This window comes from Diorhabda carinulata, chromosome 7 (assembly GCF_026250575.1).
Source record: "Diorhabda carinulata isolate Delta chromosome 7, icDioCari1.1, whole genome shotgun sequence".
Lineage (NCBI taxonomy): Eukaryota > Metazoa > Arthropoda > Insecta > Coleoptera > Chrysomelidae > Diorhabda > Diorhabda carinulata.
In genome coordinates, this window is record NC_079466.1 from 15046106 (window position 1) to 15190284 (window position 144179).

Sequence of the window (144179 nt, forward strand, 5' to 3'; positions counted from 1 at the left end):
TGGCAGCAAATAAAAAAAAGATATAGAAAAGAAAAGAATAGAAACTGCTGTGGAAAACTATGGAAACAATTCTAGTATCTCAAATAAAAATCTCCCTGTGCTAACCACGTGTAATAACTTTATCTCAGGGCGAAATTGTCAACCATGGTTGTCATTGTAATTATCGTTTATTCTTTCATTTTCCAAATTTCATAAAAAGTGTGAACGTTTTGTTCCGAATTCTATTTAATAATTCATTTTTTCTCCAAATTTGCATGTACAAGATTCCATATTAATCTTAATACTTTAAAGAAAAATTCTTTTCGGTTCGCCTGGATTGTTTTACACTCTTGACAATTGTCTTCGAGACGCATTAGAGAATGGTTTTGATCGCATTCAGCTCGAATCGAGCTTTAGGGGATTAATATTTTTCTTATCCACTTCTCTTGAGAAATTCGTTTCGTTTTTCATTATTACTTAAATATTTGTACAAGTACAGAGATGTGGGAAGATTCAATAACGACTTCAATGTTTATTAAATTGAATTTCATTTTGTAGAATTACTCAACCGTTGATATTTATTTTATTGAACTGGAGTGGATTTTAATAGTATATGAAACGAGAAAATGAAATTATATTATTTGAGGTAACCTCTAATAGAAATTGAACTGTTTATAATGAAGCTCCGGGGAAATATTTTGAAAAATTGTAATGAGAGATACCTGAGAATTATTTACAGTTTTCTATGGACACAGATTTCCTTATTTTTCGGTTTTTTGGTACACTCAAACTTTCTCTATTAGGTTGTCGTTCAGAATCAAATTTTATAATCAAAATTTCACATCAGACGATCGCTTTTAAAGACCATATTTAATGCAATTGAAAAATTCATTAATAGATTGTGAATTCATGGATATAATTAGTACATCTATATATAGAGTGTTCCTTGTTTAACTCGATAAAATTTATGGTTTAGGAAATATTTAGATTTTAAGATCATTATACATGCCAAGAAAACCGTTCGCCATAAGGAGACATTCTGAAAAAAATTATCCATTTAAAAAACTTAAAAGAGGTATTAAAACACAATCAAGCATTTCTACTTGAACTACATATTGTCGAATATCGAGTTATTCACTTATTCAAAAAATTTTAATGTAGAAAAGTTTAGTTAGTTAGCCCACAACTGAACAAATAAAAACAAAAAGAAAAACTATAATAAATTTTCGAAGTGGGCACCCTGCACTTCTACACACTTCCGGAATCTACGGAGAATATTTCTTGGAAGAGTATTCCAAGATTCTGCTTTATAGCGTCACTATGGAAGTTTCTTCTATCGATCATTTCGTTCCTTGAGTTTACCGGTGTTGCATTTACCAAGATTTTAAGATATCCTCAAAAAAATTAATCCATTGTATTTATTTCAGGGGAACGTGGAGGTTATACAAATAGACCTCCTCTACCACTATACCTACTCACACATTAACACAAAATCGATGTTGATTCTTTGAGTTTGAATAGAGCCAAGTCCAATCACGCTCGTGTTTGATGCGCGATTTTTTTATTTACCGATCATCATCAATGGTAATTTATGGTTTCCGGCGGAATTACTATATGCCATTAATGTGACTCGTTCCTTGCTCATTTTAAGCCCGGGTTTCTTGCTGTGAAACTAAACTTTTGTTTGGAAACGCCTTAAAATTTAATCCGATTTCGTCAGCATTGTAAATCTACTGAGGAGAATATGCTCCTTCAGTAATAATAGCCGTAAACTCATCCAGATTAGCTTGTGTCGTAGCTTCATTTGAAGATAATTGCTCTCCAGTTATTGTCGGATGCCATGACGAACTTTCCAACGGTTCAACCACCCTTTGCTTGAAGTAAACGATTGATCACCATTCATTAAATTGTTCAGTTGCACATATTTTTTTTGAACAAAGATGGCCAAACCATAAATAGAGAGCTTCATCGACTTGTTTGATGTTTGGCGATTTTCAAGAATTTGGCTAGACGATGATGCTATGCAAAGCTTGGTACGGTTTTATTGTAATCAGAAACTGAAGTCTTGCTCACTCCAAATTCTATTGCTAGTTTTGAAGCATTCTCGCCTTTATCTAAGCGGTTCAAAACCTCGAGTTTTCCTTTTAAGGTACGTGTCGTACTGACACAGATAAACTGTAAAAAAAGGCCGATCGGAGGAAAGGAATTACTTGGTAACATACCACGTTTTGTGAATTCTTTCCGTTGTCCTGTTCCTGGAATTCATTCCTCTGCATGTTTTCGGAATGCGAAGAATTATATTTGTCCATTTAGCATTTGAATAATAAAATTTGAAGGTAGAGAAATGCTTTGTTATTTATAAATATGTACAAAAACGACGTTTAATCAGAAACAATTGTTCGGTTAATCCCAATAGATCCCAATCTTTAATATTGGTTTGACTTTGAACACAACATATTTAACTTATTTGCGAATCGGTAATTATTTTTTATTTGTTTTTCCGGAAATTTGAAAATTTAACTGATATGTTACTGATTTGGATCACTTTGGATGTTATTTTTGTTCGTTCTCATCCCAGTATCCAGTATTACACATAAAATGGGTCGTTATAAAAGAGACGTTGGAAGCAGTAATTACTGCAATTACACCCCAGCACATTTAGAATAATTAGTTCGACTTACTAAGTCGGGTGTAATGTCTCAAAGACTAGCTTCCGAAAGATATAAGATACCCCGATCCACATTGCAAAATAAGGTGAAGGAAGTACACAACAAAACTCCAGGTGGTCAGACTACCTTATCATTTGAAGAAAAAAGAAACATCGAAGCTTATATTTTAAAAACATCGACATATGGTTTTCCCTTGGATTCATTAGATCTTGTGAAGAATTATCTAGATCGAAAGGGCGTAAATATGAGGAGATTTAGAGATAATGTTCTTGGAACTGAATAGATAAGACTGTTGTTGAAAAGATATCCAGCACTGACACAACGATTTGCCGCCAATATAAAATCCATTCGAGCTGCTATTTCAATTGATGTCATTTATACTTACTCTGACAATTTAGAAAGAGAAGGGGGTTCCACCAGAAAATATTTGGAATTACGACGAATCCAACGTATCCGACGACCCAGACAATAAAAAAGTCCTCACAAAACGGGGTTGCAAATACCCTGAACGTATCTTAAAGTCGTCCAAACAAAAAATCGGGAAAGAAAAGTCAATGTAATAGCTGGAAAAAGTATTTCAATCGGCGACAATCAAAAACAACCAGTTGCGGGTCCTAGTGGTGTCGCTACCAAAAAAACTAGGACGATATCTCGTGACTCCGACAGCTGTGTTAATATTTCCCTTCAATCGGAGAGAGACCAAAACTTCAGAGAGCTTAAAACCGAAAACGAAGACACAAAAGAAAATACAAGAATTGGATGTAACGATGAACTCAAAATCGGAAAGTTTGTTCTGTTTTTATTTGAGAAAAAGATTTATACTGGAAATATCGTGGGAATTATTTAGAAAAATGTGGAGGAATCTAGAATAAAATCTCTTCTATTTCAGTGGAAATAGCCCACGCCAGACGACGTTATCTGGTACGCAGAAGAAGAGATTTTGCAGGTCATAGAGGAACCCATAGAGATTTCTTCAAGATACCGGAAATTGAAAATTACTCCTCCTAAGCTAGTCTTAGCTACAGTTTGGAATGTCTCGATTTTTTTACCAAAGAATGTTATTTAATGTCATTTTCTCGACCAAAGATTGTTAATTTTATTTACTATTATTTTTTCCAAAGAATGTTCTTTTATTTTGCAATTAAAATCATTATAAAACATTTTGTTCCTCCAATTATTGGTATGCTTATATGCACAAAAGCCTGAAAAAGTGACACAAACCTATTTGGAAATCATAACCATGGCCAAATTTACCTATATCCCTGCGTGTCCTTACGTTTTCTAAATATAAGAATGTGTGGCCTAAGTAACCCAACTTGTCTGTCTGACTTTGGCCACCCAATTTAAAAAAATGGATTTAGAAATCATACGGCTTCTTGCCAATTTCAAAGTACTAATATAGACCTACAAAATAAAACTAAAAACAAACATTTATAACATTTGGTTTAAACGTTATGACAATGTAAAGATTAAAAATGGACCAAAGTGACCCAGACTTAAGGTATCTGCAAGCTCGCAATAAAAAAAAGTTCTAATTAAAAAATAAACATAATGATTTAATACCTTAACCTATCTGGAATAATACAAAAAAATAAATAATAATAATAATAAAATCGTTTCACATAGATTTTAATCCATGAAAAGAAGAAGCGAATTTGATGTCATCAGTTTATCCACTGATTTTGATATTATCCAATTTTTAATATTGTGGCCACGTCGCAAGAAATGCCATTCAGTACATTGGCCTTGTTCAACAAAAGTTTTGACATGGACTCTAAAACATTGTTGCGATATTCAAACTGTGATGTTAGAGATTCAAAAACTGATTCAACGGACACGAGTATTGAAGCAACACATATACCTACACTGAATAATTAGTTCAATATTTTGATGTGATCCTTTACTTGATAAAAGTATTTTAATAATATCAATAGTAGATAAGAGTTTAAATTCATTTCCACGCAGAATGAATCGGCTCACATAAGGTGCGACGCGATGCCAGACAGCACGCGGCTGAGAGAGAAAAAGTTCTGCTTTGCTTTCTCGGTGGTGGCAAATTTTTGGCACAGTGTGATAAGCCACCCCACAATAATCATCATGAAACTCTATACATAGACTATTGATGATACGAAAAATCGATTTATAATATCTATTTTATGCGGAAACATTTACTTCTGGAGATACCGGAAGTGGCCATTATATCAGGAAGGCTAACAGATATCGAACCTTGGATAACTCTGTTCGATAGATCTCATCAAGATCTATCTGTGTGAAAAGTCGCATGCACAGAAGAGTTTCTGTGGAAAAAGTATGCAAATGCATTATTTTCACGAAAAATCAATAGATGAAATGAAAATTTAGTCATTTTTGTTAGGTTAGGTTAGGGTAGGTTAGGTTGGGTTAGGGTAGGTTGTGTTAGAGACTGAAATAAAGGTAAACAAAAATAATTTTCTTCGGTCAAATATTTTAATTGGACTTAAATCTATAACTTTTACATTTGAAAATCTTTTTTGATTTCTTCTGTTAATGAAATGAATGGGTCTATTTTTGGTTCAGATTTACGACATATATATTCTATGATTCTGTCCTCCAAATCTTCTGAAGGAATATGCCTATCGCGAAAGAATGCTCTCAGAGGTCTCCGGCTGGCCTCAATTCTTTGTGTATGAGCCCCGCTATCAGAAACAAATCTTTCCTTGTGATTGACCCACTCATGAAAGTAGCCTTCATTGCTAAGGCATCGATAGTCTAGTCAGCCATCTGTATGAATTATGCTTCCTGGAGCGACGTGCTTTTTTTGATAAAAATGATGTATTTGCATACTGTTTTCATAGAAACTCTTTTATGCATGGGTCATTCATCAAGACTTTTAGTTTCTAAAATAGTTCTATAATCTTCATCTTGTTTATTTTTCACAATGAATCAAAGATCAATTCCTACAGAAAATTAACCATATAGTATTGTTTGTATTCTCTTTAGGAAATTAGAATTCATTGTTGATTTCCAAGAAAGCAAATTGAAAAACCCCCAAATCTCAACCCCACTTTCCTTTTGATGGTGAGAATATGAGGAGTAGCAGCCCTTGGGACATGAATAAATAATTGAAGCTCCTATGGATTACAAAATAGTTTGTAGCAAATAACAAATGAATAAGATATTTCTGTTAAAGCCCTATTGTTACCCCCATGGATAGTTCTGAGACCCAACAGCAGCATATCGTTTCCTACAGTGATTAATTGCTCTACAAAACTAGGAGCATGAAGTATTTCTTCAATATTCATATATTATTTTGTATAGTTATTAATTCCTTTCATTAAAAGCACTTACAAATATTAATTTAATCCACAAAGTTAGTTTTAATTGCAAAGTAATGATCTATCACAATTGCTTCAATAGATTTTATATTACTGAAAATAAAACAAAAACAAATATTTTTTTTACATTATTTATAACCATCACTTCCAAATTCATCCCCATTTTTCTTATGTACCTCTATGTTCAAATAACTATTCCAAATCCCTAAAAACATCGATAATATCTACATTTTTTCACCACCATCTTTGTATAATACTTACTTTACACTGTTTATATCAAGAAGAGGATCACACATTTCGAATATATTGTAAAACCTGGAACTTCTTGTAGCTATATCTTTAGCTGTCTCATTACCATTGTTTTTTATGGAAGGATCAATGAATGGATGCATAAGAAGCAGTTGTACAGTTTCAAATGAAGCACCATGTGAAGCAGCTATATGTAAAGGAGTCTGACCTATAACGACCATAATAAAAAAAATGTGACATTTTTTTTATGAAACAGGTACCTCCTTGGGATAAGGCATTAACATCAGCACCATGTTGAATCAAAACTGCTGCACATTCTTTGTGATTCCACTGGCAACAAGAATGCAACGGTTGCCACTGCATTTCAGTTTCTGCTGCTATATTAGCTCCATTTTGTAGTAAAAATTCAACAATATCCACATTGTTGCTATAACATGCTCTGTGTAAAGGAGTATAACCATCTTTATCCGTTACATTTATTAAATTTGGATTAGATTCGATAAGTGTTTTCACTTGTTCCAGATTTCCTTTTTCGCAAGCATCCAGAATATTTTTTTGTAATTTTTCTAAAAAATATAGAATAATTAGACAAAAAATGGGAACTAGAGACTTAACTCTATATAATAATTTTTATTTTGTATTATAGTACCTTTAGGATTTCTTGTAGTATCTATATCATTGAGATCATCGTCCCATCCACTAACTAAAAATCTCTCGTCATTCATTTTTAAATAATGTACAATTTTTTAATATTTGAGAATAATTCTGGTGATTGTAAACAAAAATATATGTATTTTAATAGGTTATGTTCTAGATTCTTCACTTTTGTATATTGAAGCGATTACCCCACATAATTTTATTACATCCAGTTATTGTAATAAAATTTATAGATCATTGAATATGAATTATCAAAATACTAATGACATCTAAATATTCATTAATCATGACATGATAATAAGTAATCTCATCTATTTTTTCATTTATAATAGCTTATAGAATAAGAGCTACTAAATTGTTAAGAGAGAAGATCAAAACAACCTATAATAACTAAAAACAAAGTATATTTAAAAATATGTTTAAATGTAAATATGGTACGTGTAGCTTTTAAAAAGTATGTTAATAGCTTTACTAAACCATCAAAATGAATGATTCATTAAAACATGTGAGTGCAGAAATGCAAATTATTACTATTTATCCACAGAGAATCACTGTATTCGTTTTTAGGGAGAAAAAAGCTTTTGCATCAAGAGTATTAAAAGATTGGTTCCAGTTCCTAACATAACACCAATTGAAAATTTCAATTTTTCCGATGCATTAGAGTCTGTTTATCCCTTATTACATATAATATTTGATTATCTAGATTGCAATGATTTACGAACATGTAGCAAAGTGAATAAGACTTGGAAAGATGTGGCAGAAAATATTTTAATAAAGAGAATACAATTCAGCTGGTTCACTTGTTATAAATCGGAAAAATCGAATATTTTTGAATACAGTTACAACCTTAATTATAATAATGTAGGATTTGGAATAATTTTTTATGATTTTAGGAGAATCAAACTAAATAAGTTTATATGCATACATTCATTATGGGGGGAATTATCTAGAAAATCAGGTAATAAGAATCCAATTATATATATCACAATAATAAAGTATCTTTTTCCCACCTAATTACTTTAATATCTAGTTGAATAAATTGTTAGTTCCAGAATATTTCGAAGACGAATTGGTTCCATATAAAACTAATTACTGTGTAATATCTTGCCCAAAAGTTATATCACTATTCAATATTAAGGGTAAAAATCTATGTCAAGCTTCATATTTTGACGGATTATTTTTTCCTAATATACCTAATATTAGGATGACAATGTTTCACTGTAATCCAGTCAAGAAAGAAAATTTACAAACTATCACTGAAGCATACATTAACTCAAACGAAGAAATCAAATGTTTATTGATGTTTTCTACAACAGATCAGAAGAAGTCGATATATAATTTATTGAAGCTGCTTATACCAGAGTGAGTAATATCATTCATCAATATTTATTAGAGTCCTTGGAAGCTGATGAACTGATGAAGATATTCATATTAAACACACTATTTACTAAAAATACATGAACTCTCACAATTACACTGTCTATTCCTTGAAATCCTCTATAGGTTGCTGATTTATATCTTTTCAATCGTAGTAAATAATAGGTTTATAAATTATAGAGTTTAGTGGAAACAATTTATCTTCATTTACCACAAATTCTTTGGAAATTCCCATGATTTTACATGGAAATCAAACATATTAAGCTGGAATGAATATATCTTCTTTTTATGTATTTTCTTTGGCCATATTTTCATCAAACTATCCTTTCTTTGTAACGAAATCCACTAGTAATTCTTATATCTGAGCAAGGTGCTTTTATTCTGTTGAAACGGACTTTTCATTCATTTAATCCTCAATTTTGTTGAGTTCTGCACGTTTTTATATAAATACTGTTCTTTAGTTTGTATAGACTAAGTAAAAATCATTCTGCCAACGTGGTCTTGTCATTCCTAAATTTTCAGATCATCCATTATAGTTTTGCTTCTTATTTGATCTGTTAGGTTCACTTCTTTAATAGTTTCCATCTCTGCTACCCTCATCATGTTCTTCATTTTTGTTGTGTTCTTTCGAGCTTTCCCTGTATATGCAAGTATAAACAAGATAACCAATAACCTTTGGCATGTTAATTATTCACCAAGTTTAAAGTGTCAGGATTAAAATTTTCTAGGTATTTGTATTAAAATTGATAAAATAGTATGTTCAATGAGGTAGAATCTTCAATAATTTTGTATTTTAGGAATGAAGCTTCTACAGTGGCTGTAGGGGGAGGGATAATTAGAGGAACAAAAACCTTTCGACAAATTCAACCTCCAACATATGCTACAAAACGTATATATTCTTGTAATGATATATTTTCCATAGTTTTTTTAAAAGAAAAAGATGTTCAAGCAGAGTTTAATGCTTTTTCATATGTTATATTCGGAGATGATTTGTCCAAAGATGAATTCACAGAGGAAATTATGAAGGTAGTAGTTTTATATGGTGAAATTTTTAACTTTTAAAATATTAGTCTCTCTAATGCCAGAATTATATTTTTGAATGAGAAAAGCACATTCCAAATACATTTACCTCTTAATATTCATAGGAATTCTAACCAAATTACCCCAAAAATGGGATTATGATTTCTTTCAATGTATATCTGAAAGATTCCTATGCATCCAGGAAAACCTTGAATTTAAAAAAACTGAAATCTGAAAAATTGGAATTTGATTCTGTGTGCTAAAATTCCATTTTTCTTCCTGGATTTATAATATTTGTCCTGGAACTTCAATTCATCCATTTAAATATTGCGATTTATATTTTTTCTTATTGTAAAATTATTCAAAATTTTTTGAAAAGTAGGTTAATTTACTACCAACTCTTACTTTTAATAATTAAGGTTGATTGAGTGACCAATAGAATTAAAAAGTTGGTTTGTCAAATGAGTTTTGGTGTCATTTTTTGCATTGTAACCTGAAGGAAAATCTTATTAAAATGATTTGTAAAAAATGTTAGCATAATTCTTTCGCAATGGCTCCTAGATGGTTTGGGTGGGCTTTTCAATGGGAGCAAAAACCGAACTGATTTTTATTGAAACTGACGGTGTAGCAGGGGGATTAACGGTGAATCGATTCATAGAAGAAATTTTTTTTGACCGCCAGCGAGTGAATTAACTAGATTTTTTTGCCCGATTGTATTTATTTAGCTTATGTTTTGTTTTAACACCAGTGATATGTCATTATATATATTTATATTTTATTTTAGTGAACATAATGCCTTGTCTCACAGTTGGTGTTTATTTTTTTAGTTCAAACAACAAATATTATTAAGGACTAACACTGTAGCACTTCGGATATGTTGTTCTGCGAAAATTGATGCTGATGAAGAACCGCTTCTGTTCAGTAAAATATTTCCGGGGATACCAATTTTTGGCTTTCACGCTGATGGTGAAATTGGTTGGAATTGTATCCTAACAGCCAGTAAAAGAGAAGGTACATCGTTTATTTTGAAATAATTGCTGAATAATTTTATATTTTCATTATAATCAACAAAAAATTTCTATTTGGATAATATTCTTTTCCTCGTTTTCTAATACCTTTTTAGGTGTTCGATTAGGGTTCTTATTGTTTCTATTTTCCAACTCTCTTTTGTTATTTTCAATTTTTCTATAGTTTTCCCTCTTTTAACCTAAAATAATGTAAAAGAGAAGGTATATTATTGAATAATTGCTCAATAATTTTATATTTTTATTAATATTGACTAAGAAATTTATGTGTGTAGATGATAAATGAATCTTCTTCTTTTTCCTTATCGTCTAATACCTTTTCAGGTGTTGGATGAGGGTTCTGGTCTACTTTGTATTCATTTTTTCAATTGTATTTTGCCATTTTCAATTTCAATTCAACAGCGAGTAGAAGAGAAGGTATATTATTAGGTACTTGCTGAATAATTTCATTTTTTATAGTATCAATACATTCAAATAGTTCACTATATATCATTTTCTTTTAGGTTAGGCTACCTTTATAGATTGTTGTGTTTCTGCTCGATTCATCACCCTCCCCTAACTGTCTGCATAAATTTCCACTTGAAGGATATCAGATTCAGTTTTTAGGTTGTACAACTTATGGATGTTCATTTACTTTGAATACATACCTGTTTAATTTTTTTGTTACAGAGTTCAAATTTAATTTGGGACACTCTGTTTATATTGTTTGTATTGTTAGTATAGTATTGTATTGTTAGTATTAAAGACTCACGCCATTCCATTTAGGGATGGTTTTTAAACTAGAGAAATTGAAAAGTATTTTTTTGCTTCCAAATATGAAAATAAGTATATTAAATTTAATTTTGTACACTCTGTTTATATTGTTTGTGGTTTTGCAGATTTAGAAGAAAGTTCTGCAAAGAAGGCGAAACACAAATATCCAAAAGTCAGTCATCAATGGTCGACAGTATTCGTGGTAATTACTTGGGGTAGTGTATTGTCATAAAACTGTCATTTAACTTATTAATAATGTAAAAAAGGTGTTGGTTTGTTTTTAAATGTCAAATCTTCAAATCTCATGTATGAAGGCTATATTTTGCTAACCCCGGTAGATTAATATACAATGCTCAAAAAATTTTTTTTCAAGTAGAATTGGAAAGTATCTGTTAGTTCTATGTCCAAAAAATTAATAGATGTTAATATCGATGTTTATTAGTACATTTGTTTATAAATATGTTTAATATTGAAAAGTTTTTCTTCAAAAAAATTAACTTGATGAAATATTTGTCTTTCGTAACCATGGAAAAAGTATTTTGGAACTAATCAGAAAGATATAGGGTGTTTTATTAATGATTGTAAATATTTTAACTATTGAGTCTTCAGTAAAAAATATTAATTTCAAATCCGGTCAATGAAACAATTATTTTTTGATGAAAAATCATTTTTGGATATTTTTGAACCTTTTGTGATATTCACAGTTCACTTCTACCGCAACACCATCACTTTTATGCGGGTTTCAATAACCAAGTTATAGTCTTCAGAGGCCGAATGTAAAATTTACCTTAATGGTAGTAGTAAACAGTGAGTTCAATATGAAAATTGTATAAATTTTCTACAGTCTCTTTTGACTGCATACACGTTTTTCAATCCGAACTAAAAACTCAGATGTCAAAATCATCTAAATAAATGTTCTTCGTAGTATGATTTCATCATTGGAATCAATTATGTTATTGATTATTTCTGTGAAGATTGAAATTCCTTTTCCTCTGTGATGGATTTCATATACCATTCTTCTCATTTAAGATAGAATGTTTATTTTTATCCTCTACTTGAAATTCTTGAAAAAAAGATGAAGTCTTTAAAAAAGTTAGGTTAAGTTGATAGGATAGATTGTTTGGAGTTTACTTGGAGATCTAAGGTCCATTTTTTCTTTCACGTCATAGTGTCCAGTACCCACATCAGTGACTATATATTATCACCAATCCAGGACAGTGTCTTAGAACAGCTCATTATCACTTATTTAAAGGCTATCTGTATGTGTTTTTGCTTGATTCACTAACAGTCTAGAAGCTAATAATAAGATCAATGGGTACGTGTTTTATTGTTATACCTGGTGAACTTACATTGGCACCCGTAAAAATTTCTTCAGATTAGGAAACAAAAATAGTCACTCAAGGCTAAATCTGAAGAAACTTGCGGTAGAGAGAGTAATTCATAGAGTATGAACTATTTTCTTGGCACATAATTTAGAAACTAATCGCTTGGGCCTGTTCTATTCCACTGGTTGTAACTATAAATGTATATTTAACATAATTGAGCGAAGCTCCTGTTAAAAATAAGTCAAATTTACATTTAATAACTGAGCAGCATATATTCAGTCATCACTATCGAATCCTGTATAATTATTTATTTAAAATAAAAGGAATAGAGTTAGAAAATTAATACAGTTAACTGAAGGTATTGGTCTACTCTATAACTGCTCCACAGTTAATAGAAAATATCACAACCAAAAATGAAAATATTTCCAAAAAAAATTAACATTAAGTAATAAAACTTAAAAGTAGACTGTAAAATTGGATTCCTTTATGTATTAATCTTTGTATACATCACTGTTATTTTCAAGTTGGTTATTGATTTTTTCCTCTTCTTTTTTCTCCACATTCACGACTATTATTTATTATAGAGGCTGTGGGCTTTTCTATCTATGGGGCCCTGGGCTATAGCTCAAAAAGACATTTCGTAGAACTATCCATGGATACATATTGGGTTTAAAAATGAAATAACGTAAAATTATGTATTTGTATAAAGTATTTTCATATTTCTGTCTTGATATAATCAAAAGTAAAATTTATAATTCAAAATCCGATGGGTTTAAATAGGAAAAGGGGGCACATTTGACCTATTTTGGGAAATAGTGTCAAATTAACTTCCATTGCTGTATGCACAGTAAACTATAGACATTTGTACTTATTTATGTACTTACCAATTATTTTTATTCGACTGTATCTCAATTTGCAAAATTTACAACAACCGAATATGCGCTTCAAGCATTATCAACCGTACAGTGGGACAGTTTGAACATAAATTGAAATAAATTTTTTTTGAAATTTATTGAATGTTGTAACACCATTACAAATCTTACCTAATTCACTTTTTATGATGAAATAAAAGCAGTTGATTGTGCCACCCTTTTCCCTACCGAGTATGACATTGACAAAAGCAACAATTTGTTATGAAGGACAGAAATATTGAAACAAAGTTTGTAGTAATTTCAAGTATTTTTTTGTATTTTCTTTTTTTATAATCATGTATAGTATTATGTAAGTATTAAAAATTTTTACATTTTACAATAAAGCTTGTTGACTTTAATGTTTTATTTTATATTGTACCCAAATAGAGGGGGTAGATGTGGCCCACTCGCATCGCCCGGTGAAATACCACCGCATCTGATCTAGGTGACGTGAATTGGCCCTAAGGGTTCCAAGTTTCGTCGCGGTGCCGATGTATCTGATTTCCAGGGTGCGAAAAAAAAACATAATGGCACTTTCTAGACCAAAATATCGGATCTCCGGGTGGAGGCTGGTCTGGAGGATTTATCAGACCAAAATATCTAAAGAGTATATTTCTGCAATAAACAAGATCTTAACACGAATATGAACGCTATACATCAACATCTAAAATTCACCTTGTATATCGAATATATCTTGATCTTTTAGGATTAGATATTGTGGTTTAAAACAACCACTCGAAGTACAAAGTCCTCCTAGGCAGATATTCGCATACCTCGCCGGACAAATCGATTATCTGCAGTCAAACCATCGAAACGCATATATTGTTATCGCTGGTGACTTTCATGTTCATCACATCAGCTGAATGAGGGGCGGGAAACTGAAGATTTTATCAACAGTCACGTACTAACTCAACTTATCAATGAACCAACTAGCATCCCCGATTGAGATGGTGGCTTTGGTAGCCTCTTAGACCTGTTTCTACCAACAGACCCTGGTCTGTACAATGCGACTGTACTTGTACCACTAGAATCATCAGATCACAAACTAATTATAGAGAAGTGTAAAAAAAACATTCAAAGTTAGGATCCGCTTGGCAATATAGATCGGCCAAATGGAGGCATCTAAAGGATTTTGTCTTTATATTTCATTCAAACGCGATTTCGGAAGTAATCCTGGCAGGTATAGTACTCCAACCCAAGGTGTTTGCAGACAACAATCTATGGTTTGGTAAAAACTGCACTAGAGCATTCAACAATAAAAAATGCTGCAAATCGAATAAACTTATCACATATTTGGAAAGATTAAGAAGATTGGAGTAAGACTACGTTGAGGAATCAAAATGATTATGAAAACAAATATAGTTTGTTGAGTTAGGTTTACTTTTCAGGCAACCCTCGTAGTCTAACGTTAAAAAATAGACAAGTGAGATGGTATCATGTAATGTAATTACTTTATTAATCAAAATGTTTCGGTTTAGTACTCTATGAAGAAAAAAGAGTGTGGTGTATGGTTATTTTTAGAATGGCTCCGATATAGGAAAACTTTTTCTCTGTAGAGCGAGGGCAAATGAAAAAAATTATTTTTTTAACATTTATACAAAATTTACGTGCGAGTTCTATAACAAAACATATACATATATATATAAAATAATAATCAGAGCTACAAAATATGATCTAGATCTTCCAAAACTTTGAATATTTTGACTTTCTTCGCTTGTCGATCATCTAAAGGAAAATCTAAAAGTCTAGAGGCCACGTAAGCACCAAAAGCCTCTTCGGATGTTCGATATCTTACAATATTAACCGAATTCTCTTGTTCGTTAACCTGAAATGAATTAATAGTTAACATCGAGTGTCCTTTTTTGTACATATTGTTCACTACCAATATTCCAACACTTATTGGTGATACTATCTGGCAGTGATGGATTCACGCTCAAGCCCGGGTCTAGGACGGCAAAATTTCAGTTGTAGAAAAAAGTGAAATCAATTCAGATTAATTTTCGTAAAGAATTTTCTAACTGTATCCCATCGTTGAGACATCTTATTGCAGCGTACAAATTTTAAAGTCGTTGGTCTGCTTGACATGATGCCTTTTACGCGTTAGAAAAAGAATGGTCTACAATAATTTCTGCACTGGAAATTATTGCTGAGAGCAGAGATGAGAAACCGATTACGAAATTGTAGCATTTAGAAACAGCAATTCTAATATTTGTTTGAATCGAATTAAGATTCTACTAGTAAGAAGATTCAAGAATCTCAAGTTGATTCATCATCCGTTGTGCAGATCTACAGTTCTCTGGTTCTATTCCTTCAGGACATGAGGGAAAGATAATTTTCTGAATATGAAGAAAAAGCTAAAACACTGTCTGTACTCCAAGATTATTATCGTTATGATTCTCGTCGCAAAACAAATAGAAAAATTCAGTCCGATGAGTCACAAGTGAATGAAAGAAAGAAAATTTCCGCATGAATGTTTAGTACTCTATTTTAGATAATCTGAGTGTGAAATTGGCCGCGCAAAAGTATATGAAATATACTATACCAAACTTTTAATTTCTTCGATAATTTACTTAAAATTGCAATCAAATGAAAAATATTGCCAATAAACTAATCGACAAGAATCCTCGCGATTTAGAAAAGACATTAGGAAATGAATGTAATCATTCAAAGATTCTTCAGAAAATATGGACTACTTTCACGTAGTATTCGAGATGTTTACCCAACTTTTGATATTGCTTTACGTAAATTTGGAGTAAAAACCGCGAAAATCAGCGATTTTGTAAGAGGTATAGGATTTGACTTTGAAAAAACCCTCAAAAAAATTGATGAAATTTTTATTGGAGACGAAAGAACGATCAATATAATTTACTGTTTGAAGATGATTTCATGCAAATGGTGGCCGCGGCTCCGCTTCAGATAACCCATGCGCAAGGTCCAATTTTGGTACACTTTCTCCAACATATCGGCTGGTATTCAAGAATAAATGCTTCAATATTGGCTTCCAGTGCGTCAATCGTTGCTGATTTATCCCTGTAGGCATTAGCCTTAACATGGTCCCACAAGAAATAGTCCAAATGCGTCAAATCACACGATCTAGGCGGCAAATTGACGGGCCTCCAACGTAAGATGAACTGTTCACTAAAGGTGGCTGTCAATTTGGCGATTGTTTCACGTACCATGTGGTATGTGGCACCGTCTTGTTGAAAACACATGTCAGGCATGTCCAATTTCTTCATTTTGGGCAAAAAATGTCAATAATCACACGGTAGCGCTCGCCATTCACAATAATCTTCCTGCAATCATCGCTTTTGAAGAAGTACGATCCGATGATGCCACCGGCCCATAATCCACACCAACTACTGACTTTTTAGGGATGCATTGGTAGCTTTTGCAATGCTTCTGGCTGGTCTTCACTCCAGATGCGGCAATTTTGCATGTTGACGTATCCATTCAACCAGAAATGGGCTTCGTCGCTGAACACAATTTTTCGATAAAAAAGTGAATCTCCTCAAACTTTGCCAGCGCCCATTCACCAAATGTTGGACGTTGTGGGAGATCATGTGGCTTAAATTCTTGCACCAGCCGTATCTTATAAGATTTTACACCCAAATACTTTCGCAAAATTTTCCACGTAGTGGAGTAACAGAGGCCCAATTGCTGCCAATCGACATTTCACGGTCAATTGCCGCAATATTTTCTTCGCTCTTCACTGTACGTTTGCGTATTAGTGATTTAATGTCCAATAGTGTAAACTGTAAAATAATTTGCAAGCGTTGTTCGTTCGTAAGTCGATTCATGGTTAAATTATTGACCAAACTGAACAAGTTTGACAATTACACAAGACACGATTCACGCATGATCTGTCAAAAACAGTGTTGCCAAAAAGATACCAGCAAAAAAATCACTCGTTATTTACGTGCAAGTACCTAAGGGTCAAAATAGACGGAATACATTCATTCTAAAATTAAGGGCTGCGCGATAAACCGGCATCAAGCATAAATCCGTCACTGCTCTCTGGTACTTCGAGCCGTATATAAATAAGCGACCTAAGAAAGCGGCTCATTGGATTGGTTTAATTGTTGGTGTGGTGGTGAAATGTTCGTTATTAATATAACCAACCTCTTTCACTGGTAAATTATCAATCAGATCTAACGTAATTTCCGCCTCTCCGTTATCATAATTTTCATCCTCTAAAAATTGTAAATTTTCTGGGGAAATGCTCGAATCGACAGTCTCTTCGTCCCATACTTGAATCTCGGTAGCTGAATTATTATCTTCCTTTTTAATCTCATTCTTGGTACTTGAATTGTTAATCAAATTTCTAAAATATATGAAACCATCACTAATATCTATAAGAAGTGGGTGATAAAGAAAAATAAACAGCTTTTTATTCTATAAATTGATCAAAAACTAACCTAATGACTCAATACCTGGATATATTCACGAAAAATTAATTCATACCACAGATCAAAGACTCCCTAGATAAACCACCCATACATTTTTATATAACGCTTCCCAATGAGAGTCTGAATGTCATAAACATCCTAGATCCATGAGTTACGAGCCAAGAATTTGCTAACACTATAACGAAGACTCTTGTCAAGAGGTAGATTGAACTGAGCGTTGAAAGAATTTCAAAACTCAAACAATGCAGATTTCAACCATGAGAATGTCATCCATCTCATTATTTGATGCAGTATGGGATATTTCAATTACTTTTTTTACTAATTCAATGACTTACAAATGGTAACATAACCTCTTAAAGCTTTAGTTTTATTTTTTCTGTTTAGTCATTCATTACTATTTATCTCAAAACGCCTTCAAGCCTACAACAATTTCACTTGGGTTTGCGCTTATAAACGTTTTGGACTAAGTGGAACGGGAAAGATCGTGGTAGTGAACGTGATTGTCTTACTCAAGTGGTAACTAGCACTGGATTGGGAAATTTTTTGATAGAAGCAATGCTTCACGCAGGCCTTTTATGTCCAAAGCATGGAAGTGATTCCCTTCCACTCTTTCCTATTTTTTGCTTCCGTTTTCCAGTCCTGAATTCCTCTCCCTCTTAGGTCCTCCATCACCTCTGCGTATAGTCTTTTCCTTGTTCTTCCTTTTTTTCTTGTTCTATGTCAATCATTTTTTTGTTGCTCTAAAATCTGTCATTCTCTGTATGTGACCTAGTCACTCTATTCTTTTGGATCTTGCTTACCTCTACTTCTCCAAATAACTTCCTTATTTCATTATTTGTTATTCTCAGCCATATTTCTACCTCCTAGTATCCTTCTAAGTATTTTTCTTTCCCATACATCTAACTTCTCGTCTTGTGCTTCGTTAAGAATCCAGGTTTCGCCTCCGAAGCTCACTGTTGGTCTTATTATAGCGTTCAAGGCTCCCAATTGTTTACTTCCCCTTGTCATCCTCTCTTCCAGATTTCCTTCCTCGTCACTGTCGTCCTTGATACCACCCCAAGGTATACATAACTTTGAACTTGTTCTAAGCTCATTGTCTTTTCTTCTTCAGTTGTACAAACTTCTCATTGCTTTTTTACTTTTCTATTATTTGAATAAAAGATAAAAGAAATCATCATTATCAGTCATAGTCAATTCAACGAATTAGAAAATAACCCAAGAATTTAAATAAAATTGATTAAGTGTTAGTGATAAGTTAATTATTTAAAGTTAGTTAAGTGTAATGTAAAGTATATTTATAAATTCACCCCACAAATAGAAAGAGTATAAATAAGAAAAACATTACAGTATATTTGTACAGTTTTTAAAAAGTAAGTAAAGCCTGGATACGAATTATCAGGTACTTTTAGTAAAAATTTATATTTGGAAAGATCATTACAAAGAATTTCTTTCTAAAATTATATTTTAGTATTTGAAAAATAGACAAAAATGATTATATTTGTTTAGAAAGTGATTGGAAGACAGTAAAATAATTTAAATAAACAACAAACTGGTTTAACACTCAAATAATTTTCGTTAAAGGCGTCTGTGAATTTCATATTTTACTAAATAATATATTGACCGTATCCCCATTAACATTGTGTTCTAGGGTGGTTCTAGGGAGTCCTCGATTCAAGTACATTTGTTTGTGTGTAAACAGAAAAATATTGAATTTTGTGATTTTTATTCATATTAATGTTTATCATACCTATTTTGAGATTTCTTCGCCCTTCTTCTACGACGTACGAAACCATCGAGAAATTTCATTGATTCATAAAATTCCCAGGCGGAACTTCCTTGTCCATTGAGTGACCTTCTCTCTCGACTATATTTGTCTCTTAAATTTTTCCAAAGTCTTTGACAATCACTGACTACAAAAATAATACTGATTTTTTTGTTTTTTATTTTGCAAAATCATTTTAATTACATCCGAGAACTTACTAGAAATTTTGAGGTTTGTTGAAATTTTCGCCCATGTTCGTTCTCTCAATTCTACATTTTTAAATTCCTCATAATTTTGGTTATAAAGATAAGGAAAATTTTTAACCATCTTAATTAATAGTCCAATATCAACATCTAAAATTGATACAGTACTCAAATTCATTTTATAACCATTATCTCAATCATACATCTTACCCCACACAGAAGTCAAATCAGATTCAGTCATTTTGAAATATTGTTAGTTTTCTCTAAAATAAGATGAAGCCTGGTAAATTGGAGATACATCACAAACCAGTATACCTATTGAGCAAAACTGTATTCAAAATTATATTTGAACAAATAACAGTAGATTAACTATTACAAACTGTAATAAGGCTAAGAGTAATTCAGTTTTGTTGTATTAATTATTAACACATATTCATATTGTAATGCTGCTTGAAATATATCAGTAAACAGTTTTACGGGACCCCTACCACGATGTTGAACAATAAACAGATATTTTTCTAGATTAAAAACCATATCTTTAGAATTACCCTGTATATATTTTTTATCTACCTTTAAAATCCTATACACAGACATTGTATGACACGTACCGGCGGAAATACAATCTAAATTTATTTTAGGTAAAAATTGGACAATTAAAAAGATTTGTTAGAGTTCCACATTCATATGCGCAAAAAATTTTAATATCGGCTAATTCTTTGACTACACTTTTGGATTACCCTGTATGAATTCTAATTAAACGCATTTTACGATCGAGTAATTGTGTTCAAGATCCAAATTATATATCTGAAAGTTTTTGTTCAAGTAAATACATGTAAAATTTTTAGAAATATAAGTAATATGAAAAATTTGCTTTTAATATGTGATTTTGTTAAAAATTTAGTTAATACGGATTAACACTTATGGTTACTATTTACGTTTTGTAAAACTTTTGTAAAACGGAATTTCTTTATCTAAATATAACATAATTAGCATCTGTGCGAAATAAAAAACGGTGTCACTTACATTTATTTTAAATAATATACATTTCATACAATTCAACTGCGAATGTGTGAAGAAATATTTCAATTTATAATGTTTTTAGGTTACGTGTTATAATAGACGTATGGCATATGGTTTAAATGTTTCATTATATTCATAGATAAATTACTGGTTACGTCTAACAAATTAATACATAATCATAATAGTACGGATAAATTATTTTCAAAACGTTAGATCCCAACTTATATTTTTTAAAATCTTCGAGGAAAATGGTCATTTTATCACATTCAATAACTAGAATCCACAACAAAAAACTCACGGTAAAATAAAAATATGACCAACATGTTTTACGATGTCACTCTATCTCAGTCGGTATTCTATGTTGGCTTCAATGGTAAAATTAAAGTGTCAAATCAAAATTATTTGTCACATTTCAGATTAGTTGACAAGAGTTTCTGAATTATATAATTTCTAAAAGCCTTACATATTGATTACCAAAAATTATCAACCATGGCTTATGTGCTTAACCAAGGTATTCGAAGATTCATGCAGACTTCTGTAAGAAGATCGGCTCAAGTAGAAGGTCCATCAGCAGTTTCAGGTCAACACGAAGGTGGTTATAAAATTTGGAAAAATATCACATTTTTCCTAGCTTTTCCATCGATTGTATTGTGTGCTGTAAATTGTTACTTGTCTCACCAAAGTGGACACCACGATCCTCCAGAATTTGTTAAATACGATCATTTGAGAGTACGTACCAAGAGGTTCCCTTGGGGAGACGGCAACCGTTCATTATTCCACAACCCACATACTAATGCTTTACCAGACGGATACGAACATCATTAGAAGGTTTTTCTTGTATCTAGACTTATATATTTAATTTGTACTCTATTGTCAATAAATGATTAGTGTTAAAACTTATTAAGATTTATATTCCTTCTATTTTAATTAAAAAGCTTCCACTTTTTACACAATATCTAAATCAAAATGAAGCGTTCCATTTTTTTTTCTATTTTATGAATTATTTGTAAGATTTATCAACAGATTTGAAAAAATTGGTTCAAAATTCAACTTCTATATTCCGTTACTTGAATATTTTATAGAATTTGTCTTGTTAAATAGCTTGGTATGGTATTTGTCTAATAATCAAATTTGTGAAATGTTTAAATTTTTTTTATTAATGCATCTAAATGTTCTTGATTTTAGGTCTCTTCTGTTTTAAAATTTTGACATTTCGACTTTTCTTCAAGTCTTCATCAAAATATGAAATAAGAAATTAAAGAAATTTTTTTATTTTTAATTAATCATATCCTGGGCTCAAATTTGTTAGGCAACCCATATGCTATGTATTAATTAGCTGCTTTCCATTTACATTCAAGTGATCTGAGATACTCGGTTATGTGAGTATCTCATACTCGGATAATGCTCAGTGAATAAAAAATATACAAAGTACAATTAATTTATTCCCGGGCATTTGCCCCCAACTTATAAATGACTGGACATTTCACATCACTAGCAAGTATATATAAATATACATAAACCTCCCCCATGAATCTCAATCTAAATATTGATAGAAACACAAATTCTTTAGTAGGTGTATCACGAATATACTGACACATTGGATAACTTTGTTTCATAATATTAACATTTTAAATATACTCTATTAATGAATATAGAGAAATAACCTAAGGCTTGAGTTACTCATAAAACAGCTTATGAAGGTCTATTTAATAAGAAATAAAATTTATTGTAAACAAAATTTATTGTATTTATAATTAAACAATCTAAAATGCAAGCTAAACGAATGATACCTTTAATTATATTTACTTGCAAGCAGGCAGTTTCTCCTCAAATCAACGCATTCTTGAAAGGCTTGAACTACTTTAGCACATTTCATTGATTCATTTGGATTACATTTATAGCACTCCATAACAGCACGTTCTCTATCTTTACATGGAGGCAAATTCTGTACGTTTCCTACAAAATTTTTTGAAGAGACTTCTTGTAACTGAAAAAAAAAACAATTCTGGTTTTGTTATCAAAGTTCATCCGATAGAACCCTGCTTCTTCAGTTATAATTATATGATGAATTTTACAACAATCAGGCTATAATAAAGTACAATACAAAATATACTGTTGTACTTACAGCTTTCTCATACTCTTTATCTAGCACTTCGTTCATTTTTTTATGTTTGTCTTCTAAATTTTTCAGCCTTTGCTGCCAATATTCGTCATTCTTTTTTAATTCCGCTGTACTAGCTTGTCGAACTTGATAAGTATTTAAGCTCGGTTCATGCCAAAACATGGGAAACGGACCAGCACCTCCGTGAGGTGGTGGCATTGGAGGTGGTTGCTTTACATTTTCACTTTTTACTACCGAAAAATATAGTTAAAAATAATATAACAGAAACTATAAAAACGATTCTGTGTACAAATATAGAAGCAAAAAGTCGATAATCTTGGTTATTTGACAAAATATTCGATTGGAAAACAAGTTTATGTAACATTACCTTGGGATCCTGTAAGTCTATCAACTACTTCTTCCGAAACTTTGATGACACTTGTAGGATCATCATTTTCTATAGTTAATTTTCTAGTTGCACTCGATGAAGCACCCATTATTTGTTTTCTATTATTTAACTACATAAAGTACATACAGAATTTTGTTTAGAAGTTACTTTCCCATGATTAAAAACTTCAATCACGGCACACGAGCCGGATGACATATAAATCACCACAGAACACTATTTAAAGAAGATGACAGATTAACATAGAGTTAATATTAAGGATAGAGAGAGCAGAATGTGAGTGCTATCCGTTTTACCACAGAATTATACTATTCAGTTGGAGAGTTGTGGTTGGTATACGAGAGGTTACAATCATTCTCTAGCAGTGGAAATAAACCCACAGTCGATCAAATTGATCTTCAATTTGATGTCACATTTGATTATGATTTATGGAAATTGTATGATTTACTAAATTTCTCGAATGAATTCCAAAATTAGGTACAAATAAATGGGATATAAAACAAGTAGTTATATTAAGCAACAAACAAAATTCAATAAAAAATAATAACTGAGTTTTTGTTATTTTTAAGGTGAGGATTAATCTTTTGTTCAGAATTATTTTTTCTCTTGATCGTTGTCAACACTCTAGTGGAGAAGAAATAAACAATTTCCATTGCGGAAATGAGGCTAAATCCCATCGAGAGTCCAAGAAGTCCACCAAAATAAGCTGAAATCAGTAAAAATGCCGATTTGATTGATACATATAAATTGTAATAAAAGATGGTACTACGTCATAAAATCACTACCTCTAGGTTGAGTTACGCCCTCATAATTTTTTTCCACCGCCAACAGGTTCAGCTCTATACCTCAACAAAAGGCTATAACTCTATCTCACTCCTAAATAGTATTTATGGTTATTGAGACATGAGTAGGTCGTTGAAGGTATAAATCGAGCTGCGCTAGATTTTTTAGATATCTTAGAGGTGTAACTACAATTTCCTAATAACAGTATCGAACTATATGCTATTACTAGGGAAAAATTGATGATTGACTTGCATGGAAGAAAGCAATAATTTGACTATGTGTGAGCAGGCGCAATGTCTTGATAAAACAACACTTACTTCTTATCTAAATTTGGCTGTTTTTGCTTTATTTCTTTGCTCAAAGGTTGCAATAAGTTCGCGTAATACTCGCCGTTGATAGTTTTTCCTTTTTCAAGATAGACAATGAAAATTATCCCACGCGCATCCCAAAAAACCGACGCTATGACCTTGCCTGCAGATGAAACGGTCTTTGCTTTCTTTGGAGCCGGTTCTCCCTTTCCAGTACATTGTTTTGATTATTCTCGTATTGAGGGTGTGAAGTGATGAACCCACGTTTCATTCATGAACGATGGAAACATCTTCACGACACTGTTTTTGTTCCATGCTTGCCAACAGCGGTGCACATGTTCTCCAATTAAAAAGCTGGGAGGATGAAAATCTAGTACTCTGGCGGAAGGTCTCAATGGAGAATAAAACAAAAACAGCCATATGCCGTCCCAATGTGCCATGACTTCTGAAGCTGTTGCAAGTAGTTCACAAACCTTAGTCATTCAACAGCAAAGTAATTTGTGGATCAAAGAAGTAGCAGCTGTTGACGCCAGCGCTGGTACTGGCCTAAATATTTCTATAAACTCTTATAATAATTCAAATTTAACCATTTCAATAAGTACTTTGTTGTATTATAAATAGGTATAATCATATTTGTTGATGTGTTATTTTTTTTGAATATAAGAAATATTCATCTACGATAGATGACAAAAATTTTAACGATCATAATATTTTAGAGGGCGGAACTGAAGGCGGGAAGTAGAGGTGTGTAATACGACACTTTCTAACCCTCAATGACGTTAGTAATGATAGCATTGCATATATGGTTGTAAATTAACACTATTACCTATTAACGAGTGCCAATTGAATCGTACATCTGTACGGTTTTTGGTACCGACGAGATCGTTAAAATAAATTCTTATAACCGAATGATTCACCAATTTCATTCCAGTACTGAAAAATAACGTTTTATATAAACTTCCGACATAAAGCAGCAACGATTTTCAACCATTTCAGTTGAATTTTATCTCGAGGCGGCTACAGACGTAACTGCAAGCTTGATAAGCTTGCATGTTCAAGCTTTTTGTGCAAGCAAGCGCATTTTCACTTCACCACCACACGGTACAAACATATCGGACAAGCGCCACTTTGTGTTTCAAATATGTCGAGTTCTGACGACGACGATGCTCTTTTTTTGGTTGCTTGTATACTGGTGTATAAAAAAATGCAAACAAAGAAACGTAGCGTGTGGTGTAAAGACTGGTTAAGGAGAAGAAAAACTTATTCCCACATTAAGATAATTCCTCCAACCGGAACTGGTTCTTTTTATTTTTATTTACAAACATAAACACAGTGTGGTTTTACTTGCTATTGTGGATGCCAACTATTGGTTTGATTTCGGTACAAATGGCCTAGTATTCGATGGAGGTGTGCTTCATAATACAGAATTTTGGAGAAGATTACACGAAAAATCATTAAACATTCCGCAAGAAAAAGAAATCTTAATTAGTTCACGAATATTGCCGTACGTATTCGTTGCAGACGATGCTTTTCCTGTGAAGACTGATATGCTAAAATCATGCAGACAGAGTGATATGAACTGTAATGAAAAAAAAAAAAAAAAAAAATTCACAACTATCGACTATCGAGAGCACGACGAATTGTCGAGAATGTCTTAGGAATTTTAGCAGTACGCTTTAAAGTGTTCCATACTGCCATCAATTTAAACCCAGAGCAAATTGATAAAGTAGTAAATGCAGCTTGTGCATTACATAATTATTTAATGTCGACCGTAAAATACATCTACGCTCCAACTGATTCTTTAGACTCAGAGGAAATAGAAAATGGCATATTCCGAAGTGGTCTAACGTCAGAGAATACCCCTATGTTACTTCTATAAAACTCACATGTAGCTGGAAACATACCATATTTGATGCTAAACAAGTAAGACAGGAATTTATGAACTACTTTACTAATGAAGGACAAGTGCCTTGGCAAGAAAAATTTGTACATAACAAAAACTAAAACTGTTTGTATACAAGTTGTATGTAAATGAAATGAAAATAAACTATATAATATGAACTTTTGTATCAAAAGTAAAACTCACCTCGGTCTCATTCAAGCTGGACACAGAGCTTCTCGGAGTTTCTTGATCCCCCAGAAAATCAAATAGGTGGTAGTACCAAATGGAGGGCTTATATATTTCGTATGTACCCCTTCCAGAACGAAGAGATCCTTCAACTTTTTTCTTTACTCTTCTATGATTAGTTCTAAAGGAATTTATCTTCTTCACAACTGCTTCCTTGTCGGCATTGGCATCAATTAATCTGTATTTTGTACGCTGTCTCTCTTTATTTAACACGCCACAGACACGGTTGACTTTGAGACACTCGAATAAAATCTTCTAACAATTCCCGATTGCTTTTTTTTCAGATCACTAGACATGGTGCTAACAATAAAAACTCCAGGACTGACGTTCGATGGTGCAAACTTTTGCATTTTCAGTACACACGTTCAGACGTGCTTGTATGTTTGCTCAAGCATGCATATTTAAAATTCATTCATACATCAAGCAGCTTTTCCAATTTAAAAGCTTGTGCAGATTTTTCCTACAGACGCTCAAGCTTGCTTGCACAAAAAGCGTGATCATGCATGCTTGTCAAGCTTGCAGTTACGTCTATAGCCGCCTTTAAAGTCATTTTACATAATATGTAGATAATTTTTGTTAAGAAAGTTAAAATTTTCATTGACAATGCGAAACTAGAATAAAAATTGACGCTTCTGTGTAAAAATTACAGTTTTGTGTGAAAACAATAGATTGTAATCTGTGATGCATAACCGCTAGTAAAAGAATTGTTACAACAAACATTGAAAGCAATACTGAGTTATTGATTCTATTCCTATTGCCAAAAGTTTCAATAACATGTCTTCTGATTTCGTAATAACTTGACCTGATATATAATTTGTAAAATTGGTTCCTTCGTTGAATATTGTAGTTCATCAAATCGACGTAGCAAAAATATCGTCGAGTACTTGTGTGTTACACTCGTATACAAAATTTGGATTTATATCATATGTAAAACAGGATATATTAGTTGTGTAGTTTAATTGGAATCCGTAGCTTCCGTGTAGCTCCAAAAACATGGAAAATCATTCCCTTGTGGAGAAGCTATAGAGGAATGTAATTTTAGAAACCAAAAAAATCTATTTTAAACTGTTATTTTGTCGGCTGAAGGGTAATAAGAAATCGCGGAAAAATTGAGATGAATCACCGGAAGAAAGACATAAAAAACTTTAGGTATGTTGGCCATGCCTAGAAACCTTTTCCGTACCCTGTTCCCATTGTTAAAAGCTGTGCTGGAATTCTTCTTCAATCAGTTAGCTCAGTACCTTCGACTGCTTTGTTTTAACCGCTTCTTCACTTATAAGTAAAGTCTAGTTTAATCCCTTTCAACTTTAGCCCCTTTCTTATTTGGAAATCTTGTTAAGTTCAAGCGGACTTTACTTTGAGTAATAGGAAAGGAGCTCTTACGCAGACAGGTACATAGTATGCAAATTATGGACTTGGTACTACACAAATCGACTCTTAATGTTCACGTATGATAGGCAACTAGGATCAATTTAGGATTGTTTCCATTACTATCGTCTGTTTTTGACGTTCAGAGACATTCTAAAACGTCCAACTACTCAGAAAATTGAGTACGTTATAAATATTCACTTCTATAGACTTCTTCAACAATCTAGTCGCAGTTTCTTCTCATTTGATTAGAAATATTTGTTTATATTTGATTTTGGAAAATCACCAAGTTTATTACGAGCTTAGTTTGAAATATTTGAGAAATTACGTTGTTTTGGTTCCAAGAAAGTTGCATGATAATAAACTTTGAACAGGACATTGAATTTCAAATTAAAAGCTTTCGGAAACAATTTTAATATTATTTCTGTTGTTTAAGTTGTTTAGAGTTCAATAAGTACACTGATTATAAAACTGGAGCTAGTTTTTCCATTTTACTCTTCACCATCCACAAGAGCAAACTTTGTTACCGGAATCAATCTCTTATTGGATATTATAAACCTTCTCTTAGTAAAGAGGGAGAGGAAATGACTATAAATAATATATTATTATTTAAAATGACTTCATAGTGTCTCATATGTTAGTTACTTACTATACATTTAGATGATTCGTGGAGAATTCCGTGGAAAGTACTCCTTGAGAACTTTCAATGGTGTAGTCGATTGTTTGACAATCGGGTAAACAATTGCAATTTCCTCTCTCCATGTCAGATATGTGATATTTACCCGAATCTACAAATCCAGGCACAGAGCTTTTCACCATATCTATAATTCAATAATTAATTATTTAACTTGTATGTATATAATTTTCTTCCATTAAAACGTAACTACCCAATTTGATAAGAACAAATCCCAATACTTATTCTAGTCCCTGTGTTTTTTGGTAGTGGATTGACATAAAAATTGAACACGGCTGCATCACAGGAAAGGCCGAAAGTGAAATAAATACACACAATTACTCTAACAACAAAGTCAAAATATGTGTATGTGTGTGTTTTTTTATGTAGGTTTTGGTATTCTGCTAAAGTGAACTTCCTTCCAGTTTCCTGCGACTGTTAGGCATCCGCCCAAATGACAGAACTCTTCTTCTCTATTTTGGACCTTGTAAGTTTCAAGATGAAATGTTGCTCACACCAGATCCTTTTTCGCTGATGAGCCTGCTTCTTTTTTAGTCTGGCATCTTTCTTCATTCTCAGACATCGGAGCTCTATCGTCTCCTATTTTTTCACTGGTTAGCAGCACATCCTCAGTTTCAGGCCAAATGAGTCCATATACCTAGAAATATGTTCGAGGACCGTATCAAATCTCTTCTAGGTGCTTCAACACAATTACTTCAGCCATGTCGTTAACGAATGCTAGGAAGTTCACCTCCTCCGGTAGTATCAGTTTTAGTAGTCCATTATACATGATGTTTCACAAGAAAGAACCTAGTACTTAGCCTTGAAGTACCCCTCCAGTATTCATTAGGGACATTCACTGTGTCATATTTAAGAATTTTGTCTGCGAAGTAGCTGGTTACTGTCTTGTACCTCCTTTTTATTCGACTCTTTAGCTCTTTTCATTTGCAGTACTGACATTTGTGTGTATGATAATTGTAGATAGAATAATTTATGTGATGTTACTTTCTATTTTAAAATTGAAATAACAATTTTCATATGTTTGTTGGTCGTAATTTAGATCTGATTGTGATGATTTACCTGCTATTAATGTTAAACATTTAACATCTTTCAAGTTGCATAATCTAGCTGTTGCATAGTTATCTGGAACATAGATATCAGTATTATATTATCGAAAATATGTAGGGAATTTGAATGTTGAAAACACCATTAGAGTCTTGCTGGAGAATGCAGAAGCTCGAGAACAATATGTCAAAAAGAACAAGAGAGGCGCATTAACCGAAAACTTGATAATAAATTAGAATTTGTTGACTACTTAAGAAGAAAGAAATGCTATGGTCTAAAACAACGAGATTATTGATAACAGCAATAAAACTCACGAAAATATCTCTAAACAAGGTTTGCTGGACAGAAAAGAATTGAAGGTTACCGAGACTATTCTAATTCCAAGAAATGATTTAAATCAAGAAAGTCGAAAGAATATTTTGATAAAAAACCATAGTAAGACTTCAGTACACCTCCCACCCCTGACAGTGATGAAATTTCAAATGTATAATTTAAATTGAATGAGAAAGGAGTTGACTAAATTTGGTACTGTGAAAACGCCTACATTCATAGATATGGAAGCTTGAATTTACTCAGTTAGGGGGTGATGGGCCCCAATTCCTGGAGAGTTTGATGTAGAAAAAAGTTTTTCTTTGCCGATGACGATGAAAGCGACCTATAAAGTACCAGTGGTGGGCATTCGAGGGCACAAATTTAACGATATCTTACATAACCTAATTTCACCTCACATAATCATCTAACCTAACCTCACAACATTTAACCTAACCTAAACTAGAGAAGATTCTTGGATTCAAATTTCGAGTTATAACTTCCTTCTTGCGTTATGTGTCGAAGGCAAATGAAATTTCCACATAGAGAAAGAGAGAGACTTATTATTATGATAATATATAAATAATGGGAACAAAAATCAATGGCTCGACGAACCAAACAGCTTTTTGTAAAGTGTAATATATTTTGTTTCTCGCGGCAAGTAAGTGCGGGTACATCTGTGGCTGTATTATACCCTATCGTTAGTCATTTGGCTTGAGAAATGGTTCACCAGGTTATAGAGAAAACGCAGAAAGCCTGCAACGCCGACGATGAGATTTTCATTGATGTGCAACGTTTATATACTGTCCGAGGGAGCTGTACATGGTTCACTCTCCGAACCTAAGAGATGCTGCCATCTCCATATCCAGCTCAATCCAAATATTCGGATGAAGCTCAAAATATTTCGGAAATCTAACATCTCCTTTATTTTAAACTTCCGCTGGATCAAATTTCATTAATAAGTCACCTCTATGCATTATATACGGTGATTTATAAGTGTGATACCCTTCAGTACCTACTTTGTTTTTTTAGATATCAATTTGAAAATTTGAGATATTAGTCGTCAAAATTTTATATTATTTGCAATCCCACTGGGAGCTCCAAAATGCTTTGATGTAAAAAAACTGAGAAAATAATGTATTAGTATTTTCATTCACCCTGTATAAGATTGAATGAATAATAATGGTATAAATAATTTTCTAGAATTTTCACTACTATTCGAACGTTTTGAGTGCAATATATCTTCATTCTTTGACTCTCTTACATTATACATTATATTATACAATTGAAATTTCATCAGGATCCGAGGTGAGGTATACTGAAGTTTCTTAAATTGATGTTTTATTATAGAAACATTATATTTGTCAAATTTATAATTGTTAGAAATTTTGATTAATTTAATTTCTTAGTTCATGTTAAAGTTATTAATAATATATTGTAAATATTTTTAAGATCAAAATAGATAATATCGAAAATGTCTTTGAAGATTTGTGTCAATACGTTGATTATTTCATTTGGATCTCAGGATAGTGGAAATAATCTCAGTGGGGTGGCGTTAAAATGATCAGTTTTCGGTCTAGTTCCGTTTATATTGAAGTTGTAGAAATATTTAATAAGCTCAATTCTAAGCAAAATAATAGTACCCAAAACAAATAACTTACTTTCATTAGGTATGAAAAAGAATGGCACGCAGTGACATAATTGTATTGTTAAATTCATTCGACATTCAACCATACAGTTATTGAAATTGTATCTCTTATAATAGATCAAATTTCTTTCGTGGGAATACCAGCATTTTCTTTTTTCTACGGAAGTATCAAGGACTTCTTTAGTACAATAAGTTAAACTCGGAGTTAAACCAAGAAAATTCACTGTTTTCATTTGTATCAGATTATTTTGTAAATTCCAATCTGGGATAGTATAAGGACTATGAATTAAAACCTACAATACTCAAAATAAGTGATGTTTGGGCAAAACTAGCACTACATAAATATGGAGTTTCAAACATGTTTTTTTTTTCTATACGTCAGTTACATAAAGGGAACTCGACTTTCACATTAATCAAATGATTATTTCATATTTTTTTATGTCAAAAGCAAGCACACTCAAGTAATTCGAGCGGTGTCTACCGAGTAGAGATGTCTGTAGATATTGATCTAGAACTTCTGTAGGTTTTAGTGCTCGGAAAAGACATGTCTTGGTAACTGATTCCACATCTCTAAATAAATGAATTCCGATAAATTGAAGTTCTGTGTGTCTATAGGCGGACTCAGTGTTCATGACTCACGTCTTGCCTGTCTTGCGAAAACTGTTCTAGGCGGGATTATATCAGATATCCGGAAGAGCATTTGCTGTGGTATATCCGTAAAACAGAGTCATGTCAAATTTAATGTCAAGTCTAGATCCCCTATAAGTCGAACTGCTTTCTTCTGTATTGAGTTGAGCATCTTTGTGATGCAGTTTTATGATTTCGGTGTGAAGCTAGTAAAACAGCGAGTTGCATATAGTAGTGGACGCAAAACGCTACCTTGGGGAACACCTACTTTGATTACATGAATAGTTGAATATTTGTTTTGGTACTTAACCATGAAATACCATGAAAATTACTATAACTATGTAAAACTTCAGTTTTATTTCTCGTGATTTCAAATCAAAGTAAAGTTTGCTTTCTAGCGACTAGATTATGATATAGGAAAACTTTTCCTCTGCAGAGCTGGGACTGTAGTGGATTTTAGAAGGGGTTTCTTCTGGCGTGGTATTGCTTCATTGCGCGTTTGTTGATAGATCGTGGATCGAAGAACCAGTGAGATGTTTTAAATGTGTGTAGAATGTTTTTTGCTGTAAGTAAATTCACCAGGTTATGGAAAGAGCGCAGAAAACCTAACGATTCCATGTGAAGAATATGAAAAAATATTTTTACTAAACCGTTTAAAAACTTTGCCTGTCGTTTGGGTGGTGCTAATGCCGCAAACTATGACGTTTCTTTGGGTACTAGGAAGAAAACTAAAATTTTGAAAGTATTTACTCATCATGATGCCATATTTGCATGGCTTCTGCGGCATGTACATTTTGAATCTAGAGGTAACTAGCACTTCTTATATTGTCACTGATTATCCCAATCCATATACATTTTGATGATTTTCAATAAATTTATTACAAATTAATAGAATTGCAGTTGCAGGATATTGCAAGTATCTCTAATATCGGGTGTGTCAAACCTCTAAGCTGATAAAAAACGGAAAATCATAAAATCATTGGTCGAAATATATCGTCGCAAAGAGATCTGTATTTTTTCATCATTTCATTAGTTTCAAGGCCCTGTTTTAAATAGCAGTGTCTTCTTCCTTGTTTTCTGAAACTTCAGAGGCACTGTCACGTGGATTGCTAATACTAATTTTCTAGTTTTTCATCTATATCACATGATTCGGCTTCATCTAATCACTGCATCACAGTTTCTTCAAAGTTTTAATCACCATAACATACGTTTCTTGACGGTCCCACAAAAATTTATAATTTAAAAAAACTCACAACAGAAAGTTGGCGTCTGGTAGAAAAACAGTCGTTTTAATTTCCATTATCTATCTAAATTCAATTAGAAATTCGAGAGTGGAGGATTAGGAAGCTGTCCAAGAATTAGATGACGTGGCCAGGCCTCAGGGGTGTTAGTCAACTTTCCGGCTAATGCTTCATATCAAGCCTCCAAAGTATTTACGTATTTGTGGAAAAAAATTTCACTTTTACATGATAATATAGTGAGCTTTTTTTAAATTAAATTAGAATATTAGGAATCAAAATATATTCCTTTTAAGTAACTGTAAAAAATATTTGAGGCGATTTAATGTTTTTTTTAACTTACATCTACTCCATATGCGGGAAAACTAGATGCAAAATAATCTTTTGGTTCGTTATTAACCAGTAATTCCAATCCAGTTTCGTGGGTGCAGCCTGACACCCGTCTGGGATTCTTCTGGTATTTATCTTTTCTAAAATAGAGCAAATAGTAGAATAATGTTTCAATAATCAAAAACTGATAAGAGATGATGTATTTAAAACAATATAAAATTAATCATAGTTGAAAAAACTGAAGAAAAGTTGATTATAATTTCTTTCTAGTTTTATCCATACAGATCTGAAAGAAAATTGTCGTACAAAACATTAGTTTTATTATATTAATAATTACTAACCCTATTTCAGTTAAGTTAATCCTAAAACAAGATATATTTTCACAGCAGCTCAAAAGTTTATTCCTATTGTAACATCATTAAATGCTTATCGACAATAAACAATAACGATGATATGTGAATAGGTTTCCTTCATAAATCGCTCAACGTTTTTCCAAATACATAGGAGACAACTTGGATTAGAATACTTTGATCTAGGACTCAGAGGACTTTACAGAGTGAACTACCTGTTTGAAGCCTATGAGACTTACATCTTCTGGTTTTGTCAGTCTCTGATCGAAGGTCACCACAAGATATTTAATATCTGACTTGAAAGGTAGTAGATAGTACTCCAAGTATGTTATGAAGCTCCACAGAATAAACGGAATCAAATTACTGCAATTGTTAGGACAAATTGCATTTGATACGATATATTCAGCATTGATGGGCTTTCTAAGCAGCTGATCGACTGATTGCGTTGTACGTGTCCGTGTCTTCACTTTACAGTTATTGCTTTATCATTTAAATTGATGTTGCTAATAGAATTATCCAGGATTGTTCGATGGCGTGTGTTGGTGTATTTGGAAAGATACCTTCAAACTACATCGTCCTATTTCTTATTATTCTATAGCTTTTTCTAGTTTCCTGGTTAAACTACCTAGAGCAGAAGTAGCCGATATACCATGTTGGTGTGAAGAGAACTTACTAAGTTTTCTTCTAAGCGGATCATTTATATTTTTATTGATTTCGAGGAGAAGGACGAAAGTCCGAAGGGATGATCTGACCTGGGTCTTTTCTTCACCTTAAGAAGCTAATATTAACGCCTCTCCAAGACTCAAGCACCTAACCTTCTGCGAAAAAGCCTCCTCATAACTAAGGCAGTTCCTTTTGGAGTAAAGTCAGTTAGTTTCCGTTTTTTACTGGAGATTTGTACAGCTTAAAATCTCATTTGATCCTTACTGTCGTAAATAGATAGAAGATCCTAGATGTGCCTTTTCGTACTTATGGAGAATGAGTATCTGGGAGTAGTGTTTCACTGCTTGTGCTAATAAATCTTTTTCTAAACTTGACTATTTCATTTTTCCTTTCTTAGGACTTTGTTTATCCAAGTGGTTACAGCAATCCACAACAGCTTTATTTTATGGACGTTGTACTTTGTACCTTTTGTTTTTAATACCACTTTTTTTGGTTTTGTGTTATTTTCTCACGACAATTTAGGATTTTGCTAACAATAAACTGTCTCATTAGTCAGTAGTTGATAATTCTTAGATCAAGACTTACTAAAAATAGGAGTTGAAATCTGGAATATGATATTATGAAATGTATCTACGTCCCAATCAAAATTGAAGTGTTTTTATTAAAATTTTGTAGAACTTCTTGTTTCCTGTGTTCCAGAAAGGTTTCATATTTTCCATAAAATCATAATCATCAAAGTTCATACTTACCTAGCAATAGTACTATTTCTTAAAGCGTGAAGGTTAAAGCTGCAACAATATCCATTCGAAGTAGAAATTCTTTGGAAAACATTTCCACACCTTTGCGATTCCCCTTTCCATATACACTTTACTAAGAAATCCTCACAAGTTGGAGCTAAATCGGAAAGTTCTTTATTTATCACAATATTATTCGAATCAAGAATATACTGAAAGTTTGTTAAGTTGGCTAATGGTATTTTGGTATGGGTCTTATACTCATAAAGATAATAAAGTAGTTTGATGTGTTGGGTAACTTCTTCTTGGTCAATATTATATTTTTGTGTTCTGAAAAAATCCGTTAGTCAATAGAGATTTTCTAATACCTGAAATATAATTTCTAAATAGACACCGAAGTCATAAGAAGATTTTTCTATCTAATTTAAGTGGTATGTAGAAGAATACAAAATGGGGTAGAGGCCAGTACAAATGTAGAAAAGTGGATAGAGAATAAATAATTAAACAGAATACACTGGAAACAACGAAATAACTGCTGGTAAATAAATCTACTAAATAGCTAAAATTTTTAAAACCCAAAGATACCAAGTGAAAAAGTATATGAAGAAACATGAAATCCAAAAAAGCTAATATAGCAAAGAGAATAAAAGTGACAAAATAATTTATATTAACGATTAATAAAAATTGAAGAATACAATAAATTTATGAAAAACAAATTCAATCGTAAAGAAAAAATACATTGAAAAATAAGGCCGATAGATTCATGGGACTATACAATTTAACTTCTGAGCTGGGTCTTCTCCCTGCCTTAATAAAGCTAATTCAAACGTCTCCTGGACTCAGGGATGTAACTACATATGAAGCTAGCGCGAAAAAACCTCCTCAAAAGTTTTGGTAGTCCCTTTTAGACTAGAAAATGAGAAATTTTATCTAGCTTATACTAAAGATACGACTGTTACATATTTATAAAAAAGAAGAATGATAGACTGTGGGGCGATAGGATTCAGCTCCTTAGCTGGGTCTTCTTCCAATTTTACTGATAAAGCTGACTCAAAAGTTTCTCTAGTTAGGGATGTAACTTGATATGAAGCTAGCGCGAAAAAACGTCCTCATGGTTGTCCTTGTTGGAGTAGGAAAGAAAAACGAAATTCAACATAGTAAAAATATAATACGAGTATTATTTATCTATGAAAAAAATAATGACGAAAGTCTGATATCAGTATGGATATTCCTTTAGAGCAAGAGTGGAGAAAAAAATCTTGCGAAGAAAAATGTTGAGAGAGCTATTTATATTAAGTTTGATTGTTTTTTGGAATATTCTCCATCCAGATTAATACGCTTCTCCTAACGTTCCTACATTCACTTCATTTATTTTATTTTATTATCTTCTTCTATTACTTTTTTTTTATTTTCCTGGATCTTTTCCTTTTTATAGGTCTTCCTTATTATTATGTTCGCGGTTGTCTGGATATTCTTGAAACGAAAATGCTTAATGCAGTTTAAAGGTCAAAATGTTCATACTATTTTATCTGTACTCCAAAACAAAACTAAATTGGTATGTAGTAAATGAAAATGAGTGAAGAAAGAACGGCTGGAGAATCAGAAAACATCAATAAGAGATTGAGAAGATATGGGATAGACAAGATACAGGCAATATAGGTATTATTTGAGCTTGAGAGAAATACGTTGAATTCAAGACGGAGTTCTAAATAGACATAAGGACGAATCAAGTAAAAGAAAATCAGTTTTACGATAAAATCAAGAAGAGTTATGTATACTTACAATTTTTTAGCTAATATAGTTGCTTTCTTTTTCGATATTTTATTATGATTACAAATTGTAACAGCAGGAAAGTCGTAATGCCAAATAGGATAATTATTGCTGTCTGTAACTGTGATCATAGGGTAATTTTGAACATTAGTGTAGGCTAACGAAAATAACGTTAAAGCAGTTGATAATGCTAATAAGCAAATAGTTATCCAAAAACATCTGAAAAAAAAAATAGCTTAAGCTTCTTTATTTAAATTCAATTAAAGATTTGTGATGATGACAATGAAGTGAGTCGATCGAAACGACTGTTGCCCTTTAACCTATATGGAGGACAATAAGAGGCTAAGTTCATTTAGACTAAGAAGTAGATTTAACATGACTAACTTAAATGAGATCAGATTATGTATGGAATACCCGGTAACCTTATACAGTTTACCTCGCATATAATGGTATAGCCGGTGTATTTGTTTATAGTGTGCGTGTGAGGTGCTAATCTCAATTTTAGTAACCCGGAGCATTACCGTGAGAATCCGGAATTCCACACTTTCTTACATTCGATTAATTTCGAAGTTTGTTTTATTAAAACAACTATTATTTCACAAAACTACATGAAATTTCCTAGAAATTGAGATCAAAATAATTATTTTTTCGGGTGTTAAAAATTCTTTGAATGTTTCTAAGACATACAAATGTCAATAATAAAATATTTTGTTTGTATCCAAAGTTACTAGAATATTAGAAGGTGCTAGAACACCAGCTACGTCATTATGTTTACATTTTCTATATTTTTATGTTAAATAGAACCTCACTAACATTATGTTCGAGTTATGAGGATGTGTGTTATATCTTGCTGATCTAGATGCTAGCGTTGTTGTCATTCTCACGTCACTTGTCTTCTGCACATCTTGTTATTGTCACAAACCTTCTATTATTCTAGTAACCTTGTTTGTATCGACATGACGCTGTGTCATTTCTGCTTCTAGGAATTCATAAATGTTCTCCACAACCAGCTGATGTTGCCGAATGAAGAAAGATAATTATTGTAATAGTTATTATATGACGGTTGCTACTTAACTTTTGAGATAGACAAATAAAAGTAGATATTTATAATTGTGTATGCCTTATTTGTTTTCCAAAATGTTCTCCATTGAGATCAATACATTTTTGCGTGCGTTTGAACCAATTGTCGAAGCATTGAGGCAATCGCTTCTTCAAGTGCAGAAAAACGTTGACCTCGCAATTTATTTTTAACTTGCCGAAAATAAGATGAAATCATTGGGTACAAAACAAGAACTGCACGGCGGATGACCCATAAATTCGATGTTTTGACCGTTCAAAAACGTTTTCGTTTGTGCTGATGTGGAGAGCTTGCATTGTAGTAGTGAAGAATAATTCGTCTTCTGTGATTGGTTTCCCTGATGTTTTCGAACACTTTTGGTAAACATATGGTGGAGTATCATTTAGAATTGACCTTCTACGTTGCTCCAATGGAACGGTGGTGACATGTACTGTTATTCCGAACACAAAACAGGCGACCATTTGTTGTATTTGGCTCGTCTTTGTTTGCACCAATAGACACTTGCTTTTTTCAAAGTGATTGTCAAATTATGCGGTAATAAACATGAACAAATCTTTTTATCTTTTTACAGCCAATTATTCATGCAATATGCGAGTGGAACTGATGCCCAAGTATGACACAACAGTCGATTTTGGACGACTCACGAAACTCATCCTGTAGTGAAGTGCGACCACGAATGAATTCGGAAGATCAACGAAACACATTGGGTCAAGATGGTGCTTCATCACCAAAAGTCGAAGCGAGTTGATCGGCATACCGATATTGGTTTAATCCACATTGAAAGCCATAAAAAATGACAACATGCTCTGAATACGTTCACCAATAGCAAAATCAGTGTTGCCATATCTCAGAACTTCAATAGCAGCCTCGTAATCTGCCAATTTTTTTTAGCTACTACGAAAATATCGTCCAAGAAAACGAAAGAAAATTCTGGTAAATTATGAACTCTTAATATCAATATTTAGAGTTGCCGCATCGTGATTTTTGATTTCCCATTTAAATTATACAGGGATTTTTTTTATTTTAACGAATTATTGTGTTTGAGTATCTGTTTATGAATACTTGACCTTTTTGAAGGTCATCTATTTACCATATAGATTAACATAGATTTGTCTTTGTGTCTTTTTTGGGAGATGCGTCCATTTTCTTTCACAATATTGTGATGGCTGCTATGGATTACTTTATAGCAATTGATATGTTTATCTTAAAATAGCCAATAGTAAACTTGATTTATATCCAATATAGCACATTTAAAATGATATTTAAAAATAACTTTGGCAACTTGTATTTGTCCGAATAAGCAAGAAATAGATCACGCTGCTCTTTTGAACTGCGAACACTTTCCAAAACTTATAAGCTTAGAAGTTAACCTCGACTAACGCAAGTTATAACAGCTTCAGAAGATACTACGCTTATTCAATTTTAGCAGACTTTTAATTTTTTTTGTATTTTGTCCCTAATTTTTGTATAATTCTTCAAGATTAATTGAAAATAAACATATTATAGTGAGAGATTATTATATATTATTATTTATTATTATAATTATCTTTAACTCCGCCTAGGGTGGTTGATGGGTGGATTGAGTAGCCCATTGACTATCACTGCCGGTCCCAAGCCCGGATAAAGGAGGAGGGTTAAGGGGTGAGGCCAGCAACCTGCCCCTCGTAAAAAGGAAAAACGCTCACAGAACTGAAAGACAAAGAAAGACAAAGTGTTTATTATGGGCGACTTTAACTCAAGAATTGGAAACACAGTTATCCCAGGAATCATGCATAGTTTCAACGAAGAAGCAGTGAATGATAACGGAGATATATTGATAGATGTATGCGCCCTCAACGAATTACGTATCAACAACACATATTTTGATCATAAGAAACAACAAAAGTACACCTTCGCTAACACGAGAGGCCAAAATTCAACTATTGACTACATAATTACAAACAGGAAAGTCCACCCCTCCCAGATACTTGACGTACGGGTATTAACATCGGCAAATATCGGCACACAACACGGTTTAGTATTGTGTAAATACCGCGTATCCCACATAATAAAGAAAAGAAAAACACCCAACTACGTATCAAAATTTAATATAGAGTCGCTTAAGGATGAAAGCATTAAATACCTCTATCAAAACAGACTCTGCGAAAAAATTGTCCAAAACCCTATAAAAGAAACCGACAACGTAGAAGCCGCCTGGGAGAAACTAAAGAATAACATAAAGAACAGCGCAAAGGAATCCCTAGGAGAAAGAACAATAGACACGAATAGAACACACAATAAACCCTGGTTCACTCTAGAAATTAAGGAACTGACAAATGAAAAAAAGAAAGCGTACATAAAATACATTACCAATAGAACACAGGAAGAATACGAAGTCTATAAAAGAGTGAGAAATAGAACAACCAACACAATAAAAGAACTGAAAAAAACATACTGGGAAAATTTCTCAGTGGAAATGGAACATGATTTGTGCGGAGGCCAGAAAAAAATATGGAACATGATACGAAAAAGGAAGAAACCAATCAACGAGGAGGTAGTGATAAATGTTATAAATCAGGAAACATGGGCAGCACATTTTGAGATCCTATATGATAACAACGGAAGCAGGGACGAAGAAGAAGTCGCAAACTCGCCATCCCCAAACGAACAGGAAGAAACCATCACATTAGAAGAAGTACAAACAAACATAAAGAAACTAAAGAATAGAAAATCACCAGGTACAGACAATATCCCAAATGAACTACTGAAGAACGGGGGCCCAGAAATCGAAAAAGAATTAATAAAACTGTACAATAAAATAGAAAGAACTGGAGTAATACCCGAAGAATGGAGAACTAGTATAACTATACCTATATACAAGAAAGGTTTAAAATCAGATCCGAAGAATTACAGAGGCATAACGCTACTTAGTAGTGTGTTAAAGTTATTTACCAAGATACTTGCAAATAAGATAACTGCTAAGGTAGGCATCTCAGAAGAGCAACAAGGCTTCCGCCCAAACAGATCCACTATAGACGCAATATTTATATTACGCCAGTTGATAGAGAAATCCATAGAATACAATAAACCCATGTACACATGTTTCGTAGATCTAAAGCAAGCATTCGATAGAGTAAAACTCAACGATGTAATCCACCGACTAAACCAAAAAGGCGTCAAGAAGCATTATACAAATCTAGTAAGGCAACTTAACATCAACACCAAAACAAGAATAAAAACAGACTGTGGGCTAACAAGAGAACTCAAAGTCTCATCCGGCATAAGACAGGGAGATAGCCTCAGCCCATGCCTTTTCAACGTAATAATGGACCAAATAATTGACAGCGTAAACGAAGTTAATGCAGGATTCGAAATAAATAACCGTCGCCTGAGAATCCTTTGCTACGCAGATGACGCAGTACTTATAGCTGAAAATGAAGACGATCTACAACGCCTCCTTCATAAATTTAACCTGACGGCACAGAGACTTAACATGCAAATCTCATGCGAGAAAACACAAAGCATGGTAATATCCAAAGACCCAATAAGATGCAAGTTGGTAGTATTAGTAGCGCAATATAGATCAAGTAATGAATTTCAACTACTTGGGCGTAGAAACAACGAGCAGCAGAAACATAACGGACGAGGTAGATAAGCAGATCAAGAAAGCAACGAGAATATCGGGATATTTACGGGACATTATATGGAGAAATAAATATATGAGCATAGAAAGTAAGACGCGAATCTACAAGACCTGTCTCAGACCCATACTAACTTATGCCGCAGAAACAAGGGCAGACACAACACATACAAAGAGAAAAATGAGAACAGCAGAGATGAAGATATTACGAACAATAAAGGGTACCACACTCCACGATAAAATACCCAACACAGATACGTTAAGAGAACTGGGAGTACAAGATGTCGTTAGATGGGTAAGAGCAAGACGCCGACAATGGAGAGACCATGTAGAACGAATGGCTCCAGAACGGATTGCCAAATGGGCCGAAACACAGAAACCAGACACAAGACGCCCAATCGGTAGGCCCCCAAAACGCTGGTACGATAGCTGGACATCGGCGTCACAAGAGGGCAGATGACAGACCTGACAGGACCTCGTCCTACTACAAGAAGAAGAAGAAGAAGAAGAAGATAATTATCTTTATCATCTACATATTTTTTATTTCTATCAGGTAACCTTAAAAATTCATAGGCTGACACTTAGATGGCACTACTGCAGATGATTTTTAGTTAGCTCCAGCTTTCGTAAGTTACGTGTATAAACTTGACAGCTGTCATACTATTACTCGTCAAGTTATAGCATTTCGAGCGAAGCAACTTTTGTTAGTTTGAAAAAAATGGTTTAAAACAAATTTTGTTTTTATGAAAAATTTTATTTCGCAAAAAAATTGAAGACAAGGCTTCACTTGATAAACATAATTAGGACTTTTTTCTTGAAAAATCAACCGTTGAGAAGTAGTTTGCTAAGTTTAAACAAGGCGAAATCACCACCGTGGACAAAGCCATAAACAATTTCCACAAAATAGTTTCTTACAATCCTAAAGTGAAGCTGAGAACCTGAAGATATCAAAGAAATGTGTTGGATATGTTCAGAATGAATATTTGAGTTCAATCGATAGTTATATTCATCGACTATAAAAACCTTAAATGGCAATTATTGCGTTGCGTTATTGGCTTTTTGAAGGAGGAAATTGCCGAAAACTGCTCTCTTTAAAGAAGAAGAAGAAGAAGAAGATGAAAGTGCTGCTTCATCAAGACAATCCAACGTCCTGGTAATCAATGAAAACGTTGACAAAGTTGCATGGATTAGGCTTCCATATCCACTATATTCTCTAGATCTATCGCCTGACGAATTTTTCCTATTCTTAAATCCAAAAGGCTGCTCGTTGAACAGAAACATCGCGCCAATGAAGATGTTAACACAGAAACTGGAACCTAATTTGAGGTTAAGCACAAATCATATTATACATCATCAAAAAATTATATGAGCGCGTTATATCGCCATAGGAGGCAATTATTTTGAATAATTAAATGAAATTCTATATAAAAGAAATGTTTTCTATTACGGAATTAAATTTTATTATTAGATTAGATATCGTTTACCGAGTAGAAGGCACTTTCCAATAAATTGTCATCAAATTATTGTGAAATGTGGGAAAAGATGATATCGATTTGATTTCAATTGTCAAGTGATTGTGCATTTTTTTGCATTGTAAAATATTGAGCTCTTAACTAATTCTGTTGTTGTTGTTGTGTTTTTGCAGTGGAATGAATGAACATTTTTGATGTAAGTCCATCAGCTCCAGATGAGTATTTATTTTTGATTTCATCAATTGCACTGCGAAGCTCTGCTAAAACTACGGGCATTAAGAAGAAACTGTGCAAGTTAAATAATTTGATAAATTTTTGGTTACATTCACAAAGTAATTATTGAGGTTATCAAGTGAAGCAGAGATGAAGACCATGTTTCTTTAGAAACATTACGAGAATTGGCGAATCTCCTGTTATAATAAGTATCTTTGGCAGCTTTTATTGTCTTATGATAATTTTTTCTGTATAGTTTCACGTAATTTTAAAGATGACACATATAAATGTCTGATACAAAACTGAATTACTGAAACTCACCTTTCTAAAAATGTTCTTTTTGGAAGAACTATGAATTTGTATCCATGTAAAGCCGTGCTTAAGCAGAATTGTTTTATTTCCGTTTTAAACATTGTTCACGGTAATACAAAAATATAGTTTCCTGTAATCTGTTATTAATATTCGTAGAATTTCTATTCACATTTAGAACATTAAATCGTATTTCATTTACATTTAAAGCAATTTATGGCGTTTTTTATTATGAAATCGATAATATAGTTCACCGTATTCTTTATTTTGAGTATAGGAACAAGAAATTATAATTTTATTCATTAGTACTACAGTGTTTTCAGGAAGACGAAGCTCAAATAAATATATTTCGTAGACTCCGGAAGTGTGTAGAAGTCCAAGGTGCCCACTTCGAACGTTTACTATGATTTCTTCTTTAATTTTATTTGATAAGTTGTAGACTAACCAAATACTTCTACATTTCAATTTTTGTTCGACAGTATGCAGATCAATTAGAAGTGTTTTAATACCTCCTGTATATATTTTCAATAAATAATTACAATTCATTATCGATCTAATCGCTTAAAATAGTGGTTAGATATAAAAATTTGGAAAAATAATTGACAAAAAACAGTTCGAGTGCCTAAACATCTTAGAATTTAGAGTGGTACTACTTTATGTTCTAAGCTTAACACTGAGTACGGCTAGCTTTAAACAAAATGGTGGTCTGAAGTTGCGAGATTTTATATTTATTCTTTTAATTGTGATGGATTGTTTGAGTTTTCACGAGTTTTTCTATTGGATGTGTTCAAAAATTATCGATGTAATCGCTTAAAATAGTGGTTAGATATCAAAATTTGGAAAAATAATTGACAAGAAACAGTTCGAGTACCTTAACACCTTAGAATTTAGAGTGGTACTACTTTATGTTCTAAGCTTAACACTGAGTACGGCTAGCTTTAAACAAAATGGTGGTCTGAAGTTGCGAGATTTTATATTTATTCTTTTAATTGTGATAAATTGTTTGAGTTTTCATGAGTTTTTCTATTGGATGTGTTCAAAAATTATCGATGTAATCGCTTAAAATAGTGGTTAGATATCAAAATTTGGAAAAATAATTGACAAGAAACAGTTCGAGTACCTTAACACCTTAGAATTTAGAGTGGTACTACTTTATGTTCTAAGCTTAACACTGAGTACGGCTAGCTTTAAACAAAATGGTGGTCTGAAGTTGCGAGATTTTATATTTATTCTTTTAATTGTGATGAATTGTTTGAGTTTTCATGAGTTTTTCTATTGGATGTGTTCAAAAATTATCGATGTAATCGCTTAAAATAGTGGTTAGATATCAAAATTTGGAAAAATAATTGACAAGAAACAGTTCGAGTACCTTAACACCTTAGAATTTAGAGTGGTACTACTTTATGTTCTAAGCTTAACACTGAGTACGGCTAGCTTTAAACAAAATGGTGGTCTGAAGTTGCGAGATTTTATATTTATTCTTTTAATTGTGATGAATTGTTTGAGTTTTCATGAGTTTTTCTATTGGATGTGTTCAAAAATTATCGATGTAATCGCTTAAAATAGTGGTTAGATATCAAAATTTGGAAAAATAATTGACAAGAAACAGTTCGAGTACCTTAACACCTTAGAATTTAGAGTGGTACTACTTTATGTTCTAAGCTTAACACTGAGTACGGCTAGCTTTAAACAAAATGGTGGTCTGAAGTTGCGAGATTTTATATTTATTCTTTTAATTGTGATGAATTGTTTGAGTTTTCATGAGTTTTTCTATTGGATGTGTTCAAAAATTATCGATGTAATCGCTTAAAATAGTGGTTAGATATCAAAATTTGGAAAAATAATTGACAAGAAACAGTTCGAGTACCTTAACACCTTAGAATTTAGAGTGGTACTACTTTATGTTCTAAGCTTAACACTGAGTACGGCTAGCTTTAAACAAAATGGTGGTCTGAAGTTGCGAGATTTTTCATTTATTCTTTCAATTGTGATGAATTTTTTGAATTGAAATTGAAGTTTTTCCATTAGATGTATCCAGAAATTATTTATCTAATAGTATCAAAGTATTGATATGAAAAAAAAACGTAGTTATGTTATTTGCGCTTTAAGATGGCGATCCTGCAACTTCTTTTTATATTTATATCAATGATCTTCCAGATCGGTTATATGGTAGTAGATAGGGGGATAGGGTTAGGGAAGAATCATTATAATAACAGTTTTTATTGCAAAGAATCTATAATATAGAGTGATATCAAATATACTTATTAATGAACGAATAAAAGAAAATGTATCTTATATCATTCTATGATATCTTTATTTATATCATACACACTCAAATGAAAACAGCATAGGAACTATACACACCGTATCAAAATTTTATTCTATCGCTGAAACTTATTGAATATGTCACGCAAAGTATAAAATAATCAACGATTCATTAATTACACGATGATAAAAAAGCTCATCAAAAATATTCAATAGTTTTGTGCTAATTATTGTTTAAGTATGCATGTTGAGTGGAAATAAATGGTGTGAATTCACAAATCCATCCACTTTGTAAGGTACATCGCAGCAAATTGTACAGAGCATAGAATTTTTTCCGAACGAATTACGAACTCGTCCACGACATGGGCCGTGAATACGGTCCTATTTGGTTATAATGGAACTACACTGAATCGTTTAATGTTTGTCAGTGCCTTTGGTGTATTTATTTAAAAACAGTGGCAAGTTGTCCATGCTATATTTGTTTAGAACTAATTTTTAGAAACGTCTTTTACTTTATTTGTTTCGTTTGTTCACTTTCTAGAATTCTATAAATGTCGTTTCTGATATAAAATCAAGCATGTTTAACGGAACGAAATACAAAACCAACTTGTAAATTTAAATAAATTAGTCAAGTATTAGTGATAAGCTGATGATTATAAAGGGTAGTTGATTGTAGTGTAGGTGTTTAAGAAATAGTATAACAAAATAAGAAAAACATCAACATCACAGTTCGCTGTTAAATTCCAGTTTTGTTATAATAAATGTGTTTTTATTAATCTAATTGGCGCAGTCAGTAGGATCGTGAATAAGTCCTTTTTGCAAAGTTAATTAATTTTTAAACCTTTATACGCGGTTTAAACTGAAAAATAAGAAACGAAAACCGAAAGATACAATCCTGGATCGACGGTATTTGAGGCTCAGCATCTAGATTGTTCTAGATAAAAGCAGAAATAACAAATGAAGAAAATAAATTCGAAATATTATAGTAAATACTGAAAAAATTCGTATTGTGACATGAAAGTTGAGATACACACTACAATAACAATATGAAAAATAACATATAAAAGTGAATATTAGAAAGGAGGAGAAGCCAAGATAGGATGAATAACAAAAAATAAAACAAAGTGGGATAAATAGAGGGATAAACACGAAACAAGAACGAAATAGAGAAAACAGAAATTGGTATTATATAGAGGTACATATAAGTATCGACATAGAGAAGGGGTGTCGAGGGGAGTTCAAAATATGACGATTGACGGCAATTTACTTCTATACAAATTTACATCCTTAAGGAGTTATAGTGCCTGAAAGCTAGGCCAGAAATTTTGAAAACAAATAATTTTTTCACAACCTTTTAACTTGAAAATACCTTCTGTACATTTTGTAAGACTATCAAAAGCTTGAGTAATGATAAGTAGATGGCAATCGAGCCATTTTGGTTAATTAGATGTGACATAATCTTAAAATTTTGTCAAAGACAAAATAGTCAAGAGTTAGCTATAAATTCATAATATTAAATTGGCAAGCTACATACGCCTCTGCACTGTGTCAGTTCTGATGTGAATGAGCAAAGATAAAAGAAGGAAATAATATCATAAAAAGAAGAGATAAATTGAGAAAAAAGCAGAGAGGAAAAGCAGATAGGAGGGCTTGAGTATGAGAAATGTAAAGACATCGCTTAAATAAAAAGATTCGGGGGAGACAGAAAATTATTGGAAACCAAAATTGTTGGTTGGTTGTCTATTAGTGAAGTGTCAATTAAATCGTGTCGTTTTCAGAACTTGAATCTCATCTCATTAACTACCATATAACTTATTTGTAATAATTGTTAAGTTGTATAACTTGTGTTTTATATATTTTGAGTGAATATTTATATCGACAGTTTTTATTATCAAGTGAAACTAATAAAAAGTAGTGAATAAATAAGAAGTAAGGAAATATTATTTTCATCTGCAGGTGGGACAGATTTAGCTCTAGGAATCTTAGCAACCTAACTTTTTATATATTGTATATTTCACCCCTTATCTTGAGCCAAGGATTGGCTTTTGATAAATATCAATTTCATAGTTTTGATGGCAAAAATATTATTTTCTAAACGAAATCTAGCCAGCGCGCTGCGTATAGTTTCTGGTAGATCTTAAAAAAAGTTGATGAAGTACATAATTCCACCAGACATAAAAACTACATATTGGAAGAAAAAATTGAAAGGAAAGGAGATTGCCAATAAAAGAGCTGGCGTTGTACAACAAGGTGCAGCCTTTATTGATAATTAGTCTAGCACTGATATGATTCAAACAAGGATTTTTCGGCTGATGACCCATCAATTCGATGTTTTGACTATTCAAAAACTTTTTTGTTTGAGTGTGTGAGAGTTCGCATTGTTGTAGTAGATAATTATTCTTCTTCTGCGATTGGTGTGGGAAGTACTTCGTACGCGAATAAGTTTTATTAGATTTGAATGTGTTTTCAAAGACTTATACAGTCGATTTTTGTTTAGTTCCGTGTCTTTTGAATCATCGCGAATGATTTTTTTTAAGCACTTCTTTGCACTAATTGACTCGACCTGTTTTTAGAGGTTGTCAAATGTCAAATTATGTGGTATCCAACGTGAAAAAATCTTCTTGACAGCCAAATGTTGATGCAATATTAAATATATGCGAATGGAGCTAATGCATAGATTCATAGAAAATCATAGCATGAAAATGTTTTTTTACAAAGATGTTTCAAGTATCTGTCAACAACGAATAGCATTTTATAACAACACTTTCTACCTACTTTCACCATTAAACATGTCAAACTTGATGATGGCAATGTTGCCATATCTTACAATTTGAGTTGCAACTATCATTTTAAGAACATCAAAAAGGATTTTAACAATATATAATGAAGTTTGACACCGTTTACAAGGAAATTATTGATATTATCAAGGAGTTTGAGAAAAGGCTCTAAGTACTGATTAATAATGATTGATACTGGAACCTGATATAATGAGTGTCATGTTGAAAATCATAAAAACCTAAGAAGTATCATAAATTTGTAGAAAAATAAGAAAAAATTCAAAAGTAACAAAGAAATAAAATAGTATAAGATGACTTACAAAGGCTATTTTATAGGTTTGAACAAATAGCGAAATGTTTTAACATGCAAATATCCCTGAAGGAAACCAAATCTTTCACAGTATCCAGAGAACCGAGAAGATATAGACCAGAGCAGAGAACATCATAATTAAGCGGATATTTAGAGCTACTGAAATACGAACGCTGAAATCAATAGCAGGACACAAATTATATGACCACAAGAGATATGATGAAATAAGGTAGATATGTGACATCCAGGATGTAGTGAGATGGGCGAGAAATCGGCGAAGGGAATGGAGAGACCACGTGGACAAAATGTCAAATGACCGGTTGGCAAAGATTGCAAAGGATGAAAAGCGACCACCAGGACGACCACTCACAAGATGGTAGACATCAGACTAAGTCCTCATGTACGATGAAGAAGAAGAAAAAGAAGAAGAAGCAAAAGCAGCTATAAATTTGAGGAAATATGCTGCAAATTGGGAAAATTTATCTGTGGTGTTTATATATGCACAATACGAATTCTGCATATAATTCAACTTGGCAATAATTGTTACAATGTAAAATAAAACAAAATTGTTCAATAAAACAATATATTTACAACTAAATTTAATTTAAAAAATATATCAATATTTTCCTAAAACATGAACAACAACTCTGTAATAAAAAATAAATAAATATCACATTCAAACAGGAACTTCTGTTTTATCCATTCAAACCACTTTTTATTTTTGTTGATTTTCATAACTCTGAAAAGAAAAAAAAATACTATCAAACATAGAATTATCATTCGATTTGAAATGCAATCAATATTTAATCATAATAGATTATGAGAATAATCACGACTTTGTACAGTCTTTAAACCTCTTCCATACCCCATATTTGTTCTACTGAACGATTGAGACGGATTCTCACGAAGTCTTAGGTAAGTGTGAATACATCTACTGCACTAATCCCTTGTAGTGCATCATATAGTAGTTAGAATATAGTTACTTTAAGTATATTAATGATTATGAAGAAGAAAATCGAATTTGCAGGTCGGGTACCACGTTTGGAAGTATTATCAGACTCCGTGGAAATCCTTCTTTATTTTAAATTGTGAAGAAGCGATAGTTAGTGAACTTGTGGCTTAAGGATGCTTCAATCTTGTTGTAATCAACGTCAAAAAGCAGTAAGTCGGATGAAAGGATGAAACTGTGTAGCTCAAGCTAAATTATTACACAAAAAAACTTTATAATAAATGAGATCATAGTCCATTTTATGCATAAGATGTTTGGTAACACACGTGACATATGATAGATGTCACTAGTGGCAGTTGACAGATGACAAGGGAAAGATGACACCAGTGAATTATGACAGGTATATTTTGAGGTGATAATTCGTGAATTATAAATATTTTGAAGTGTCAATTTCGTTATATAATAGCCACACCTGGTATATTATTTCGTGTATGCAGTTTAATAAAGCGTGTAGAAGATATAGGTGACGTTAGCAGGTCTTTCAATTTTACATACCAAAAACGTGAATAGTGTTTCTTTCGAAACGTCGATTTTGTAGAAGAATATTAATTTATAGCTACATCAATGTATCAATCGATGATTGAAATTATCTATTGAATCAGTACTCAATAATTTTATCAAAATTAGCTTTGTATTTATCACTATCATTCTATAACTAATATATTTAATATGAAAAGAAAATTAATTGCGTATTCTGCTACTAAATATTTTCATAAATATTTTGAAAATTCAATATTTAAAGATTTGGGACAATTTGGTTTAGTTTTTCTTTCAAAATATCCAGCGAATGCAGAGATTTATTGTCATTATCGAACAACATTCTTTTTCTTCAATTATTAAGGTTGTTTTTATTCAGATTAGGCTTCAAAATATATAAGTAAATTAGCATAATAATGGTCAGGTGTTATTTTGTCTTCTTCTAAATTATTAGTATATAAGGTATAACGGTGTACCTTAGTATTATCTACTGTGGCACATTGAGAGAAACATTCACTTGATATACTTTTCAAAATATACAAACATTTGCATTTCTAATGGAAAACAGTTTTTGATCTGCATCTAGAAATCGTGGCGCACACCTTGCAGATACCTTTTTCATATGTTGCAATCGACCCTCTCTAAAGCACGTATTTTCGAAGTAGTTACAATAAATTACTATCTCGGATGTTCAGAATTATCAGTGGTAAGTAAAATGGTCTGTTTTAAAGGCAGAGAACCGCTTACAAACCATTTCCTGTGATAGAGCAATATCAGAATAATGTTCACGTAACTTTTACTTGGTTTTGTAAATTGTTTTTCCGTGTAAACCATGGTTTACGTTATATGAGAATCAAAATCAATCGATGGGTCAGATTTATGTGAAATTTTACTAGATGGTATTCGAAAAGGTCAAATATATTACATTGAATTATTGAAACACTCGCCAATACTATCACGGCAAATGCTCTTCCGAACTGTCCAACATTATACCACCTAGAGCAGTATTTGCAAGACCTACTCGACGAGCAGATGTAGCTCATGAGCACCAAGTTCGCCTACAGACGCCCAGACTCTCAATTTATCTTTGAAGAAGTGCAAACCTGTGGAATCAACTACCGAAGCACTTATTTAACGAGCACTGCAGCCTGCAGGAGTTCAAGATCAATATCCACAGGCGCCACTCGACTTACTTGAGTGGAAAAGGGTTCACCCCCTTGTTCTTGCTTTTTACATAACAAAAAAGGTCATTTGATTCAAAGATCCAGGTCTAAATTCTTCTTGATTATGTTATCTATAGGGCTGCAACATAAATCGGAGAGCAATTGAATGTTATAAATTTAGTTTTTGATCTATTTATGTTTCTCGAGTTTCTTTAACATTATCCAGAAGTACCTTCAACCCTTAGAAAGAATACATAACAATGACAATGCGAATCTAAATCAAATATAATTAACTTTCAAGACTATCTTCAGATGAGTCCACATTGAACATCAACTCTACTTGTGTATCTACATCTTCGGTTTGAAAATCTCAAATTTTGATTATTGCTATTTGCTCCCAACATAATGACTTTTTAATAGACTCGAACGTAGTAAATCAAAGCTATTAGTTTGATTTCATCTATTGATTGATAGACAATGAAACAAGTCAAAATATCTTGATGATGATTACAGGATTTTCTACTTTCTAATTCTTATTTTAAACCTTCCGTGGCCCGAAATCATTTCTTAGTTCAATCTACGAGTCGTACAAAGTTTCTGTATATTTTCCATATTAGTTTGTGAATTATTGATTGTTGATTTATTTTGACGTGTCTTCTGCGTTGTGTGGAGCTAACAATTCAGTCTACAATCGGCTGTTTTGGGAAACGCCAACAATCATATTCGTATCTGAATCTATTACCTCTACCAATCTGAACGAAGATAGAATTGAGGTTGCTGCATGTTAGAATATCAATTAATATAGTAAAGAATAATATTTTTGTCACTTTAGAATTTTTCGAGAAGTTATTTTGAAAATATGAGCTTATTATTCCACTTAATACTTGGTTATAAACCAAATTTCATAAGTTTACTTCAACTAATGAAAATATTTCGTAGCAGATGGCACTGATTTATAAATATTATATTTTCTAGATATTTTTTAATGTCAAAACCTAAATTTTCAATTGTTCAAGTGAAATATTTTACTGGCCATCATTAAAATAAAATCAATAAAAGTTCAAAAACATGGAATTTAAAATAACTTATGAGGAACAGTTACCCTCGAAAGATGTTCCGAGTTTTCGATATCGTACAAAAATATTGGAAGAAACTAAAAACAAATTATAAAGAATTAATAAAGTGTATGTATATAAACTTGGAGATGTCTATGCATGCAGTTTAGTAGAATAGTACCTACTACTTTTGCAACATGAATAAATCCTTATAGATACATGGATTTAAGCGTACTATAGCTGCTCTTATAAACATGTCTCAAAAATATACAATAGAGTTGATATTAGAGGATAACGGCCAGTCCAACCGGTTGATCCATTTTCGCAGAAATTGTTGAAGAATTCTATTATCGTATTTGCTATGTCAATTTTCAACTACGCCCTTTGTTGGTGGATGTAAAGCTTAGAAAATACGCATTCTCGAGGCCACTTTTTTATATTTTTTCTCCTTGAAACAGTAATATAATCATCATTCCTGAGATATGGCCGACTGCGGTTTTTAATTGCTCACATGGTACCTGTCATCTTCTTCTTCAAGTACCATACACTTTGCAGCGTGTATGTTTTCTCTTGTCCAAAACTTTTAATCTATTATCTGAAGTCACCCATCAGCTGCACGACGAAAAAATTGTTACCGCACCCTGAATGCCACACCAGTCTCTTATATTGAATGTTTTTTACGCCCTGATCCTCTCCTTCCGTTGATCTTTCCCATTAGTATGAGCTTGGGAGTTAAAGTGTCCCAAATAAAATACTTTTCGTTGTTTAATTACCGTGATCAGTTTTCTTTCCACACCCGCTCTCCTCAGTACTTCTTCATTCGTCATGTGCTCGGTCCACGAGAAGTCTGCGCAACAGCCACATTTCCATTGCTTCTATTCTGTTTAAGGATCTCACTTTCAGGGACCACGTTTTCACACCATACAAAAGGATTGGCCAAATATAACATTTTATTAACCTCAATCTAAGGCTTCTCGGCGGATTAGGAACTTATTAAACTTTGTAAAAGCTGTTTTTGTAATTGCTATCCGAGTTTTAACATCCTCGTCGCAATCCCATTTTCCATTTAACATACATCCAAGGTATTTAAATCTATTGATTCTTTCTCTATGTTATTTCCATTGACAAGTAATTGAGCTTCGCCGTGTTGTTGTCTGCTAGTTTGGTTTTAAGCGCGTTTATTGTGAGTTCGTATTTGGTTCCAATTTCGTTGATAGAATTGACTTGCTCTTGTAGTTCGGCATACCTAATATTATTTATGAGAGTTCCATTTACTTTAATGCCTTTTTGATAGTATTTTAATGCCAGCTGAAAAATTCAATCTACGTATGCATCCCCGACGGACTCCGGACTCCCCTAAGTATCTGAAGGTGTTCCGTACATACAGCTTTTGTATGATCCTGATGTCTTTACTATCAATATCTACATCCTTTAGGATGTCAAACAGTAAGTCATGCCGAATGGAGTCAAACGCTTTTTGATAGTCTATAAAGCAAACCTGTCATCTACTTCAATTAATTATGTTCGGCTTTTAGATTTGTCACTGGTCCAAAATATGAAACTTCTTACGATGAAGAGCGGCATGAAAAAGTTGAGCAGCTCTCGTCGGTTCCATACTCGTATTAAGAACAAAACTTGGTTTCCCCTGAAAAAAACTACAAAGATAGATGGTAAATAGATGAAGGAGATAGATTTAGAGCTAATATAGTAGTCGTGGACACCTTATTGGTCGACAGCCTTCAGTTTACGTCTTTTTAATGTAGGAACAAATATGTGAGTTACCAAACCCTGTCTCACATCTCTTAGAATCATGCTGTTGCACTTCTAGATTTATTTACTATAGGCCAGTGAAAAGGGGTATGAAGAATCTTACCCCTTAAGGGGAGTGCGACCTCTCCAAATACGCGTCATACTTATTTTTTGAGGTAATTTCAGAATATCTCAGAAAATCATTGCCTTATCAAAAAAAAAAAATGTATATTCAGAAAGGGCACAAAATTTTACAAAAAAAAGGTGAGTACAACAATTTCGCCAAATTGCACCGTATTCCTGAAAAAATTTTTTCAACCAGCGCGGGGAATAAAAATCCATAACTCCCGATAGAAATGTACGATTTTGACGAATCTTAAGTCATTTTGAAGATAAATATTTCAGCTTTCTATTGACATATTATCATCTCTCTTACGCATAGTGAGTAGCAGCAAAAATGCAGCTTAAGCCCTCATTACACTACTATTTCTAGCTGCGTTAAATAATGCTCGAGATCACTGAAATCGTGTCTCTATCTTTGTAGCGAGTAAAATTAAGAGTTGAGGAGTATCTAATTGTTAAATTCCATAGCATTTAGTCGGTACCAGTAATGCTGGTTTCAAATACGATTATTTTCGAAAGTTCGCTTTTTTTGGGTTATAAAATCTTGATAGAGTTGATAACTTCAAATGTTGATATCTCAGGAATAAGCGCACGTATTAACATGAATCAAAGTGGAATCTGGAGGAGAATATCTACTCTTTTTGAGAGGCTTTATAAAAATGCGCTTACATGCAGGGATTTTAAATAAAACTCAGTCAATCTTGTTGTAGCTGAAAACATAGCTCTGTCGACGTTTACTCGCATTGCATCATATCCGGGGGAGAATTCAATACACCGAAAAGAACTATTCAGCAATGTAACTGGGAGGAACGCACTCAAATTCTTATACTTGTACATTGTCGGCCGGAGACCTAGTCCGAGCGGCAGTTGGCGGACCGCTGTACGTGGCGTGTCTGTGTGTGCGCCGGCCGGTTGCGCAGTGGGCGGTCTGCTATAGTGCCAGCAGTAGCACTATGTAAACACGACGCTCAGTCGACAGTTATTGCTGGTTCAAATCGAAGTTTCTGAAGTTTCCAGTACATGGTTTTGTGCAAAAATGGTGAGTCTAATTTTATGTATAATGAAAATCATGAGATTTCTAGTTTGACAATTATATTGGAAATTTCTTAGAGATTATACCCCAAAAATACGTTTTTGTCATTTTAGGGGGGTAGTACCCCCCTAAGAGGGTGGTAAGATTGTTGGTGATGATTTGGCACACTGTGACGACCACAAAGCAAATAAAAATCGTAGGAGCAATTCAAGTTGAACTTTTGGGAGAAAAATTGCTCTATTTACTAGCCTACTACGACTCTTTTTGTAGCTGAATGATGATTGTTATTTACAAAAACTAAATAGCTAAAGGTATATCTGGTACGTATACACTTTTTATACCTTAGTTGAGGTACAATTTATAATACAAGTTAAACTTACAAAAGCTTTTGTCTGAAGCAATATTCAATATATTGAACAAAAGTTGAAGCAAACTGTTTAAATCTGTCTATTACTCACAAGCTAAAGTAACAGTAGCCACTTCTTTTTTTCTACTGTTTCAATTTAGTGTGTCGAGTATGACATCAATTTGATGGAGTGTACTCAGTCCAAGTATATACACTATTTTACAAATAAAAAGCGCAATCTTAACATTTACAAATTTACAAAATAATACTATGACAATGTTGCCCAAATAAAAAAATTCGAGGCATTGAACTTAGTCCAAAAATAAATGCCTGGGGAATTGGAGTCATCCAGAAGTTTCTGGAACGTGTGAAAGTTTGAGTTTTCATCACGAGGGTAATCTGAAGAGCCTCCTAGAACTGGAGGCGCTGTTAGTTTATTTACCTAACTCAAATTAAGTACAAGGGGATGTGCAAACGGTTACCATCCCTCCTATATAAATAGACATTTTCAGGCATACTTAAAAACTGGAAAACCAACACAAACGTGAGAGATGGTAAAAAAGGAGACAAGCCCATATATGTCGGCCAATATATCATCATTTTTCAAACAGAAATCATAGCTATGATACAGGGTGTCCCACGACGAGTTAAAACTATCTATATATGACAGTAAAATTAATGAAAATTCCTACAATTGGGTTTTTGGATACGGTCTTTTTAACTAAAATATTTTCAAAGATGATCGACCTCTGGTTCTACCGGAAGTCGACTGTAACTTTGTTATTTAAATAGAGCACCCTGTATATCAATACATTTTTGAGTTCTACGTAAAATTTTATACTTTTGTCTGAAAATTTTTTTCTAAAAATGCGTAATTTTTGGATTATTAATTTTTTCGTAAAAAGTTTGAGCGTTGCAGACCCTTATAAATTATTTTTTCACGAGGATCTCTTGAAGATATGTTAGGTTACTTTTAGCAATATCAGACATATTTGAATCTATGTTGAAAAATTTTTCATTTTATACAGGAGGAGTATAAAAAGTGTACAAACTTTAACTTTATAAATATCAAATTTCTTTATTTTTTTAAAACCACCCGGTTTTTTCTATTTAAATGAATTCAGGGGTAAAAGATGAGGCAAATTCATGTATACTTTCCTATACCTAAATCTCACCGTTATCCAGATATTAAATGTATTTTGTAAATTTTAAGAGATTTCAAGAAATTTGATATTTATGAAGTTAAACTTTGAGCACTTTTCATTCGCACTCTGTATAAAATGAAAAATTTTTCAACGTAGATTCAAATACATCTGACCTTGCTAAAAGCAACGGAATAGAAACCATTTTCATATCTTTAAGAGTATCCTCGTAAAAAAATAATTTATAAGGGTCTGCAAAGGTCAATTTTTTTACAAAAAAGTTACTGCACGTCAATGATAAATAAACAGGTTGTGAGAGAAGTTATATTCCTGGAAAATCAAACGGCACCATGGTTGAATAAGCCCCAGAAGGTCAAGTCTTATTTAATCAGGGAGTATAAGATATAATGTTAACGAACGGCAATATCCATAATAGGCTTGGAATCTTCTGGTGATATTTCATCAACCTTTATTGATAAATTAGTTAGAGTAGAAAATGATTGTCACACAATTCACGCCAAATTTGTCATGATCGTAAATTTGTTAAGATAATAGTAGACGAAAGGCAATACTTAAAAAAACAGGAGAAAATGAATCTAGCAGAAAAGAGCGTATTCAGGTTTCTCTAGAAAGTGGAAGAAATTTCCGCATTTATGTGGTGGCACCCGTATTCCTTGGCCAGAATACGCGTTGAGAACGCTATGTTTCGCACTTGGACGGTTTGTTGGCTTCAAAACTTGAAAGTTCCAGAATAGCGACTTTTAAGACTTGATTTTAACAAGAGAGTGCACCAGTCATACGATAAATGACTCCATGGTGGTTGTAAAACAGATATTCTCATACAGGCTGATTTCGAAAAGTGGTGAGGCCAAATTTGACGCATTTTGACTTGTTTTGTAGAGATATCTCAAATATAATTTCTACAGTAATATTTTGGAGAATATCAATTACATCAAGAAGAATATCTATGGGGAAATGGTAGCAATTACATCATCATTATTAAAGAGAATTTGCAATAATTTCATCTTATGGTTAGAGGAGTGCCGTCGAATAGAAGGTCATTATTTAGATGGTGTTATTTTTAAAAAATAAACCTCAGTTGTAATTTCACAATTCCTTTTTTTATTTTAGCTGCACCTTTTGTATTTATTTTCTAATATATGTTTTAATATGCAAGTTTTATTGCGTTACCCTGTATTAATGTACCTAGTACTGGATACAAACATGAACAATTATTGATGTTTAAAAAAAGTCACGAAAATCGATGAAAAAGGGTTAACTTCAATACAATCATAGAAAAAAATTGTTTAATACTGATAATTATACAAATTGTCAAAAAAGAGTTATATTAGGTTTTGAAATTAAAAAAAGTTTTTTCACAATAAATAGAAACCAAAACTTTTTGTTCTTTTTCTCAATTTTCAGGTACACATTGTAATAAATTAAGTCTAAAGCTAATTTTGTTTATTTATTGAGATACGTTATCGTCGTATGAAGTGTCTGTTAACGATAAATCTTCTGTATAATAATTATTGAAATGCTGTAAAATAAAATGAAACCATATCATTACAGAAATCTTGTTGTGTAATATCTCAAAATCGATTTTAATAAAAATTTACCTGTTCTGCAATTTTACATAAATATTCGGCCATCGATTTACCGGTTTGTTTAACCAAACTATAGAAAATTCCTTCAGGATTCTGAAGCAGAATATGGGGATGATTGAATTCGATAGCTGATCCTGCATCCATGACTAAAACCTTATCGGAATCCATAACTGTATGTAATCTATAGATAAAAATTACCTATTACAGCAAATGAAACAGAAAAATATTTATTGACATAAACTCTCGTTCAATTCCGATTAATGACATCGAAATTTGAATTGAATTTGAAAAAAAACTGAGGTATGATTTTTATTTTGAAAATTCGTTTTCCTCTCTATAAAATTTGACGCCGTTCTCTACTTTTTGAGAAAACTCTAGTTTCTGATCTTTCTTTGGACTAACGTTTAGTTTATTTCTACTATCTGAATTATTTTTATGTATTTTAGTACATAGACATTATGAGCATAAGAATAAAATAAAATATTTATACAAGGTTTTTCGAAAAACCCTCTAGGATAGATAGAAAACTGAAAAATATTTGGGTTTTACTCAGTGAAAATTTTCCGTAACGCCATCCGTATTGAAGATAAAGGACGTTGAAAAAAAAAACTTTTTTTCACGATTTTACCGTAACCACTGGCAACAATGTATTGAAATTTTATACGAATATATTTTGGAAGCTGAGACATGCAATGAATTTGTTTTTATGTCGCACTTTCATAAAGGGCGCTAGTTACAAGGTTTGAAACCTTGTTATTTGTTAAATTAGATATTGTTAATCAAAATGTACTCGAATTTTGAATATACTGACATGTATTAACCTTAGGCGAGTGTTTAGGAAAGTCTAGTGCAGTTGTTGCACGTTATACATATAAGTTTCCTCCAAGAAACTTACCGAGTAAAAATACATTTAGATCCATTGAACTATATTGTCGAGAAACTTGGAATGTGGTAGGTCAAGAACCATTTATAAAAAAAAATATTATTTTAAATTTATTCGATAAAATTCCAGAAGTGTGCGTAATGAATGTGGTGAGACAAACAAATACGTCTTCAAGTACTTGAAGGATACTTAAAGGTCACCAGCTACATCTTTATCATTACAGATAAGTCGACGAGCTCTTGCCAGATGATCTACCGGTTAGATTGAATTTTTGTCACACATATTACTCATTTCCAACTTTCATTTCTTAAAGCTTAGCCCTCTTTATCAAAAAACTAATTTCTAACACAATTCAAGTTTCAAAAAATCAAGTATACTTTTCCAAAAAACCCATTTCTTTGTATTAAAAACTGTCTTTTATGTGGCAAATATGAAAAAAAAGTTAATGGAAAAAGTTGTTTAGAATCAGTATCTAGAACCATGTACCAAATATTAGTTGGCATGTTACTACTTATTTAACACTCAATTGGTAATAATTATACTAATCCCCCTCCTATATCTGATTATCAAAATAAAAAAATCGTGTTGGAAGGACTTCACCGTATTCGTTTGGTAACAACGAAGAACTTCCATGTGTCTAAGTGCCGTTACTACTTATTGAAAACATTAAGAGTTTTGTTAAATAATATTGCCCCATTAATCTGAATTCCTTCAATTTCTGCTTAAGCATAAATATTTTGGAAGTTGAGAATAGTTTGGTCTCATCCTTCGTGGACTCTTATCTGCCTAATCAAGAATCCTGGCGATTTACCTCCCCATTTTATTTGAACGTATATCCATCAGTAAACTGAATGTTCCCTATTAGAATGTTGTTCATGTCAATTTGATCCTTAATTTCTTCACAAAATTGCAGTCATCTACCAAGATCATCTTCTGGAGGACTATTAATTTTAATATTATTACATATATATTCTGGTCAAAAAAATTAGTCTTGGAATTGTTGAATTTATTCCAAATTAGAGACTCACATTTTATGTTACTTACCTGTGAGCAATTGTTAGCACTGTGCAATTTTCGAATTTATTTCTAATAGTAGACTGTATCAAAGCATCTGTATTAGGATCGACATTAGCTGTAGCTTCATCTAATACTAAAATTTTATTTTTTCTTAGTATAGCTCGAGCTAAACAAACCAACTGCCGTTGTCCCAAGCTAAGATTTGATCCACCTTCTCCTATTTTACTCTCCAACCCCAATTGCATCTCAGATACAACGTCTGTAAAAACATATGTATAAATATGTGTTAGTCAGGTAGTAATTTGTGAAACTGGAGTAGGTCCTTTCAAGAAAATATGGCATAGGGTTGAATCTCATTCTCTTATCATCCAAAAAATAAGAAAAAGTGAATAATGGACACAAATTATAGCAGAATTATTAAACGTACATTTTTACCCGAAATAACAGATAATTTCGCTTGAAAAGAGATATTAGAGTAAGTTTTAACTCTATTAGTAGGTTCAGGACATACTAATTTTTAATTCGGCCAATGGATTATCTCCAATCAATTGTTAAGGTCGATGTCTATGTCTTTATTAATCCTTTATTTGCTATAAATGCGGACCGCAACACACGAATCACAAAAATATTCATGCACGCGTTAGTGACAAGTCTCAACAAGCTTTATATGAGTTTTAAGTTGCAACTTGCTACTTTGATCCATTTTATTATGGTAGAGCTCGAACGACCATTCAGTCAAGTTGCTTTATAAAATGTCTCAAATTTAGTTTCACGTTATTATAATGTTTTAAACTGAAGAAGGATTAACATCGATGGAATCGAAAACAGCTGTTTACGGTGACTTGCATCATTTTCAACACTTAAATATTAGTTATATCTCTGGGGAAGAGAAGAAGAAACAGAAGAAGAAAGAGAAGAAATTTTAGTATGTCCAAAACAAGCAGCATTTTAATATGACAAAAGTAGCATCGAGTAGAATGTTGTCAGCAATTTTAACGGGTGAGGAAATTATAGTCTTCTACTACATCATCCGACATCCAAAAGAGATTCCATGGTGTAGCATCTGAAAGATGAGCTCGTGCCAAAAAAGCAAAGGTCACAAAAGCACCAAAAAAGTGATGGCTACAATATTTTGGGGCTTGATCGACACGATATAATACTCGTAACTTACTAAGACTGTTGCCCTGATCTGACCAAGTCCGTCAATTTTGTGTTTGCAAAGGTGAAGACCGAGTTAAGAGGTGAAAGATTGAACAGGAATTATTGTACAATTCTTTGAAATTACTTATCTAAATTAAATTGCTTCTGAATAAATAAAATAATAGAAAATTCTTGTATTGAAATGACATTGTCCAAAATATTGTTTCTAAAAATTAACATGAAATTTATTCATGATTCATACAAAAATAAGAGGTTTCACCTTTAAGAGCGACATCATCCAGAGCTCTCCACAAATCAGAGTCTTCATATTCATCCATAGGATCTAGATTTGATCTAATCGTTCCAGAAAATAATACAGGAACTTGAGGTATGATTGCTATCTTTGATCGCATGCTTTTCAAAGGTATATCGGAGGTACAAATCCCATCTATGAGAATTTTTCCTTCAATATCGGCCAATCTGTAAAATAATTTGATTCGGTGCAAAATTGGTTTTTAAGAGAAGTTTTTCAAACGAAGTTTTAAGTGAAATAACTCTAATAATCTGAAAAAATATCAACGAAAGTTGTAGGCAACGACATGTTCCGTATCCCGCCAATAGCAAACGAATCATTAGATAAAACACCCTAGAATCCAAAATCTCGTCTATCGAAATTCCATTGTGACGAAGCGCTTTATCATAATTCAAGATTCGGAATATTTCAGCCTATAAAGTTCTAAAGTTACTCTTTGGATCTAACGTCAAAACTCTTCGTGGTTGATTTCCAAAGAAAAAATCAATAAGCATTTGATTTTCTCATTCTTACTTTTTTAGGTTTAGGCAGTCTGACCTACGTTATTCCATTATCTGACATTTTGTTTCCGGGTAGTAATAAAAAATCCAGTTTTTGTTTTCAATTATGTTAGTTTTCTGATCGTGAATCGATAAGATATCAGATAATCATCGGCTCTCAACTTTCTGGAATAGATTTAAAATACCAAAACACCTGATCTCTAGTTAAAACACTCTCTACGTAGTCTTTTGTCGTTGTACTGTGTCCAAGTTTGAATCAAAACACATACCAAACGTCAATCACTATAATCACTTGATATCTACGTATTTTTAGCTTATCTTCAATACATTAGAGACGAATGTACTCACCTAAACAGTGCCGAGATTAACGTAGATTTACCTGCTCCTGTTCTACCAACGATTCCCACTTTTTCCTTGGGTTTAATTTTGAAAGTGAGGTTGTTCAATACGTATGGTAAATTTGTAGCATATCTCAAGTAAACCGATTGAAATTCTAGCATTCCATGTTCTGGCCATTTTTTCGGCGGTTCTTTTTGCTTTCCATGTATTTCTTGTTTAATTTCAATATATTCGAGTACTCTCTCAACCGACATCATGGAGTTATCCAATTCGCTCCATTGACGCATACCCCATTGGAACATTCCCGTTAAGCTGATAGCCTGAGTGATAGCTAGACCTACGTTTCCTCCATAATCTACAACACATAATTTGATAAATCATGTAGCAAATAAGCTTCATGGTAAATAATGACGTTTAACTAGAATTTACTTACTATTTTGGGTGACGAAGAAGCTAAACGTGACTACGGCTATGTAAACAACGCACAACAGATCCAACCAAAATCCAAAAGTTCTATTACAACATATAAACAAGTAATAGGCCGAGCTATGAAGGTCTTGATGTTCATCGAACTCGGTTCTCAAAATTTCTTGAGCTTGGAAAGCTCTTACTGTCGTAATACCTTGCAAAGAAGCATGAATGTGCGAAAAAACAGGACTTCGAGCTGAAGAAAAATGATAAATCGATTTAGTTAAACTAATAGGATGATGATCCCAGAAGTAACTGGACCAACAAAGAAAACACAAAAATTTTGGCTCAGCGAATAAGAATCGTCAAGCTCCTCAAAAGAACTATTAACGACATCACCACCGAACCATTGTTTTCAGTCTGGGAATAGAAAATAATGCGAGGGGGCTAAATCTGACAAATAGGTTGCATTAGGTATCAATTCAAGCTCCAATTCATTTATTTTGGCCATTGCAATAACGGATGTGTGAGCTGGTGTATTGCTTTGATAAAATAACACTTTCTCCTTGGCCAAATGCGGCCGTTTTCGCTTGATTTCTTCGCTCAAACGTTCACTCAAAAATTTCGCATAATACTACAATGAAAATTATCCTATGCGCATTCCAAAAAATCAACGCCATAATCTTGCCTGCAGATGGAACGGTCTCTACCTTTTTTGTAGCCGGTTCTCCCTTTTCAGTTCATTGTTTTAATTGCTCTTTTGTTTGGTTATGAAACGGCGCAAAAATTTCTGTGAAACATTGTCAAACATTCGATGGGAATATATTCACGACGCTGTTTTTGTTCCATTGTGAGCAAACGTGGCATTCATCTTGCGGACAGCTTTTTCGTGTCCAAATTTTGAATTAATATGCGATGTACCGCATATTTTGAAATGCTTACTGTGTCTGCTAGCTCGCACACGTTCAGTCGACGATCATCCAGTACCGCTTTGTGAATTCTCTTCAGCTGTCACCTGGTCGACCACTGCGATGCTGGTCTTCGCAGGTCGTACGGCCTCGTTTAAACTCTGCTACCCAATATATTACTGTTAATAATGAAGAAACAGTCTCGTCCAAAGTAGAATCTAGTCCAGCTTTCATATTGGTTGGGCTCAGGCCTTTCAAATCAAAAGTATTGTATCACATAACGATGACCAATTTTTTCAAAGTTTAAAAATTCACTGGAAACTATTGATGGCTGCCAAACAAACCCCTAAACAACTTGAGCTCTTGAAACTTGAAACATATGCTGTATATATTATGTATTTTCTAATACAGTGGTATTTTTCAAGCAACTAGCGCTATCTCTAGCTCAGTCCAGGCACTTCTGGAACCATCCTCTTACGTCTTTTATTTTCGTATGAAAACGTACTGATCTGTTACCACCTGATGAGAAAGGTAGAAGGGTCCCTAAGTAATGGAAAGGCTAGCCTGGTACCATGTCTTGATATTGATGGAATTTTTGAAAACATTCTTTCAGAGTCATATGCCGTAATGTTCGTCTTATGTCCACCGAACAAAACAGCGAAGTTATGGGAACGACGTCGGCTAGAGGTTGCCCACACTGCGAAGTTTTGTCTTCAACCTAGTGATGTATATATTCAGACCTAAGCTGAAGACTTTTATTTAAAGCCAAAATCCTTTTTGGATGTAGAGCGGTGTCATACAGAAGGGATAAAGATTAACTCAAAAAAGACCAAGTTCTTCTTTTCACCGGAAGGTGCACTACCCACAATAATAACAATGACAGACATGACTCTTGTAGATTCCACAACAATGAGGTATCTAGACGTAATTTTGGATCCAAACTAGTATGAACACTACGATGATAAAGAAAGATACACGAGCGCTTTGTGTATGCAGAAGGAATTTTGGGTGGACTTGGGCCTTTTCACTAAAGATCCTTCACTGGATGTACACTTCGATATGAGACGGTCTACCTATGCGTACGGATCCAAAAACACCTTTGAATCTCTATTGGGATCTTAAGATACAATTTAAAGCTAAGAGGACGGCGTAAAGGATGTATATCTTTATAGAATGGAAGCTGAAGTATCTGACCGTTTGAAAATCTGGTCAAAAGCTCTATATGAATGTCTCATTTTGACATCTCTCTTGACTGTTAATAATAAGTTTGTAAGTACACATAACTGACAAAGAACAGTGCACGGGAGACACAAAAAAATTAATGGTGCCCCCTGGTACACAGAGAGAGACAAGTAAGAGTCAAGAGGCAGCTTAAGCAGCAGAGTTGCTGTTAAAGTCAAACCAGCCGAACTTGTGGTCTATAACTTAATTGCGTTTTTTTTTTAAATTTAAAGTTTATTTTGGAAAAACATGTACAATAGTATAATTCAAAGTATTACCCATCTGAAGCTATGAACTTTTCCTATCTTTCTAGCAATTTGTGGATCCCATCCCAGAAGAACTGCGCCGGCTTAGCAGCCAGTAACGAATCAAGTCAATTTTTGATATCTTGCTCTGATGTAAACCGTTTTCCAGTGAGGGCATTCTGCATCGACCAGAACAAATGGTAGTCAGAAGGGGCAAGGTCTGGTTTATAAGGCGGGTGAGGTAAAACTTCCCATCCACTGTTTTCCAAATACTTCTTAATCGGAATAGCAGCGTGGGACCGAGCGTTATCATGATGGAAATTTATTGCCTCGTGTCTAGTCGCATATTCCGAGCGTTTTTCGGCTACTGCTCTCTTCAAACGGATCAATTGTGATCGGTAGCGTTCACCATTGATGGTTTCACCCGGATTTTGCAGCTCATAATACAGCACACACTTCCGATCCCACCAAATAGAGAGCATTACCTTCGCTCCAAGGATATTCGGCTTTGTCGTTGAATTCGCCAGATTTCACATATGATTTTGTACGCTTGGGGTTTTTGTAATGGATCCATTTTTCATTACCAGTAACAATCCGATGCAAAAATAACTTCCTAACTTCCTTCTGTGGCGTTCTAGCAGCATTTTGGACATGCAAAACCGCCTTTCGACGTCTCTCGGCTTGAGTTCATGTGGAACCCAATTTCCTTGCTTTTGAATATATCCAGCTGATACCCAAAGATTCTGCGAGCTCTTCTTGTATTTGGCAACAGTTTTCATCGAGTAACGCTTCCAGTTCTTCATCTTCAAACTTTTTTGGCTGCCCAGGACGTTCATCGTCTTCCAAGCCAAAATCACCACTTTTAAATCGTGTAAACCACTTTTGGCACGTTCGCTCAGCTAGAGCATGTTCACCATAAACTATCTCAACCTTGGTTGAGGTAGTTACGATGACAGGTAAGTTTCCGTGCAAATGATTTGGAAAAATTATTTGGAAACGTGACAAGAAAATACTGAATTTGTTTAGATTTTGAGTCAGTATGAAGCATAATTTTTCTGGCAATTATTCTTTCAAACGAACAACGAATCCCATCTTCGTAAAACATATCCACTATTATAAGCTCAGTAGAGAGTAATAAATATATTTATACTTACTTGTTGCTTCCATTCTTTTCAAGTTTCGACTTGAAGAAACATAGACAATTTTGAATAGGTAAAATATCAACCCTATAACTATTGTTGATATCAATATCCAAGGATTCACTGTACCAATAACAATATTAACTGCCAATACATTCAAAGCAATCTAAAAATAAAATACTATCGATAATAACTATTATTTCTTTAAGAATAAGCGGATTGATTGATTTTGAAATGAGCCGTTGAAGATTTTATTTAATTAATACCTAGTTTTATTCAGTTTTTTGCAAGGTATGACACTCAATTGACGTGTTAATGAGAACTTTTTCCATTAAAATTCAGCAAACAATTGTCTGCAACACGAGAATGAGTCCACAACTCCGTAACTTTTTAATGTTTCCAGTGTCTTAATATTATTCAACCACCAGCGTTCTCAGTAGTCTGTTGAGCTAGTAGATTACTCAAATGGTTCAAAAGTGGAAATTATACAGCCGCAGCAATAGCCTATCACCTATGTAGTCTCTAATATACAGAAGTGTATTTCTCCATCAATTTGTTATATTTTTTTTATCGAACGTAACGAGCACACGTAATCTCTATATCTATCTTATTATCCAGATGGGGCTCCAAATCGATTATTAAGCGAACTGATTTTGAAAGTGCGCATGCTATGGGTATAAAGCTAAATTAATCAACACCCTTATCTATCCTGACTGCTGAGGTGTAATATTTCAATATTATATCAGTTTTGTTCCAGTTTTTGTTTGGATACTTTTCCTTTTGTATTTGTACTAATTGAACTTATTGGAACAAATCCATAATAACATTCGAGTGTGAGGCCTGTTTAATTATGAATAAAAGCTATATCAATCTAGAAGGAATTAGAAGAAGAGTTAAAATGAGAAATAAAGTTGAAAAAGATGAACTGGAATTAGACTTCAAAATAAACAAAAGATACATATACAAAAGTCTGCGTATTAGTATCATGTGAAATGCGGATTATTTATTAACAGTAAAGACAAAATTACAAAAAAAATCTTAAACAGGATTTTATTATTTTTAGTTTATACAGCTCAAATAGTTCTATATACGATATATCCAAAATACTTTATAAGAATACAGTTACCTGGATGGTATCCACTAAAACGTTTGGTAACGTTTCGTCAATGCAACCCATATCTTTCGAAAATCTATTAAGGATCCTTCCAGATGAATTGGTATTGAAAAAAAGCATTGTACCATTGCATATTTTAGTAAACATTGTGTTATGCATCCTTATCGATGCTTTCATGCATACTTTGAAGAAGGTAATTGACCTAAAAACGAAATAACACATTCGATTCTTTCTCATTTCTAAATTTCTAAACATATACACCATGTTTCTCAACGGTTATGAAATTTTTTTCTGTGAATTACTTGAAAATTCTATTCCTCAAATGTTCATAAAAACTTTCATTCACGTTCTAGTACTCACTGGATTTTTTTCTTCTATATTTAATTGCCAAGGATTAATCTTATTTTTTTAAAAAAATAAACCTCAATATTTATTATAAGACAAAGAAATTATAGACACATGAACTTAAAAAAACTTTGATGAATGGAATATAGAGTTTATAATATAACATAGACAAAATTATTAAACAGTTTTACAAGAAGAATCTGAATATTTTGACACCACATTAAGGGTAAAACAGAAATTTAGAGTTCACTATTATTCGCATTTTATATCGCATTGTATATTTTTCCAAATTAAATATCAGACCAAGAAAATATTCTGTACTGAAGGCAATTTAAAATGCTTTAATGTTAAATTGATGCTTGAAGAAAATTAAACTTTATTATTAACATAAATATGGTTATTTACAATTTAAAACCTGACACTTAATTTCTTAATAATTGGTATGACGTCCTCTGGCCCCAACAACATCTCTGTTACGGTTAGGCATAGATCTAATCGACTGAGCTATTATTTCTTAAGGGATGTTAAGCAATTCTTCTTCTACAGCAACAATAACCTCTGGGATCGAGTTTGTACTGAGAGAACTAGCTCGAATTCTTCATTTTAGATCATCCCATTAATGTTTTATCGGTTTTAGCTCAGGACTGTATGTTGGCTTCTCCATAACCTAAAAACTGAATTCTGCAATGTAATCTTGCACGATTCTAGCGGTGTGCAGCCTTGCATTGTCATGCATAAAAGTAAAGTGATCTCCAATGTAGTCGATGTAAGGCTAACCTCTTCTTCCGTGAACATTTTTGCTCCTAAGAATGAACACAGTCGGTTCGAGCCCCTATAGAAATTGCACCTCAGATTATGCAAAAGCCACCTCCAAAATCACTACGTATTTCAAAGCAGAACTGATACTTTTTGTTCCAACGTTAAAATCAGATGATCCTGTACACATCGCAGGCGTGCTTACCAAGGATTCGTTCCAAATATTCAAATCCTAATTTATATATTGAAATTATCTACTATATCTGTTTGTTGTTAGTTTTTTATTACAAAATATCAATCAATTGTTTTTGTTTTCTGAAATATTCAATCCTAAAATTGATTTTAATCTTAATTAGTATTTTCTCAAAATTTTTCAGCCATGAGGTTGAAGCAATTTTTCTAATCATTCAATTAGATTGATTTCTAGTTTTTTCCATAAAGTTTAAACTTTTTATAAATTAGCAGTATATTATTTTCTTCAATATTGACCTTATTTAAATGAATTTCCACCTTTTTTTTTCACATTTCAGATTATGAAATAATTTCAATCAACAAAATTTACGTTATATAACTGTCACTGTGAAATTTATATTTTATGAAGTACCTACCTGAGAATAGTTACGACTATAACTGCACCTATTATGCAACTATATATTATTATACAATTATTTGTATTGAGAAATCCGGGATTGAATGGTTTCGCGTATCGTATAGAATAAATGAAAAAATCATCGAAATTTTGTTCCATAAGCACATCATCTTCGACTGCTCTAAGTAACGACTTGTTACCCTTTTCTTCCAAATATTTAGTTTGCTCCAAATTCACCCTGAAATTTGAAATCATCTGTTAATTAAATGAATTTTTTGAGACAAACTTTGATTCGGAATTCAACAAATCCCAAATTTCTAGGAGCATCCACAAATTTTCATCTCCAATTCCTTCATCCTCCTCCACTGGTTTGTAAGATAAACTTCCTTATTTCAAAGGTGTAACAGACAAAATTTGCAGAATCTTCACAAACCCAATCAGAAACACCCATCTAATCAGATCCTTCAAAGACAGAATATCCAACGAACACCATGGAGTATATGAAATCCCTTACTCAGATTGCTCCCGTTCATATATTGGCCAAACAAATTGACGTTGTTCTGTTAGAGCCAAGGAGCACTTGTTGTCTGTTACTAGTTTCGATATTTCCTCCATTCTTGCCTAACATAGTGTCCATACACACAATCGATTTCAATAGAACCAAAACTATCGCCCTACTCCGCTCATTCAAGTCTAGGATTATTCGAGAAGCTATCGAAATAAAAAACGTCTAAATTGTCTTAACACATACAAGGGACGATAGTCAGAGATTGCCGGTAACTTTCCACGAGCGCCAAAGCCACAAAACCCAATAATAGATCCCCTATAATTACAACGTCCAGGCGACTAGCCCCCCAGTTAGCTAAAGACCAGCAGTGAGTGTGTTAGTGTCAACAGTGTTCTTAATGGTAAGCATAATATTTTTATTTTCTATTTCATCATTTTATATTTTTGTTTTAGCTTTTCATTTCTTCGATAAAATTCCAAGGAATAAGCAGATTGAGGACTTGGAATGAACCGAAAAAAGGGGTGATTTGTTGCGTGGAGTGGGCAGATTGAGATCACGGAATCGGATAACTTCTTACCAATGAACGAATAAGCACCCTATTTCCCCCCGTTCTCTTCATAATGGCACCACAATGAGAGCCGAAGTTTTAAAAATTCGAACGCGTTTCAACCCGCGAACTTAGTTCTCTTTTGTTCATAATCCTGACCGCGGAAACCACTTTCTATTTCCCATATACCCCTATACCCTTTTATATGTTTTTCGTGATGATTTATCTTGACTTCAGGTCTCTTTTCATATAAAATGAGTTTAAAATAATTTTGATAATTACGATAACGTAATTTACTGTGTTTTCTAATTTTAGTTTCCATCTATTGATTCCTATACTACTAGAATCTTCTTTAGATGCTTTTCCTTTGTTTTATGTTTTTAACTTTATCTAGAGCAGATCAGAAAACATTTTGTAGTTTTACCAATCATTCTTATTATTCAAATTTTTCTCTTTTCATTCTTTCATTGTTTGATTGTAAATCTTGCCACAGAATTTTGGTATGAGCTTTGAGGTACACTTCAAATCCTTTTGACACTTACTTCAAATGGACGTATGTTTTGGTTCCTACTAATAGATTTGGATCAAGAAAGCTCACTTGATCCACAATAATTCATTTAAACAAGTAATATAATTTCCTGTGAATATGTGAAATGGAAAAGGATGTTTCAAAATTCATTTTACTATGCTATTATTAACCTTCCTATTGTGATCTCATTTATAATGTTTTCGAATTCTCTTTTATCATCTATATCTTTCTTACATTTGGGTCTTACATATCCATCTTTTCCATTTCCAGTATCTGTTTCCCAAAATTTTTCCCGTTTTTTCCCGTTTTCACATTTTGTTTGTATCTTCTTATGAATATTCCTTTTTTTCAGACCAACATTGCCCAATTCTGACCATAGGTTGAGTTCCGCCTCAATATCCTTCCTCGCATTCGTCTTTTCTGTTTTTTTGTAATCATTACTCCTAAATAATTGAGATGAAGATGGCCTTTAATCAACACAATGACCCCACCAACTCAAAATAGAAGAGTTCTTCTGGAAGTAATTCATTCAATATCGGGAAGAAGCTTATCGTCGCAAAAATCCCTCCAATACCACACTTTTCATTTCCGAAAAAAATAGAATATCTCAATAACATATCCTAGATTCATCAAACGTCATTCGGAGTTGACCTAAGCTTCCATGTAAGAAATATAGAGCATCCATTCCATTTGAAAAATTGTATGTTTGATTTTGATACAGGCAAATTAGGCGATTTTGAGCTAAAACCTTAAATTGAATTGGGCGGTTTTGATTTTCTAGATTCTGAAAGGTTTTGGGATACTGAATGAGTCTAGCAGCTCTTAAGAATATTATGGGTACGGAGTTTCGAAAATTTGGAACTTGAAACTCGAAAAATTTTGAAAAGCGACTAATTCGATAATTATGAGGAATTCGAAAAAAACTGACGTAACAAAAAATGTAGAGTAAAAAATTCTCACCAAAAAGTATTCCAGGAATTTCTTCCTAGCCTGAAAATTTTCCCCTTAAAATGGGTTTATACACTATAAAATATTTTTAATCGCGGATAACTCCAGAACTACGAGGAATTCGAAAAAAAGTGCTGGAGCAAAAAATGTACAGCAAAAAATTATCTACAGATCTTCAAGCATTTTTTCCTAGCCCCTAAATTACGTAGAAAGAAAACTGCAGACCACATTTTCGTGAAAAAGACACTATAAAGAAGTCTGTGAATAATGAAATAATAATCAACCGAGAACGAAGATCGCTTTTTTTAAAAGTTACTTCGTTTCAAACAAAGAAGTAGTTCATGTCTGTTATACAGGGTGTTTCGCATGCGGGTTATATCACTGCATTAAGCGAAAATAATCGATTAAAAATCACCAAACAATCACATGTCTATAACGCATAGATTAATCGCAAATTAACAATAAGGTTTAGCTTATGGAACGTTTAAGTTCGAGCGGTCGAGTGGGTCATAAAAGTATTTAGCTGTTGCCGCATTTTTGAACTTTGCGTTATAGACGTGTGATTGTTGGGTGATTTTCAATTGATTTTTTTCGCTTAATGCAGTGATATAACTCGCGAACGTTTACATGAAAATATTGATAATAACACAAACGACAAATCTCTCGTTGGATTTGCTTGTTTATATGGCGACTGATGAAATATATCCATTGAAACTTCAAGTAATTCGTCTCGCAAGATTTTCGAAAATTATGGTAGTTTACCCGCGTAGAAAATAGAGATCTTAACCATTATGATGCATTTTGATTTTTTGAGAACGTAAATTCTCTGGCGGGAATTCGCGAGCGGATGCTCCGGCTTTCGGCGTTGAGGGAGATTTACGCTGAAATAGTGGCTCTAACGAAAATATAACTGAAGAACTTTTTCGTAGAAAATTTTGGGTTCTACATTTTTTCTTGGGGCAGTATTTTTCGAATTCCTCTTAGTTTTCTACTTATTCGGTTTCCAAAATTTCGAAAACACCTGCAAGTAATTTTGTTAAGAATTTGCTAGGCTTATTCAGTAACTGAAAACCTCTGAGTATCTAGAATTTTATTTTGGGTTTAATCCTATTTTACCTGTACTATTTGTTCGACTACTTTTGGTACATCCTGTATCACTGAATATAATTTAAATTCAGCCGTAATTGATGTTGATATCGTTCGTCTACTATAATAAATATTTTTTTCTTTATTTGCAAATAGAGAAAAAATTGTATAGTGCAGTTGAGTGTTTTGAGACAGGTAGCGTTCATTAACGGTTCTCTGCGAGTTTATCTCACAAATCTTCCGACCATTATGTTTTTAGTCTTCGTATTTGCAATGGGGGGTTTAACAATACTTGGATCATTAAGGATAGTTTGACTTTAGACATACCATCCATTGAGCGTCGAATTTCGGAATGAAATGGCAGGAGAATTTTTGTAATGGAAGGCTTGTTACAACCCTAGAGCTTGATTTCGTTTATCCATGAAGGATTAAGTATCTTTTTTTTCATTATTTGGTTTGCTATTGTTTCATTATTTGAGCCAGGATTGTTAAATGGTTTTGAAAATTTCACTCGTGTATCAACTATGAATATCGTAGAAGGGAAGGTATATCAGCTGTAAACAGTTGATATACCTTAACAGATGTGAATGGTTCCAGAATACTGCACTGGTGAATACCAGAATTTATTTAATGATAGTCTGACAGTTCTTGATTGAATTTTGAATAATAGTGACGTACAAGTTTTTTGATAAGCAAATTATCAATAACAAAGTATTAAAAATTAAACGAATAGGGTAACTCACCAAACATTGACAAAATAATCTGATCCACTTGCAGCAAATTGAGTTAGAATGAACAGAACAAGCACGTAAAATCCACAACACCATCCACCAGCGTATTTCAAATATCTCGTGTAGACTACCGATGAAGTACTACCAATCTTTGTTTTTTCAATGTTTTCTGGTGGATCTTCTCCGGTCAAATTTTCGAAATATTTCATGACGCACGATTCCTCATCAATAGTATCGTCGCATTCTTCATCTTCATCGTGATTTTTAAGTAATTTCGCAAATTCTACCGTTGATTCAGAGAGTTCTTTATAGGTACCACTGATGGCTATTCTACCGCGTTCTAATAAAAATATTTTGTTCACATTCTTTAAATATTGTAGTTGATGCGTAACGAGAATGGTGCATTTGCCACGTAAATAGCTACAAATGCAGTCCTCGAATATTTGTTTACCTGTAAAATAAATATTCAGGGTGCTTAGAAATTCGAGAGGTGATACACGTATAAAATTATGATGAGACTGTCTAATAAAGATATTTCATCTGTTCTTTCCAATCTTTTCCTAGTACTAAGTTTATAAATAATCGTTTATCATCATTAGGTAATAAAGAATTAGAATGGTGTTTGGAGTGTTCACAAATCACTGCTGTATGTAAAGAATATAACTTGAAGTGTCATTTGTACACACGAGACATGAAAATACCAGTAGTGAATAAAATAAAAAAGTAGCTAGAGTTATATGAAGAAAAAGTGATGAATTGTAGTTAATTTGCTTGAGAAATTAATTCTGTACATTCAAATGCTTAAAAACTATAGTAATTTTGTGTTTTATAAATTATTAAAAACATTTTCGGACATCGAAAATATAACTGGCTCAGTCACTCGGATTAGTGCGGTAAAAGACTCGACAAGTATTTCAATATAGAAGCACGAAATCTACGTTCTATGAGGGACAGGACTTAAAATGATTAAATCAGAAAATTGAAGAAAAGAAGAAAGAAGAGGAACCACAGAACAAGATCTGAAAAATACCTCCATTATATTTCATTCTTAGGGATGGAGGAGTTACATGAAGAAAAATCTAGATTATTCTTAAAATTAAGATGTAAAAAGATCATACTTTGTGAACATGTGTTAACATTTATTTTAGTATAAAATAGGATTATTGTAAACACTTGGTAATGAATTGTTCATTCATCTAAATTTATAACAAAACATTTTTTCCTGACATGGAAAATATAACTTTAGATCACCAAACGAATTGTTTTAATCAAGAAGCATACTTATTGCTATTAATAACTATTATATAAGTTTACATACTTGCGAATTCTTCTATCGCATAGACAAAAATCGCTAGGCTCAGACGTATAGTATGTTGAGGAGTTACAGCCAGTGGACTGAAAAGTCCGTAAACTAGGATAGAAAAATGGACAGAATTTGATTTAATTAATCAAAATAGTTGCCTCTGAGAACGATAAAATGATTATTGCGATCATTGATTGCGATTGTTATAGTACGATTTGTCTTTAGCCTCAAAATAGGCTCTATTTTCATCTAACAAGCATTATCTAGAGGTCTAAAAGCAGGGAAAAGTCGTTGAAGGCCAGGTCTGGAGAATATGGGGTATATAGAAGCAATTCGTTGCGCCTTTAATGCAATTTTCTCATAGTTTTCATTAATTCGTGACACGGTCCATTGTCTTAATATCACAGCATTTTTTCCCACGATTTTACCATTCAAGCATTTCAATACAACGTAATATTCACTATTTATGTTTCTCATTTTTCAAGATAATCGATGAATAATATATAATACGTATCTCAAAATACTTTTGAGCTTTTCCACGCTTTACAGTCGTTTCATATCGTGCAGTTCTCTTAGCCGACTGTCAATTGGAGTTTATTGTGAAATGATAGTGTAGAAAGTCACATATCGAATCGATGCAAAAATTAGGATTTATTTGGATTGAAAAACTCCAAATACTTTTCAGAAGAATGAAATTGTTCTTGCTTTTGGACACCTACTTTTGCATATCCTAATATTCATTTACGAAATGTCCAACACGTGCCTTTAATATCTTTGGAGTTCATGTTTCCCAAATATTCATCCCTGAATATTTTTCCAACGTCCTTTTCGATTTTTTGTCTTTGCCTGATATGTTTTTATGTATTTTTTGTATTCGTGCAATCTAATTCCGGTTTTGTATCTTGATCTATCTTTTTTAAAATGATTGATGGTGTGTTAGTGCAACATAATCTTCAATATCTGTAGTACTACTAGAAAATTATAAATTTCTTGAAAGGGTCTTTCTCAAAACATCTTTGACTATTCCAATTAAACGCTTCCACCAACCGCCCCACCAACGTGCTTCTGTAGGAATCTTATAAGTTTGCAAATCGTGTCCTGTCCTGCCCTGAAATTTCTCATTCTTAAACATCTTCATGTTTCCTAAATATTCATACCTGAATCTTTTTCAAATGTCCTTTTTGATTCTTTGTCTTTGCCTGAGATGTTTTTTTATAATAGTTTAATCAATTTGATCTCATTCCGGTTTTGTATCTTGATCTATATCTCTTAAAATAATTGATGGTGTGTTAGTGCAACTTAATCTTCAACATCTTCTGATACAGATCACAGATACAAAGTACTACTTCAAAATTAGAAATTTCTTTCTTTCATAAAACATCTTTGTAGGCTAGTTATTCAAGGATTTCTCCTCCAAATTCTTCAATGCAGCACCGATTTATTTGAAATTTTTACAGGTGATAGATGTGTATCCAAAAAGTAAGATCTACATGGTGCCGAAGTATGCAATCCCCCTGGGGATACCACCCATTTTTGGGGTGGAAAATTTTTCACCCAAAAATCTCGATTTAGAAATCGAAAGACCAGCAAATTTAAAGTAAAAATTGTTTTTTCTCCAGATTAATAGTTTTTGTATTGTTCGCAATTGAAAAGTACGATTTTTCGACAAAAAACCGCATTTTTCGTTAGTCTTTTACGCTGTAATGCTTCATTTTATCGAAAAAAGTGTTATGAACAAAAATGAAGCTAATAAAAAAGACAAAAGCTATATTCTAAGATCCTAATGTTCTACCTAAAGCCATTTCATTGAAAATGAAAATTAAACTTATTCCTTGTACTAAATACTTTATATGGATGTTATTCATGACATCTGAAAGTTCGGCTGATTAGAAATACATAATTTTGAAAAAAATGAGCATTGAATAATTTTTTTTTCGATTTTTGAAAAACATTTTTTTGCGCATTTTCTCTCCATAACCGTAAGAGATACGAATACAAATAAACAATCAAATTGAAGCATTTTCTATGAAGATTATTTTGAATTTTTTATAGCATAAAAATTGAGGGAGTTATAACCAAATTAATCTGTCACTATAGTGCGAGGATTGCTTATCTACGCCCTTTGACCCTTTATTATTAAAACGTGAAGGGTCTCAAGCCTTATAACATACATAGGCTTGTAGCCCTGAAAATTACCTTTAAAATGTTTTTTTGTAGAATCTGATAGCTTCCAAATTATTGGAGTTACATAAAAAATAAGAATTTGAAATTTTTATGAATTATAGGATATGAAAAAGTTTCAAATTTTGGCGCACGGATTTTTTCTGTTGCCTGTAGGTACTTTTGAGAGTACTAAGAGATGATATACTTATATTAAATTTTTTTATCTCATTCTCTGCAAAGGGGTAGTTTTTAAAGATTGAATAATAAAAATCAATAACCAATTAAATTGTATTAAAATGCTATGAATTTTTCACAGTCAAAATGAAATTACATTGTTTTAAATCGTTGAAAGATTTTTTCCATTATTATTTTCATCAGAAAGGTAGTTTTTAAAGATTTTTAAGGGTTGATACTTCAAAATAAATAGATTTTCTATTATATAATATGTTGAGATATTTATGCTGCATAAACGAAAAACATTTGAATTGAAAAAAAAAGTAGGAAAAACTATAATATTGATATTTTTCGATAAGGGGTGGTTTTCCAAGTAGATCTTGATATGGAGGGTAAGATGAAATTAATTCTAAATTTTCAGGAAATTCGGAGGTTTGACCATTTTGAGATTGAATGCCTGCACTATTGACTATTCCAATCAAACGACTTCACCATTTTGCAAGTTCGTGTCTTGACATGGTTATTTGCACACAGCTCAAGAATTACGTTAGCCAGTAATGAACAAGATAGCAGACATGGATCGTTTACTATGAACCGCAAAGTGTAAAATTGGTATAAAAGAACGCTGGAAATCACATTTGCAAACCAAATAAAACTTATGTGCGAATTATATTTCCGATATTTAAACTAGTCATTATTATATAATGACAGTTGCATTTCAACAGTAGCGATTCGATTGTTTTGATATGCTGACTAATTTCATTTCAATTTAATATTTATCCGAATGTATTTATATGAGGATTATACTTACCTACGTGAGTATCTACAGCAGATAATGGATCATCGAGTATATAAATATCTGCTTCCTTGTAAACTGCTCTGGCTAAATTTATTCTCGCCCTTTGTCCTCCGCTCAACGAGATTCCTCGATCACCAACCAAACTTCTATCGCCGTGGGGTAAAATTGAAAGGTCTCTTTCTAAAGCACATACTTTTATAACTCTTTCATATTTTTTAGCATCCCAAGGTTCTCCAAATAAGATATTCTGTTTAATAGTTCCGGCGAAAAGCCACGGCTCCTGAGAAGCATAAGATATCTTACCAACTACGTCCTTGGTACCTTGACTAAGAGGAAGTTCTTTCATTATAGCTTGAAGTAGAGAGGTTTTACCGGAACCGACTGCTCCTACTATAGCTACTAACTGTTGGGGTCCGACGTTGAAGTTAATGTTACTAATGGTGTTTTCATCTTGACTGCTTCCCCATTTAGCAGAAGCGTTTTCTAAATAAACTCCAACTGATTTATTTTTCTTGGCGCTATTTATAAGAAGTGTACCCGAAGAAATCTTTTTAGCTTTATACGGTTCGCTTATGGAATCATGGTATACTTCATCGAACTGAAGAAACTCTTCTATTCTAGCTATGGAAACTAAAGCTTCAGCTGTTTGAGTTATAGCTTGTGGAAAATCGTTACTTATAGCGGATTTCAAAATGTTGTAAAAAGAGGATATGACGTAGACGTAGCTTGCGTTTAATCTGTTTCCGGTAAAAGTGTACGTGATAATGCATAAGAAAACTGAAGCTCTAGTGATGAATTTGTTAAAAGACATATGGAGCGCACGGATGTAAGACGTTAAGCGAATTTGTTTTATTTCAGATCTGAAAAAAGAAGATATTAGATTATGATGATGATTGTTATTTTGTTTAGCTAGTTAGAGGTTAGGTCAATACTAGTCAATCTCACGCATTGATCGAGGATACTGAAAATTTTGTTACAAAATATGGTGATTTAGATATGTATTTGTAAGATCTCACTAAAATTCAATATTTCTAACCAAAATCCTGTCGAGTCTAAATTAATTTCAATTAATATCATTCAATTTTGGTTCAGTTCTATACCTTTGTCATTTTTTCTAGAATCTACTTCAACTTCAATCCATATCAATGTATATTTTCGACAAAGTCGATACGAATTCCATTCAATCTCAATCTATTTCTGGTGATTTCATGTATTCGTCAAATTTACTGAAAAAATTTCGATTGGATCAAAATTTAGGCCATTAAGAGCCAAAACTTTGTTATACAAATTCTGACGAGTTTGATTTCTAATTCAAATAACTCATTTTTTGTTTAGTACTATCCTCTTAACCCAAATCACAAAGTAATTTTGATAGATTTCACTCGTAGTTCAGCTAACTGTCAATTCAGAGCAAACTGTGCTGAAATTATACTTCTGAAAACAAAATTCTAACAAATCCCATAAATTTCAATATAATATCACTTAATTTTTGTCTAAATTTGACCCCTTTGAGAATTTTACCAATATTTACTATCATTTTTCAACTAAGCTCTCTAAAATTTGGCTCAATATCATAAATTTATCAAAATTTACTGAAAAAATTTCAATTTAATTCAATTTTAAGCTATTTAAAGCAAATTTTTACAAAGTATTGAAATTCTACAATTGTAACCCAAATTCTGTGGAATCTAAACAAATTCCACCCAATATTACTCAATTTTCTGTAAGATAAAACGTATTTGACAATCTTATTGAAATCTATTAACACGTCAACCTAAATTACTGCGAATTCTATCCAATATCACTCAAATTCGGGTCAATCTCTTCATTCCCCAAATATGAGTATATTGGGATGCTTTTAACTTGATTCATATTTATATTTTGACAAATTCTGCAAAATGGTACTGAAATTCTACTGGTTTTTTCAAGTACAAGCGAATTTTTGTCAATGCTATTTGATTTTCTCAAATTTCACGCCTCTGACAATGTAGAATTTAGTATCATGTCAATCCGAAACACTGTGAATTTCTAGACAGATTCAAAATTATTCTCCTCGAATTTCAATTAATATCACTAATACTTGAGCCAATTTCAATTCTAACAAATTCCAAACAATATCAAATAATTTTATTTTGGATTTCATCCTTCTGGATGATATCCTAAATTTGGAAAAATTTCATAAATTTATCAAATTTACTAAACATCTTCTCAATTCAAAGGATATTTTTACAAAATGGCATTGAAATTCTACAGTTCTAAATCCGATTCTCATGATTCGAAGCAAATGGCAGTTAAAATAAATCATTTTCCTTTTAGTTTCACATCGTTATCAATTTTATTAGAATCTGCTGTCAATTTAACTCAAATCCCCACGTATTTTTAATAAAATCGATACGATTTCAATGAAATTTCAGCCAATCTCACGAATTCGTCATCTTCACGAAAAAAATTGACAATTCAGAGTAAATATCTGCAGAAAGAACACTGAAATTCTACTTTACTAATCAAAAACCTGACGATTCTAAGCAAATTCTAACGAATATCTATTAATTTCATGTTAAATTTCATACGCCTCGCAATTTTATTGAAATTAAAATTAAAGTTTCTGTGAAATAGCACTGGCAACGCAAAAAAAGCATGAAGCATTCACATATTAAATTTCTTCGAAAATCATCTTCAAGCCAATTTGACTGGATTATTATTAAATTGTATTCTAAAGTGAAAACTGTTTTTTTGTATTTATAATTATGCAACAATACAATTTTTGCATTATGTACTATGTGAAAAAAAATCTGAAACAGGTCGATTTTTATTCTTAAATTGATAATCTATAGCATGAAAATATTATCACGTCCTTTTAGAATATGAGATAGATCGATCTATTCGCTATCAACAAGTTGGAGCTCCACCGTATTTTGCATGTACAGCTAGAAATTATTTAAACGAGATTTTTCCCAATAAGTGAATTGGAAGACGTAGAACTATCCAATTGCCGGCTAGATCCCCCGATTTGACTCTTCTCGATTACTTCTTATGGGGTTATTCATAATCTAAAGTATATTTTAATAGACTAAACAATATTGCTGATTCAAGTGTTAGGATAACGGAAGAAATTACCAAATTTACCCCTGAGGTCATACAAAATGTACGAGAATTCCAAAATAGCCTCGACTATTGTCAAGAAGCCGATGGTGGTCATTGTAAATTGTAAAGTACATTCTAAATATCATGCGACATTATTATGTCATTGTTAATTGGTGGTAAATATAAGAAATATTCTCAGAAGAGCGGCACATTTGGTTTTTGGAAGCCGGCGATTGACACGCTAGGTGACCTCATGATAATAGGGAATAGGCATGTGGTATAAATTCGATTGATTATTTTTTCGCAAAAATATTATCATAAAATAATTATTCCAACATTTAATTTGCTTTAATTTAATTGCAGAATTCAAATTTGATAAACGCATTATCATTGGTCGAGATGTCAAATGCCACGTCATGTAGGTGTGTATCGTGATCAAAACAGAGTGCTGATTTTGTTCAGGAGAAATATCCTGTTTATTTTTGTGTTCCTAGAGTGTTTTGTAATCTGTGTTTGGTTTAAACAGGGTACCAGACGAGAACTGACCTAACCTAACTTTTCCATAGCTTCTGTCGCTAAAATTATGTAAATCTGTATGAAGTAACTGCCACACTTAAAATAAACATATACTGGACGTGACAAGTGAGACTTGAATATTATTTTAAAAATTATGAACACTTTTTTTACAGAAATTATATTTTATATCGAGTTATAACCATGTAAATAGTAAATTGAAAATAAACAAAAGCATGCATATTCTCTATTGCATCAGATTATTCCATAATTCCATGGAATTGTCAATAATATTAAATTAACAAGATTAAGAACTGTTTTTACTTGTAAATATTCTCCTAGTACTCCATAGATTTTTAGATAGTTGTGAATAAAAAACATTATCATCCTTACAACAAATAACTTAAACAAGTTTAAATGAGAATACTCACTTCCTAATTTGCTCTATTAAACGAGAAAACGATCTTTCCCACGTATACATTTTTATAACTTGAATTCCAAAAATAATTTCGCTCATCAACAATACTCTTTCATCGGTTTTCATCGCTGTTTTTTGTCTATACTGTGTTGTAAGTTTTCCCATGACCACTAAAAAATGTGCATCAAATATGTATAAGTTTTAATTGAAATAATGGAAACAGAGCAAAGTCATTCATTTTTATTTAATTTATGTTTTAAAAAACCAGCTTCTAATAATATACCAAGACCTGTTCCGGATGTACCAACTACAAGGTATTCTTGAAAATGGTAAGTTGATAATTCAAAGGAGCAATAATTAGAAGCACCAAATTTGGTTTTTATATAACCAACTAAAAAAAATGACACTTCTTTTATCATATTCGAAGCTTTTAACCTTTATGAAGCTGCATTCTCCATCAATTTGTTAGCAATAAACAGTCTCTTAAATAATTCTCCAACTTTTTTCCAATGTTTGGGGTGAATCACGAGTTGTCTTGCGAGTAGACTACTGAGAGATGTAGTATCTATACTTTTTTAATCTCTTTAATTGAGTTTTCAGAAAAAAACTTGCTGGAGATTACGTTTATTCGAATTTGGTATAGAATTTTTCACGATCCAAAAACGTAATATATGAGATGCAATATATTTATACCTAACCCTAATAGCATCGGATTATGTGCGATCCCAACGACTTTGTCTGTGTCAGCTCATTTTTAGCCATGAAACTGTGTGTATTTTTAAGATCGATAATATCTTTTGAAATGTTCACCAAACAACGCAAATTTTTGCCAGTTGAAAACAAAATGATTGATAGAAGTGTTTGAAGTTAGTAGAACGGGACCACGAAAAATACAGTTTTACAAATTGTGAATAATTCGATAGCTCCCAAACACCAAAAATATAATGATGTACCCTAGAAGACTTAATCAATTGTTCCATCACAACTTTAGTTCCTTTGGGGTTGGGGCAAATTTGGAGTCACATCGTTTACAAAAGCTCTGAATAGAACTCGAAAAAATAACGATACCCTTAATACACTCGGTAAAAGATTAGTTGATGGTTCAAAAATTTTTACAAGATAGCTTGTTCTAATAAAAGTGAGAGAATAAAAAATAATAAAAAAAGGGTGGATACCAGAAATTCTGTTTCTAGCAGTTATGAATATTTCAGCTCTCAGCCTGAATTATGCACTGTGATATTCCGTGGCAGTTTTCGAAGATTAGTTTCGAAATATATTATTTCCAAAAATACTACCGAATAGTTATATTTTGATGGATATTACTTCCTACCATGGTTAGTAGAAGATACCAGGTTCCAGTAATAAAAATGTAAAATACGAGACATTTTGTGCGAATTCAACATATATTTCCACGAAAGTTATGATGTTAAACAATTGTTAGAAACTGTAGAAAGTTATATTTTTTCAATTCGTTTATGACAACATTGTAAAAGAACTAGCATATAATACACCTACTTTAAACAGAAAAAATGTAATATAAGTATTCATCTTCTTTCTTCCATAATAGGTTTAACGTCTGCTCCTCTTTAGATCCTAGCTCTAGACTGTCACACCATCGTTGGATCCAAATGGACTTTTATCCCTTGCTATTTTTACCAGTCTAATCGCCTGTCATTGGACTTATATGCTGGTTCCATTATTTTTCAAGCTATGATACCATTCTACGTCACATAATCATCTAATGTTTTCGCTTTTCTCTCGGTCTAATAGTGTTTTCCGAGATCCGCCTGCGAATTTTTTATGTTTCTAGTCTTGTTTCTGATGTATAGTTTATTATAGGACTGATTGTCGCTTTGTAAATTCGTGTTATTGTTTCTCGTCTTAGTTTGTTCCGCCATACTACGATCTGAAGACATCCCGCGACCTTTAAAGCTCCAGCTACTTGTCCTCTTACCTCGTCTATTACGTCTCCTTAATTGGTTATGTCAATTCTAAGGTACTTCTATTTCATTCTCTGTTGTATTATTCTTCTGTTTCTAATTTGCATTCTTTGAAAATCATCTTTATTACAATAGGTGAATCATTTTCCACTTCAATACGGTCAAAGGCTTTTGTGAAGTAAATGAAATTTGTTATATTCAATGGATTTCTCAACCTTTTGTTGTAAGATAATTACTGCTTCTACGCAGACTCTTTCTGATCTGAATCCTTGCTGCTCTCATCTTTTAGTGTTCTAATCGAATTAATTTTGTTTTTGATAATTTTTGTAGCGAGCTTCAATGTTCAAATTTCTGGCCCCGTAATTAATCGGATCTTGTTTATCTCCTTTTCAAAACATGAGTATAGTTGTACTGATCTGTTTTTTCACAATATATTTTGGGTAAGATTTGTAAGTTCTTGTGTGAGATGTTGGCCACCGTACATTAATAGTTCATTATGGGCTCACTCCTGTCCTGGAGATTTTCTGTTTCTCGAGGTCTTCAGAGCTTGGTCGACTTCTCGAAAGGTTACTTCCACGTTATTTCTTATGTTTACTATGTTGGTTTTCTTAGTATTACCTTCTCGTCATAAGTTTTTATGTATCAATATTTGTATATCTTTTAGCAGATTTAAATTTTAAAAGTTAAAAGAAATATAAGAAAAATGGGGTCCTGTACAATGTCTTCCCATAAATTTGCGGCTTTTAGGTCTTATCGGTAAATTGGATAGATGAGAACTAATATTATGTGTACTTACTTTGGAAAGGAATGAAAAGTAGCAATACTAAAAATCCAGCTAACCCAGTATATCCAGTAACATCATAAATCAAATACATGATGATGATGCTTTCTAACGGACCAACCCATATATAATGAAAATATCTAAAAATGTTGTCGAATCTATTAACGTCGTTGGATAGTAGATTAATCATTTGCCCGATGGTGACTTTTACTAAAGCTTTTTTGCTCAATTTCAAACTTTTTCTGTAAATCAACGAACAACAAGCTATTCTGATTTTCATTCCGAGATGCTGAAGCGACAATTGAAACCAATGATTGATAACGACGAGTAAAAACGATGTAATAACTATAAAAACAGAATATATATAAGCTTCTAAAAGTGTCGTTGAGGTTTGATTGGGCGTATAAAACTCTATTAATTTCTTTATCAACATCGGCTGAGATAATCTGTAAGAAAAAGATTATAAATAATGGGTGAACAATTTAAAAGAAAAATCTAAAATAATTCATTTCAAAATATAAACATTTTACTAAATAGTTTAACTAGTTTTGAACTGTCCTGGGCTTCGGCTTTAGTGTCCAGTAATTCTCTAATGATTTTTTTTTGATCTATTTTCTTGATTTTGTACATTTTCACTAAACTACGTAAGATCATTGATTATTTGTTGGTTCTATGTATAAGGGTCTCTATAAGTTTCCGACCTCAACCTGAACATGTCAGCACTCATTTTACTAAGGCTAAGCGTTTGCATACAACTTTCCATCAACTCATCTATTGAGTTGAAATCGATGGGCATCCACGATTTCAGCTCGACTCAACTATTTAGTTGTATAGGATGCGCATACAGAGACTCCTTATTAATAGTACCGAATGATCAATCTGACCAGTGCTCTCCTCCATTCGCAGGATGAAAAAGGGCAAGGAAACGAAGATTTTCTGTTCATCCTATTTTCAACAACAGATTACTAAATAGGACATTACACACGATACATCTGTTCATCCTATTTTCAACAACCTAAAGTTATTCGGGAAAAAACCTGCGCTGTATCTCAAGTCATTTAAGGAATATTCAGAGGTCAATTTTAACTTAAATTTTGGGAGAAGGTGTATCGGAAAGTTGTTTCATTGGAACTTCTTTCACTCATTCTGTAAAAGCTCAAACATTTTGCAGGCTAATTCTGTAAGTTACCATGTAAGATTCGAATTTTCCATTTATTTAGTAATCTGTTTTATGAACAGAATATCTCCGTTTTCTTTTAATCCTCCAAATAAAAGACCTGTTAGATTAATCTTTTTGTGCTACTAATGAGGAATAAAAACTGATCGGGACCTCATTGACTCTTAATTATCTCTATGCGCACCCTACATAACTGAATAGTTGAGTCAAGGTGGAATAGTTGATGCTTATCGATCTTGACTCAATAGTGCGCTTCGTATGTGAGCTTCTTTTTTATATAGATCTGCTCTACATAGTCAATCCTTTAATCTCTCCTATATGCTTCCTCATTTTATTTGCATGGCTGCAGCCGTACAAACATTTTCTGGTCCAGATATTGGAAAAATTTTCCTCTACAGCTTGTGATAGTGTCATTTCTTGTGGCACTCGCTAACTGTGTGTGGGAAGGTTTTGGAATAGGTTTCACCTAATGGCGATAGGGGAATAATCGAAGAAGGCTAGGGAGGACATTGTTGATAGCCAAAGGGGGAAGCTACCTCTTCCAAGAAGCCATCTACTAGTAATTTAGGAGTTGTTTTTAGAAAGGATATTGCCCAAATATTGTGCAAATCACGTATTGACATATACAAGACATTGTGAGATGGGGAAGACAACGTAAGAGGCAGTGGTACAACCATGCAAGTCGGATGGACGAGAACAGACTTCCGAAAATAGTCCTAGAAAACAACCCGCCCGGCTCAAGGCCTCCCGGGAGACTACCTAAAAGGTGGAAAGATAGTTGGCAATCCACCTCTCACGAAAAGATGCAGAGGCAGCTTCAGAATTAACAGATCGACAGATCTCCAAGAAGAAGAAGAAGACGTAATGACAGTTTGCAGTTGGAGTTGTGTATATATTGACATAAACTATGTTGCTGGAGATGATCCAGCACTTGTATTGGCTATGTTTGAGAAGTAACTGATCACAAGTCAAGGTCCTCTTTAGATAGTAGAGTGCATTAGGCTTTTTCTCTATAATGCCTTGATGATACAGACTCACCTCCAAAATCTGTTTAGAGTGGCATTCAGATTGATCGTTTAATTGAGAGTTTGAGTGAATCGCATTCCTAAATAAACTGCTTTCCTACAATTCTCGAGACTTTGTCTCCTAAATATTAAACAACTATCGTGGTGTAAATGTCTTAACCTCGTGGTATTGGGATGATTATAAGCGAGTTTTGAGACTCAATTTTTCGCATCAATTCGAGAATTGACTAAGGAAATCATGAAATCGAAGGTTCAGAGAGTGTATGTCTGGGACATAACCAACAAGTAAGGCATCCTCCACATTTGAATGAAGTTTCTACGGGTACCGATGTGCTGAAGTATTATACGTATAATTGATATGATCGAAAGCCTTCTAGACATTCATGAAAATTGCCAGCAATGGCCAGATGATTTTGAGAAATTAGGATAATCCCATAGAAAATCTGATTTTATCAATTTTATTATATAATACAACAGAGCGGTATCAAGAAGCTTCCTAGCAAGTCCAGTGTACCAGACACGATCGAAAGCTTTCTGGACATTCATGAAAATGGCCAGCAATGGCCAGATGATTTTGAGAAATCAGGATAATCCCATACATAATCTGATTTTATCAATTTTATTATATAATACAACAGAGCGGTATCAAGAAGCTTCCTAGCAAGTCCAGTGTACCAGACACGATCGAAAGCTTTCTGGACATTCATGAAAATGGCCAGCAATGGCCAGATGATTTTGAGAAATCAGGATAATCCCATACATAATCTGATTTTATCAATTTTATTATAAAATACAGCAGTCCGGTACCAAGAAGCTTTCTAGCAAGTCCAGTGTACCAGACACGATCGAAAGCTTTCTGGACATTCATGAAAATGACCAGCAATAGGCGTAATGGATGTACTGTGACGAGACTTCAAGATGATTACATATAAGATAGTGCCTCTTTTTTTGATTATAAATCAATCATCATTATTCTGAATTTAGACATATGAGGAAACATAGAAATATCCGCAAAGTGAAATTTATAAGAAAGTAGAGACAAGAAGGATATGAAAAGAAAGTATTAGTATTATTTTGCATACTTATTCATGTATTAACAAGTTCCTTTCCTTTGGTTTTTTTTTTCAGAATGAAATACAAGCAGTAACGAATAGGTAATTCAGAGCAATAGATTATGAATTTTGAACTCGGTACTTACTTTATAACAAATTCCAAAATAAACATCCATAAAGCGTGTAGTATAATATCTTTTTTGAACAATTTCCATATGGGACGTAAGAGACATGGATGAGAATGTTCTATTTTTTCTAATTTCCAGAGTGCTTCTAATTCATCGCCTAAATAATGAGATTCGTGTTCTTCGAAGGGTTTGTAAAGATCGTCTTCGTTCAGTTCTTTTTTCCAACCTTTATAGAAAAGTTTCAATCCCCAACTACAACAAAATAATGAGATCAACGCATAAAATTCGGACAACCCCTTAACATTGATTATTCGAATGGTATTTGGTCTATACCAAACTTATTCTTGAGCTCCCTGAAATGTACATAAAACCTGTTATTATAACAAAGGAAGGAATGTATTTCCTATATAAAACGAGACTGCCACTGCTTATAGTTGTATTGTATAATCGAGTTTCTAGAACTAATATATTTGGTAACTAACAAGTAACTTTTTTTTAAACAAAGATGATTAAGTGAAATTAGATTTAGTCTTGTGGATCTAACATCGAAAGTTGCCTCAATTATGATGGGTACATTTTGGATCTTCTTCGGTATTTCTCTAACTCCTCCAGTTTTATGGCATCTCAAAATATAGAGAATGGCTTTCACTAGCGATTTATTAGCGATTTTCACATAAGGAACAATTGACTCATTATCAAGTTCTGCAAGACATACACAGTATTATAATAACGTGACTAGACAAACACAAACAAATTCCATTAACAATTTATTTACATTAAACATGGAAAACAGTCATTCAACTAAATGGAAAATAATAAATAATAACAATTATAAACAAAATGTAAATACATTTTAAAGCTTCACAAACAATATAGTTGTAAAACATTACTAAAAAGTTTTATCTAAATGTTTGTTTCTAATTGTTTTTATTTGTATTTTTACTGTTGACGTTTTTAAAATAATTGAATGACTGTTTTTAATGTTTTAATGTGTGAATAGCTTTGAAAATAAAGTATTTATATTCATCTTCTGGTAATATGATGCAGGCATTCAAGTTCAAAATGGTGTTAAACCTCCGAATTCTTTAATGCAGCTCCGATTTTTCTGAAAATTTAGAGTTAAGCTAATCTTCGAAGTGTAAACCCTTAAAAATCTTTAAAAACTAACCTTATGATGAAAATAATACAGGAAAAAATCTTTTAACGATATAAAACATTGCAATTTTATTTTTACTGTGAAAAATTCATAGCATTTAATTGGTTATTAATTTTTATTATTCAACCCTTAAAAAGTACCCTTTTGCAGAGAATGAAATAAAAATAAATCTAATGACTACCAACTTTGAGATTTTCCTTTCTTTTTGGTATTAAAGTTTTTTGTCTCCACTTGAAGTAATTTTTGATTGTCTATACCCTGTCAACCCTTTGATAAAAAATAAAAAAAAACTTTTTTTGTTAATGTTTTGATTTTGAATTCTTTTGGTATTCAAGTGTATTTTCCAAACACGACGTGATTTCAATTTCAAATTCTTATTTTTTATGTAACTCCGTTAATTTTGAAGCTATCACATACTACAAAAGAAATAATCTCCAGGCCCCAAATATGAATTCTTTTTATTTTGCTCTCATATGGAGATCGTCCTCTATCATATCTAGCCTCTGTGATGTGGTGTATTTCTTTGTAGAAGTTAAGAAAGGTCCCATAAATAAATATTCGAAACCGGTCGTTCAATAAAGAAATTATTTGTGAATTGAATCATCTTTCATTACTGTGTTTTAAAAACTTTTTATTTATCACATATACTCGTACATAAAATATCAGCAGCCAGGGCCGGTTTAAGATTTATAAGACCCGGGGCTAAAATAATGACGGGACCCCCTTAAGGAATTCGAAAACCCGGAAAAATTCACAAAATAATATCAATACGTTAGATTTGTGGTATCAACACATCAAAAAATACAGAATGATTTCCAAATGATGGGGCCCTCTTGGACCTGGGGCCCGGGGCTATAGCCTCCCCAACCCCCTAGCTTAATCCGGCCCTGTCTACAGCTTCAACTCAATGGCAACTTAAATGAATGAATTCATCTTCTTACTTTTTGAAACATTCGTATTTATATTAATATATTTATTTATATTGCTGACATTATATTTACAAATATATGGTTGGTTTTTTTGGTCTTGCATATTCATGATAGTGCGTCTTTAGAATTTTCGTAATTCCTTCAATATATTAGATCTTTTCATTGGGAAAATATTGGGATACCAGATAAAAACAATGAGGTACTCACCAAAAAAATATGTTTGATAAATAATTGGATTTCAATTGCGGGTGTAGATTTCTACTCTTAAGTTCATCATGGTTGCCATCATCCATATTTCATTAACCACTTACAAATAGCTATTGTATCCTATTGTATCCACCTTCTATAACCTATAACCTATAATATACTAGTTATTTATATATACAATATCAACTATTGAATTTTATTAAATTAAAATTATTAATTATAATCTGTTTAAAAATACCTAAACAATTATCATCTTTTAATTGACCATTTGGGAATTGACTAGATTGAATAATTCATGTTTTTTTTTCTTCGGTGAGTTGTTTTCTTCGAATTTTACCGAGACACTGCATTAAATTTGCATATTTTGTTATTTGTACGAGTTTTTTATAAAATATTTTTGTTTATGTTGCTAGATATGAATTAAAAAATTTGTTTCAAGATTAAAGTGAACATGTGCTTGTTACAGGTCACAAGTCATAAGAAATTTCTGTAAGAAAACAGAAATAAGAAACAATTGACATGTTTGATAGTGTTATGCACATCGTAAATAATTATAATTGAGATTTTTAGTTTTGTTCAGACTCTCTAAAACTACTTTGTTTGCTAGCCATCATTAGTGAACGTTTTCAGTGAAAGAGCAAAAAAAATCGCCCTAATGGAAAATCCACTATCTTTTCCAAAGAGGACCGAATGCCAATTCGGTTTTGAAATTTTGTGGAACACTCAAACGCAGAATAAAAGTCGATAAGCCATAAATTCACAAGATCGAGGAACGATTATTTCTATTATTTTTTTTGCACAATATTTAATCGGTTGTGTCTACGCCCCGTTATTTTCGTCGCAGATTTCTTGACTGTTGGACACATATTGGACAAACACTGCAGTATTTGGCTACTTTCTGTAAACGAACTTGCCGTTGCTGTTGCTCAAGATGAGTGTGAAACATCGACCAGACGGCGTGCTACGTAATTGGGCATTATCCGGCAGTACCTACATTAAATTTTGGAGAAGGATTCGAAGATGTTACTTTACAAAATGTAGACAGTGTATCTATTGTCAGTTGTTGGCCACTAAACACGTGTAACATTCTGAATCTCAATCCAGATTGATTTTTTTGGTGTTTTTGAAATCTCGGGTTCACGTTAAAAAACTTTGGTCATTCGAAGCCCTTGAAGAAAATAAATAAACCAATTTCATCTTCTTCTTCTTAGCGTGCCGTATCAAGTCCCCTTGACGTTGGCGATCAGCATGGTAAAACTCTCTCTACCTTGAGCTAGTCTAAATAACTATCCTACTTCTCTTATCCCAGTCCTTATTAGTCTTAGTGTGACAAATAAACCATTATGATAACACTTTTATAGCAGGTTGTGATGGTACCTTAAACTTGCATCTCAAAAATCCGGCCTCACTAGAAGATGCGATGGCCTATCTGAATAAATTTGGAGAAATTACTGCAATCTTGATGACAATATCCGAGCAACGACTTCCAGACTTAATCGTAATAATCGACAATCCTACTGACTGCGCCAATTATATATTAAAACTTCGAAATTGGATTTTTAAAAACAAAATTATGAATTATAAATAATAACTTTACAACGGTAATGGAGTGTGTAACATGAAGATAAATGTCTTCCAATTCCAGGGAAATAAATATTTTCCCATTGCTATATAACACCTGCGCAGATTCTCATTCTTTTGAATGATTTTTTTCCTCCTCTCTACTAGATCAGAATGCACTTAAATGAAAATGTGGTATTAGCGTTGAAAGTACATGAGGAAAAAATTAAACTCTTGAAAATGTTATTTGACACGAGTAACTATTGAAATAAATACAATAGAAAAATATCATGTATTGGTCAATGAACTTAATTGACTGTACAATGAAAATGACCCAATTATGTCTTAATAATAATACAAACAGTGACCATAAAATTTCGATTAATCGTTTTTGTGGTTATGTTACAAAATAAAATTTCAATGTTTTGCTATATTCTTTTCATCACAGTTTAATTGGTTGGCATAAATGCACTTGTATAATTATTCAAATAAGATATACAGAATGCTCTGAATATCTCTAGTATATAAAGAAAACAAATAATTGGGATTTGCTTGGTAAAAAAAGTTTTTAATAACATCCGTATTCAAAATAGAGGGCGTTGAAGAAGCTACAGGTAGCATTGTAATAAAATTTATTGTCGGTACATTCCATATTTGTTGAAAAAATTTGAAGAATATCAAGTTCCATCCCGGTTCTATGAAGGAAGAACTGAATTCTTTGTGTGCCCTTCATTTATAGAAATTCAAAAACTGTAAAATTGATGGAATTGCAAAATATAATTAAATGACAGTGTGGTTAGATCACCATCATATCATTGCGGAATAAACGGTATAAATTCCAAAAATTTATCCTTATTTTCAAAATAAGTGAAAACAGATGGTTTTGGTGGCTATAAATAATATGAAGCTTGAAATCTAAGAAAAAGCAGTTAACCATACGATCAAATGAACAGAGAAAATCTGGAAGCTGGACACTATAATAAATGAAATTAGTTCATTATAAATATTGGTTGCAACAATTAATCTTGTGATTCCGATTTGGATGTGGAAGAAGTACCTCTACTTAAACAGGTGAGTTATACATATATTAAAATTTCCCTTTATTAATGTCAGATTATTTAAAAATTCAAGTTGAAACCTATGTAACAATGTTCAATAATATAAAAAACAATTTCAGAAAAAAATGCACTCGTGAAAAAAACATTTCTGAAAAAGCTGCACTTTTTAACATGCTTATATATTAGCTTCAACTCTATGGGTTTTTTAAGAGCTTATTCGGAACTCTCCTTTCAATTTTTTTTCATTATTGTTTAGAGCTTATTTTTAACTTTTATTTTGATGTTTTTTAGAAGCATGTTTTTTATTTTTTTTTAACTATATCTATTTTCCACTTTTTAGTTCGATTTATAGTCAAAAATTAATTTTTTCTCTAAATTCTAGTCATTAGTATTGTAAATCTCGAATAGAGGGTGCAACATAATAAAATTTAAGGTGGTAAATTCTACTACTACTGTTGCATGTTCTTCAAGAAAATATTTGCAAGGAAGTGATAATTTCTAAAAAGAAAATTGCCGAACAGCGTCAACAGGATTTGAACCCTCGACCGGTGAATCCGGATGTTGACGCCTTAGCCCACGCAATTACAGTGTACTTATTCATAAAAACATTTTGGATGAATGTGGGATTGTTCAATATAAAGGTATTTGACAGTTATTGTTGATGTGATTTGCAACCTAATCAACCTAATCAAACTAAGACCGACACATTTCATGATTTTTAATAGAATATTGATTACTTGACAAAGTAAATTCAAATTTCAAGCGAATTGAAATACATGAAGTAAAATTTGTGTCGATCTGAGTTCGACTAACAGCGTTGTTTGTGTTCTGAGATCTAAGCAAGCTGGACGTGATTCTTGAAATGCCGGTTTTCGCCTGCTTGTGTTTTATGATTGCTTCAAACGCTCGAGTTCGTTCAGCTCTAAAATGGATTGTGTAAAAGGTATCAAACCGTTGGAAGGTGCTGAAGATTGGCCGTCGTGGAAAGATCGTGTTATGGAAATGTTGAAATTGTATGATGCAGTCGGAATCGTTGAAGGTACTAGTAAGAATCGTGATCTTTCATTTGAAATGCCAAGTGATTCTGAAAATGCTGAACTCGAAGCGTACAACAAGTCTGTAGCTCGAGCTAAAATAATAATTTCTCAGTACGTTAGCGATGATATTCACCAGCGAATTGCAGGTAGGCTGTCAGCTAACGAAGCATGGGATATTCTGGTGGAACAACAAAGATGAAGAGCAGTTGTTTCGTCAGTATGGAATGGAATAATAACAAAGATTCCACATCCATTTTATCTCTTGTAAAAAATCAACTGCCGGCTTGATATCGCGTAAATTATAAACCTTCGATAATTTTCTTGATTGTTGTACGTCTCCAAGGTACTGCACATTTACCTCAGCGTTTTGAATCATTCAACTCGAGTTATCTAATGATGAAGACAAGCGAAAAGAAGTCGGTAGAAGATCCATCGTCCGCTTTGATTTTGCATGAACGAAATGTTGCACCACCTTCGAAATCTAGTGACGTTCTGAGTGCTACAAACAATGGCGGACAGCAAAAAAAGAAAACTAACCGTTCGAAATGTAAGTATTGTAGTTCTGAAGACTATTGGATTCGTCAATGTTCTTAGTGGAAATCTGATGGAAAGCCCCAATATCTAGCAAGCGCAGAAGGAACTAGCGCTGTAATAGTGAACTCTATCAAGAGTGAACGGAAGGGTTCACAAGGTAATGTGACCTATTACCGTGTTGCTTTGGCAGTGACGTCAAAATGGTTATCACAAATGACCAGAGGTGGATTGAAAATGGACCTACACGCCACATTACATCAAATTTTTGGGCAGGTATGACTTCAGGAAAAGTTTACCTATTAGATACCATTATATGACGAGTGAACTATCCAATTCTTTTTAATTTGTTTAAACAATAAGATGGAGGACTAGAATTAAGTTATCGTTATTTGCGAATATTATTAACGACACGATTTCGGTCAAGTCAAAGATATTTTCTTTGTTATTTATTTATTTCTAGGTGTCATTGAAAAAAATTATTATTCGTTTTGTGAGAATATTTAAACTTTGAAATTTATTTTGATCATTTCAAAATGACTATATTCAGTTATATTTATTACACTAGGAGAAGAGGTCATTTCAAGAATGCTGAAATCATAAAAAAAATTTATTTTATTTTATAAAAGATAAACTTGAATTTGGAATAGATTTAAAATTAGAGGAATACTAATTGATATTTATTAACGAGTTCTAAGAATTATTACGGAGTAATAAACATGCTGGTTATTTTGTTGGAATTGTTAATTTATAATTAATTGGAAGAAAGTTTTGAGTTATTTATGAATCAAGAGTACTAAGTAGATGATCATATCTTGATGGCTATAGACTAACAAAGCTGAGGGCCTCTGGCACAGGAGCCGCTTGCGTGTATACAACTGACCAAGCGTGCAGTCCCAGAATTACAAATTGAAAATTCAACCATCAACAAATATGTATATATAAAAGACTGGAACTTAGAAGCAAGAAAGAGAAAACATCGTAAAAACACTGAGAAAAATATCATTAGAGTTAGTTATACTAAAAAGTAAAAAATAAATATATAAAGTCAGAATGTGGTATTGCCATAGCTGCCAGAGATCTTCGTCTTCTATTCCATACGCTCCTAGGTGTAGTGCTCTGGAGTTCCGTAGGGCTTCACACTTCGAGATAATGTAGATAGAGGTTTCGTCCTCTGTGCAACAAAATCTGCAAGCCGCATTATCGGTTTGGCCTAGCGTCTTCAGGTGAGAGTGCCCCGATAGAACTCCTGTAAGTATTCGTAGATTGTTTTTACTTAATTTGAGAGATCAGTTATAGTTTCCCAACATAGTCTTTGCCTGCCCTGTAGGTTGTCTCAATAATAGGTTTTGCTCCTATCAACCTACTCTTCCAGTGTTTCTTTGATTGGTCTGTAGCTGATACAACAGACTCTGTTGTGTGCGTTGCTAACATTAAACTTTGGCAACCTTTTAAGCATATCTTGACCTAATATAAATACGCTTAACCACTATGATGGAGAGAGGAATACCACAGTTGCTGAAAGATATTCAGAAGACACCATATGCTTGAAAAATGAGATTTTAAGGATGTATGTAGGCGTATCAACAGGATTTTAACTTTAGCTATCAACGGAACCTTCCAATCCTATGTGAATATAACCAAATAATACATAATGAGTGAAAACGTTTCAGATATGATGAGAAAACTATTTAAAATAAACCATGATCGTGTCTGGCATCGACAAGCAGAGCACCAGATATGATTGAACGAGTAGAGACTCTACGATTGAAGACTGAGGAATTGAATAAGCAAGAACATGGTTCGCACCATTTTTGCGAGGATTGGAGTAAGAGGAAGATCTCTACGCGATTTGGGCCACACTCCCTGTCAGATAATCAGGAAGCAAAACGAGTGGAAGTCTCATGAGATTTTATTATCATGTTTGATTAGGATCCATCGTCTCTGCAAATCATTGCCACAGGGGATGAGACCTGGTGTTTCAAGTTAGATCACTTATCAGGGATAACTGATCGCCTTCCAAAACGAGGAAGTTTTGGAGCTGCTGTTACGACGCATCCACTAAAATTGAACAACGGGTCCTTGTCAACAGGTCCTTCTGCTTGTTCATTTGCAATCCACACGCCCCATCTCTTGACTCATCGTCGGATACTGCCTGTCCTGGGGCCTGCTTACTATTTTCTGTTTTATTGCATGAAAAAAGACCTAAAAGGGGCACATTTTGTGGACGTATCCTTCATCCAAGGACGTTTTACATCCGTTTTACGGTAGATTCTCAAAGAGACATTTTCTAAAAGTTTTCAGAAAATTCAGAAACGTTGTCAAAATTGTGTTGTGTTGTGTACACTGATGAATGCAAATAAATCTTATTTATTTCCTTTTTTAATAAGATTCACAGTCACAAGTTTTATATAAACTTAAATTGATATTTTATTATCATAAAATAATAATTTTTGACGTTTTGACTTAATTTTTTTCATTATCAAAATATATTCTCACATTGATAACTATATGAATCAGTAGATAAAATTCATATGGGTGTTAATATGTTTATTCATGATATTTAAATGCTGAAGGTTATACATTGATAAAGATAGAAATTTGGTCGAAACGTCAAAAATATTTTTTTATAAAATATATTATTCATTACGATAAATATAAAATTAAGATCCTTTAGAAACGTCAACCAGATGTTCTTTAGACAACAAAAAAACAATCAGAACAACTGACTGAAAGGGAGAACCGGTTCCAAAGAAGACAAAAACCGTTCTATCTGCAGACGAGGTTACGGCATCAGTTTTTTGGGACGGCGAGTATTATTGCAACGTTTGAACGAATAAATTATGGAAAAACAGCCGCATGTCCCTCGTATGAAATAGAAAATGAAAATCTTTGACAGGTAAACCTATATAATACAAGTAAGGAGACTAGCGCTGCTACAGAAACAGAAGTTTAGCGACTGTTTAAATTAAAACCTACTCTTTTGAATGTCTATCGTGTCTGTAGACAAACCAGTATAGCCGTTGCCTTCATTTGTATAGTGGCTGTTTTTTATCGTTTTTTTCCCAAAAAAGAAAAGCAACGAGTTGTTGTGAAATTTTACAGGAAGTTCGGGAAAACTGTAACTGAAACTTATAATATATTAAAAGAAGTATATCGCAATGAATGTTTGTTATATTGATGTGTTTTTGAGCGGTTTAAGCGTTTTTAAGATAGCCGTGAAGATGTTGTATTTGATTCACCTTTGGATCTCCACTTCCACGTCAAAAATGGATGCAGATTTCGAAAAAGTCGGTATTTTTGTTTGATCTGATCATCGGTTGAGTATTCGTGGGATCGCTGAATGAAAATTCCACCATGCGAAAAATTGGTACCTGAAATCCTCACCTTTGAACAACAAGAGCTCGCAAAAATTTTTGTATTCTTAGACAATCCAAGATCTAAGTCTAGGTGTAAACTGTGAGATAATAAGTGGCGCGCATCCAGAAGGAACTGACAGGAACAAAGCTTCCTGCACGGTTTATATTGGAGGTGATAATAAGTAAATTTACATAATACCAAAATGAAATATCATGTTACCAGCCTCGTTATATATGGTCTACATTTAGGTTTGGACACCGATGGAAACCTGATATGCAAAAACACAGAGCTTATAAAGATGTGGAAGAGTTACACAGAACACACACGACAATTACGTCTCTGGGCCTTCAATTATAAAATCCGAGGCAACATACAGGATGAAATATTGGAATGTGCAAAACAGAGAACCACCCTTTTTAAGACCATCCGTGATAGAGGACAGATCTGAAGAGTAGCTGCAGTCGACCTTTATCGATATACCAAAGGAACCAGATGTGAAACACTGTGACCAATACAACTTATTAAGCTTGATAAATGACATAACGTTGGTTTTTACTAAAATTATATAAAATCGAATATACGTAAAATGTAAAACAAACATCTGAAACGCACTTTGGTTAACGTAGCACACTAGATATAAAAGAGAAGTAATCTTTAGCCTACAGGTTCTCATCCAGAGATCTAGAGAAATTAAAAAAGACGTAAACCTGTGATTATTCGATTTTTCTAAGGCTTTGGATAACGTCGAACGCGAATAGCTTATCGAGGAAAAGACATCCGTATTATTTCTAATATGTACTGCAAAAATAAAAGTAAAAGCGGTAAAATTGATGTCAAGAGGGGCAGGTGACAGTGTTGCATTCGGTCACTTCATCTATACAACATTTAATCTAAAAGAGTATTTAGAAAAGCACTGGCAGAACTACAAGAAGGTATCAAAAGCATTGGAGAAGCAATTAACAACATTAAATATGCAGATATAGCAAATAACGTTAGAGATCTACAAAATATTATGCAAAAAATATACGCAGCAAGTGAAGAATATGGACTTTCCTTGATTATATCAAAAATAAAACTGATTATTAGCAAAAGTCAACATCTTCAAGTGCTTCTAACGATAAACGGTCAAGACATATATCTGGTAGAAGCGTTTACATATCTCGGAACCACAGTAAACGCGAAATGGTACCAGATATCAGAAATACGATCACGGAAACAAAGTACTTGATCTACATTTGAAAAAGGGAATCATGGTTGCACAACCTACGCCAGTGTTGATTTATTCAGAAACGCAGTAAACAAAATAAGAATAGCCTTGTTAACAAGCAGCGTTTGTAACGGATAAAGTGATGAAAGAAAAAGAAGTCCCGTTATTTAATAGCCAAACGTCGTGTACTGGACTTTTCAGACGATCAACAGATTACCTATAAAAACTGAGCATCTTCTGAGGCCACAGCAAGGAAAAAAGACACAATAAAACCTTTGGGTCGCAGTTTACATGACCTCTTACATTACATTCATAAACATACAACCTCAAAAACCTTTAATTACAAAATATATTCAGATTTTTATTTATAATAATGAAATTGTCCTGCGGAAGTTGGTTTTTATACCCATTTACGATTTGTGAAGATTGATTTTGTTTCCATTGCTTTCTGGTTTGTCGAATTGCTTTATACGAATGGACTATAAGTTGTGGAGATGTAACTGGAATTTTTTTCAGAAATTTGAAAACATGATATCTCCACAACTTTTCCATTCATAGGTTTCTATACTTTCTAATAATACTTATCTGAATGTTATCTGGGATGGGTCACAAAAATATTGTTTTCAACTTTTAACATAGCTAATTCCTATAAACAATAACAACCTTGAAGTGACTGACGAACGCGTAGCAGGATAAATAGTTTGATATAAATGGTTATTAGGTGCTAAATAGTTTGAAAAAAATTCCATCATGTTTCCTAGCCGGTAATTAAAAATATAGGAATAGTTATTTTAAAATAAAAACAATGGATATCAAATAGATTCTGTAGAAAATTCTCACTAATCAAATAAATGTTTAAAAATAATTATCGTCGATTGAAAAATTTTGACATTTTTATTCATTTATCTTAAATAAAAATATACAGCTGAAATGAATCAAATCCAATGAATATTATTTATAGAATTTATAATTTTAATACAGTACTCCTTTTTATTTTCAACCCTAGTTTTCAATAATTTTGTACACATAAGTAAAGTAAAATATATTAAAGGGAAATTACAACGTCTGGTTATTAAATAACAAGAGTGCGCGCCTAGAGGGCGCCCTAGACAGTGGGGACGATTAGTACGTTGGGTGTCTAGGTAACTTGTCTATGCACGTCCCACCGCATCACGTTTCCGTCACTATTATAGTATTTGTGCAGTATCGGATTAAACGATAGTGTTTTTTTCTCGTGACGAAAAACAGGAGCAACGTATCAATCTCAAATTTCTCGTTAAATTGAAAAAACTCCGACTGAGTGCTATAAATTATTGCAAGGGGCCTATGGGGACAATTATCTATCTCGTGCGCGTGTTTTTGAGTGGTGTAAGTACTCTAGTGATGGCTGAGAGAGCACTGAAGATGACCAACGCCTAGGTCGTCCTGTGAAACGGTTCGAAAAATTTTACACGAGGAATTACACATGAGAAAAGTCTGTGCTAAGTTGGTGCAAAAAATCTGACTCCTGACCAAAAGCTCTTTCGTCTACAGGTCTGCTCGGATTTCCTTGAAAGGTTAGAAAAAGATCTGCTTTGAAAGAGACCCGATTTGAGTCGATGGAAGCGGTAAAGCAAAAAACGGTAGAGCTCCTGAAGGCACTCCCCAAAGAAGACTTCCAGCACTGCTTCGATTAATGGAGAAAACTTATGGAAAGGTGTATAGATATGGGAGGGGCGTATTTTGAAGGGGAGCATTCGAATGTAGAAAAATTTTTTTACAAAAACACTTTTTCGTAACCAGTCTCGTTATTTAATAGCCGGACCTTTTATAACTATTATTAATTCTTTGAAAAATATGAAGTCTCCTGGTGAAGATGACACAACTACTAAAATGTTTCAAAATATTTATGATAAACTGAGAGAATCACTAACTTTTCTTATAAGTAAATGAATAGCACATAAATGCAGTTGGAATCTCAAAGTATGAAGTGCTGTGAAAATATTTGAGCTGGCACTAAATGTACGTTTGACTCATTTGATGTACTTGTAATAGTAATTCTAAAAATAAGTTACCTAGGCAATTCCCTTACAGTCACCTTGGATACACTCACCCTAGCCCTTGGAGGAGAATCGAAGAATCCTTCAGGTTCTTTGATTTCTCCACTAGATCAAATCCTAGGATTTTCTTTCGTGTCATTATTTGAGCTTGACTGTTACATTACCTTCTTCTGGTTCTTCGATTAGACGAATATATCGCACATTTTATGTCTAGCAATTCCACCCCTGCTTTCGTTTTATTGTAGTAAGAAACCATTTCAGGTTTGTTTTTTATATCCCCTGTTCCAATACTGTGGTGCATTGATGACACCAATATTACCGAATAATTCTTTTTAGGCACAACAAAAAGCAAAGTTGTATTGCCTGCAAATTCATATAGGATTGATCCCACTTTTCTTTTTGGAGATGGTAAGAATCCAGGTATTTCCCTTTTACTCAATACCATAAACAATAAAATACGATATGCACGGCGGCTAACAGCCAACTAAAGGTTACAAATAACAAATGGCGGAAAACTACTGGACAGCTCTTGAGCGGGAGAAAGCGGACGAACCCTCAGGAATGTCAATTTCCCTTCCGGTCTTAGAGACCAGTGAGACGATTAGAGTGTTAAGTAAATAGGATTAAGTTGTAATTATTAATTAAAGACATAAATATAAATCTGGCTCAAAAACACTCAGTTATATAAATTAAAATGAAGTGGAAGACTGTTGTGTCTAAATTAATGTCGTACAAACCAAATAAGCGATTTTTTTTTTATTTTGTCCTTTCATATATGTTTTCCTTGAAAAGTTAACATATATCAAATTGAAACGTATGTGAAAAATTGTTTTTGAATAACAAACTTTTTAGTTTCAATATAAAATCCCATCGGCGACCATTCTACCTATAGGGAAATGTTCCTTGCCGATCTTTTGATTTAATATAGGGAGGTAAGATATTGAAAAAGTTGAGCCAAACTTCAGATTATGGAAATAGAGATGGAAATAGTTCATGAGGTGAGGAGTCTATATACAATATTTCAATGCTTCTAAATGTTCTTGATATTAGGTCTCTACTGTTTTAAAACTAGTTTTTTTTAATAATTTTTGAATGATTGATATTTTGATAAAGATTTGTTCACATAAACGTCTAATTATATCGAATTGTTTCATGCAAAATTGATTTTTTCCCTCACGCAATACATCTCTCCATATAGTTGTAGTTCCTGAGAAGTGATGTAAATTGAGCACATCTCTCTAGATAAAAAGCGTAACTATGAAAAATTTTCTCGCGAATCTCAAATGTTCCCAAAGGCGCGTAAGTCGCTCAGTCCTGGGCATTTCTTTATCGAGGAAGGATCTCTAAATCCATGTGAGCTATTTTCCGTTTTCTGTTACATTCCGTTCAGATTTTGTCTCAATTGTTTTACTATCTTAACTTTCCCATAACATCAGAACGTAAAAAAACCCATTGTTACTAAATATTATTAGCTTTAGGTTTCCTCATGAAGTGCATGCTGTAATAAAGTAATATAGTTCAAGTGAAACTTTGACGAAGAATTTGTAGGCCTCCCAGAAAGAAAAAGATATGCTATTGCTAAATTCAGTTATTCCATCGAATAATAAGCAAATTAGCTTTAAAAAAATATAATCATTTGCAACAGTTGAAGGCTGTTATCCCAGCATTCCTTTTATGATGATTTTCCCTATAATTATTTCAATTATTATTATCATTATCTTTTTTATTAATTGTTTCAACTGTTCAATGTTTATATGAGTTTTTAGTATCAAATTAATACCTGCTGTTACCTACAAAGAGGACGAGTGAGAGCGCTAACCCCACGAAAAACAATGTGATCAATTTATACCTTTATTATTTATGACAGTAAACATATTTATAACAGTAAAATTTTTCAAGTTTCTGTACCTTCCCTAGTTGATTAAAACTTTTGAAAAATTTAATAATTATGAACACGACGTTTCTTTCAACAGTATTTTGTATTATTGAAAGTTATTTTGATAAAATCATAAATTTATACTTGATCAAAGTTGTTTTCTTGAAACCTGTTCTATCACAAATTGAAATTTGAAATCTTTTCTCGATCCATCGATAATTTTTATTACAAATCTATATTAGTAGATAATAATTTTTCAATTAATAATATTTAACAATTTATCACGTACAGCAAGTTTATTATTAACTTAATAAAATTAAATATTAAAACATAATTATTGTGGATTAGTAACTGGAAAAGCGTAAGTAGGTAAAATATTACAGTGAAATAACATAACTCAAATAGAAAATATAAACTATTAATTAGTAACGAAATAATTAGTTCAAACTAAACGTAAGTAATTTATGGTTGAATTGAAAAAAAAATACATTTTGGAACCTAGTAATTCATTTTTGAGACGTTTTTTCCTTTTCCTGAAAAGTAGCTATTTTTGAGTTACGCCACTTCTCAGGAACAACAACAAAAATTGCACAATTTTTTTTTGTTCCGCTATATACCTGGCGACCAATTTACCGGAAGGAACCCTTAAATTAAATTGAATCTAAGTTCTAACAAACCGTCAGTCGACCTGGACTCATCATCTCCACTGTTTACTAATAAAAACATCGAATTCTTCAAAATATTCCTGCCAGGAAGTCTGTTTAATGAACAGCTTTTACAACGTATCCTACCACTCGCGGAAACTCCTCAAGATACCAATTAATAGAAGTAACAAAGCTCAAATTTTAGAAGTTATGTCTGAAAAAAATATTCCTATTCCTGTCAGCGATCGTAAAAAAGGCCCAACAAACAAAGAATTGCTTACTGTTATTAAAGGTCTAAAGTTAGAGGCAATTTATTATATTGACAAGATATGGAAAGAACAGGGTCATACTCTTCTTAGACTACCTCCTTACTATTACATATTTAACCCTATAGAGTTAACATGGGCAGCTTAAATCAGAATTACGAAAATGTAATCAGTCTCCAGAACTGAGTAAAGAGGTTGTAGAACTCGCAAAGAAAGTTCTAGAGCTTTGGAAAAACTGTGTTGAACATATTATCAAAGAAGAAGATGAATATGTGATATCACCCTCTTCACAACCCTTCATAATTCAATCAAATGATGACTCTATTTCAGAAGATTCTGACTACTATGATTATCATTATAAAGATACTTTGGAATTGAAATGTTTTTTTTTCTTTTGTTTTATTTGCAAACAATTTATTTTCCTTCATGATTTTTGCTTTTAAACTCTGTTTTCCAGAAAAAAAAAACGAATGAGGTACAAAGAGGGCTCAGTTCACGTCTAGTACCCTGTTTAAACCAAACTCCCTTACAGGCAGGTACATTTTACTCGTCTATTTACGTTTTATAATTCAATATTCAGTTGTAGCAACTTAACGAGGTATAATATTGATTTTTTTTCAAGTTCCAAGTAGGACTACAATTATGTGGATCTGTCTAAATAACTTTGCTTTGTAACGACTACTTTCTCGTATAATATATACATAATAAATTTATAACATGAGGTATCTACGCCTACAGTAGATCAAACAAAATTATCAGCAAGGGTTTTTGTATAAGTTTTTATAATCTGCAATTGATATTGGAAGAACTATAAAATAGTGAATTATTCCTGAAGATGTATCTTGATTGTACGTTATATATCAAAATGATTTTCTATGGAATGAGGCCTAAAATCGACTCGTCCTATTTTAGTAGTAGATAATCCTCAAATAAATTGGTCAATAAAACGATCTATTATCAATAAAAAAATTCATAAAAAACATTAAAACCATACAAAAGTAGAAATAAATGTTCAATATCTACTTATACATAAAAATTAATATAAAAATGGACAATGATAGAAAAAAAAATTGAAAAAACATTAGTGGACAACTCTGAATGAAAATTTAATAAAGTGAAAATAATCTTACCGAATAAATAATAAAATTCGAGACACTAATCACGTTAAACAATAAACAAAACACCCACACAAAATCTTCAACACCTATTCCTCGTCTGAACAGCCGAACATTGAAATAATAAATGAGCAAATGTTTCAAAAAACTTGGTACTAACAACAGTATGTTTAAGGTCGTTTCACTTTTTTTCAGAGAACTTTTTCTGAACTGAATATTTCTAAACGATTAAATTTAGAACAATTCCGTACACTCGTACTTGTACTATTTGTTTTAATGATTAATCTATTGAAGCTAACGTTTGATTTCGATGGTTACGATCTGTTTCAAACATTGGTAATCACAGACGAAGTGCTAAATTATATTTCAAGCGTGTTTCCTTATTTATTGTTTAGTACGGTGATAAGACAATGAATTCAGACAAACGTTCCAAAGAGAAAGATACTTTTGTTTGAATTCATGTTTTTAAAACTCTTATCTCAAAATAGGACACAAATATTGATAAATATATAGTTTAATACAGTCAATATTACAACAATCATATTTGATTTATCTGTATACAGTATGAGAGTTGCCTGAAAAGAATTCTTTTTCCATAATCATCTTTATTTCTCTCCTTTTAAGTACATACACTTACTTTAGCGATGCTCTAATTTTTTCTTAACCCGGCAAGTAAAATTTTGAGGCTAAGAAACAGGAAAAGTTAGTAGGGGACAGATCTGATAAATACGGTGGACGGTGAACAAAATCTGGCTACAAGGTCTGGACTAAATGCTTTCTCATTATGTGATTTAATATTGTCTTGCGGTAAGAGAGTATGCTTTCGTTTAACTATAACTGGATATGTCTCTGATAAAACTTCAGACATTTGCATCAGCTGTCTACTTGTTACATTAGCATCAATAGCTCAATTTCTGGAATTATTTCGAAGTACACTCAACTCTCATAATTCCACCAGTCATACAACAAGACTTTCCACTTGGATCAACCCCTTTTTCCTATGTTTGACCAATGATTTTTCATGTTCAAGTTTATATATCTTACCTAATTATTTTATATTTTGACGTATGATATTTTAGAGAGTGCGAGGAAATGAGATAAACGGCAATTGCTAGTACTAGGTGGGTTCTCTGATTCTCACCTTCTAACGACTATATCTCACGCAGGAGAGGTCAAATCTTCAGTATTCAAACGATTGAATTAACGGTGGCTTTGTCCTTCGCTTATTAACCGTGCATGTCCCTTCAATTCTACTCATTTTTCTTGCTGCAACAGCTGCAGTAAACTTTTGGTTCTGATAATGTCTGGGCAATACACAAATTTTATATTTATACCACTACATACTATAAAAATTTTCAAATTTGAAAGCCGATATTATTTATAAGACACTCTCTGTATTTCGCTTATATTATCACAATTAATTATTGTACCAAAATTATGAATATTTAACCTTCTTTTTGCCCTGACGTGTGGTGGAAGCTAATGCCGTCCTTACAGCGGGAGGGTGCAATGCTGTGAGTTTGTGCGGGAGTCTTACCCACTAAACCACCCTCCTCCTTTCTAAATCTTTGAGAGTTGCGTACGCCGGGAGGACAAGTTGTCATTTTATCAGCGTACCTCTCTTATTTCCTTATTCCTTAATTCGTCAACCATTAGTGTTCCTATCCTCTTTCTCCTTTTTGGTCATTACTTCAGTCATGTACGTCGTTACCGCCTTCCAGGTCTCCCTGTCCTTGAGCATTTCTCCTATGATCTCAGCTGCCGGTGGCAGGTTTCCTATTTGTTCTTTTAATTTACCTCTCTTATCACTCTATCGTACATATTCATAAAGGACATGGGCCGGGTCGTTGTGCATGTGTCATCCACGGTCTAACGGATTCTTTTGGTGAAGGTACCGAACGAGCCATGTCCCGTGACATGACCCAGCTTCTTATGTCTCTTATTAGAGTTTTCGTCTACAAGGCTTCGTCTCCAGTCCATCCCACCTCTCCTGCCACTTTTTGTATATCCTCTCTCTTACCGTGCGTCTATTGCTGACTAGCCTACCTCCTATTTTATACAGGAAACATCTCTCAGCTATCATGAGATCAATCGGTGGAAATCCTGTTATAACCAGGACTGCCTCGGCCGATACGGTCCTTTAGGCAGCGGCAACCATTAAAAAGCCTTTCCTTCAAGCTGCTGTTAATCTTTCCTTATAAGATTGTACCTTCATGGCATCGCGCCAGACTGGCGCCGCATACAGGAGAACACTGTGCGTTCACCTAACACAGAACCCTGCGCTTGCAATAGCAAGGCCCCCCTACATTCGGCATAAGCCTCCGTAGTTGAGTTGTCTTTTTGTTGGCTTTTTCGACCGTGTACTTTATATGTTCCAAAAAACTGAAGTTTTTGGTTATGATAACTCCTAGGTACTTTATTATTGTCTTGGCCACGACTCTTTGTCTTTCCACGACCATCTTGAAAGAACCGTTTGTTTTTCAGGGTCCTTTTACTACTAGTATCTCCGTTTTTTGCGGAGCAATTTTGAGTCCGTTTGCTGTAATCCAACAGTATTCTCTGCTCTGTTTCTGACCTCATTTTCCTTGTTTCCCTCAATATATTATATGCGGTCTTCCGCGTATGCTATGGTAGACACCTTTGGGCAGTAGTACAACTCTAGGATGCCATTATACATTATATTCCACAGGACTGGTCCAAGGACCGAGCCCTGTGGAACACCCATCGAACACTTACGTAAAATGATGCCGGAAGTCACCCTCCTGCCGCTTAAGTAGTTCTTTATGTATCTCGTTAAGTATGGGCTTATTCCTTTATCTTCAAATGCCTTGACTATTTTATGCCATTTAGCGGTATTGAAAGCGTTCTTAATGTCTATAACCACAAATAAACCCCATTTGTGGCTAGTATTCTTTACAATTTCCTTCAATTCCTTTATTGCCGATACCGTTGATCTTTTGGGTCGGAAGCCATGCTGGTGTAGAGATAGAAGGTTTTTGTCCTCAATCTCCTCAGCTAATCTATTAGTGATCATGCGTTCTACTAATTTTCCAAAAGAGTTAATTAGACATATTGGTCGATAGCTGCCTACCTCATTTGGGTCTTTAGGCTCTATCGGAAGTAGAACCACTTTAGCTGTTTTCCAGCTGTCGGGGAACTGTTGATGTTCTAAAAGTTCGTTTAAATAATTCAAGACTTGCAATGGTTTAGTTTTCACCGCGATTTTTATGTCTATTAGGGTTGCTTCGAGCTCTTCTCTGGTAAAACTCATTGGTCGCCAGCGGTGTCCTCCTCATTGTCAGGAACAGTGTGCGAAGGATCTTTTTCCGCCTCTTCCGACTTAGCTGACCTTGTGTCTCATTTGCCAACTTAACCGTTACTATCCTGTAACCTTGACCCCATATGTGGTTTACTAAGTCTACTATGAGGTCTTCCCAACAGCTCTTTTCAACCTGCAATATTAGTCTTCTAAGGATTCTGCTTTGTTCCTTCATACCGTCTTCCCATTTCTGTTTTAATTGTTGTTGTTTTTCGCGGGTGTATCTACGTCGCAATCTATTGTATTTATTTCTGGCATTTCTATTCCTGGGTTCCACCAGAATGGTATCGTCGAGGTATTATTACCGTCTTTATTGGAGGCATCTTTATATACTTTCAGTATTCCCTCGTACGATACATTGCCCTTGTTTAGTAGTTTCACGTACTTGTCAATGTCCAGGTAGGTCCTTTTTCTCTTGGGGCTTTATTACTTCCTTCGTTTTTATCTGATATTGTATATGTCCATGGTGTGTGTACGGATTGACATATTCCACACACCAATTTCTGATCTTATTATAGTTACTGGTGTGGCAGAGTGTAACATCGATGTGCGTTCTAGAGTTACCTCTTTCAAAAGTGTACTGGTCGTTGTTTTTCGCTAACAATCCTGTTTGGGCCAGCCACTCCTCTACAATTTGTCCTTTTATATCAGATATGGGATATTCCCATGTCGCGAAATCCGCGACATGGGGATAGATAGTTTTAGATAGATAGATTGTTTCTGGTAGCCATTTCGAATGTTGTATCAATGGACTTTTGATATTCCATAGCGTTTATATACGGTGAGATATACGCGGCCGTAATGGTGGTGCCCTTGGTTTCGATTAGCACACAACTATCGCTTCGGAGCGATTTCTAGATTTTTGTTCAGTATGGCTATATAGCCACACCTCCTTTCTTGTCTATGAATATTTAACCTAACCTAACTTAACCAAAATTATGATTATTTAAGCTAACCTAACCTAACCAAAATTATGATTATTTAACCTAGTCTTTACATACGAATACTAAAAATATTTTAATACACAAATTTATATTTATCCCACTACATACTATAGAAATTTTCAATTTTGAAAACCGATATTACTTATAAGGCACCCTCTGTATTTCGCTTATATTATCACAATTAATTATTGTACCAAAATTATGAATATTTAACCTAACCTAACCTAACCATATTATTAATATTTAACCTAACCTAACATAACCAAATTATCAATATTCAACCTAACCGAACCTAACCAAAATTATGAATATTTAACATAACCTAACTTAACCAAAATTAATAATATATGAGGTTTAAAATTATAAAGATGCAATTTACATACGAGTTCTCAAATATTTTAATGAATTAATTAATTTTATTATGACTCTAAATTATGTACATAATATCGCCTGTATTTTTTATTTAATATGAAATAGATCGTAACAAAATAGATTTACTGGAAAGTGATCCTAGAATACAGAATAAATACTCTTAAAACATATTGAAATGTAGCTAAGCAGATTTACAATTGAGTCCGGTAGATGGTCTGCTATTAGACTTTGAAGATTTTAAATATTTTTGACGAATTGTCCAAAAATTCTTTAATTTATCATGAAACAAACATAAAATGTGTAAAGGACAACCTCTATCAATATCTGACCTAATTATTATAATCATTGGTAAATAGTGCGTGGCATAGGTGATTTATATGTTTTATATTGCAATAACTACACGTGAAAAATCGAGTCTTTCTCAATTTATTGTCGAAATACCTTTTTTTGTCAACTATTGTGCAGCCTGTATTAATGGATTTAGAGAAAGTAAGCGTGAATATGATATTCGTCATGGTTCTTTCTGGTCTAACTAAAATTCATTGAAGCAGAATTAAAACCATTATACAATCAAGTATTATTCAATAAGTAGTGTTTATATTGACAATACACAATCAATTGATTTAGGGCAAACAAGTGCGTACATAAACTAGGGATAAAATTTGTTTTATTGGATAATTATTTTGGTTAAAATACGTCGCAGTTCGTGTGAATCCAGCTTTAAAAACCGTGCCTACTGTAAATTTTCCGTGGTAATATTAACAACCCGAAAAACATAAAATCTATTCTGAATGAAAATTTTTAAAAGAAGATTCTGACATCTATCACACAAAAGCTTTCTCCAAACATTCAATTAGGTACCTTAATTTTTCAAATGAATATGGAAATTACAGTCTGTATTGTTTGGAATATTTCTACTATTTTTCAAGCCAGAAGAAATACTGTTCAAATTAATTCTGCTGACAATTTCGGTCAGTTCATATGCACTTCCAATGATGTTTGAAACATTCTTATTGCAAATACTGTCTTCAACATAACCAGTCGCTATTTCTTTAGATTTTCATTTGACAATAGTAGGAGAAACTGTACCTTGAATCATTTTTTTAAAATTTTCACACAGAAAAAATTGAATTAACTATTACAATGGGTCATTTTAATTTGTATTCATTCATGTATCAAATTTGCAAATTAAATTTTAAAAAAAGATGCATCAAGAGTGGGTAATATAAACTTTGTATTGCTTATATAACCACATGTTCCATGGAACAACTCTTTTGTACCTTGAAACGGACAGTAAAAAAATAACAAAATAAAAATAATTTAAAAGAACTTAAGAAGAAATTGTAAAATTTCACCACCTTTATCAGCAGTCATTGAATTTCTACAATTTCTGTGCACTTCATCTACACTTTTGGTTTCATTTCTTTTGATGGCAAAACTTTTGGACTTTTTACCGATTTTGTTTTTCTTCTGATTTCATCCCTCTCTGGGGTGTCGGTTGCTATCATTGTTTTTCCAGTCTTTCTCCCTTTCTTTGTATTTATTATGGCTAGTGCTTTTGGAAACGGTTATACTTCTTTTGGCTAAAATCTTTTTTCGAGGGTTTCTGCATTTAGAATCAAAGGTTTTAGTGTTTCTTCTTTATTTTAAGTTAAAGTAGAGTCTGTTTATCTCGGCTTGGCTGTGGTACGTTATTTTCCAAATCGCTATCCATAAAATCTTGATCTGAAAATATTTCGCTGTCCAGGTGGATGTATTCCAGAAGTTCTATAATCACTTAAAATATTGCTGGACATGAAAGCTCAAGGAAAAGCAGTTTCCAGAACCTCTGCTACTGAGTAAATTTCAAACGTTTTTCCTTCATTACCATCATTTGGTAATGAAGGATTCCAGCATCCGAAACTTTTTCGACTGCTTCAATGGTCAAATGTATATGTAAATCCAAGAATAATATAACGAATTTGTCCTTTGAACATTTCACAGACTTGATAAAATACTCAATGAATTTTAAGAGTAGCTGTTCATTTGACCAGCCAGTGGGAGCTGCATCTCCGATTATTCCAGGAGGTACGTTAAATAGCATTCTGTTTTTAAAAAAACTCTGGGGAATATCAACATTGGCGGAATATAGTTTTCAGTAGCATTAACTGCTGCTATCATAATCATAAGGGCTCCCCTCTCGGTTGATTTTGCACTTTTTAGTTGTTTAATTCCTCTTGGTGCAACTATTTTTGACTGCGATTGAACAGTGCTTACACCCGTCTCATCCAAATTTCCAATTCGGAGGAATTGTTTCAAATCGGTTGTGAACATCTTTTGTGTTGTCGAAAGATTTTTGTACAATAACTGTATTAAAACTTGTCGATCTGCTCAGACTTGTTCCATCGGGTTTTCGAATTGATAGAGTGTTTTGATGCCTTTTAAAATTTGTTCTGGATCCCATGTACCTATATATTTTTTGATTCTCTAAAGAATGTGGTGAGGCTAACTGTACACAATTTGAAAGCCTCTTTAAAGCTCATTTTTTATGCTGGATCTTTATTACATACAGCCTCCAAGGCCTCTTTTCAGACAACAGGATTTATTGGGGCTCTCTTCTTACCAATCTTGCTTCGATGCAAAAAAAATGAAAAACCTGACCTCCTAAACCATGGAACGTGTTCCAAGGTACATGAGGTGAGGTGATAATGTAATATGGAGATAATATACTGAAGAATTCAAAATGACTCTTGATGAAGTTGATGCATCCAACTATAAGACAAAACCGTAGTTTTCTGTGAGCAGAAAAAGCCAAAGGTAGAGATGGACATTAATATCCATTATGAAGGAGGGCCGGCTTTTAAATTTTTTGTAGTACTGTTAATGTAAAAACGTCACTCAGAAGGAACGCAAAGCAAACAAATAAATACTTTACATCATTGCACTAACAAAGTCCGTTTTCCTTTGTGAAAAAGCCAGTAACTATTAATTAACGCTTTCTTTGATCATTTATATAACATCCTCCTTGAGAAAATATCACTGCTTTAGCCATGAAGCTAATATACAGGGGGTTTCAAAAAAAGGTGATCCCGTCTCTAGGATAAATAGAAAAAAAGAAAGATAGAATGTGGCCAGTAGCTACGGCAAAATCGTGTATGTGTTTTTTACTGAGCAAATCCCAAATATTTTTCAGTTTTCTATATATCCTAGGGACAGGATCGCCTTTTTTTGAAATACCCTGCAAGTTTAGGCAGGTTTATGTCTCCGACTAAGTCATTAAACTCCAAATTAAAGAGATGAGGTTCAATAAAAACTGATTCGAAAAAGAATTCACTACATCCTAGAAGGCAAAGGAAAATGTCGTTTACTGGAACAGTTGTTGAAACTAAATCTGGGTAATGAATTTTGTTGCCACAAAAGTAGCGACCATTGATTTGATCAGTGCGCTGCCTCCATATTCTCAGCATGTTAGTCATTACAAATCGTATATTTTTAGCAATTAGTATCCATGGAAGTTGTAACATACTCTCACACTTCCTAATGTATTTTCGTAGTTACTACATTATAATTTAGCCACTCATATTTTATCGTATCTTTAAATGGAAAGATTACGATAAGCTTAAGAGATCTTACGAGATTTATATTTGATGGTAAACTGATTTTTTTAGCTCTTACTTAAGAGAATTTGTCATTTCAAACTTCGCTAAACACAAATGACGTAGTTTCTTGGTAATGCTCGGGTGCAAACGTAGAAAAGAATGCTCAAAAGCTCTTTTTTATATTTTGTTATTATTAACTTCACAAGAGATGAAAAATATTGACTGTGGCACTATAGTCGTAAGTGGAGGAATTTTAAAAAGAGCGCCACAAACTGCTAAATTCATATCATTTCAATTTGCTACAATAGCGCTATTTTGACGAGTCTTCTTATTATAATTTGCTGTTTACAGCAGGACACTTTTTCAACTAATCCTCCATCAAGCTAGCAGCCAAATATTTGGAAAAATTAATTGAAATATATGAATCGAAAGGATATTCAATGCTCGTTCTGAAAATCCAAACAACGAATTTTCTCGTTGATTCGATAAAAAGATATTAATTAAAACCGTGGTTGCAAATTCAGATTAGAAAATATTTTTAATTTCCGGTCCAAAGTGTCCCCTGGAAAAACTAAAAATACTTATCAAATGCTCCCAATTTTCTCGTTTCAAAAATTTCAAAAATATTTTCCTTTTTGTCTAAAGTCTTCCATCTAATTACAGTAATAAATAAATCTCTCAAAAGTCATCGGCGTCGTTAGATGCAAAGTATAGCATGTCAAACTAATATCTGAAGTTAAAGAAAAAAAAAGATTTCTGTGATAAAAAGTTGATTAAACATTGAGTGCATGTGACTTTTGAGAGATCCATTTATTACTGTAATTACGATACTTAATCAGTAAATAGAACGATCCAAGTGATTTGTGACACATTTTCACAATGGGATGCCTTTGTAGACGGCATAAATCTTTGTTATTTTCGTCTCTCACTGTATTTTTTGTTTCTTCAAGTTTTACATAACTTTGTAGTTTCGTCAGTCTTCTTATTCAAGAGCCATAAACCATATATTATTCTATTTTTATTGAGAGAGAGAGAGAGAAAGGGAGAAATGCTTTATTGTCAAGAAACTGTTACAATTTTAGGACAGAAGTCGTTTCCAGTGTAGAAGGCACTTTCCAGTAAATATGCTCTCAAATTATTGAGGAACGCGGGAAAAGATGATATCGATTTGATTTCTATTAGCAAGTGATTGTGCATTTTTTGCATTGTAAAATATTGAGCCTTTAACTGATTCTGAACGTGGAGTAGGTATGTAATGGTCGTGCTCCGCGTTCTTGAGTGCAACGACCTTTCTGAAATTGGAGACGTGTCCTTGGAGTGCGCCCTGCTGTTTAGTCCGAGTAAATATCTAAAAGCTAAAAATATTTTTGAAACGGGAGAATTAGGAGCATTTGATAGGTATTTTTAGTTTTTCCAGAGGACATTTTGGGTCGGAAGTAAAAAATATTTCCTAATCTGAATTTACAACAACAGTTTTAACTAATATCTTTTTATCGATTCAACGAGATAATTCGGGGTTTGGATTTTAAGAACGAGGATTAAAAATCCTTTCGATTTATATATATTTTTTAATGTTTCCGAATATTTGGCTGCTAGTTTGATGGAGCTCCTCTACCCTCCATGCCTAAGACGTTGGTCAAAGATTACTTAAAGGAATCTGTAGTATGACCGCACCTTAAAGCAGAAATCTGTAATATCTATTGTAATATAATACTAACACTGTAGATGGCATAGCGATGTAAGGTACAGAAATAAATAATTTTTTTTCTGAATTATTACATCAAATAATTATTTATGTATTTTTTTCTCGTTTTCGAGGAGAATTTATGAGAATATGTTGAAATAACTCTGTTCTACTTTGATATAATTTAAAATTGGGCGAATAGGTTATCTAACAAAAGATGTTATGTGAATAAATATTCAGTTATTTATTCACTCGAAGAATATATATCAACATTATATGGTTTTTTTGATGAATTGTCGGGATTTTATGTCTCTTTCAATTGAAATTTCGTTTTTACCAATTGGCGCTATGGTCTTTGAAGCACCTTAACCTCTCGGACAACTATCCTTCATTCTTTTCGATGTTATACGTTTCTCTGCCAGTTTCGGACGTCTAGTTTTCAAGGTCCTGTTCTACGTCATCCTGCAATCTTATGGGTGGTCGTCCTGGTACTCTGCGGCATTTGATCTCTGCTACCAGACTGTATCTCAGCGTTAGCAAGGCCATAGATGCCTATCCCACGAATTTAATCTCAATACATCTATAGCAGTCATTCCCCAGGTTTTAGAAGCATAAATGACAATTGGCCTTACTACTGCTTCATTCCTTTTTTCGGGACTTCAGCATCTTCTCGCCATTGTAATACAACTTGCTACCAAATTCCACTCTCTCCAGTACCACACTGAGCACTGCTCGATTGGATTCTTCGTTGATTGTCTGGAAGTCCTCTCTAAGCTCTGGTTCTCTTTTACTTAGGAGATCAACATTCTTTCCAACGTCAGGCTGAACAAAATACAAGAAAGAGCATCTCCTTGCTTCAGACCTCTTCTGACCTTGATCCGGCGTGATGTTGTGACAGCTACCTTAACCTTGCAGTTGGTGTTGCATAGGATCATGGTCACCAGTGATGTTAGCTTATTTGGCACACCAAGTATGCTCACCGTTTCATTTATTACGCTACCGTAAGGCAGCCAGTCTATGAAGAGTTGATGCACTTTTATGTTGTATTCCTAGTACTTCTCAAATATACGGTGAATGGTGAATATGTGGTCTGTATTTGCTCGTCCTCTTCTAAAACCACATTGGTAGTCTCTAATTACTAGCTCTGTGTACACCTCCGCACTTTTGTTCTGAACCATTTTTGTAGATAACGCAGATGAGTGATGTGCTCCAATCTTCTGGCATGGACTCTTCTTTCCATATTTTCCTGATGAGTCCATAGATCCTTGCCTTAATTTGTTTGCCTCCGTGGACTTGTGGGTGTTCATTGTTTTAATGATGTCCTCTAGTTCTTTCCTGGTAGGCTTGACTACGTGGATGTTGTTCTTACGTGGGGGTGGGACACTCCTCCAGTCCTTCTACATATGGTATGGAAAAATGTTTTATATTTTGATGTTCAGTTTCTTTTTTGTTTCTTAATTGATTATAGTATACATTTATCCTTTTCTTGAATATGTTGTATATCAATTTTTTCGGGATAATTATTTTCTTTCATTGCAGTTTTTGCTTTTTTGTTAGCTAAGCTTCTGAATTCACGATCTGATAGTTGGATGGGATGACTTGAATTGTTAAACAGATTTTTATTTTGATTCAACTTTTTTTTAATATTCATGATTATCGATTTGTTAAGGAACAAATACCATAACCTAACTTACCACAATTTTATGGGATCAAAAATGAAAGCCAGATAGAAATCTACGAATTTTTTCCTCGTAGTCATCGTTAAGAAAAAATGGCGTTTGTAAAATTTGCTAAAGACAAAGTGAGATTAAGATCTAACAATAGAAACCCTACGTCGAGTCTACCATGGACTCCTGTGGGTGCATCTGAAACCCTTTTGGTAAACATATTGATATGATCAAATGAAAACTTCATATCATTTAATTAAAGCAAATGGTTAAAAAAAAGGTTCAACGCTTATGAAGCCGAATTCCAATTAAATCTATCTGAAAGTTGAATAATTGTTTACCAATAATGGATTTACTAATCACTCAACAATGATTCATAAGAATTGAACCAAATCAAACCGAATAAAACTGATTAAATCAATACGTTTTATATTCGAATCGATTTTTAATCTTTCTTTAATCGACATAACATATTTTCATCTTGCTTAAAAGAAGGTGAGAAAAGAATTTACCTCGCTAGATGAAATCACCCTCATCATTTTTAATACTATTGGCGATGACACGACAAGGATTACCCCTAGGCATAATCACATGTGGAGTAACAGAGAAAGAAATAGTGAAACAAATGTTAGAGATGGAAGGTTATTTTCGTGCGATTTTGGAGCACACTTATACCGAATTGCATTTATATTTTAATCCATCGTCAACCCCAACTGGAATTTCATTAGCAAGTTAATATATTACGAAGGATACTTGACATGATGCAATACAACAAGACGCAATATTTCTTGATCAAAACCATGCGCAGATGAAGCTCAGCTGATTGTCTCATGCAAGATCTCGCGCATGCAACATTATCTGTTTGGCGCCATTTGTATTACGCACAAGCTGCAATTTTGTGAAAAATCTAGTTACTTAACAACCAACCCGTCCATCAGGCTTCAAAAGCAAGGTAGCAGCTACTGATTACTGTTTTTCTTGTTTATTTCACTTAATTTGATACAGTGCAAGACAACTTACAAGAAATTTCATTTAGTATTTTTGAAGCGGTTAATACATGGAAACAGAAAGCTAAAGGTCTCTTGACCTGCAACGTCGATTGACATTATCCAAGTCTCTTGTAATTTCTTAATATTAAATTTCATTCAATATTTTGTGGGTGGTTTGGAAACGATAATAACAAAACTAGGTGAAGTAAACCAGGCATAACTGAGCTTAATTATATCTGCTGTTACCTTGCTTTTGGAGTCTGATGGACAGAAAAGTGCACCCAAACGATGGTATACCAGACCCTGGCTAGATACCTCAAGAGGAAATATGAGATTAGCTGTAGAATTAGATTAGGAACATATAAAAATTCAGTTCTTTGGAAACTGATCTCAGCGCAAAACAGGAGGAACATAATTGACCACAACAAGACACCAATGTATTTATATATGATAAAAATTTAGTTTAAGAAACGTTGAAATAGAGAAAATTAGAATTGCACCATGATTTAAGGGTGATTAGGTCACTAGATATGGTCCTATGAAGTGTCGTGAGATCAGGATTGCTCCAAAAGATACTAGTATCGTCTACAAATAGACATATTTTACCACTGATGTCTATATAGGCGATGTCGTTTATAAACAGGCCTAGTACTGAGCTTTGGGGCACTCCACATTCTATTGGTTTGCAAGAAGACATCGTTGTATCAGTCCTTACAAGCTGACTTCCGTTGGTAAGGTACGACTTAAATCATGCGAGAAGTGTTCCCCTGAAACCGTAATACATGTCAAGCAGCCTTTAACAACAAGATATACATTGCAATCATTGATAAACCGGTCTCAATTATCCATAGGTGCAAATAGTTCTATAAGGTCAGCACGATAGATTGATATTCTGTTCATTATCCACGTTACACGGCAGACACTGTATATACGTCTACATTAATATATTAATACATACGACATGAATAACTGAAAACTACTTACTAGTATGATATTCTTCTGAACTTAACATGTATAGATTCAAGCTCAAAGGACTTCGTCCTTTTAAAACTTTTTATTAAATCGTTGTTGTCCAGAAGCTGGATGATCTTTTTTCGATGGATGTCACTATTTCTGCGCTACCAAGAAGCGTTTAAATTTTTGATGTTAATAGATACTGAAAATAAGTATGAATAAAAATTTAAAATGGTTATTTGAATAAAATTATGCTTTAACCTTAGAAATCTCTCAAATTACTAGAATTTCAGGTTTCGCATTTCAAGGATTTTGTTTTAGACGTCATCTACTCCTTATCTAAGAAATTAAGTTCCTCCTGTTCCTATTATGCCCTTATTATCTCCGATATGCCCTTCCCTTCTGGGGTACGTGTGGTGTGACTCAATTCAAATGATCTCCAAATCACAAAACAGAGCTGTTAGATATTTCAGGTACTTCAATGACTTTTTCTTCCTTATTCATCTTTGAAACCGTTTGCCTAATTCGTGTGCACGATTCTCTAATTAATGAAAGGTCGTTGCACCTAGGAACGCGGGGCACCACCTTTACCTACCTTCATTACGTTCAGAATTAGGTGAGGGCTCAATATTTTACAGTGCAAAAAATGCACAATCACTTGCCAATTGAAATCAAATCGATATCATCTTTTCCTACATTCCCTAATCATTTGAGGGTATATTTACTGGAAAGTGCCTTCTACTCTGTAAACGACTTCTATTCTAATAATATTAAATTCCAGGCATGCTGCATACTGGTTTAATTTTGACTTTATACTAATTATTACCTTAATTTTTCATTTTTTAGACCTTTTGATATGTTTATGTTTCTAAATATTCTTGATTTTACTAAGTATTACCTATCTTATATATTAAAAAAATTGATGATTTCCATTCCGAGTCCGTTTAGGCGATCTACCCAACCGATTTGCTTAATTTTTTTTCCAATGAAAGGTATTGATGCACAGATCAGCCATCCATCGGATTTCATCTAATTTTCACCATTCTCAAGTCAAATGCGATTTCCCCCTGTACATTACTTATGGGAGTTTTTCACATACATACGTTCTATCCTCAATATCTCAGGTTCTATTCAAGATAGAGACTTCGTTTTGGTTTAAGAACATTCGCTGGAACACGTTCTTTCTTTTGAGTTTTTGAATACTTAAATCGGTTGAGTTGGAGAGGAGCTAGGCGCGGACATTCAATGTGGAGTTATGGATTTTTGTAGGTTTTTGATAATTTTTCTACATTCAAAGATCTATATCTCAGGTTCTAATATAGCTACAGAGTTCCTTCTTTTCTATTATAATAATTTCTGATACTTATTTAATGGATTCGATGCGAGCGAAGCCGCGGGTAAAAGCTAGTTACTATTAACTATGATTTTGTTATTCATTGTGGTTTTCTTCTGTATATTGAAATTTTATTTTAATTGAATCTTTATTTAGTTATTTTTATGTTTTAACCAGCTTTTGTCTACAAATTGTAACAATTTTTCGACATTAAAGCATTTCTCTCTTTCTGTTCTATTTGTTTACTCCATTTTTAGTTCGTTTTTTCTACTTTGATGATTTTTTTTTATTTTTTTGTGTATTGACCAATTCTTTTGAGTCTGTATCTCAGCTTAGAGATTTGTAAAAATGTGTCTGGTTTATTTTTGAATAATCAACTTAACGTAACATAACATTCTGTCTTCTAAATTTTCTTATTTATTAAGTAAAATATATGAAGCTTCATCATATTATAAAAAAATTGTATTAATTTCTTTAATTTCTACATTTTTAAGACCTTTTGATATGTTTATGTTCTCAAATCGTCTTAATTTCAGGTCTGCTTTGATTTAAAATTAATTTTTTCTTGAAGACAAATCTGTTTTCTTAAAAAAACTCATTTCAAATCAAATGGGACCTAAAACCAATATGATATAGAAACATAAAATTATATTTATAATGAAAATGAAAAAACATTTCAGGAACTATCACAGAAAATTTTTGAAATTTACAAAAACCAACCAAAAAGTATCATACCAATCGAATATAATTTATTATCACCTCTAGATAACTGGATGATGGTAAAATTAAATAAATTTCAATTCAATAGTCCACTGATATATGTTTTTAGGGAAGGAATGAATTAGGAAACGAAAGATAGAAATGCATAGAGAAAAAATTATATGGAATGAATACCAAATAAACAGCCATACACGTTTTCAAATATTTTTAGTATCGTTGTATTATTCCTTTAAAAACAAAAACAATTTGCGGTTATTCAAATCAGATTCATATCATTCAACAAACAACAAAATTCATAGAAAGAAATGACGTTTTAAACTTAACTTAGGAATGCGAAATTTTTGAACACGAATTGAGCAATTCTTGTTAATTGATTCTCGTTATCTGGAACGATATTTTAGTTGTTCCATCTCTATCGGCGTCCGATTTCATAAACGGCCTCTTCCACAATGTCTAAACATCCAGAAACGAATGGAAGAGAAGAAGAGAGACAACCAATGTGGAATTCGTGAAATTGTCCTTAGGGCAACTAAGCCGACGCAATACACAAAGACAGCCTGAGGGTAACATATTTTACATCGCGCCCAATGTGCCCACGGGCAGCTCGCCCACTGCCTCGGGCTGCCACGTTGTTTGTATAATGTTAAAATTATTCCGTCTTTCTCTCTTGTTCTGTTCGCTATGGGCCCGGGGCCTTGGGACTCGAGATTATATGACTTTTTTGCGTTGGTTGGCGAAACTCTGTACTATATCGAGCGTGGGGTAAGAATTTATTTCAAAGGGTGAATGTCAGATGTGATTGTTTCAAATTCGTTTTCAACTTTATTCTGAGTATTTAAATATTTTAAATATAAAAACGACCTATTTACAAAATAGTGTTGAAATATTATCGTCAATATTTTTTTCCATTTCTGTAATCCCAATTTATAGTCTTTTTGGTATCAATGAATGAAAAATTTAGTTGTTACGATAGTCAGTAACGTGATTCAAGAAAAAAAATATTTTGTGCGTTTTGAATGAATCTGAATTTCGCTTTTGACCCGTTCTGTACAAAACACGGATTTTTCAAACTTATTTTATCACAAAATTGATTTAGTATAATATTAAGGATAATGCTTGAAAGTGAGCAAAGTGTAGAAATTATTTTCTTGATTGGCAAGTTGTTTTGACAATGTATAATAAAGAAAACTCAAAATAACTATAATTCGTGAAATTTGGTGGACATATTTCTGTATTAGGACGAATTTATAGTCTTTTTCTTCTTCTTCTTCCTGCTGTGTATAGGCATCATTGCCTGTTTTTCTCACGTCATTGCCTCTGCTCAGTCACCTGGGAGGTTGTCACTCCATCTTTTCCTAGGTCTTCCAATGCTTCTTTGTCCTGCTGGTGATTTGTCCCTTGATATTTTCACAATTCGTTCTTCCGTCATGCGGTCAATGTGCTCATTCCATTTTATCTTTCTATCCAGTACCCAGTCATTGATATTATCTATCCCGCATGTTCGTCTTATGTTTTCACTCCTTTCTCTTTCCAGTAGTGTTCTTCCCGCTATTCTTCGAACTATTTTCATTTCTGTAGTCTCCAATATCCGTTTCGTTTTAGAGGTCTCAGGTCGGGTCTCTGCTGCATAGGATAATATAGGTCTGATTGCGGTCTTGTATATGCGGGCTATTGCTTCAGTTCGAATGTATTTATTTCGCCAGATTGTGTCATTTAGGTATGCTGCTGCTTTTGAGGCTCTTGTAGCTTGGTTTCTTACTTCCGTTTCCACGTCCCCGTGTCCAGATATTTCGATTCCCAGATATTTAAATTTCATTTCCTGGTGTATTATTTTGTTATCCACCACAAGCTTACATCTGATCGGTGTCTTGGAAGTCTTTTTGGTATCAAGAAATAAAAAATTAAGTTGTTACGATAGTCAGTAATGTGGGCCAAGAAAAAAAATATTTTGAGGGTTTTGAATAAATCTGAATTTCTCTTTTGAGCCGTTTTGTACAAAACACGGATTTCTGAATCTTATTTCATCACAAAATTGATTTATAATAATATCAAGGATAATTCTTGAAAGTGAGCAAAGTATAAAAATGATTTTCTTTATTGGCAAGTTGTTTTGACAATGTATAACAAAAAAAGGCCACAATAACCAAAATTCGTGAAATTACTGCTATCGTTAACGTGAAATTTGTCATTGTATTGGTGGACACATACAGAAGTTATCATAGAAAAATTTGAACATATGAGAAAACGAAAACGACAAAAAATTGTGCGTGCTTGCATTTTTTAAATTTTGAAATCTTCACAAACAACTCATTTATGAGCTTGCTTTGTGATATTTTAAAGAAAAAAGAAAAAAAACTTTTCTTCTCCTCTGTTCTTTTGGTTATTTCTGTGCAATATTAAATTGGAGGAAAGTCTCTTGTTAATCTAATAACATAATCGGTCATCATTTTTGTTCCCTACGCTATTGGTATCATTTTTTCATGTCCTAACATTTTCCCTTTGCTATCCACTCACATCCTCAAGATTTTCCCGACAATAGTGCAAATGGAAATGTGAAAAGAGAATTTTTACGAATTTCATCATATTTTAAGCGATCTTCTCAATTTAGTTTGGATTTTTATTATTTCCTAGAAATTGATGAACAACTTCTTCAAAAGCGCTGCATTCATGATTCTCCTCTTCCTTTATATTTACAAATTCTGTTTTTTTCATCTAGGTCTTAAGCTGCGGCACTAAAAAGATTTCCTCCTCTAATTTTTCCTCTGATAGAGCCGGAAATATTTAAGGCATATATTTAAAATAATTTTCTCCTTTGTTTAAATAGTAACAAATTGTTTTATGAATCCAAGTCTTTCTACGAATTATATTTTCGATTGCAGGTGTTAAAATTGCTTTTTGTGGTCAGTCTCTTTCTCTCCAATACTTTTCGCGATATAAAATTCTGACTTTTACATTGTATTCCAACAGAGTTTTTTCCAAATTTACACAGTTATCATTCAACTGAACTGAATAACCGACCAGAAGATGAGCAAAACAATGCCATTATATGAGAGAACAGCTTTTAAGAGTCGATTAAAGTTTTAATTCGGGAGGAGTGTACTCCAGAGCTCCGAGTCGAGTAACTAGATGAGAAATTGCTTGGCAGTACACAAGAGGCCCTTTTTATGTAAACTATTTTTTAGCATCACGATGCTAGTACTAATAAAAGGCAAATACTTGTACAACTGAAAGTAAACTATATACACTACGTGTCTACTCGTCACTTTTGTGTAAATTCGTGAAATTAATGCCGCAGCTAACGCAACATTTAGTCCAGTCAATTTAGGTAGATTTAGGCAAGAATTTCGGAAAATCGAGATACCCAGCTATAAAGTCGTTGAAACTTATTCATATGACATCCAAAAACTCGTTTCAAAACTCACATATAATTCGATGCTAGCAACTTTAAAAATCGGGGATAAAAAGTGAAAGAAATCGATTTCTTACAAATTTTTTGCAAATAACTCCTTTCCTATGGGTTCTACGCCATTTGTATCATTTATCAATATTATAGAGCATTGAATTCTCCACAACTATTGTTCTAAAAATTTTTTCTTACGATGAATTGTTTCTGAGATAGAGGGCGGTTAGAATCCCATTTGAAATCAACTGGTAGTCCCGATCAAAATTATCTCTTCTAAAGTTTATAAATTATTGCTAAATATATAATTATAAATAATTCTCATTTTTTATCAACAATTACATTATATTTAAATATTTTTTGCCTAATTATTTAGTTCCAATCAAGTATAAATTCATTTAATAGCACTTATCTGCCCGTGTAGTTGCATATTTTAATTAAAATCTTATTTAAAGTAATTATTCTTAAATAAATAGAAAATAATAGGAAAGAAATAAAAATGTAATTAATGTTTATTAAAAAATGTCTTTTGTGATTGTTAAAATTAAAAAAAAAACAAATAAAAAATAATTATATAAAGGACAATTAGTTCTAATTTCAATTTTCTCCTTCTTCTTCTTGTTTCCAATTCTTCCATGATTTCTGGTTCAAAGGTCCTATCTTCATTAACATCAGTTCCATATGGTACAACATTAAGACAAGCTTGTCATGGCCACAAGGTAAAGAACATTGCAACCCCGCTTTCCTGCATCCACATCTAGAGCTGCAACCAATCTTGCAGTTACAGAATATGGTGTTTAGTAATTCATCTGGACCTAAGAACCCGTTAAACATTGTCCAACCCAGATTATTTTGAACGGGACTACCAGTTGATTTCAAACGGGATTCTAACCGCGCGCGCTCTTCCCTCTGTCTCAGAAACGATTCAATGTATAGAAAAATTTTTGAAACAAGAGTTGTAGAGAATGTAATGTTCTACAATATTGATAATAAATACAAATAGCGTAAAGCCCATAAGAAATGAGTTATTTGCAAAAAATATGCAAAAAATCGATTTTTTTGACTTCTGACCCCCGATTTTTAAAGTTACTAACATCGAATTATATGTAAGTTTTGAGAGGAGTGTTTCGATGTCAAATGAACAAGTTTAAACGACTTTATAGCTGGGTATCTCGATTTTCCTGGACTAATTTGTGACTGGATGTGTTAGTGGATACGTTTCTAGGCATCAATGAACTCGTTTTTATTTTTGCGATAATCAAAACTTTTCATTTCATATAAGTACAAGTAAAATGGTGTGACGATTTACTCACTTGGAGGTTTCTGTTATCGATGATTTACCGATAGCCAAAGTATTCTCTCACGCGCATCCCAAAAAACCAGTCCATTATTTCTGTGAAACATTGCAAAACATTCGATGGAAACATCTCCATGACGCTGTTTTTATTCCATTGTGAGCAAACGTCTAAAACACCAATCAAGGGCGAGTAAAGGGAGATAGAGAATGGTAAATATCATGTTAAATAAAGAAGAAATGTTTGGTTATCATCTTCAAGAGACAGTTAAGTTCCCGGCTTCGGTTATGAGTTGGGAATTCATATCAGCTAGTCACCTAAACATGCTTCAAACTTCAAGATATGCATTCAACATATGGCTGAAGGACTGATTGAAGATTGAATGATATAAAACAAAATTAAACTTTTGAATGGACATCCAGTAGTCCAGGTCTCTCGCCATGTAGCATAACATAAAGAAAAAGCTTGGACCAAATCAAACAAGTGCAGTTCCAGAATTGCGAATTCGTTCTAAAAACATTTCTTCTCATAGTATACCAAGGTAAATAGAAGCAGTTAACAAGAGTGTTGATTTAATTTTATTTAGTTTCGCTAATTTTTAAAAATTGATATTATTTTTAATTTACTAGATATTTCCCTATAACAAAAATTTTGTGATATACTAGTTAAATATTGAATAAATAAATCATGAAATACATGATAGTTCTCAATTAATATTTGTTAATAAGAAAATTCATTTAAAAAACTTAGCTTCCACAGTTCAATTTAAGTAAAAAAAAACTCCAAGTTATTTTTAAGCAAGTGTAGGAATATCATTTCATATTATTTAATATGTTTCCTTGTACAACGAGACTAATAAATTATCCTTAAGTAAAAGTCGTAAAATACAATCTGTACATAGGGTTTCTATCGTGTGGGCCATCCCTTCTGGTTACGTATCCAGTCTGAAGTCTAAATAGCTTCGATTTCAAAATCTCCTTGAGCAAAATTCATTCCAATGTTGCCTTGAGGTTTAAAACCACCCAAAGAAGTAGGCAGCTAAGGGATAAAATGAGTAATAACGTTAAGCGATGATTTTATCATTTATTACTAGAAGGATCATGTTAAAAATATGGACAAGAAAAAATAATTGAGGAGCTGCTAAATTTGTACAAACTGTACAGGATAATATACTTTCACATATGTTTTGTTCTCAAAGTTGCCCATATCTAAGAGTTAACTATGGATTGTTTATTTTTAAATGAACGTCTAGTGAATATTTGAAAAGATATAAAAATGAGACTACCGAATAGTCAGTGGTTCAAGAGGCCAGAACAAAAAAATCTCGTATGTAATCTATACAGACTAAAAATCTATCAAATGATTAAATTGAAATCACAGGTAGTGTACAATAGTAGACAATATTATCTTTAGTTTTGAGTAATTTTGTATTTTTTTATTACATATTAATACAATTCTTGATTACTTGAATACGATTACACAAAAAATGTTGTCTTGTCCGACAAGTGAATATTTATTTTTTCAATTTCCATCTGTGTCCTCGAAGCCGATTATCAGTCTCCACATTAAATATGTTTCTTAAGTTACCATAATTGAAATTTAAAATGCGATAGGTGATTATCATATCCCCACGAAAACGACGTTGTTCAAAGGTCGGTAAATCCATTATATTTAGTCTTTCTGTATAACTAGGTCTTGTACGCCCGAAGGATAGTCTGGTTGATCCACGCTGAACTTTTTCGAGAAGATCTTTATACCGCACTAGTTCCGGACACCACACAGTTCCACAATACTCCATAATTGGGAGAATATAAGTTTTATATAAACGAGTTGAATTATGTAACGATATCCTTCCGAAAGACTTGTGGAGGAGATACAGCTTACTTTTTGCTTTGTTGGCAATACTGTTCGGACCAACTCAAATCCGTAGTAATTGTAACACCGAGATCATTATAAGAATTCACTTTATTTAAGGCGTGACCATTTAAGAAGTATGTATGTCTCGGGTTTTTTTTGCCTAAGTAAAGAGCTACACACTTATCTGCATTAAGAGGCAACATCCAGTCTGAGCACCACTTAGAGATCGAATCCAAGTCTTCTTGAATATTTATATGAAGAGATGAATCAGCGAATATTTTCGAATCGTAAGCATAGAATGTTGCATTGTATATGAAATTTTAGGTCACTTGCGTATGTTATAAATAAGAGAGGATCCAGTACTGATCCCTGCGGAACACTGCTTAATACGGGTTTCTCAGCTAAAAAACAATTCCCCACATTCACACAGAACTTTCTGTTAGTTAAGAATGAGTCAATATACTCCAGTAGATCACCTCGTATGCCAAGATATTCCAATTTATACAGTAATCTTCGTTTTGGCACTCGGTCGAACGCTTTCGCAAAATCTGGGTAAATGATGTCCGTCGAGATTTTCTTGTCTAAAGATTTTGTCCATTCATTAACACACCAAAGTAGATTCGTCATTGTTGAACCGCCTTTTACAAATCCATGTTGTTGTATCATTTTTTCGATCAAAAGAAATTCACTGACATATTTTGAAATTATAGATTCCATAACTTTACAGATGATTGGTGTAAGGCTAATCGGGCGGTAGTTATTAAGGTCAAGTTTATTGCCTTTTCTGAAAATTGGTGTTACTCTTGTGGGCAGGATGTCGGGTAAATTATTTTTGATATTTTCAGTAGAGAAAACCTTAGAAAAAGTGTCTGACAAAACTTCGGCATTTTGACAAACCATACCATCATCTTTTTTTATTAGAGGAATGGATGCTTTTGATGACAATGATAATCGAATGTATTTGTATAATTTTTTAGGGTTGCCGCTGCATACTATAGACTGTTCGTACACTTCTCGGGCTTTCTTTATAGACTTTTTTAAAACTTTGGAAAAATTTTTGGGAATTTTAAAATCAGCTTGAATGACCGTGCGCTTGTACTTCCGCTACAATTTGCTTTTATATCTAATCAAGGAGATTATTTCACCATTCATCCATGGTTTTATTTTATTTATGTATACCACTTTCCTGGTAGAATACTTGTTTTTAAGATGCGCAACAGTACTTATAAATGTATCCCTTACTACAATGGGATCAAGTAGATTTTTTAATATTTTAACTTTCTGCATCATCATGTTCTCCAGATTCATATTTTAGTTGGTATTGGTACAAGTAGAGTCGATTTCTTCAGTGTTCCAGTGGTAACATCATCAAATGTGGGTAAAAAAAAAATTTTTCCGTCCACAAATACTTTGCATTTGAAAGACCCTTCCATACAAACCATTGCTATTGTAGTTGAGAGCTTATTACTTCAGGTTACGATAGTGAAAGTTCAACTTGGACTTTTTGGGTCTGATACCTGATAAAATCTGGAAATAGTATTGACTCCGATCCTGACCTACTTACATACATATTTTCAAATTCAAGTTTACAATCTTTATGTTTTTCCAACTCTTTTTTTTTGGCTCCTTCTCTTTATTTCTTGACTTTATATTCGAAGTTTTATTCCTTATTCCACCACACTGTTAACATCAATGTGAACCGTTTATTTCAAATCACAATTTATTAGCAACTTTCTAAACTTTTTGTTTTGTCTTCTCCTAATTCGAAGATCATTCGAATCAGAATTTAATTCTCGGGTCTTGACTATATTCCGGTATTTTTTTTTTCTTTTTTTTTTCTCAGAAATGTATTTGGTGCATACCGGGAACATATATACCCGAGGCTACGTTGGAAATTATGGAGAGCGGGTTTCTAAAAGGTCGGACGGATTAACCTAAGGGCTTCAATGGCGACCCTGGAGTACCTCAGGCAATACTCAGTCTTGTACTAAATACAAGGATGTTATATTCTATGTATTGATATTGTAGATCATATTTATGTTGTTGATATTTCATTTTTCAGTATTAGCTGTATCACATTATAAGTCAAGCTTACAGATTCTATACACCATCATAGAAAGGCATTGGAAACTTAAAAATTTGATCAATGCAGATTTAAAACTAGAATATGAAAGTAGTTCAAGTGAATATGATTAAAAAATTACGTAAAATACTATGCATTTCAGAGCAACTTACTTCTTATGTATAATAACGAAGCTTTGAATAACTATTTCTAGAGAGAGTTAAAAATGTTATAGAAGGAGTTGTATTGATGAAAAACAACTAATATGCATTTTGTGAATAATATTAGATAGAAGACAATGGGCACGGAATCACAGATATGATTAAAATTGTCTATAAAGTGAAAAAGTATGAATTATTCTTACACATGGCCCTTATGTTTAATAGTATACTATAAAGACCTCATAAATCAATTCATCAAAAACTATATTTGATGTTATTGGAATCTCATACATCAACTATTGTTGTTGAATGGATATTATCATCGAATAGAATTATTTCATGGTCTTGCATATATTATAATTTCTTCATTGAAATGCTCAACACATACAAATACACTGCTTATATAAAAATAAAAATCATTATTATAAAAATGGGAGTTAAAAAGAGACTTTGATTGAACCTCAAAGAGAACATTCCATGAAAATATCCAAACCCAACTTCATTCCAAAGTATAGCTCAATAGCATTTGTAACTTGACCAATAGAAGTATCTCCATTCCATGCAATTCGTGAACACCAAAATACTTTGTCCATCAAAAAAGCCATACAAAGTTAGTACAGTGCTTCAAAATAAATAATGAGGTTTCCACTATTAAAATAGGATTAGTTGGATGGGATAGTTAGATAGGATGGGAAGCTAGTCTTGAAGTGAAAAGCCCCGTTATGATTTTTTTCTAAAGCTTTCGATTGTGTTTAATATGATATCTCAATAAAAAAATTGCAGTACTACGGTTTCAGTGGAACGCCTCTCTCATGGTGTAAATCACCTTATCAACAGAAGTCAGCTTGTAAGCCAATAGAATGTGAGGTGCCCCAAGGCTCAGTACCAGGCTTTATGTTCTTTCTTCTGTGTATTTGCAGACGACCCTAGTTTCTCTTGGAGCAACCTTAATTTCAAGGCACTTCATAGGACCATATCTAGTGATCTAATCAACCCTAAATCATGGTGCCATTCTAGTCTTCTATGGCTCAACGTTTCTAAAATCAAAGTCTTGTAATATAAAACTACATTGAAGCCTTTTTGATTAAATAACATCATCGTTGACGTCGTTGAATCTGTAAAATTCTTAGGATTTATTGTAGATAATTCCATAAAATATGAGTTAGATTTTGCCGCTTTATCTAAATAGTTCCTCCTGTTTTGCGCTGAGTTGAGTTTCCAAATAACTGAACTTATCCACCTTCTTAACAGTTTATTATGCCCTTATTGAGTCACATCTCCCATAAGCCTTTACCTTTTGGGCTACGTGTGGTGCGACTCAATTTGAGCGAATATTCAAACTACAAAAGAGTGCTGTTAGGTATTTACTCGGACTGAACAGCAGGGCTCACTATAGGGACTTCTTAAAAGATTATTTTCCTTCCTTATTCATCTTTGAATCCGTTTGCCTAAATCGTAAGCCCGCTTCAGAAACGTTACACGGCTATCCACTAAGGAATGCGGAGCACGACCTTTACCTACCTACTCCACGATCAGAATTAGTTAAGGGCTCAATATTTTATAATACAAAAAAAATGCCAAATCACTTGCCAATTGAATTACTATTACCTATAATTTTGTTATTGTATATTTAAATTTTATTTGTATCTTTATCTGTATCTAATTATTTTTGTTTGTTTTTTAGTTCTTTCATGGTTTTGTCTACAAATTGTAACATTTTTTTTTAACAATGTTACAACCTGTAACCCTTTTGCGGTTGTTACAGACTCTGAATCTTATAGAGCGTAATCAAAGAGACAATTTCGCTCCTATAATTATGGGTAATATGGGTATTATGGGTAATGTAAACTCCATTCAATATTCATCGATTGACTTCTTAACTTGATTCAGAATACAGAAAATCCTTACGGAATGGTACAAATACAACAAGACTACTATAAATAAAATGGGCTCTTCATGGATCTGGTTTTTCTCTCAGTTGGAAAAAGATAAATCAGAGAATTTATTTTAAGGACATAACAAGTACGCTGTCGAATGATTGTTGATGATGTATGATCTCTATCTGACGCAATGCCTTAATTTTATCGGGAGAAGGTTTATTGGTGGAAAAATTCAGTATAAAACAGGTAAGTCAAGTCATTAGGTTTAAGTTTACCTTCAGACGATAACTTGGTTATTGAAACGCGCATTAGACAGTGTAATTGTGAGTGTTGGTGTAGAGGTAATGTAAACAGTGTATTCAGTATGAATGTCACTAACGGTTCCAGATATTTCAGCTTAGAGATGAATATTCATTATGCCCGCCATAACAATGGCCGCAAAAAGTTTTAATTCATAGTTCATAGTTAAGACAATCGTTGACGAGGTCCGAGGTCCTTGAAGCTAATCAGACACTTTGAACCTTCTAAGGTCACTAGGTCACTTAACTACATGTATTCCTCCTCCATGTACCAACAGCATTCTGAACATTCGTGAAGTCTATAGCATGTAGATGGGGTTTTAATTAAAAAAAATCGCTTATAAGAGTAGTCACCAGTCGTATTATGAAGAAAGCCCATCTTTATATGTCTTAGCTTGTCTTTTACTAGGTGTTTCTATCTATTGGGGCTTCTATCATTTTTGGTGATTCTTATGATTAAAGAAAATGAAATATCCTCCCAATCCCACAAGCAAATTTTCAATTTCGATTTAATTTCTCTTAATTATGAACAAAGTAAGTATCGATTATTGGAAACTTGTTTTTCCTTGTCCACTCAACCCTTAGTAACCTTTAGAAGTATACAATGAAGCGTACTAACAATGAAGAAAATATTCTTTCATTCCAAAAAAAATAAAAACAAATTATTTCCTGCCTGCAACTATATTCGGCGGCCATTTTTATATATCTCATAATAAATCGCTGTGGTGTATTCCGAGCGGCGATGTTCGCTTGTCATGGTCAATTGCCAATAAAGCGACCGGGCCGTATCCATATTGACGCTCGAAGCAACAGCTTTAGGGGATGCAGACATATAGTTTTTTTACGTTCGTTATTTACCAGCTCATGTTCGTTTCATAAGCGTATCGAACCGGGATAATTACCAATTAAAACCTTACTTTCCCTGTAAACGTTTAAAAATAAGATTTACACATTTAACAACCAAGTTTATTTGTATACAACTATGGCTGTTTATCAGTGTACGATAGTAAATTTCATAGGTTTGTGAATATTCTCGATTCGATACTTGAATTGATAAAAAAAATTCACTTAAGGTTGACAAAAGTTGACAGTAGTCGCAAAAAGTTTCATCCATAGTTCACAGTTAAGACAGCGGGTGGTCAACAATCCTCCTTATAGGCGTTCGTTTCCCAATAAAAACTACCAAAGGCCGAGGTCCGCGAACCTAATCAGGCACTTTGAACCTTCTAAGGTCACTAGGCTAACTATAATGCTTCCCTTGTATTCCTCCTTCTTGCACCAGCAGCATTCTGGACATGCGTGATGTCTACAGCATGTAATTGGCTCGCTAAAAATACTGTCGTCTGTCCTAGTACTAAGAAGAACCATCTATATATATGCCTTAGCTTGTCTTATACCAGTTGTTTCATCTTTGGGAAGAAAGTCTTGCGAGTAGAGTTCTCAGAAATGTTTTAGCTACACTTTTAGACACATCAAGAATGGGTTCTAGGTCTACTGGTGTCAGTACTTGAAAGACCTGAAACTTGTTGTAGTTACTTTCTATAGAACTTTCTTGCTCCCCAGGACAAATCTATGGCACTCCAGTTCGGTCGTTAATTCTTTTATAGTATCTCTGGTGCTTGCTAAGAAGTTGGTAAGTTTATTTCGTATAATGCTTATAACGACAAAAGTAACGCAAACTATGAGCAGTGTTACAAGCCTAACAAGCACCCTCTTAATTTTATTTCAACCTTTGCTATCTCTCCAAAAAGGCCAACTACTTTTAATCTCATTTTCACTGTAGAAGTACTCAAAGGCATCGATCACGTTTACTGATCAATATCATACGTTTATCTTCAGCGGTTGTGGTATTTTGAGGCCGATTTGAACGTTTTCTGTCTTCAAATCTCCTGGTAGATGGTTGAAGTTCAGTTTTAACCGATAGTTCTTTGGTTTTACCTATTTTCGAACTTAAATGTCTGAATTAGCGAGAACGAGAACAGTTCGTATACTTCACAAAAATATGTTTTGATCGAAAAATTATAAATCACAGCACTATATTGCGTATTAGAGGGCTAACTGGAACCACTGTTGAAAAATAATAAACAAAACAGCCGGTACTTGCAGGTTTCAACTTGTCGCACTCACCGATACAGGATAAACATATAAAGACAAAACGGACACTATTTTTTTGGTTTGTAAGATACCTTTTCTACCTTCGTTTGACAATATAATAAAATAAATTTGTGTATTACATTTAAATTCAATGAATGGACTATGGGGTGAGCCAAAAATTTGGACCGGTGGTTTATTTCGGCCAATAAGTGTATAACTACACTTCTATTATCAAAGCCCTTTAATTCACAATTTTATTTTATGACAGAACCGTTTAAATCCACAAAAAAGTAGTCAAAGTCTGTTGCAGCACCTTATTCCAATAATCTCCAATAAATATTTAAAGATGTCAATAATGAGACAACCTGTATAACGAATAATCATGTCGTATACATCTCATGTTATTCTTAGGGTATTATAAAATTGAAATGAACAGCTTACAGATGTATTATAGTGTTTATAATGAAAATAATAAGACCGTTGTTATAGTTTTGAAACTTTCAAAGTACATCGATGGCTCCATTCAATTTAACATCGAAACTACTGAAAATCAATTAAACTTCTGACGGTTTTCAATTAAGAGAAGACTTCCTTCAGATGCACACGCTGTAGCTGCAATTCATTCCAATATTTAATGCTGAAGGTTTCAAAATATACGACCTTATATGGGTTGGTAAAATTGACACAGAAAAGGACCTATACATTGAATATAAAAAAATTGTATAAAGCAAAATATACAAACAACAAACAATTTTTAAGCTAATACTGGAAAAAAACGGAACTATTACACAATTCAGAAATTTTTAATTCATCGGAAATTGGAATGAAATTGGCAGAAAAAATAAAAACACCAAATGGACCACTCCCAGAAAGAAAGTAGCAGACCTGTTACCCCCAGAGAAGTAATAAGGACTATACACACCCTAAAGAAAGGAAAATCTTCCCGGTATGATGGTTTTAGGGGTGGAACCTTTAAAATAATCGACGAATATATTTCTATACCCTTCACAATTATGATAAATGAAATTTTTGAATCTGGCAGAGTTCAAATTGACGTTTATGTTACCAATTTATGGAAGATGTGGAAAAACGAAGCCTAAAAACAGTTTTCAAAAAATTGTTGTGAATAGACAACCGACTTTTTGGAAAAATTTGACTAATTTTCGATGATAAACAATTTGGATTTCGCAAGGAAATATCCACTCAGAATGCGATTGCGAAACCAAATATCAAAACTGCATATACAAATTCCTAGATCTGTCTAAGGCATTTGATACTGTGATACCATATTTATTACGTGATACATTAGACGAAGCGCGAGAGAGAGGAGCTGCCTGGAAACTATTCAAAAGCTATTTGAATGATATAAACCAGTATAAACGTCTAAATGAAAAAGTCAGCAATAAAAAATTGTTGCTTATTGCGTTCCACTGGACACAGTTCCAGGACGAATATTTTTTATATTATTTTGGAATAGATTACTCACCCTGGATAACCAAGGAGAACTTATCAGCTTTGTACATGACATTGTGGTGTTTTATAAAGTCACCCGTTGGAACACGTTGAAAATGAAAGTCGAATTAGATTTTCAAAACATTCTGAATTGGTTCGATCATAAATGCCCAACCTGTAAACTATGATAAAACAAAACCCAATTCATTGTATATTTAGTTTCGCCCATTTGCAATGTAACCATAAACCTGCAACTAATGATATACAGAGTGAATGACAAAATCGTCATCTGACAGCTCTTGAACCAACGTTACTTTGTATGAACGGAATTTATTATCACATGAAATTTTCATTACGGATGCTTGCGAAATACTCGTATAAAGTTCCCTGGAAATTTGTCTAGTATTCAAGTGTGTATCGTCTTCTTACATGACAAAAACATCTAAAGATTTGTTTTCAGCTGATACAGTTTTTCTTCACTCTAATTTGAATAAATCTTTCACTGAACCAGTTTCGTTGCACTTTTTCACTAATTTACTGACAGTGATATTATGGGATTTCGGTTAGGATATGAATTATTATTTATTACGAGTGTCTTGATGACTTCTACACGTATCATCATATCCTAAATCATTGAAATATCAATTCGTTCTTTTTCAGATAAACGATCTATTGTAACTTTCGATAAAGTTCAACAATAATAATTCATCGAAACATCAATTTTGTTATTGCAGCAGTTAGATCTGACAACAATGTAAATACCACCATAATACCGGTCGTATTATAAGACCCTTGTATACAAGAAATAAAAATCGAACAAGCCGTTTCCGAGATAATTGAGGCGTTCCATACATAAAACTCACTTTGTATACATTCAAGTTCTTCATCAAAATCCTCAATATAAATAGTCTAAAAACTCCATATTGAATCCCGACTAACATATGGAATACTTAGATGGGGTGGTGTGGCTAGATGTCAACTAAAAAAACTAACAGAAACTATTTCTGAAAATCATTCACAAAAAAGAATATTTTTTATTCGACAACTTTATAAAGAGTCTGGGTACCTTGATCTTAGTTATTTTTCTATAATATCGTTATTAGCGTACTCCAGAATAGACATCAATTGGATTTTCTATGGTTATTCTAGTAGACTTAAGCTAAATCTAACTGCTGGGATCACTCTGTCCAAGAAAATCGAAAAGTCAGCGCTGCTTATATATATATATATATATATATATATATATATATATATATATATATATATATATATATATATATATATATATATATAGATATATATATATATATATAAAATATGAATAGACAAAGTACAAAGTATAAGAAATAATTGAAACTTAATGCAATTGATAGCATGTACTACCCACTATATTCATGTTGATATTTTCATTTAATTTCTTCGAATTTTCTTTGTACTTCTTCTCATTACCTAATCACTTAAGACTTGCATTATCTTCCAATTTTTCATAATTTTGTAACATTATAAGTTTCGATGTTTGGTTATAATATATTCCGCCAGAAAATATTGCTTACAAAAACAACGTTAGCGAGATTTTCTTATTGTTAGGTAACAAAAATACAAAAAACGAGACAACAGAAACATCGATTAGCTTATTTTCCAGAAAAAAGTTTGGAAGAAATGTTAATTGGATTCTGCTTTATGATTTTTGCGGAGATTCCATTTTTTTCCAGCACTATTATTCTGAGAAAAATTAGCTTTCGTTACAAATAGTTTATGAAAACATATTTTGGTTGGACAGACCAATTTCACTTCTCTTGTAATTTTATAAAACCGAAAGAAAAAACAAAAAAAATGAAAATTCACTGTGGGGTATAACGTAACAGCTCTCTCATTGTAGAGAAAGCCTGCGAGGGTTTAATAGCGAACGGTCTTCATATTACGAGCCTCGAGCATCAGCCAGTTGTTCACAAAAGGGTTTCGTATTTCTCTCATTAACCTGATATCCTATTTTATAACTCGCTTTTTATGACAGTATTTTCAGTTAACGAGAAAAAATAGGAGGAGTAAAAAAAATTGGAAATTTCTACGTTAATTTTTGACTGGTACATTGACGTTGTACATTTTCAACTTTCATTCTTTTTACGTTTTGTTTTGCATAATAGAATATAGATCAAACGTCTACTGCACCTAAACCGACTAATCTCATGAAAAAACTCTTGTCTTTGAAGCAATTCATTCTCGTATGCTGAAAATACAAGAGCTAGTTGAACCTAGTAATACCGTGTTTGTCAATATTAACAAATTCTCCATTCTGTGTCCTCTAATTGATCCCCAAGTCCACTATGTGATTCATACTATTGAATCGAATAATTCCCTTTCTTCAAAACCCAAGAGGAAACTTTCCTATCCACCCTTTCAGCTACTAGCGTCAGCATACGAAGAGCCTCTGGAAAATTACCTGAACTTCCTAGATTCTCCAATCACTGAATACTCCTTCTCGTGAATTTTCAATGTAACCGATTTCCTGCGATTTTCCTGTAATTTATATCTATATGGAAAAAAGCTAGAATATGTTAAAAAAGTAAACTTCCTAGGAATGATACTTTATCACAAATTAGCATGGAAAACACAGATTTTGATATTGAAGAAAAAATGCCAATCTGCAATTAAACTGCTCAGGACACTAGCATTCAAAAATTGGGGTGCAGACTACTCAAGTTTACTACACATATACAAATCATTGATAAACTTGACTACGGAGCGATCGCCTACAACTCTGCTATAAAAAATATTCTACAGTCTTCTTCTTCTTCCTTGTATGGTAGCTTTAAAACCTGTTTCTTCTTCAGTTTCAGCCTCCTGGATCCAGATAGTCATACCATCTGTTTCTCGGTCGGCCAATACTTCTTCAGTCTGTTGGCGATTTATCGCTTACGATACGCACTAGTGTTTCGCTTGTCATTTCCGTTGTCTCTAGTAGGTAGTCTTTTATTCAGAAGTTATTCAGCACTCTGCATCTGTTTGGGTGCCCATCGTACAAGTCCCATACAGCATGTTCTTACCGAAGACAATATCTCAGCATCTCGTACGCTGTCTCTGTATTATCAAATTCTCAACCAACTCAACTACTCCTTTCTATTACAGAGTCAATATATATTTATCCAGTATGAATCTGCAATTTCCAAATACCTATGATATGTCATCAATAGAAGGTATTCTCACCATGGACAATAACCCTCCTTACTACAGACCTAGAACTTGCCCACCTCAATAAATCAGAAACACCAACAAACGTAATAAAACGAAAATTCTTAAGAAAGTGCCTACGACAACTTTTATAAGGTATAAACAAATGCTTCCAAAAATCAAAATGAAACTGGAGCCGCCTTCAACTCCGAAAACCTGTCGAAATCTTTTGTACTCCCTCCTATTACATCTATCCACTCTGCTGAACTGTTTGCCAATCTAAAAGTACTTAAGGAATTCCAGAAAACTCGATCCAAGAACATCCTTATAATAACAGATTCTCGAAGTTCACTAACGGCAATCTGTCAGGAAGATCCCAACCATCCTCTTGCCATTCATAATAAGAACTAGCTACTCACTTGCAGAAACAACAAGATAAATGTTAACTTCATCTGGGTTTCATCCCACACCGGAATAAAGAGAAATGAAAGAGTAGATGGATTAGCAAAAATGCATGCAACAACGAGAAATCTGTAAAGAGTAACTATATAGTACATACCGTTTTGAAAGCATTTTTTAAGAAGAAAATTCAAGGAAAATGGCAAGGAAAAGTAAATCAGAGCCTACAGGAACCTCACCGAACCGTTAAAAATTATCACGACTATAACTCCCACAACATAAGTAGAATTGAACAAGTTTAAAATATGACAACGAACGAAAAATGAATCAACTATCATATTTGCTGGAGAAGCTACTTCAAGAAGACCCAAAGAAACTTATGAACTACCTGAAAGACTGCAAACTAAGTAGTGAAATCTAGATTTAACGATCGAATGTACCAAACCTCAATTATTCGCTAATAATCCTGTGTAGTTGATGAGTAAAAAAATATTTCGTCTTCAGCCTCTTTCTCTTGCCAAAGTGTCAGTCATAACATTGACTATAATCCACATTATTTATAACCGTTTTTTTTTAATTTCAATGTTAATATTAGTAAAAAAACGTACAGAAAAGTGGACAGAAATATTAATTTCAAATAATCATTTCTAGTTTTTATTTGAATAGCTTTTATATAAGAAAAAAATAATATTTTTTATGTGCAGATCTAGTTTTCTACGTTTTTCTTTGCTGTAACTTTTCCGAATTTTAAAATTAATTTCCAAGTTAACTTAATAAATATAATAACGACCCTTTTCTGAAAGTAAATATTTTCTCAAATGTGGATTTGAAAGATGGCTTCCACATAAAATAAAAGATTTGGTAGTAGCCGAAAGCTTAAAACCAGCAAATTTGCCTTGAGTTGATTTCGAGAGAATTCTCATAATTAACTGCCCTGGTAATTTTGTTTTATTAGCAGAACCTAACCTAGAATTAATAAGCGAGTCGCTGCTTCGGATTTAATACGATGTCTCTTTATTTAACTTGGTCTCATATAACTTTTACTCTGGAATTTTCCAGTTTCCAGCAATTGTCATCTTCTCGGCGGAGCTTTCAAGAATTAATTATACCGTCATGTTTGAGTAAATTTCCCTTTACCGACCTTATGTACCTGGTTTAATAAAACATCAAGAAACAACGAAATATGCAACTGGGGCATCTATACTTGATATCAACATTGAAATAATTGGAATATTCAGTCGTAAAAATATACTAAATATAAATGAAATATCAACCATTCTTCTCTTACATTACGTCAGTTAAATATGTTGAATTCGGATTTACATTATACGAAAATTTATTGATGATTCTGTATTTTGAACCAAATAATTCTGATCGTGGTGCAAACGAAATTACTTTTCATGGAATTAATCTCCTATTCGAACTAAAAAATCAAGTAATCAATATGTACAATCTATTTTTATCAATGAGAGAGGAATAAAATGATGAAGCATCACTTCTTTTTAGTGGACTTCAAAACTGCCGAAGGTAAAAAATTGTAATTTTTATTATTAGTTATATAAATAAAAAGGTTTGAACTCATCAGCTAAAGTAGAGCTACTTGTTACAAATCCAAATCGGAATCAGAAGATAAACTACTGCAACCAATATTCACAACCAATGACTCTATAATTTCATTAGCAATATTGTCCAACTTCCATATTTTCCCCTGTTCATCTTTAATCGTAAGTTTCACTGCATTTTCCCAGTTTCCAGGCTTAACAAAAGCCTTCAAACAAAACTGTTAAACTTCACTCGTTTCAGAAGAATTGTGTTTTCTCTCTGTATGTGCCCATACCAGTTTAATAAGGTTCAGTTCGCAATGATATGGTGGTCATCTAGCCACCGTCTTTCCAATATTTCTCGCAATCATATAAGGAACAAAAAGAATACAGTTCTTTTGTCACAGAACGGGATAGAACTTAATATTCTTTAAATTCATTCAATTCTGTAAATTTTTTTCAACCACTTGGTCGTGGATATATTATTTCATTATTCCATCTCTTAGATGTTTGTTCTTCATTTCAAATTTTCTGTACTACTCTGTGTAGTTTTTTTCTGTATATCTTCCCTTATTTATATGACTTACACCACGTTCAAATATACCAAATGGTTTTAATAGGTTTGTTTATCATCCTCACTTTGCAATGAATAAAATAGTGATTTGAAACATCTTAAGCTGACAATATTAACGAAATTCAAATGCTGATGATACTAATAGATGTTATAGACAGTGTTTTGGGTCTCACCTCTTGCTTCTTACAAATCCAATATGACTGACACCACGTTCAAATATACCAAATGGTTTTAATAGTTTCCTCTATCATCCTCACTTTGTTGTAATGAATAAAATAGTGATTTGAAATATCTTAAGCTGACAATATTAACGAAGTTCAAATGCTGATGATTTTTTTAATTATAAACAGTGAATCAACTACTCGGGTCATTGAAAGCAATATAGTTTATAAAAAAGAAATTAGACCAGTTGGACCAGAGGTTCTGAAAAAAATTTCTCTCGGCCATATAACTAAAACAGTTTATAGTACAGCTACAGCCGTAGAAAACGAGACTTTATAACAAATGAGGCCTCGATAAAACAACCTGGAAAAATACAGTTACAGGGTAATTAAATAAAGAAAATTTCAAAATCCAAATTTCACAGAAACAACTTAATTATAATAAATAATAACAGAAACATCGCCTGCTTAAAAAATTGTGCGTATATTTTATAATACAAGTTTTAGTTTGTCGACTCAAATGGGGGATAGGGGAGAATGGGAAAAGCGCTTATAACTCCAGTTGTACTGAACTCCAAACATTCATAGTGAGAATTTATAATAGTTTTGTTCCGAATATAGTCTAAATATCTTCTGAACGTTTCAAATACGCATGCTTTGTTCAAAATATGTTCCGAGCTTGCGCCGCAAACGATTTATGAACGTTAATTTGACATTATTATGCTCTGTGGCATATTTAAACTTTCCGTGAGGTTTATTTCCACAATATAACCTGTTGTTGAGTTTGCTTTAATTTATAGTGTGTGATCGTATGATTCACTGCCTTTTCCCAGTTTTCAGGCACAGCCTCCAAACAGAACTGTTTAACATCACTTGTTACAGAAGAATTGTGTTTTCTCGGTTCCCATACAAATTCAATAAGTTTCAGTTCGCAACGATATGGTGGTCATCTAGCCATCGTTATTTCAATATTTCCTGCAATCCCATATAAGGAACAAAAAATAAAATTCTTTTGTCACAGAGCCGGGATAGGACTTAATATTTTTTAAATTCATCCAATGTTGTAAATATTTTTCTTGGTATTCCATCTCTCAGATATTTGTTTTTTATTTCAAATTTTCTGTATTACTCTGTGTATTTTTTTCTGTATATCTCCCCTAATTTGGTAATTACTGCTGACATACAATTCTCTCCTGCATTCTTATGATTTTTTAAATTTTCTATCTGTTCTACCATTTCTTCATCACTTGATTCTTCCACGAGATCCTCATTTATGATAGATACAAACTTACTCTTGAAAACTGATTCGATTAGAAGTTTCCTCACCCCTTTCTATGAAAGTTATTATAGGACTTCGCCTGTTATCAAAGATATTTTTTGGGTTCATACTTATCATTTCTTCTATTTTTGGAAATATATCTTTCGAAGTCTTTGGTCAAATCCATTCTTCTACTTTTTAAGTTATCTTTAAATCTGTGAAGCTTTTCGTGATTACCATATATTATTGTTTGATGTTTTACCAGAAATTCTGTTACTGTTATAACTAATTCTCAAGACTTTTGTGAACTGCGTCTCGATTCTTCTTTTCTCTTTCATGCTATCATTTCTTCGCTATTTGTTTTATAATCTTGTAATGCTACTCAATTTTTGCTAGAGCTTCTGATGGAATTCGTAAGGAATCAGTATGTTCAAATGGAAAGTATAGATTGCAAATTAACTGCGACGAATATGGATAGTTATTTCTGGAAGCTCCCATCTCCTTTATTTTCTAATTAAATGGATGTGGTTGCTTGGGTCTACAAATTTTTTTAACATATTAGCAAAATTTTTATCTTTGCAGGGACATAGTGACATTATATTTTCACTGACAGGATCGATTTTCCATCTTCTTGTTTGTACTGTTTGAACTTTTCAATTAATAACTGGGACAATATCTGTTATACCTCATGAAAATTTTCTTCATAGAAAATTGCCGCTAACATCCAAAGAGTATTAACCTCCTTCAGGCGATTCGATCCTCATTTTACATAAAAAGCTTCCGGCTCTTGCCATATACAATTTTTAAGCAAATTTTCAATTTTACTGACACTGGTAATGAACCGAAATTCATATCCTTTTGAATAATTCAACTGTACTTAGAAGTATGTCATAATATACATTACACAGAAAGCATTAATTTTATGTTTAAATTTCAAAGGCTCATACAAACCAACTGACAGTATATATACAAATACAGAGTGAGTTTTATGTATGGAAGGCCTCAATTATCTCAGTAACGGCTTGTACGATTTTTTTTTCGCAAGGGTCTTGTAATATGTATTATGGTGGTATCTATATTGTTGTCAGATCTTTCTAATGAACTTTGTTATTTCAAATAGATCACCCTATATATTTTGTGTTTTTAGACACCCTTAAGAAATACTGATTATTTTTTATGTGATATTCTCTAAATCTAAATGCCATAATTTCGAGGTTTTAGCTAAATTTTCAGTATCTCAACCAAAGTTACAATAAATATTGTACATTTAGATGATTATGATTGAATAAACT

General features: G+C 32.9%; 7 protein-coding genes across 12 annotated transcripts; 2 read left to right on the forward strand and 5 right to left on the reverse strand.

Annotated features, from left to right (window-relative positions):
• Positions 1 to 6031: 6031 nt before the first annotated feature.
• On the reverse strand, positions 6032 to 7132 carry LOC130896324 (ankyrin repeat domain-containing protein 49-like). The gene is made up of 4 exons (XM_057804330.1): positions 6861 to 7132; positions 6472 to 6777; positions 6224 to 6419; positions 6032 to 6167 (listed from the first exon to the last, which is right to left on the reverse strand). The coding sequence occupies exons 1-4, from the start codon at positions 6934 to 6936 to the stop codon at positions 6155 to 6157; spliced, it is 591 nt and encodes a 196-aa protein (XP_057660313.1). The 5' UTR covers positions 6937 to 7132; the 3' UTR covers positions 6032 to 6154.
• A 39-nt stretch (positions 7133 to 7171) lies between these two features.
• On the forward strand, positions 7172 to 13638 carry LOC130896325 (F-box only protein 22-like). 4 transcript variants are annotated; one of them, XM_057804333.1, is made up of 7 exons: positions 7223 to 7373; positions 7436 to 7826; positions 7915 to 8230; positions 9043 to 9271; positions 10093 to 10276; positions 11169 to 11245; positions 12953 to 13638. In XM_057804333.1, exons 1-7 carry the CDS (start codon positions 7353 to 7355, stop codon positions 13010 to 13012), a joined length of 1278 nt encoding a protein of 425 aa, XP_057660316.1. In that variant the 5' UTR covers positions 7223 to 7352; the 3' UTR covers positions 13013 to 13638. The 4 variants fall into 4 exon arrangements, with proteins under 4 accessions (XP_057660317.1, XP_057660316.1, XP_057660314.1 ...); XM_057804331.1 differs by having other exon boundaries at positions 7226 to 7373; positions 11169 to 11258; XM_057804332.1 differs by having other exon boundaries at positions 7226 to 7373; positions 7921 to 8230; positions 11169 to 11258.
• Positions 13639 to 14851: 1213 nt separating this feature from the next.
• On the reverse strand, positions 14852 to 20943 carry LOC130896326 (transcription factor Adf-1-like). Of its 2 annotated transcripts, none has more exons than XM_057804336.1 (6): positions 20674 to 20943; positions 19861 to 19913; positions 19666 to 19800; positions 19433 to 19595; positions 17399 to 17600; positions 14852 to 15104 (listed from the first exon to the last, which is right to left on the reverse strand). In XM_057804336.1, the coding sequence occupies exons 2-6, from the start codon at positions 19889 to 19891 to the stop codon at positions 14940 to 14942; spliced, it is 696 nt and encodes a 231-aa protein (XP_057660319.1). In that variant the 5' UTR covers positions 19892 to 19913; positions 20674 to 20943; the 3' UTR covers positions 14852 to 14939. The 2 variants fall into 2 exon arrangements, with proteins under 2 accessions (XP_057660319.1, XP_057660318.1); XM_057804335.1 differs by having other exon boundaries at positions 19861 to 19965; positions 20674 to 20940.
• Positions 20944 to 21064: 121 nt separating this feature from the next.
• LOC130896329 (cytochrome c oxidase subunit 6A, mitochondrial-like) lies at positions 21065 to 21570 on the forward strand. Its single transcript, XM_057804338.1, has one exon. It carries the CDS (start codon positions 21160 to 21162, stop codon positions 21493 to 21495), a length of 336 nt encoding a protein of 111 aa, XP_057660321.1. The 5' UTR covers positions 21065 to 21159; the 3' UTR covers positions 21496 to 21570.
• Positions 21571 to 22392: 822 nt separating this feature from the next.
• Positions 22393 to 23384, reverse strand: LOC130896328 (MICOS complex subunit MIC19). Its single transcript, XM_057804337.1, has 3 exons — positions 23160 to 23384; positions 22796 to 23022; positions 22393 to 22657 (listed from the first exon to the last, which is right to left on the reverse strand). The coding sequence occupies exons 1-3, from the start codon at positions 23266 to 23268 to the stop codon at positions 22463 to 22465; spliced, it is 531 nt and encodes a 176-aa protein (XP_057660320.1). The 5' UTR covers positions 23269 to 23384; the 3' UTR covers positions 22393 to 22462.
• On the reverse strand, positions 23286 to 43966 carry LOC130896865 (sodium channel protein Nach-like). The gene is made up of 10 exons (XM_057805229.1): positions 43875 to 43966; positions 37184 to 37390; positions 35417 to 35731; positions 33668 to 33794; positions 31473 to 31752; positions 29518 to 29580; positions 28414 to 28585; positions 25095 to 25201; positions 23726 to 23883; positions 23286 to 23393 (listed from the first exon to the last, which is right to left on the reverse strand). Exons 1-10 carry the CDS (start codon positions 43964 to 43966, stop codon positions 23286 to 23288), a joined length of 1629 nt encoding a protein of 542 aa, XP_057661212.1.
• Positions 43967 to 49800: 5834 nt separating this feature from the next.
• Positions 49801 to 106085, reverse strand: LOC130896740 (probable multidrug resistance-associated protein lethal(2)03659). 2 transcript variants are annotated; one of them, XM_057805031.1, is made up of 16 exons: positions 105742 to 106085; positions 91034 to 91183; positions 88760 to 88993; positions 85375 to 85805; positions 82652 to 82808; positions 78636 to 79483; positions 74197 to 74635; positions 69855 to 70073; positions 68158 to 68347; positions 67047 to 67197; positions 63544 to 63774; positions 63120 to 63465; positions 62239 to 62438; positions 60846 to 61077; positions 58931 to 59099; positions 49801 to 49953 (listed from the first exon to the last, which is right to left on the reverse strand). In XM_057805031.1, the coding sequence occupies exons 2-16, from the start codon at positions 91117 to 91119 to the stop codon at positions 49930 to 49932; spliced, it is 3957 nt and encodes a 1318-aa protein (XP_057661014.1). In that variant the 5' UTR covers positions 91120 to 91183; positions 105742 to 106085; the 3' UTR covers positions 49801 to 49929. The 2 variants fall into 2 exon arrangements, with proteins under 2 accessions (XP_057661014.1, XP_057661013.1); XM_057805030.1 differs by lacking the exon at positions 49801 to 49953 and adding an exon at positions 58416 to 58851.
• Between the last annotated feature and the right edge of the window lie 38094 nt (positions 106086 to 144179).

What these genes read in the sequence shown, in the direction of transcription:
- LOC130896324 (XM_057804330.1), bottom strand. Translation starts at nt 6,936, where the DNA reads ATGAATGACGAGAGATTTTTAGTTAGTGGATGGGACGATGATCTCAAT. An exon ending in TACTACAAGAAATCCTAAAG is followed by an intron (nt 6,778 to 6,860) that starts GTACTATAATAC and finishes TATATTTTTTAG; the next exon opens with AAAAATTACAAAAAAATATT. An exon ending in TAATGCCTTATCCCAAGGAG is followed by an intron (nt 6,420 to 6,471) that starts GTACCTGTTTCA and finishes TGGTCGTTATAG; the next exon opens with GTCAGACTCCTTTACATATA.
- LOC130896325 (XM_057804331.1), top strand. Translation starts at nt 7,353, where the DNA reads ATGAATGATTCATTAAAACAT. An exon ending in TTGAAGCTGCTTATACCAGA is followed by an intron (nt 8,231 to 9,042) that starts GTGAGTAATATC and finishes TTTGTATTTTAG; the next exon opens with GAATGAAGCTTCTACAGTGG. An exon ending in AACAGCCAGTAAAAGAGAAG is followed by an intron (nt 10,277 to 11,168) that starts GTACATCGTTTA and finishes GTGGTTTTGCAG; the next exon opens with ATTTAGAAGAAAGTTCTGCA.
- LOC130896326 (XM_057804336.1), bottom strand. Translation starts at nt 19,891, where the DNA reads ATGACTGAATCTGATTTGACTTCTGTGTGGG. An exon ending in AACAAACCTCAAAATTTCTA is followed by an intron (nt 19,596 to 19,665) that starts GTAAGTTCTCGG and finishes TTATTTTTGTAG; the next exon opens with TCAGTGATTGTCAAAGACTT. An exon ending in ATAATTTACCAGTGAAAGAG is followed by an intron (nt 15,105 to 17,398) that starts GTTGGTTATATT and finishes AATTCATTTCAG; the next exon opens with GTTAACGAACAAGAGAATTC.
- LOC130896329 (XM_057804338.1), top strand. Translation starts at nt 21,160, where the DNA reads ATGGCTTATGTGCTTAACCAAGGTATTCGAAGATTCATGCAGACTTCT.
- LOC130896328 (XM_057804337.1), bottom strand. Translation starts at nt 23,268, where the DNA reads ATGGGTGCTTCATCGAGTGCAACTAGAAAATTAACTATAGAAAATGAT. An exon ending in TAGACTTACAGGATCCCAAG is followed by an intron (nt 23,023 to 23,159) that starts GTAATGTTACAT and finishes ATTTTTCGGTAG; the next exon opens with TAAAAAGTGAAAATGTAAAG. An exon ending in ATAAAGAGTATGAGAAAGCT is followed by an intron (nt 22,658 to 22,795) that starts GTAAGTACAACA and finishes TTTTTTTTTCAG; the next exon opens with TTACAAGAAGTCTCTTCAAA.
- LOC130896865 (XM_057805229.1), bottom strand. Translation starts at nt 43,966, where the DNA reads ATGTTTAAAACGGAAATAAAACAATTCTGCTTAAGCACGGCTTTACAT. An exon ending in TTCCCGCATATGGAGTAGAT is followed by an intron (nt 31,753 to 33,667) that starts GTAAGTTAAAAA and finishes TGAGTATTGTAG; the next exon opens with GTTTTAATTCATAGTCCTTA. An exon ending in ACGAATCATCTAAATGTATA is followed by an intron (nt 25,202 to 28,413) that starts GTAAGTAACTAA and finishes GTTATTTTTCAG; the next exon opens with TACTGGAATGAAATTGGTGA.
- LOC130896740 (XM_057805030.1), bottom strand. Translation starts at nt 91,119, where the DNA reads ATGGATGATGGCAACCATGATGAACTTAAGAGTAGAAATCTACACCCG. An exon ending in TTTTAGTGGATACCATCCAG is followed by an intron (nt 67,198 to 68,157) that starts GTAACTGTATTC and finishes TTTTATTTTTAG; the next exon opens with ATTGCTTTGAATGTATTGGC. An exon ending in CTTCTTCGTCACCCAAAATA is followed by an intron (nt 63,466 to 63,543) that starts GTAAGTAAATTC and finishes TATGTGTTGTAG; the next exon opens with ATTATGGAGGAAACGTAGGT.